Here is a 132153-nt window from a genome sequence, read left to right as displayed (position 1 = left end):
TTTTCTAGAGTTGTTTTTCAGAAAATTTTTATGAAAAATAACTTTAATTCATGTCAAGCTAAATAAAAGAAAATAAGAGATAGTTTTCTTAACACAAAAAAAATGCAAAAAAATATCTTCACATAAGATTTTCTATTGAAACAAACAGAGCTTGAGTTGTCAAGGTTATACACATAGACTTTTAATATCAACAGATTTCCAAGGTCATACATATAGACTTTTAACATCAACAGTTTCCACTTGGACATAATTTAGCACTTTATTAAGAATTCTTAATAAAGTGAATTTCGAAATTTCACATCTTGAATATCCTACCGAAAATATGCTTTGTTGTTGAGCATGAGCAACTTCGAAATATCCCATTCCCTTCGTCAACTGAAAAAGATCGGCATATTGAGGATCTCCTTCCGATTAAGAGAGAGGCAAGAAATTTCTAACGGTTTATATATCATTTCTTTGATTTTATAGGGGCAGTGGCAAGTGGCAACTGAACAATGAATTGGTTGGGTCCAATGAGTAGAGGAAGAGGCAAGAAAGAGCTTACATGGGAAGTTGAAAACAATGGAGAGAGGGAGTTAAGAGTGTTAATGAAACTAAAGTGAAAATTGTGGAAGCACTAAAAGATTTTTAAGTATAGTAACAATAAATATTATGTTTTAGCTTTTAGATATAACTAGCAGGTTGCCTACATGTTGCACGGATAATGTTTGAAGCTTTTATATAAGATGATTTCGGAAATTGTTGTACATTTATTATAACATGAACTGTGGATATTTTCATTGCTAAAATCACCTACAATTATACTTGACCAATAAATAAATAAAGCAAGCAATTTCAATGATGGTTGTACGTGGTTCGACATATTTAACAAATTTTTAACAAAGGTGTATCTGTTAAATATATTTAACAATTTTTTTAATACCATTTTGAGTCGATATAGTTTCTAGGCTAACCTTCAAAAAAATGGAGACACTACATAATTTTTTCTGCCCACTTAGTTCTTAATTTGTACATTTGGGGTTCTCTTTGTTTCTTTCTTAGTTCTTATTTTTGGCAACTGAGTTTCTGTCATTTAGTAGGACATGGAATATGTGTAGATTTTGGTGATTATTTTAAAAATATGCTTCCAAATAATCCCTAAGCCTCAATAAGTAAAAGCAAATTATTGACCTAAAAATAATAACAAATTTCTTACCCGTAGCTAAGTTAATTTGTTTTACTCATGTCAATTATAGGCTGTTACATCATACAACCAAAATAAAAATTATAAATTCTATGTCAAGCATTTTATCAACCACTATGGGTCTGTGCTCCAACTGCATGTGGCGTGGAGGAGCTTGATTTGTTGATTAAGCTTCTTCCTCATTGATCTTTTTACCTGCCCAACAAAACCAGATTATTTACTCAACTTGTCTTTGCCTTAGGGTCTAAAAAGTACCTAACTTAACAAATTTTCTTAATTACACCCTCATGTACCATATTTAAATCACTCACCAAAAGTCCAAAACATAAATTATAGAAATGATGTGGCTCAGTAAAAATCTCAACCAATAAATAGTTCAAATGAAAAGAAACAAACCACCATCTAGTTCGATTATCAAAAACTCATTACCAAACAACAGCAAAGAATGATCAAATAAAGTATAAGTATTTTGTACATCTTAGACACTAAAGAAGGGTCTAATAAATTAGGGGCCGGTGGCTTTTCCTCCTTGGGTTTAGAGACTTTAGTCTCCGACCACAATAGGTAGGGTTGGCTGAACTATAGAAGCAAGTGATGCAATCGTTTAAAGCGCCCAAATAAAAAAAGGCCCCCACTTTTAAAAAAAATATATATATATTTTTTTTTTTAATTATGAAAAAATTTTAAGTCCCTTTATTGGTCAATAGAATGAATTAGAAAGGCCCCATTGTATCCTAAAATACAAAAGATTAGAAAAGGAAAAAACAAAAATAGTCAAAATTCGGCTAAAAAAATTAAATCATAGGAAACAAATTCATTAACTCTCTATCTCTCTGCCTCTCCATCTATATTCTTACCTTACTTTTCTTCATCTTGAATCCTTGATCTTTTTCTGTAAGTTTTCTCTTATTCAATCATTCTTTGCAACAACTTTTGTTTGTTATGTTTAGACCTCTTAAACTAGATTGTTTAACCTAATATATTAATCGATTACTTAGATTAATTATTTAGATCTAGGTTGAACATAAATAAATCATATCATGCAAAGCAGCGAAAAATAAACAACACTACGACATGATTACCTAGAAAAACCAATGAAACGAATTGTTTCAAAGTAAAAACCTGGAGATGATTTGATCTAGCTATCCTCAAGGCGAAAAAAATCCACTATAAGAGAATCAAAGTTTATACAATAAGATTTAGCCCTAAATCTATTGCTATCTTATGTAGTAAAATTTACACCAACACAAGCACCCACACCTGTGACTTTGAGATCTCACTCAAAGGTTTAGCAACACAAACTCTCTAACTTGTGACTCCAAGATCACCCTTGAAGGTTTAGATCGTTAGTAGTTGTTGATCTTGTTGCAGCAACTTCAGATCTACTGGATCTAACGATATGAGAATGATTTCCGACAATGACTTTGATAGAAGAAGGCACAATACCTTTTAGATATCACAAGAGCACCTTCAAAGTCTCTAAAAATCTTTGAAAATGTAGCTAAGGTTTTCCTTTATATACTAGAAGTGTTTCACTTGAAACCCAATATGTTTAAGTAGAGTTTGGGTTGAAATAAAATTCTGCAAAAATTTCATGTCTGCGATTTTCGATCGGTCAGATCTAATTTTCGATCGATTGGATTTCACTGAATTTGAATTCTCCTTTCTACAGCTAAAATGTTCTTATATTTTGACTTGTAACACCTTGAGCATTATCTAATAAACTTTATAGACTCTAAGATCTATACCTAGACAAGTTTGTGCTCACAATTTACCAGTTGTTCAAAACTTTTAGAACCTAATAATCTCCCCTTTTGGCAATCCGTGACAAAATTTACGTACAAAATGAAATGCTCAAATACAAGAACAACTCAATTACAATAAAATGCCCAATTATATCACAAATCCCAACCTAAGACTTCAAGCCTAAAAGTTGCAAGAAGAGACAGAAGGTCTTGATTAGAATATACCTGTCTTTCCTGAAACACTCAAAAGTGCACATCACCACATGTGTGAAAATAAAGATAGATAAACAATAAATAACTAATATGCAATAACAGCAAATAACAAACATGTAAACTAACTCTCCCCCTAAGTAAGATACATCAAAAACTTTTATTTTCTCCCAATTTCAAAAGACAATTTCATCTCTACCTAAATAAAAATAGTTAAAAAGCTTTTTAAATAGGATTTTCAAATTTCCAAATTTCATCTATTTCTCCCCCCTTTTTGTCACGTATTGACAAGAACAACTTTAACAAAGAGTAGATAGTAGACATACACAACAGAGGATAAGAGAAAATAGAGAATTAAGGGAACGCAAAACATAAGCTCTATAGAAAATAGAGGCAACTCCCCTTATGAACAACATAGATTTTAAAAACAACTTTCTCCCCCTATAAAAATAGGGAAAACAATACAAGTTTTGGGAAAACAATTTTGAGAAAAATTTAGGAGGTGGGGAAAAACTAAAAAGAAAAACAAAAGTTGAGGATACCCATGAAGAAAAATATTTTCTCTTTCAATATATGCAAACTTGACACTATGTGACCCATAAACAGATGCATGCAAACATTCTAGATACAATTAGTTAAGACTATACAATATAGATCTCAATGATATAAAAATTTAGCATGTAATGTTTTAGAGAAAATATTTGCACATTTATTATCCATCATATCCCAAAAAAAAAATCAATTTTAACAATTCTCACATTAAGAAAAAAATAGCATGTACAAACATGTACAGAACTCAGAGATTAATCAATCAATTTTTAGATCAAGTTGAGTGCCCAATTTAGCAAAGTGAATGCATGTTGTGTGTGAAAACAATGAGAGATATGACTACAAAAATGCAAGATGGATAAAGAAAACAATACAATGCATTGCATGTCCTAATCTATATGTGCAATGCATGAAAAGACTAATTGGTTAAAAACTTAAAAACTGAAAATTTTCCATTTTCAATTGGTCGAATATCGATTAAGTATCAATCGAGAGAGATAGAGAGTTTTGAACACAAAAACTCACAAGTTTGATTGGTCGAATCCTGAAGAAATAGAAATTTTGAAAATTCTGGAAAACTTTTTCTACAGAACCATTTGAAAATCTGTTTTTATGATATGAGATGTATGTTCATGATTTCAAATGTTTTACTAAACCAAAATTTTCAAAAACAACTTTAACAAAATTTCTTCAATCTTTTCTTTCCTCACTCCCCCAAAATGCATTAAACACATAAAGAAGTTAAATTTAGGATGGCCATAAAACTTAACAAACAATCACATGTACAGAGTTTAACAAAGATTTGCATGTAGTGTATGCAACTAGTAAGTGTATAAGATACTCACAAGATGATTTGCTTTTAGCTTCTTTTACTAATGTACAATAACACCTTTACAATTTTGTTGTGCAAGTGTTACACCTTACCGAGCACAGCTTTTATGATTTGCACATAAGTGTTCATGATTGGCGAGTAACAGTGGTGAGATGATTATTTATATCTTTCTCCTAAAATTTTTTAGTCCTTACAATCAAAAAAAATGTGACTTCAAAATCAAGAGCATGTGTTTAAAAACCATAAACAGCTCACACAATATAAGCACTAAATAGCATAAACTAGCGAGGTGCAGAAAAATAAAACTCATCAAAGCTAAACAAGGTACACAGACATGAAATGCAAATTTCATAAGCCAACCTCAATTACACACCTTGAAGATGCATAATACAAAAAATAAAAATCTTTTTATATTTTCCCAAAAAAAAAAATTGACCAAAAACAAAAAAAGCACACATTATGCTAAATGAACAAAATGCAACAACAATGCATGAGCAATGCTCAACTAAGCTATAGAGGGTACACAAACAAGAAATACCAATTTCTTAATTAATCCATGAGTACATGTACAAACTAGTACATACTCACACAAAATTTCATTTATCTCAAAATAGTCATGCACTTAGTTAAGCAATACACACTTTCTATGTTTCTCCACAATATCAAGTATGTTCTAAATCAAGAAAGAGATATCATAATTCATGTAATCCTCAAGAAAAATAAAACAAAGCACATACAATATTTTTGTCTTTTTGAAACTTTTCAATGTTTTTGGATTTTTTATTTTTTAAAACAAAACAACCTAAAACAGAAATAAAAACATGTCCATAAATAATTGAAAGAATTATATCAAGGACAAATAAATAACACTCACCTTAGTAAGTCTTTTCTCATCCATATAGCACGCGTCTTTGGCTTTGTAGGTGAAAAACCATGAGAACCAGAGTGTATTTGAGGGATTACAAACTTCTTCTAAGAAAGATCGAAATCTTGCAATTTCCTTTCACAAGCCAACATGCTTAAATTTTTCAAGAGCATATGAAACAATTTATTTGGACTTGTAGGAAGAGATAAATCATTAAATATCCTAGACTAAAACACCGAATGCTTAAATTTTAATTTATGACAGTTAGAATGAATGTGACCAGACACACCACAAAAGTGACGTATAGGTACATCAATATTCCTAACAGCAGATCTAGTCTTAGTTTTTGGTTTTTGCCTCAGCAAAGAACAATTTGGTCTAATATGACTAACAGAATCACAAAAATGACAGGTAGGCATAAAAACAGATTTCTTATGCTCTCTAACAGCAAGTTTAGACTTAGGTTTAGAAACTCCAACGTCTACATCAGAACTTTTACCTTTGTCTAACCTAGCAACATAAGCCTTTTCTTTATGATTCTTCTTGAAAGGAGGAATATAAACTTTGTCTTTAGGCTTAATAGGAACAGAAACAAAAACAGATCTGTTATCAATAGCAAGTTTAGTATTAGATAAATTTTCAAGTTTAGCTTCAGCCTCAACTAACTTTTGTTCCAAACTTTTCATCTTTTCATCTTGAGAGGAAAATTGATTTCTCAAAAATTTATTCTTTTTATTAGATTCATCTAATCTCACAATCAATTCATCTTTTTCAAGATTAGCCAATTTTAACTCTTCCATGAATTTCTTAGCAATTTTCATAGATTTAGTTAATTCCCCATGAAGAGTTTCACAAGCATCAATAAGATCAACAGAAACATTAGTGTCATTTTTATTCAAATCACCACAAATATGAGAAGACAGACATTTAAAATTATCCACGATAGTAGGGAACAAGGATCTCACTTGGCACATTAATCCAATCATAGTGAACCCGCTCTGATACCATTTGTTTATTATGTTTAGACCCCTTAAACCAGATTGTTTAACCTAATATATTTATCAAGTGATTACTTGAATTAATTATTCAGATCTAGGTTAAACATAAATAAATCATATTATGCAAAGTAGCAGAAAATAAACAACACCACGATATGATGACCTAGGAAAACCAACGAAGCGAACCATTTCAAGGTAAAACCCTGGAAAGGATTTAACCTAACTATTCTCAAAGTAAAAAAAATCTACAATAAGAGAATTGAAGTTTTTACAATCAGATTTAACCCTAAATCTATTGCTACCTCATGTAATAACTTACTGACACGACCACGTGCAAGCTCCGAATCCATGGACTTCTTCTCTTCTTAGATTTACACCAACACAAGCACCCATGGTTGTGACTTTGGGATCCCACTCAAAGGTTTAGCAACACAAACTCTCTAGTTTATGACTCCAAGATCACCCTTGAAGGTTTAGATCATCAACAGTTGTTGATCTTGTTACAATAACTTCAAATCTCCCAAATCTAATGACATGAGAATGATTTCCGGCAATAACTTTGATAGAGGAAGGCACAATACCTTTTAGATCTCACAAGAGCACCTCCAAAGTCTCTAAAAAGCTCTAGAAATGTAGTTAGGATTTTTTTTCCTTTATATACTAGAAGTGTTTCACTTGAAACCCAATACATTTAAGTAGAGTTTGTGCTTAAATAGAACTCTACAGAAATTTCATGTTTGTGATTTTCGATCGGTCAGATCTAATTTTCAATCGGTCGGATTTTACTGAATTTAAATTCTCTTTTCTGCAACTTGAATATTCTTATATTTTGACTTGTAACACCTTAAGCATTATCTAATAAACTCTATAGACTCTAAGATCTATATCTAGACAAGTTGTGCTCATGGTTTGCCAATTGTTTTAAACTTTAAGAACCTAACAACTTCATTGCCTTCACTGTAGTGGACGGTGTGCGTGTGGCAGTGTGGGCATAGCAGAGGTAAACTCTTTCTCTCTCTCTCTCTCTAAAGCTTTCATGTAGATTGAAGATTGTAGGCTTTTTATTCAATATTTCAAAATTTATTTTTTACTCTACACACTACCACTACACACACAGTTGATAGGACAACATACTGGCACTACACAAAGGCCATAGCATATTAACACACCATAGCTCACAGCTAGCCGTCACACACTAACCCACCCACACTCACTGTATATGCATGGGCACACACCCACTTTGCACGCATAGTATCTTCTACTTTTACTTTATCAATTATTATAAGTTATCACACCAATTGATTATTTGATGCATATCATGTCAACCACTTGTATTATAGTGATACTAATTTGTTGAACTATGTAATAAATTAATTTTTATTTATGTAACTTTACACTTTAAAGTATAAAGTGGTCACAACTTTAGAAGAATTGCAATAACCAGGTTTTATTATTCTATAATTTATATTTTATTTTTAGTTAAATAATAATTTTTAATTATAAATTGTGTTTTATTTATTTATTAATATTTGGTAATTATAAATTGTAAGGACTCAATTTGTAGCGACCCCAAGTTGACGTGTTGGATTCGAACTTTAAAGGCTCAAACAATAAAATTTATAGAGAGTGGGCTGAAAGACTAGGCCATGGTTGCCAGATGGTGGTTAGTCATTGTTTTCATGGTGGACGCATAGAGTTGAACACAGCATATCTAATAAGACTATTTCCGGGCATGGCCTGAGTGGCTCTGGTCCTTAAACTTCGTCCAAGGAGCTTCATAGAGCTTTATGTTCTTATTATTCTCCTTTTTTAAGGCTCCATGGTTCGAGAGACGATTTGTCCCCCCCTTCTTCTTGGTTGCTTCTTCCTCCTTTTATATTAGTTTTTCCCCTCTCTTATAGGTCCACGTGTAGGTTTCACTTTTTAGGAATGGTACTTGTCTTTTCAGCCCATACCCAAAGTGGTTGGGGGTGGTTGTAAAAACTGAAGAGCATGGTGAAGAGTATGGACTTGTCAGACACAGAGTATTTAATTACAGTATTGGCAGCCTTTTACTTGGGCCGCTCTTACACTGTGCTCGCTCTTTCTTTTAGGAGTGCTCTGGTATGCCGAGGACAAAATCGTCCTCGGTTATATCCCTAAGCCATTTGGACCTTCTATGTATGTCCTCAGCAATGCCTCTCCTCAGCTCGAGCTTTTGGCCCTAATGTAAAGTGGGCCAAGGTCATAAATTCTCTAGCTCCACATAAATGTCTACTAGAAAATATTTATTTGGATATGAAAAACTTCATAAAAGAGAAAAAATGAAAAACAAATTGAATCTCAAAGAGGATATATGGATAAATTTGTTACTACTATTAAAAAAAAAAAAAAAAACACAATAGAAAGCTTAGGTGAAAATATTACAAATGAACAACAAACTCATCAAAAAGAGTTGAAAGATAATGAAATTATACAATGAAAAGATACTAATGAAAATAGTCATAACAATGTTCAAACATTTAATGTAACAATAATTAATAATGAAAAACAAAATAATTTTGAAGAAAATGAAAAAATTACTAATCTACCTACTGATAATATCAATGACCCAAGTCAATGGGAAAATATTGATACAAAATTAAGAGATTTATTAGGAGAAAGGGTCCAATTAAAGACAATGATCCAAATTTTCCTATAAGTAAAAATTGTAGACATTTTTCTACTAAATATTATTTTAAAAATTACCAAATGGAGAGAAATTTGATAGAAAATGGCTAGTGTATTCAAAAGATTTGGATAAAGCATTTTGTTTTTGTTGCAAGTTGTTTAATTCAACAACACATGGTACAAATCAACTTACCAATGAAGGAACTAATGGTTGGAGAAATATTAGCAATAAGATTAAAAAAAAAAAAAAAAACCAAAGAGCATATTACTAACATGAATGCTTGGATTGATTTAGAAATTAGATTATTGAAAAATAAAACAGTTGATAAAAATGTCCAAGAACAAATTAACAAAGATAAGATCATTGGAGAAAAGTGTTGTTAAGAATTATTGATGTTGTAAAAAATCTTGGAAAAAATAATTTGGCATTCCAAGGAAAAAACGAAAAGATCTATCAAGAAAATAATGGAAATTTTTTAAGTCTAATTGAAATGATTGCAAAATTTGATCCAATAATGCAAGAACATGTTCGACGTATTCAACATGGTGCAATTCATAATCATTATCTTGGACATAATATACAAGATGAATTGATACAATTGTTAGCAAATGAAATAAAAAGTAAAATTATTAAAAAGATTAAGTAAGCAAAATATTTTTCAATTATACTTGATTGTACCCTTGATACAAGTCATCATGAACAAATGACTCTAGTGCTACAAGGTGTAGATATTTCAACAAGTCAAATAAAAATTGATGAGTATTTTGTAGAATTTTTAAAAGTAGATGATACTTCTGGAAAATGTATTTTTAATGAAATTATAAGTGAAATAAAAAGTCTTGAAGTTGATATTAATGATGTTCATGGACAAGGATATGACAATGGGTCTAATATTATGAAAGGAAAAAAACAAGGGTTACAAAAAAGAATTATTGATATAAACCCTAAAGTATTTTACACACCGTGTAGTTGCCATAATCTTAACCTTGTACTATGCGATGTGGCCAATTCTTGTTCTAAAGCTTTTTTTTTTTTTTTTTTTTTAGTAGTACAACATATATATACATTGTTTTCTTCTTCCACAAAGCTATGGAAAATTTTACAAGATAATGTGTCAGGTTTAATTCTTAAACCATTGTCGCAAACACATTGGGAAAGTTGAATTGAAAGTATAAAAGTAAAAAATTTCAAGTTTTAGAAATAAGAGATGCTTTGTTACAATTAGCAAAAACAAGTGAAGATCCTAAAACAAAAGGTGAAGTTGATTGTTTGGTAACATATGAGAATGAAATTTTTGAATTCTTGTTAGGCATGATATATATTACTTGTCGTTAACTCTGTTAGTAAAAATTTACAATCAATAGGCATGCATATTGATGTTGTCATAGATCGATTGAAAGGTCTCATATCTTTTAATAAAAAATATAGATGTAAACACAAAATTTCTCAATAGTAGAAAATCAAACAAATTGAAAAATGTGTTCCACAAATATAATTTTGTATTAATCAAGTAGTGAGTACAATCTCTATTTTGACTCTTTTACAAAAATTGCTCCTTTGATTCTATCTTCTTTATGTTCTTGACTCGAACACGAAAATTTTTTCAATTTGGTTGGAAGATGGATCAAATGGCCTTCACAACAAATCTGCAGCTTTGATCTTGTTAGATATTTGTTGTTCTTTAAGTTTTTCAAGTCCTTCAAATGTTTTTCAAGTCCTTTGAATATCCTTCAAGTCCTTTGAATGTTCTTCAAAGATTCATGAGACAGAATTTCTCCAAAGTTTGGGCATCTTGAAAACTTGGTATTAAAAATGAGAGGGGATGTCCTCAATTTATAGTGGTTTCAGATGATAAGCTTCACTTTGAATTGATATGTTTCAAAATAAGTAGTAACCATTTGATTGGCCCAAATTTTGCTTATGGATAATTATCTCTATTTATCTATTTTGATAAAGATAATGATCAATAAAGATAAATAATTATCTATATTTAATTTATTTATTTTAATAAAGATAATTATCCATCAATTTTGAATAGAAAATTTATCTTTATCTTTATTTTATTTATTTTAATATAAATGATTATCCATAAACTTTGAATAAGGGATTTATCTTTATCTTGTGGGCCAAGTGACAGATGACAAATTTCAATATGCCAATGTAATATCAATTTAGATGACACATGTAATCATTTGATGTAACTAATTTAATAACATATTAATCTAGAATTTGTCACTAAACTTTGATTTGGCATTTTATAATTGGCTCAAAATTTTGCCTTCTACAATAGAGAAGATGAAGTTACATTTGCCATGATTTCATCTAAAGTGATTGCAACCAAAATGGAAATAGAGCCTATATTTCGTGAAAAACATATAATTCGTAGAAAGAAACAATTTGGTGAGAATGCCAATGATAAGAAAACACAATCTACTGAAGAATCTTTTGGAATTAATTATTTTTTATATACAGTAGATCAAGCTATTTCGTCAATTGAAAGTAGGTTTGAACAATTTCAAATATATGAGGATATTTTTTGTTTTTTATTTAATTTTGAAAAACTAAAAACACTAGATGATAATAGTTTGAAAAAATATTGTCCTAATCTTAAAAGTTTTCTCAAGCATGATATTTATTATGATTGATAGCTTAGATTTACTTTCAAAACTAATAGTTTTAAAGAAGTTACGCAAATATGAAAATACTCCAATGAATGTACTTAATTATTTAAAAATGCTAGATTCTTTTCCAAATACATATATTGCTTATAGAATATTACTAACAATGCATGTTACAATTGCATCTGCATAAAGAAGTTTTTCAAAATTAAAATTAATAAATCTTATTTAAGGTCTACAATGTCACAAGAAATATTAAGTGAATTAGCCATATTATCAATTGAAAAAGAAATGTTAGAGAAACTTAAATACAAAAACTTAAGTAGTAATTTTGCATCTCAAAAAGCAAGAAAATAGATTTTAAATAAAAAAATTCAATAAATATTATTTAATTAATATTTAAATATAAAAAATGCCCACTTAACATTTTCGCCTGAGTGCTTAAAGTTGTTGAGCTTGACAACAAGTAAAGTTAAAGCTTCAGAACTCATTTGGTACGTATGTTTAAACAACAATTTTCAGATTTTTTTTGGAAATACATGTGGGTAAATAAATTTGTGGAAATACATATAATAATTTTTAAAAACTGAAAATATATGTTTAAACTCACGTACCAAATAGGGCCTCAGTCTCTCCGAGTTTGTGTTCCCTCAAACATTACAAACCACAAATTTAGTACTCTGAATAAAATCTTAAAAAAAAAAAAAAAAGTGAAAGAAAGAAACAAAGAGAGAGAGAGAGAGGGTCTGCGATATTTATTTATTCACGGACACTAATATAGAAGTTCTTGTCCATCAACTCGTAGAGGAACATTCAATCTATCAATAGAAGGAAGATCCATCAATATATTATTTTCAAAAGAAATACAAGAGTTTTTTTTTTTTTTTTTTTTTCTCCTTCTTTCTTTTTGGAAAAAATGAAGAGTTAAAGAGAGAGAAGTGAATTGGATAACTATCCCATTAATAGAGCAGTCTCCACTCTCCACAGACATCTTATCAAATCACCCTAAATCAGTTATGCCAAGAGAACAGTGAATTAGAAAATTTTAAGATGGGTTTGATCTCAAAGGAAATTACTTGGAAAGTATAATATTATTGTAAGGGTATTGCGGATATGTAAAGGTGTAACAGTGCAAAGCATGGTCTCACCTTGCCAGGTGCTTATCCGTAGTGTGCGTTTAAATTTGAAAGAGGAAGTGAAAGAGTTTTATGTTTTTTTCTTGGCCGGAAGAAGTGAAGAGTAAAGAGAGACAAAGAAGTGACTTGGTTTTTGTTGAAGCAATAAGTGCTAACCATAAAAGCTGCATCGTTTCAATTTTTGAGGTTGGCCAGAAATATATGGAAGGTCTTAATAATTAAAAAAAAAAAAAAAAAAAAAGCATCCCAACAAAGAACGAAGTGAAAAATGAAGAATCTAACAAATTGATTCAGTTTCTTTCTAGGTATAGTACAAGTGTTATATAATCATATCAGAACAAAGGCTAACTGGGTACATAGTTATAAAAAATCATCAATATAAAATATCGGGCAGGGTGAACTTGGAATCTGAAACTCCTTGTATAGAGTACAAGTTGCTATATATTTCATGGACTGTCCAACAAATAATACTAAAATGGAGCAAATAAATGAAACCCAACACACAAAACACAAAACAAAGCATCACCCTCTGAAGTAAAACCAAAAGCTAAATTTATTTTCTCAAATTCCATGACCTTCCATTGTCATTTAAGCCCTTCCTGGTGGCACAGCAATCATCAAGAACAACCTCCTCATCGCCCTTTAGGATTGACAATCTGTGAGAAGATTGCACTGGTTTCTACGGATTCATCACTTGTTTCATGCTCACTTTCGATACTCAGGTTTTTACGATGCATTGCCATGGTATCGTTTTTTGGACTTTCATCAGAAGTGCTGCTTTCCCCGCATTGTGAAGAATGGTTTGAATCTTCATTGTTATCCTGCAATTGGAGAGCAAACTCAAGGTTCCACAGCACATCACCCATAGAAGGGCGTTCATATCCAACCTCAGCCAAGCACTTCTCAGCTGTATCTGCAAACTTCTTCAAGCATTCTGGATGGATCTTCCCCTTTATATTAGGATCAATAATATCATCGAGAACTCCTTTCCGTTTGCAATTTAAAGCCCAGTCTGCCAAACTAACCTGTTCCTTTGGAAGGCTAGGATTGAGAGCAGGCCTTGCACACAAGACCTCAAAAAGGACAACCCCGAATGAGTAGACATCAGACTTCTCGGTCAACTGTTGCCTCCTGAAATATTCAGGATCCAAGTAACCAAAGCTACCCTTCACCACTGTAGTAACATGACCATTATTCATATTTGGACCTGTTTTGGAGAGACCAAAATCTGAAACCTTGGCAACCCAATTCTCATCCAAAAGAATGTTTGTTGTTTTGACATCTCTATGGATAATGGTGTACCTTGCACCTGTGTGAAGGTAGTGAAGTCCCCTTGCAGCTCCAATGCAGATCTCCAACCTTTGCTTCCATGAGAGAGGTTGTTTGGTCTTGTAGACATGATCTCTCAGAGTCCCATGTGCCATGTAGTCGTAGACCAAGCACATCTCATTACCTTCCTCACAGAACCCTATTAAAGACACCAAATGCTTGTGTCTCAGCTTAGAAAGCATCTCAATTTCAGTCTGGAACTCATTAACTCCTTGTTCTGAAGATGGGTTTGACCTCTTGATGGCCACTGTGATCCCTCCATCGATAACTCCCTTGTAAACCTTCCCAAAGCCTCCAACCCCAATCACAACAGACTCATCAAAGTTCTTAGTAACTTTTTTTATCTCTGCCAAGGAGAAGTGGCGGCATAGTCCCTGGGCCAATGCTGAGATGTTGCTGCTAGCATTACTCTTCCCTGATATTGTTGATTTGCTGCCACTCGTATGCGAGTTTCCATAAATTGGTAGCCAGCTAGAAGTTTGTGAATCTGTTCCATAGATTTGTCTCTTTCGTTGGTAGACAACAAAAACAAGTGCAGCCAGAATGCCAAAGGCTGCAGCTCCTCCAACTGCTCCACCGATCACCTTAGCTTTACTGTTATCTGATTTCTTGAAAGAGGACTTTTCCACTGCCTCATTCTGGAGAAGCATAGGTGAAGGCTTTGGATTGGGGCCTGCCAAGTTTCCAGTCGTGTCACTGAGCTTGAATATCTCTAGTCCGTTGAGTAATGCATCTAAGTACTCAGGCCGTGTTTCGTTTGTGGGATGCAAAGCCACCCAAAGCATCTGATCTCCCGAGGCATCTGTGAAATATGTCATGTAATCTTGGTATGTTGGCACTGCCTTCCCCTCACTCCACGCGATCACGTCTGCTGTAGCCTCTGCTGTTTGATTGTTGACAAAGATGGAAAACACCAGTTGATTGGGTTTGCTATAGTAAAAGTCACAGAAATGAAACCTCAGAAGATAGGTAGAATTCGGATCAACCTGGAATACCCATGTGAGGTTGAAACCCTCAGTGATTGCCTTATCTACACCCATTGATCTTGAGGAGCTGTAAACCTCTACAGGAGCCACATATGCCGGCATGCTTTTATACTGGATTTTAACATTTTGGCTAATAGCATTGGTTGTCCCCAATTGAGCACCATTTAAATAAGGCAAGTCATCATACCAAGTCCGGGTAAGACCAGAGTCATTGGTTGGAGGAATGAACTGCCCAGCAACATTCAGTCTATACATTGTCTGCGAATGGACACCCTTGACATCAATTTGGTCAGAGGTCCCTACCATTTTTGCCGAGTCAAATAAGTCTGGCATTTCAATCACCTCAATGCCATTGACAAAAGCAAAAGAACTAGAAGGCTTAAAGATTACTGTCAAAGTATTTGAATCCAATGGCGCCAGGGAGTATTCTCTAACAATGTAAGCTTGTGAAAGGGCCTGACAAGTAATTGAAGCACTGAAATTCTTCAAGAGCGTGAGGCCATTCACGGTCACTGAGAAATAGGAGTCTGCAGGATTGAAATTGCTATAAGCAGATGGATAAAAATGGAGCCTTAGCCAATAACGCTTATCGGTTTTCACTTGGAACTTGTATGTTGCCTCAGATGTGAAAATTCTGGCTGTCATGTATGGAATCTCAGAAAGAAGTGAAGGGTCTTGGAATCCAGCTCTAATGGTAATTGAATTGCTTCCATTAAGGTACTTGGAATCTGGTGCCCATTTCCTACCATACATGTCTGTGCCACCATCTGCCAAGCCACAGCTCAGGACTAATGAGTCCGACTGAGCACCCCATACATGAAGGGCATTCAAGAGGAAAGATATGCAAACAAGAAAAAACAAAATATGCTTGTTGGTGTGCATGGTTTTGAAGAGAGAAAAAGATTGATTGCACGCGCTTTGGCGTACAGGAAAACAATGTAGGCTGATCAAGAAAGGAGAGGAAAAAGTTTTCCTGTACGCCGAAAAACAGCACAGCTTCTTGGATTTTCCCTTGTGATATGAATGGCACAAATAGTTTAAACCATCTCTAACCATGGAGGCTCATTCATTTGCAGACTTACCTGGATTTCAGGGACAAAACCAGGCAAGAAGAAAAGGTAAACTTTTATTGTTCTTTAGTATTATGGGAACATTCTTTTTGTCATTTGTTATGTTTTCCATTTTAGGGGTTTGTCCAAAGTAACGTGTAATTGTTTGAGATTCAGAGGTAGTTCAAAACCAATGATAGAGAGCAAGACTCGTGAATCTACAGGCTGCATTCGTTAGAAACAAAGTTTGAATTCCTATAAAAAGTAAAACAACATGCTATGTTTAGTATTGCTCTCCACAGAATACGGAGATTGGAGGGCTTATGTTTGCATAATAAGTTTGTTAAAAGGGTTTTCAAGGGAGCCACTGAAATAAGGCAGCTGAAGAAACCTCTTTTATGTATGACTTCGTGGATTTCAAAATCCCATATCAATTGTTTCTCAAATTTTCTTACGATGCACATAATCTGTTAATATTTCTCAAATGAAATTGTCTTTAATCTTTTCTAAAAGAAATTGCAAGATTGAAATGTGTTGAAAAATAAAACGTTACCAGAAATAAGGTGATAAGTTGAACTATAAAGTACTAACAACATTATTACACGTTATTAATTATTTAATGAAAATGATATGCTAATACTAATCTTGTAGTTCTCGGTGATAAAAAAATATTTAATAAATTGTTGAAGAATTTGATAACACTGTTATTTGGTAGAGAAGTCAAATTTGAAGGACAAAAAATGTTTTACAGATGAATCTCAACTCTCAAAGAAATCAAGGCACAAAACCCATTTCAAAATGTTAAAGTCTAATCCTTTACACTTTGTTTGGGAGTTCATAAAGGAATGAAATGGAATAAAATTACTAAATCATAAAACAATGGAAAGTAACGTAATGAAATGAAATGTTTTTAAGTAATAGAAAAGAATGAAATAGAATGAAATTAAATAATCTTGTTTGAATGTTTTAAAATAAAATAATGGAAATGAATGAAAGATAAATAACCTTATTTGGGAGTAGCATAAAAAGAAATTAATAAAATCATTTTATGACTATATTACTATTAAATCCCTATTTTAAAATAAATTGCCGAATAAATAGGGGTATTCTGGAAGTTTCATTAAACTAAATTCTGTTCCCTTAGATTTCTCGCAATTTAGAGGGAATGAAAATTTGAGCATTTGAGGGATTAGAGAGGAATAAAGTGTTTATTCTTACTCATTCTATTCACTCCCACTTTAACTTCCAAATAAGGGAATGATATTCCTATTTTTTTCATTAAAACTCAAAATAGAAGGAAAATTCTAAAATTATTCATTTTATTTTATTCCATTCCATCCTCCCAAATGGAGTGTTAAGGGTCAGCCAAAACACCAAAGTGAAAATGAGCTAAAAAACTAAAGCCCAAGACATCCAGGATACAGTATGCTGAGTGAACTCCCAAATCGCACCATTGCTACAGCAAGGCAAAATAAAACTGTATACCTTACTATCAATGAGCCCTCTTTTACCTAGAGAATTCTTCTTATTAACCCTTAGGCTTGGCGTAATAAATAAAATCCTATAATGGTAATTGTTATAATGAGCTTTTAAAAAAATTTATTTTACATATACTACGCTCCCAATGGATGTAATTATTCCCTTCTAAATCTTTTTTCCTTGATGGCAAAACTTTGGTACAATCCTCTAGTTGTTGTACCTTAAGTTCCTCTATTAAATTTATCATATGGTTTATTAGCCAGTGCAGCACAATCATACGGCTTACTGGTTTATTGGCCTATACACCTAGTGTACAATTACAACTTTCAAAATTACATGATTGAATTTGAATGGAGAGTTTAAGACAATACATAAGTTTTACCGTTCAATGTATTGAAACGGAAACATTTGTTATAGAAGTTGGTGATTAAAGACGAAGTAGATGGCACTTATTACATGGCAGGTGATCGTAGTTAGTGGATAATATTGTTGATGTCAATGAATTTATGGTCTCCTAATTAAGGAATAAAAATCATTTATCCTATTTTGAGTGTTCCACAATACTACACCAGACATAACCTTACACATATCCATTTTTTTATTTTTTTATAAATTAAACAAAATTTTAAATGGGAAAAAAAATTCAAGTACATGGCATATTATGATTGTTTGGAGCATAAATTGGAACACTCAAAGTACAACAAAGGATTTCTATTCTCTCCTTACATTAGTTTTTAAATACTCCAATAACATTATCATCTCTTATATCCTAAGATTATAATTTTATTTTATTTAGATATTTTAACAAATTCTTAAGTTTAACTTTAATTATTGTCATTATACCATTGTAAATCATTTTCATTTTACTATAAGATATATATAGTTTGTATCAATTAACATTCTATAATATTTTTTTATAACATTATAAGCTAGGGGAAGAAGTACTTATATGATTTCTTAAAGCTTTTCATTCTGCTCAAATTGCAAATCAGATTATTAATGATTGTTATGATTTCTTGCTTATGAAATAAAGAATGAAAATCCTCTATCTTATTATTATTATTTTTTGCTTTATACTCCACCAATCACAATTTTTTATGTGCTTGATTTTTTTTTTTTTTATATTTAAAGTTTAGTGATTTTATAAGGAAAGAAAAAAGAATATGTAGCAAGTTGGAGCATAAGGTAAAAATACAAAAAGTGAGATAGAAAATTTTTATTATAAAAGAATATATCTTTAATCTCAAAACTCCCATCCACTCTCGCTGCCAATTTGGCATGAATAAATATGAGCTGGGCTAAATTCCTTCATTAATGATAGTAATACTTACTGAACTTTCTATATTTCTATGAATCCAAATGATTCTGATTGTTAATATTTTGTTTTTTCATGAGTTTTGCATCACAAGATTCACAACAAAATGTCCTTAATTTAGCCAAAAGAACAATAGAACTTCGCTACTTGGAATGTACTTGAACAGTACGTAATCTTGTCTTGTATTTAAGGAGACATGATGGTTAGCTGCTGGGCTATGTGTGTCACACAACAGAAACGACATATGGCATAATAACTGTCACCATCAACTTCTATAACGGTTCCTCTTTGTATCCCATGAAAATCGGATTGGAATGTACTTAGCACATGAAAAACGGATTCTATAGCAGTTGCTCTTGTTTTAGGATTAAGTTACTGGAATGCAGGTAAACCTCCCAAACAAACAGCACAAATACCCCCTAAAAATTGACTACTTACCCCCTAAAATTAACTCAGGCATTGCAGCTAGACAGTTACAAATGAATGGCATGTAAGACACCAAGAGAGGACTCAATTAATGGTGTGACAGACGCCTCTTTTACCCATCTATTTCGACTTTCACAAGCATTAAAGCCCTTTGCAACACATCCTCGGTTGAGCCGGTTGGGCCGGTGACGTCCGTCGATAATCAAATTCTTATCTTGGATTCAACACTTTTTGCGTTCAGGTGACGCACCCCCCCACCCCCATCGTACACCTCAAAAAGCAAAACCCAGGCTGACGGGGGCGGCTCCAGTCGCTGCCGCAGCCACTTGATCAATCTTTTTGTGCAGCATTGCCCTCTTTCTTAGGCAACAAGAAAAGAAAAAAAGGGAAAGCAAAGAAAAAAATCTCACTTCATTAAAAAAAATATATATTAAAAATGCAGGGAGAGCAACGTTTGGCTAGAATGTCATCTTCATCATCATCCCCATCATTGTATGAGTCAGAAGAGGAGCTTCAACACATGCCATTGGCACCTCCGCCTTGGAAGAACCGCAGATGCTTGTCGAAACAATTATCTATGTGTGAGACCCCGCGTGACATTGCGTGGGAGAAGAGACGCCGCCAAATTATTAGACAAGAGCGTAAAAAGAATGGCATTAATCAAGATTCTGAGGACCTCACCGATGAGGACTTGAACGAGCTCAAAGGAAGCATAGAGCTCGGGTTCGGATTCAATGAAGAAGATGGTCAGACATTGTGCAACACTTTGCCTGCTCTCGACCTTTATTTTGCAGTGAATCGACAGTTTTCAACAAGTCCTGTCTCAACGCCTGGTGGTTCATCATCATCACTCGATGTCCGTTCTTCGTCTTTTGAGAGCCCAAAGAGTGAATCTGACGCATGGAAGATCTGCAGTCCAGGTAAAGTTTCTACATTCAAACCAATACTAAAAAAATGATTTTAAGAAAAATTTCCATATCAGTACAAACATATTAGTGTACCAAGTTTTTGTATAACTTTGATGAACATAAATAGAATTTCATTATGTGTTTACAAACATAAAATGTAAGTTTTTGGTAATATTTTGATTTTTTCATGACTTGCAGGGGATGATCCTCAACAAGTTAAGACCAAGTTGAGGCATTGGGCTCAAGCCGTTGCTTGTTCTGTGATGCAGTCTTTTTGAAGAGTTGGATGGCCTTGTACAGACAAAGAATACTAGACTGAGACAGAAAGGAAAAAACACACAAAAAAAGGCAGAGAGGGAAGTTGCTTAAGCTTAATTAGGGTTTTCTTTAACTGACTGCTACTACTACTGCCAACAAAAAGATGGTGCAGCTTAATTCCGGGGACTGCAATTATAGGGGCCAAAGAAGTCCATTGGCATTGATCTGATCAGACCACTTTGCTTAGAAGATTATGATTTTACTCACTTCTTTTTTCTTCTTTTTTTTCCTTCTCTTTTTACTCTTTTTAAAGTTTCTTTTGGCACATATATATAAATATATATGTATATTTGTGTAAACAATCTTGTGTCATATAGAATTGGCTTGGTATTGGAACTGCACCAGCTAAAGTCATGTAATTTTGATTGCAATGTTTACATAAAATGAATAGATGAAATTGAATTTCCAGCCTCTTGCTCAGAATTATGCTAAGATTGTGACTTATTGAAGAGTTCGTTACTTCACTTGGGTTCTCCTCCTTTAAAGTAATTACAGAGAATTAATTCTTCCCATATAGCTATTCAATATGACCAAGCTGGCTTGTCCTTGAGTCAGACAATTCTTTCCTAAAATCCCCAAGTGCTATGCATCATTCTTTTTATTTAGTTAGAAAGTAATAGTTTGTCAAATTCCATGTTCCTGACATAGATTCAATTCTTTATAAATTTCAAGTTGATGGAGAAATTGTGTACTAGTAGTATGTTTCTGGTGAAGAATTTACAATTAAAAAGGAACATATTGGAATTGGCAGGGAAAGGAATGATTGTGGCACTGTATTAATGGTGGAGCTTGCTTGAAGTGCTTGTGCTGGTCTCACTCTTGGAGTTGCATGGAACGATGGAAGCTAGGCTAAGATGGAAAAATGCAAGTTTCATTTCTTGGTCTCCACCGTTCCAGAAGTTTATATCTTCTATGCGAATATGCTACTCCTTATGACATAATTCTCCTTATGACATAATATCCTAACCTACGAGTCAACACCAATCTAGAATCACGAGAGCATTTCAAAAACTCTTTTTTGTTATATGTTTGTTTTGAACCGATTCAACACCCTTTTCTAGGTTCATCCTTTCGGTTTTGTGAGAAACTAACATTTGCAATGCACACTCAAAAATGTGGGTTACATGGTGTTTCTCCACTTTTTAAAAGGGTTATAGAATTATATGGTAATGCTTTTGATGTGTTACTAATTAAAAAGAGACAATTCATAATTTAATTATAAGGTGATTGGAACTCATCAATCACATTCATTATCACATCAGTTTATAAACTTTATGTAGTAGAACTTGTAGCCTTTAGCATTTTTCAAATTTTATTATGTGAATATCTAATAATTTCGAGCAAAAGATATATTCACTATTTCCATTTCTAATTACTTTTAGAGTTTTGCCAATCATTGGATTTTTTACACCTTCTGAAAAATTTTGATTTGAGAACACTGCGTAGTGTTTAATGTTTACTAATTAATAAATTTAACAATTAAACATACTGATTGAAAAAAAATTAACCCATTCGATATAATATACTATAGAAGTTCAATAAAGCAACAAAGATATGATGTGGATGTCAAAAAAGAAAAAGAAAAGATATGACGTGATTTGGTTATGAAGTGGAAAACCAATAACAAATCTCTCCAAAGGAAAACCATTGCGGGAAAACAAATAGTCCCATAGAAAATTCACTAATGAAAGTATTCACTAATGAAAGTACAGTTACAATAATCAAAGTCTCATAAAACCTTTATATATAGCCTAGACTTTATGCAACCTCTGCAAATATTACTCTTGCCTTCCTACCACAGTAGTCTCATATTATACAGAATCCTTATGTAGTGATCCCTTCCATGAACTCTTCACCCGCAAAAATTTAAATTAAACCTCTTGCAATCCAAGGAACCTCCCTAAAGTTTTGACCATAGTAAACCTCACCGGTGGCTTTGTGGTTTCAAGCTCTCATATACTGACTGGATTGGAATGTGAGTGGGATAATAAAAGGGGTTTTCTATGGAGTAATAAGCATGAATTCTTTTAATGATCTTGTCCAAATCATATGGATTTAAGGTAAGTTACAAGATCAAGAAACAAAAGAAGTTCTTCTCCAAAGAAAAAAAATTAAAAAAGGAAACAAAAGAAGAGATAAAGATTTTTGAAGGTTAGACGCACGGGCTCACTCTATTTCCTTAAGCTCAACAAATTAAAAAAAGAAAATGTACCAAAGAGAGCTAACCTATTAACACACCAAAAATAATGCTACAAACATAATATATTTAACAATTTTTTTCACAACATTTGAAGTGGCAGATTATGAATAGTGCAACATCATTTTTACATAAGATTGCATAACATATAATTTTAATTGTACACTCATAACAATCCGCCATCTCAATAGTTGTGAAATTTGTTGTGTATCCACATTTATTGAGATAAAAATCAGCTTCAACATATATCTATGAACTCCAAGTTGTCAATTCGCAGAGAGAATTAAACTCCCTGCAATTTAACACCAAAAGTATTAAAAAAAATGCAACATGGACACTCAAGTAATTAGGAAAAAAAACATACAAATAAACAACCATGACCATAATATATATATATATATATGGTCATTGGATAACAGGTTTCTTCATGTCCATCCGTCGGACAACTAGTGTTATATGAGTTCATTGTAATATCACTTAGGTTTCATCCATTTGTAGGTCAAATTTGATACTAAACTGGTTTTACACTTTGTAAGTTATAACTAACAACTTACATATAACTATAATGCTGTTATTATATTAGAGAATTAAACCTTGGTCTTTACAATTCACACCTCACAAGTACTTATACTACTATTACACTGAAGGTGCCCACGCAGTGGTATAAATTATATTAGCATTACTTGAAAATCTTTGTGACCTTAGAAGTATTCCCTTTGCCATGTATCTCTTTAGAGTAGGTTACTAGACCATTCACATCAACATAGTCAAACTTTAAGTTTTAACTAAATTATAATCTATCTCAAAAAAATAATAATAATAATAAATTATGCTGTAGTCAAAAGTCTAATTTTTCTATTTTGGCTAGGTCAGCATTTGTGGGTGACTGTGTTGTGACCCGGACAAGGATAGACTCGTGTAATTGATAAAGCTTAATGTGGATTGGATGGATTTGATTAGGATGAATAAAGAGCTAAATATTAGCTTGAGTTTTAAATGATCTGATCATTGCTTTGCACTAATTCATGCTATTAGATAGGAGTTGGTTCCTTTAATAAAGGAGTAGTTGGATGAGACCTTCCCATCTTTGTAGTTTGGCTATTTATGTAAGCTTGATATGCGAATGGCAAGCAAATCAAGCCCGCCAAAAAGTCTTGAGTCTTTTTCTTACACTAAAAGGTTGATCATCTTGAATTGACTAAACAAAATTTTATTTTTTAGTTAAATAACGAATTGATTAGACTCCTAAATTTAAGAGAGAGAAAAAGAGGTTTTTTTGGCTTTAATTTTGCTTGCCATTATTTTGTATATCACGCAGAATTATTAGGGTTTTAATTTGGTGCTTATATGGTTATATTAAGTGGTTTGATTAGTTAACATTGAATTGCGGGAGGATTGGGTACATGTGGCAAAATGGGTCAAGATTCGTTAACCTGACTTAAAATCCAATTTTTTTTATTTGAAATAAAAATGGGTTGATTCATGATCCGGCCCATTTTTGCGGGTCTAACCCATGACCCGAACCGTTTTTCAAAACTTTTATTTTTTGGTAAAAATAAAAAATAAAAGTAAGACATGATTGATTTACTTGTTTGTTGTGGGCTTTATAATGCACAACTCAAACTCATTTGATAATACTAAAATGCATGTGGTTTTTTTATTTTTTATTTACAAAAAAATCATCAATTTTTTAAAAAACATTTTTTGGATAATGCCATTCAAAAAAAAATTATATATATATATATATATTTAATGTTATCAAATACAATAACCTCAAGAAAAAAAATTGACATTTATCTAGTTGCATGCAAACGAATTGAAACGTAAATGATTGAGGCATTTTTTCTTACTTGAATAATGCGATAAGTAAATATTTTTGGATATCAAATGACAAATTACATGCCAAGATTATTTGGTTGCAATAGAGTTAAAAACATATATTTGAAATATTATAAACATGTATGAAAAGCATTTAGAGGTGTGAAAAAGTGAAGTTGAAGTATATCAATCTATATAATAACTAATAGTTGAAACTTTTGACTTTTTGTTGACCACTTCTCATTGTGCCACATTGCTTGATAATTAATGACACGATTACATTTAAAAAAACCAAAAATTGAATCTATTGGATTGACTAAACAAACCATTTCAGTGAAATTTTTACTACGTTTGTGTTCAATTTGCCTATATAAATTAGAGGCACATTGTTTTGTCTTGAGTAGGCACTTGGTAGTTACAAAAGATTAGAAAAAACTTTCTCATCACTTTTCATTTCTATACTCTTCTCTCTCTCTGTCTCTGTCTGAAGATTATTTCCCGTTGACAACTTCGAAACAATTTCTACAAACGTCTTCCTCGCCTTTTACCACACAAAAGACGCTTCTTTTATGGCTCTATTTTGTTACTCTTTATCCAAATCCTAACGTAGCCACTTCTATCCCACTTCACTTCCATCTTAGATGATGAAATTTCTGAGTCCCCAAGCCCCGTCAATCTCTATTTCTATGGATCTGCCTCTTTATTTATTGTCAACATGGCTTCAAATATTTTATTCCCTGTTATGCTCTCCTTTTTCCCCTTTGCAAGAATAGACATAGTGATGTTTGAAGAAATAGAACAGATGTCTATCTTCACTAGCCTATTGCCACAGCCAACCAATGAAACCGCAGGTAAAATTGACTTCTTTTGTTTTCCCCTTTCAGTTGTGGTGCTTGGGATTTTCTTTTTTAATCTTCTTTGTTTGCGTGGTTTTGGTGGCTAAATTTCCTTTTTCTTCCCCTTCAATGTCCACACAGTACTGTTGTTGTATTGCATTGTAATAAAAAATCAATATTGCAACTTCTGTCATGTTTATATTATAATGTTTTACCATTGCATGTTTTAATTTAGACAATTTCCAAATTACACCATGCTTGTAGCAGTGACTTGAACGGTGCCTACAACAAGTCTATGTTTATGGCCCCTTAGTCCCACTGAAACCTCTTCTTCTATTTTTTTTTTTTTTAAATATCTTTATTCTGTGATTTTGGATAAAACTTGTTAACTTCATCAACTTTTGATTTCATGAAAGTATCTGTGTGTAAGCAATTAGCATTATGGGTTTAAAGATTTTGTCTTGGTTCATTGTTATTGACATCTTTGTGTTTGTACTCTACGTGTTTGTTTAAATTCCCCAGTGAATAATTTGATTTAGATTAACTTTTTTCTCTTCTCTTTGAATCTTGGGTTTTTCTTTTTCGGATTTAGGACTCAATTTCTAAATAAAATTTTGTTATTCAAATTTAATCTTCTCTACTTATGCAACACACAATAAATTCTCCCAACCTCCGCTACCAATTGAGTTTGGTCCTGTGCTATTTGATGTCTATTTGATAGCATGGCATGATAAAGATAATATGGTCATTTTAACAATGCCTTCATATTGTAGCTAATTTCTCTTATGATGCTAATTAAATAATATTAAGAATTGAACAGATAAAGTTCTTTTTCTGATTCTTTACTGTTAGCAACAACATCACCAGGCTGCATTTTTGTTTTAGGTTTTCTTGACGAAGTACTACAGCAATCGGAGTTTGGATGACTCGGTGTTTGTGTCACACCCCAAACCCCAAAGGGTCCAAAGCATGAGAAAGACGTCTCAAGTACTTATAAATTTTTCCTTTTTGACAATTCAATCCACATAAATCCTATCAAGTACCAACATCAAGAATTATCATAATAATCCCATAGAATATATACTCAGAGTAAGTCAGAGTTCTAAGCATTAATTACAAGGACCATTGGCCATAAAAGAATAGAGGTCTAAATAAACAATTACATATCAACAGCTTGTCCCATCAGTGGGAAATACAGTCATAACCACTATAATATATAAAAGAATGAGTCAAGCCTAGTCTAAGATGTACACCATCTAATATATCCATTACAAAAGTTCAGCCTCCATTAGTAGTTAGTCTAACTACTATTAGCCACCCAAAAAGCTGTCTCAAAAGATTGTTGCCTACTCTGAAAAGTTTATAAAATAATGGGATGAGACAGAGCCCAGTAAGTAGCATATTTAATGGGAGTGGGAGAAATACAAGTTTCATCTTCAATAATAATAATAATAATATGACAAGAATGATTTAATAATAAAACACAAAATTTCTCAAAGTAAATACCTTGAAACTATATACTATAATTTGTGAGCACTAACCATATAATTTCCAAAGTCATAAAATCTAACATACTATAATTTATCATAAATATAACATACTACCACATAAATCGGTCAGGGGATCCACCCATTCACAATTGGCATGATATTGTCCTCTCTAGTATGAAGACTCTTGGCCCCATGGACAGCAGCCTCACCCATACCCTCAAGGTTTTTCTCTCCCCACATGGGTGGCAGAGAAAGCGCGACAAATAGGACCTTTCTTGCATGTGGTCTCTTGGCTCCATGGATAGCAGCCTCACCCATATACAATCAAGGAACCTCTTTCCCCCATGGACAGTAGGGAAGAACGTGTCATCCAAAGTGAAAGGGCACTGATCTAGATTTGATTCCATTGTCACAAAGACTACGGAAACCAAATCGGGTGATCACCGAGAAATCACACATGGCATAGTGTTAAAACAACTCATAGGTTACATTACTTTGAAATACATAGTTCATATCCAGGTAGTTTCAAAAAAATCTTAAATAATCTCACTTCTATAAAGTTTGTAAGGTTTCAACTTCATTCTTGTCAAATAGATTTTCTATCAATTTCCCAATTACTAAGACAAGATAGGCATCTTTAAATTTTCTAATATACCATAACATCCAAGATTTCCTTATTAAAGATTAAATAAAAGATACTCCTTTTTTCCATATCAACAATTCATGCATTTCCCCAAATGCAGTACCAAATATGATGCATTTTCATATATAATCATATATATATATATATATATATATACACACATATTAAGGTTACGACACAATAGTTTTTAGAAAAATATAATTTCCATAAGTAGTTTCCAAAAGCGTGTCTAACCCAAAAACAACATTTATACAACATGGTTGTTTTTCATAATCTCATTAAAGAGCTATTTACCTCGCAACCGCAAAATCCTATTCTCCAAGCTCCAAGGAGATTAGCTAGAACCTAAACAATATCAAATAAACCTATCACAATGAGTATAGAACTTGAAATTGCATCTAGCCACAATTTAGGAATTGCCAAATAATCACTTAATTAGGCAAGCCTAGCATCTAACCTCATCAATAATAATATATTCCACTTCCATAGTTTCTCAATAAAATGATTCACAAGGCATAAACTCCAATTATAAAGTTAACCTATTTAATATCATCTCCAACATTATAATTAGTTTCCATAAAATTTACACTACATCATTAAGAGACCCATGAAAGTAAAATCAATATATCCTTCAAGATAAGAAATTTGGAACCTCAACTAACTCCAAATAAACCCAATGGCAATAGAAAAATTAAATTCATCAACCATCACATGTTATAACTTAAAACCCCTAAATTTTTCCATCATACATAAACCTTAAGTAGTCATCAATAGCACAAAATATATACCCACTCATCAAATAATTCTACCAATACAAAACCCATACATAAAACACATAAATATCACTTCCAATGCTCATAAATCACATGGGTATCGTTATTAAAGCTTAGATAAAAATAACCTCAAGTAAAAGTGTAAAACCCACCAAAAAGATTAGAAATTTTTACCTCAAATAAAATGATGAAGATGCTTTGAGGTTCCTAAGTATTTTTCCGATGATCTTGCCGGAAAATGATGGTGAGATTGTGTGGTTTAGAGTGGAGGCCGGCGGGTGAGTGTGGAAGTGAGTGTGTGTGTGTTTAAGTAAAGAGAAAAGAAAGAAAGAAAAGAGAGAGCCGGCCAAAAGAGAGAAGAGAGGTGGGTGAAAATGAGTGGTGGGGAGTGGGGTTAGGTGGGGGGCACGTGAGAACTAAAAATCTGACTTGACCCTCCCCACCAATCCCCCCCCCCCCTTTTTTTTTTTTTTTTGGTTGATAGGGACGTTACAGTTTGTGCTTGATTTTGTGGAGATTTATGTTATTGATTCCAAAACAGAATCAATTACCAAAGCAAAATTTTTGGTGAGGATATTTGTTTGTGAATATTAGTTTTAAAACTGCAATGCCTATTCTACTTATGTTTCTTGTGGATGTGGAATGGCTATTTGCTTCTTTACCTATGGAGTTTTTTTTTCCCTTTCCTTTTGTTTTGTCTGCCTTTTGATTTTGATCAATCACTTTGCTTAAGTAGTTTAGTTGTAGGACCATGTTTCCAAAATAAAAAATGGTGATGCTTTAGGTTATTAGTGAAAATTTTTAGGTTCTCCCCCTGCCCTCCCCCAAAAAAAAGGGATCCCTAAAAGGAAGTGAAGATTTCTTACGATGGAGATTTATGTAATGGCCATCAATCGATGCTATTTGTGTAACTTACTTTCTATTTAATAATTGAATGTTTCATATTGAGAATAGAGATATTTGAGGTTAGAATCCTAATGTGCAACATTCATTCAAAAGCAAATTACAATATTAACTTTTCATGTTAAACTATAATGAAATGATGATTGTAGTAAATAAACAAAGATTAAATAATAATTCATACTTGATAGTTCCGAAACATTTGACTTTTTGTTGACTACTCCTCATTGCGCCTCGTGGCTATATAAATTACCAACACATTTACATTTTTAAAAACCTGAAACATTGTGCCTTTTCATTTGGTGGTTTTTGCGAAATGTTTAAATTTTCTTAGATAAGATACATCTTTTGGTAAAGAGATATATATCTTCCTAAAAGACATGAAGAAGTTTATAAATATTGATACTCCGCATTCATTTGTTGCACAATTTACATTATCTCTCTGTCAGTTTTGGTGATCCCCACCTAATGGAATTACCATTCACATTGTAGGATCCAATAATGGTATCCGAGCAGGTTCTTGATGCAATTTTTTAATAAGATTGTATCAATCATGGTTTCATTGTGGAAAATCCATGTGACTGTTGAGGATTAAGTTATCTTATGGCAAAGAGAGAGAATAGTGCGATGATGGCTTGTTATCAGAATTTCATGGTGATATAATTCTATCATGTGGTGGTGACGTTCAAAAGCCAAGTTACACCGGTTTAGATCAAGGCAATAGCCATAGACTCCAATTTGTTGTGCAGAGGTGAACCATCACGTCAATGGCTGCATCAACCGAGAAAGGAGAAGATGGCAACTAAAGCAAAACAAGTTTCCCAACAATGAGGAAGAAGAAAGATGAAACAATGTGTTATTTTGTCCTAAATTGCTGAGATGTGAATGGGATGTCGTTTAGCCTAAAGTTAAATACCTTCGATTCGATTGATGTAGATATTGTCGATCATAAGTGAAGCCATATTGTTCTTTCTTTGTGCTGTGGTGCCGTGGACGGAACAAGGAAGTAAGTGGTTGGCATGAGCATGACTTGAGATGAACCAAGTAAGCCAAAATGAAAAACTCACCCTCTAAGTTTCACAACTTTTCATTTCAGTCCTCTAAATTTGCGTTTGTCATTTCAATCCTCTAAGTTTCAATCCTCCTCAATTCAGCCTCTATTAACATTCCATCCATTCTTGCCGTTAGTTTTGACCCTAATTTAATATTTATTTCTTAATTTAAAAAAATGTTAAAAAAATCCATAAATTAAAATAGCAAACCAGAACAGCTTCAAAAAAAAAAGAAGCAAACCAAAAGAACATGAATAGAAACCCAGCCTAACCCATCGATAACTGACTAAGAGGGAAAAAGAGAGATTAAGAGACCGAGAGGAAGAGCGAGAGATCGAGAGGGATATGAGAGACAGATTGAGGGACGACTCCGGCCAATAGTCGATAGCTCCAGGCCGGTATGACGGGGCAACTATTTTCCTTTTATACACCAATATGTCGATGCCGCTGCTTCTTCTTCTTCTTCAGTTCATTTACTGTAAAACAGGACATTATATAATCCAAAAACCACACCAAAATCACAACAAACTACCCAGCAAACAAACTCATATCACACCCAAACCAAAACCAATCCAACCAAACCAAACAGTAGTTTACAAGAAAGACAAAAGCATCTCAAACTTGACCCAACCTCACCACTGCCAACATCATATCGCCGCCAACAACCTAAGTAAGCCCTGATTATAGTGACCCACTACCTACACTATCATACCGACCTGGAGTCGCCGAGTATCGACCGGAGTTGAGCCGCCAGAATACCTCATCTTCCTCTCCCTCTCAATCTCCCAATCTCTCTTTCTTCCTCTTGGTTTGCTATGTTAATTTTAGTCTCCTAGTTTTTTCATGGTTTGCTATTTTTTATTCTTGGATTTTTTACTTAAATTTTTTTAAATTAAGAAATAAATAATAAAATAAATATTAAATTAGGGTCAAAACTAACGGCAAGAATGGATGGAAAGTTAACAGAGGACTGAATTGAGGAGGATTGAAACTTAAAGGATTGAAATGAAAAAATGCAAACTTAGAGGATTGAAATGAAAAGTTGTGAAACTTAAGGGTGAATTTTGCATTATTTCAGATGTGTAAAGCATGGATATTGCCACCAAAGTTTTCTTTTAAACCAAACTTTATCATTTGTATCATGAGTGCCAATCTTGAAATTCCTTCACCATTTTAGGATTAATACTTCTTAATAGTAATAGAAAATAGAAGTAACATAAACTTCAGAAAAGAGTCTACCAATCCAAATGCTTCGCAAATGTTTCATGACAACTACATCAAAAACTTATTAATAAATCTTAATTCTTTACTTTATATGCTTTTACTTTATTGAGATTTTTTTTTTTTGGAGTTCATATGATTTTTTTTTCTTAATTAAAGGTGTGATTTTTGGTTGATTAAAATTGTCATTCAATCTCACATATAATCTATTTATGATCCATCCATATTTTAATTAATTGTTTGTTTAGATTCAACATAAAAGATAATGAAATAAGATGTTATAATTTTGATATTGTTCCATGTATTGAATTATCTATATTATTATTACCACAACCAAGCAAAACTGATAAAGTCATATTACTATTCAAATTTGAAGCTTGGTGTGCTTCTCATATCATGGTCTTTGTTTATATCTTAGCAATTTATAATTTCAAAGGCTGTTGATGGGAAAATTAAGACTTGGTTGTACAATATGTATGTGTTCAAATGGGGTATTAATTCTAAGTGTGTGTATATATAACTTTTGGGAATTTTGCTTTATTAATAATTTAATAATTGTGAATTACTTTGTAGGTTTCAATAACTATGCACTTGCAATGAGTTATTGACAATATAAGCACATATGTCAACATATGTCTAATATTAACGGTTTATAAAAATCTCTCCTAGCAACCCAATAATAATCTATGTTAACATTTCTAAATATTGGAAAGCATAGAAATTAAATATTTCTTCCCATTGTATTTTATTTTATTATGACCATTCATTTTTTTTAAATGCTATCTTGCAAAATGTCTATAAAATGCATATTATTAACTCAATTTCTTATTTCTAAATTTCATTAGATCTTATAATCAATAGCTTTCTCGTGCATTGCACGGGTTGACAACTAATGAATTTGACATAAATTACGGATGCTTAAGCCTATTTTTAACAATTCATAGCCAAAAGAAATAACTTTTCAAATAAAAGATGATATTTCATAGAGTATGTGTTGCTTAACAATGACATGATATTCGTAAAAGAAAGCACGTATAAATAAGTAAATAATCAAACTTTAATACATATTCCCAAATTGAAACATAGTGTGTAGTTGGATGAGACCTTCCCATCTTTGTAGTTTGGCTATTTATGTAAGCTTGATATGCGAATGGCAAGCAAATCAAGCCCGCCAAAAAGTCTTGATTCTTTTTCTTACACTAGAAGGTTGATCATCTTGAATTGATTAAACAAAATTTTATTTTTTAGTTAAATAACGAATTGATTAGACTCCTAAATTTAAGAGAGAGAAAAAGAGGTTTTTTTGGCTTTAATTTTGCTTGCCATTATTTTGCATGTCACGCATAATTATTAGGGTTTTGGTGCTTATATAGTTATATTAAGTGGTTTGATTAGGTAACATTGAATTGCAGGAGGATTGGGTACACGTGGCAAAATGGGTCGAGATTCGTCAACCTAACTTAAAATCCAAAATTCTTTTTTTATCCGAAGTAAAAATGGGTTGATTCGTGATCCGGCCCATTTTTGTGGGTCTAACCCATGACCCGAACCGTTCTTCAAAACTTTTATTTTTTGGTAAAAATAAAAAATAGAAGATAGGATTGATTTACTTGTTTGTGTGTGGGCTTTATAATGCACAACTCAAACTCATTTGATAATAATATAATGCATGCGATTTTTTTATTTTTTATTTACAAAAAAAAATTATCAAATTTTTAAAAACATTTTTTGGATAATGCCATTCAGAAATATATATAAATATATATATATATATATATATATATATTTAATGTTATCAAATACAATAACCTCAAGAAAAAAATTGACATTTATCTAGTTGCATTCAAATGAATTGGAAAGTAAATGATTGAGGCATTTTTACTTACTTGAATAATGCGATAAGTAAATATTTTTAGATATCAAATGACAAATTACATGCCAAGATTATTTGGTTGCAATAGAGTTAAAAACATATATTTGAAATATTATAAACATGTATGAAAAGCATTTAGAGGTGTGAAAAAAGTGAAGTTGAAGTATATTAATGAATTTGACATAAATTACGGTTGCTTAAGCTTGTTTTTAACAATTCATAGGCAAAAGAAATTACTTTTCAAATAAAATATGATATTTCATGGTGTGTGTGTTGCTTAACAATGACATGATATTCATAAAAGAAAGCATGTATAAATAAGTAAATAATTAAACTTTGATACATATTCCCAAATTGAAACATAGTGTCAACCACAGTGCATTTAAAATTAAACACAACTATTAGATTATTTTACAAGATATTATATTATGAAATTAGTTTTTAAGATTGTAAAATTTCTTATAAGTTTTTATTCTTTGTCAAATTAGCATCAATTGGGCAACTGTAATTTTGTTTTCTGTATTTGGGATGTTGATATTGTGTAGAAGTGAAACTTGTGTGTTTATAAAGATAAAACTTTGAAAGAGTAGACTAGACTCCTTTATGTTTGTGCTTTTTTTTTTTTTTTTTTTTTTTTTTGTTAGTGATGTTGAGATTTGTCTAATTTTATGATTATTGAACAAGTATCAATATGTTAAGCTGAACTCTTTCTTTATATAGGTGGTGACTGGTGAGTTCAAAGTAATACATTTTACATCAAGTAATTTGTTGCATAACTTACAAAATGACAAATACATGTTTTTTTTTTTTTAAAGAAAAAAAGAAAGGAAAAAAAAAAAAAAAGAGTCATATGAAAAGATACAAGTTGACCCGACCCAACCCAACCCAACCATTTTGCCATTTCCAAGTTTGGGCCATTGGGTTTCCTTGATTTGATTTCTACGTGTGTGTGCGCTTGACGAGCAATGGTACCTTTGTCAAGTTTTGTGGGGTTGTGGGTTTTATACTTCTATCTATTAACTTAGTGATCGAAGAGTTAAGTTAGTATCTAGTTGGGCACCTTAGTAAAGGAGGCTAATTGAGGGAGTCATTGCGTTTAAAAAATGGCAAAGTTGAAGGAGTCATTGCTCACCATCTTGATAGATTGAGTGCATTAGACTTAAGCCAAGTTCTTATATTGGAGTAAATTGAATGATGAGTTATTGTAACAATTATAAATGGTTCCCAACACCAATTGATATTGATGTAGATTGTTTTTGGGTGTGAATGCAGATATAATACACCATTTTGACTATTTGTTATTTACCTAAATAGTTTATTTATATGTGGTGCCTAAAAATAGGAAAAAAATGAACTACCAATAATAGTAAGTATATTCCAATAGTTACAACAATTTGAGAAATGAGAATTAAACATAACAGCAGGTATACCAAACTTGTTTTCATAAGTCATAACATTATTTGTTGAAAAAATTATTCTTAAAAAAAAAATTAATATCCAAATAATATGTTTGGATGATTCATTAATTTATTTATTTTTAAAAAGTTATGTAAAAATATAATTCTACTTAGAAAAAAGCTCCCATTAAAAAGCTATTTACTAAGTTAAAGTAAAAATAAATTGACATTTTAAGATAAAATGAATAAATCCAAAACAAAAAAACAAAAAAAACAAAACAAAACAAAAACTTATTAAGAGTAACAATGTTTTTTTTTTTTTTTTTTTTTTTTTTTTTTTTTAATATTAAGAGCATATTAAGGACAATTATTTTTACAACTTTGTTAAAGTAACAACTAATTAAAAGACTATTACTTTAATATGGATCTATAGTTAAAAAATGCCTAATCGAGGGAGTCATTACTCACCATCCTAATAGATTTACTGCATTAGGCTCAAGCCAAGTTCTTATATTGGAGTAAATTGAATGATGAGTTATTGTAGCAATTATAAATGGTTCTCAACACCAATTGAGATTGATGAAGATTGTTTTTTTTTTTTTTTTTTTTTGAGAGAGAGAATTTCATCTTATGACGTTCACTCTTAATGATAGTTCTTTATTATCAGATCAAGACACCAATCAGTTTTTGGTGTAGGCGGGGATTGAACTTCAAATCTCTTATTCAATCATCAAAGACTTTACCAGTTAAATCAACTGTAACCCACTAATGAAGATTGTTTTTAGGTGTGAATGTAGATATAGTACATCATTTTGACTATTAGCTATTTATCTATGTAGTTTATTTATATGTGGTGCCTAATAATAGGAAAAATGAACTACTAATAATAGTAAGTATATTCCAATAGTTACAACAATTTGAGAAAGAGAATTAAACATCTGTTTTCACAACAGTAGGTATACCAAACTTGTTTTCATAAGTCATAGCATTATTTTTTGACAATTTTATTCTTAAAAAAAATTAATATCCAAATAATATGTTTGGATGATTCATTAATTTATTTTATTTTAAAAAATTTATGTAAAAATATAGTTTTACTTAGGAAAAAGCTAACTTTAAAAAGCTATTTGCAAAGTTAAAGTAAAAATAAATTGAATTTTAAGATAAAATGAATAACTCCAAAAAAAAAAAAAAAAACCTATTAAGATTTATAATGTTTTTTTTAAAAAAAAAAATTTAAACATTAAGAGTATATTAAGGACAATTATTTTTAGTTTTCAAAAAGAAAAAGGACAATTATTTTTACAACTTTGCTAAAGTAACAATTGATTAAAAGACCATTACTTTGTTGAGTAGTACATGTTCAAGCTTGGTTGGGCAAGAAAAGTCAAAAGCTCAAGCTTGGCCCGAGCTCGTTGTTGAGTTAAAATATATTGATCCCGTTTAATTAATTTAAATCATTCAAGTTGATTAATTAGGTCAAATTACATGTAAATCGTGAAGACACCAACAAGTCACCATATAGCTAACATATAACGGAAAATAAATTAACACGATAATTTGTTAATAAATAGGGAAAACCTCTTGCAAAACAAAAGCCCCACCAAGTGAATTTAAGGTCACCACTCCTAATAATTCACTAATAAATGATCAAGCTTTTACAAAAATGAGGAATTTTATCACTACTCTGGCCTATCGTAAAATATCAACCTGCAGTTGAACTTTTGCTTCAATACCCAATTGAACTTGATCTTGTAGTAGACTTCTTTGCTTTGCACAAATCCCTAATTTGTGACTAGTTTATTTGCATGAATCTCAGTACATAACTAACTCTAGCAACTTGATTGATTGTTGTTGGCTGCAAAGTTCTTCACTTCATAATCGATGAAGATCAGGAAATACTTGGTTACAAAACCCTAAGGCGTACAAACGCAGTAGCTTCACACAGAGTATATGAGTTTTAGATCTTTGTTTTTGTACCTTATGACTTTTAAAATAAGCCTTATATATGTATAGGGTTGTAGAGAGAGAAATCCTAATCATTCAAGTCATCATGGGCCGAAATTCAAATATGAGAAATTTGAAATCGTAATTCTCGATAGATCGAGCCTATGTCGAGTTTCTTCATTATTCTTTGATAGCAGCTAGTTCGAGCTAGTGTCAAGCTTTAATGAAACAATTTTTCTTCATTTGTTTCTTAGATCAAACCTTTTATCTTTAATGATTCCACTTGAAATGTTAGAACAACACACTTCTTGATACATTAAACCCAACTTAGATCTACCCAATTACAAATAAAGTGCATTTTGTCAAAAGATTAGCTAATTACATATAAAATATGACCCTAACACTCGTGACAAGCCTAAGAATAGTGTTTGAACTTGATATCATAGGAAAACCAAAAATCTTGAGTTTGGCTTGGTTTTGCTTAATTAATTAGTCAAGCTAAGTTTAAGCTTAATATCAAGCCTAAACTCAAGCTCAGGTCAAGTTTTTGAGTTTGAGATCTAAAAAAAATTACGTTATCAAATACTTAAATCTCTAAAATTAAGAAAAATGAAAATGAAAATGGTATACTCATTTTATCATGCATTTAGTCCTACCTATGATTAGCTATTATTCAAAATAAAACTTTACATAATTAAATTCATTCATTCATCATTCTTTGTCTACACTCTACAGTTTCAGCAATTGTTCAAAATACAGTTTTTTTCATTTACGTTAGATGGTGAAGAACTAGAAAAATACTTGTTTGTAACTATTATGAATAAAAAAAAAATATTAATATGTTTTATAACTTTACTTTAAATGATTGATAGAGAAGGATTATATATGACGAACTTAATTAATTAATTAATTTTTAAATGTAACTATAGTCTAAAGTGGTTCTTGGTCAATTTAGAGGAAAGAAAAAATTAAGGTAATTGGTAGTGGTCTTATGTTGGCCATGTCATTATTAAGATATGTGTAATCAGTATATTTAGCTAATATATATAAACTTATAAATAAGTCTATGTTTGAATTGTTTTGTATCAAGTCTAATAGCTCATGAGCTTGTTTCTGGACAAATTTTTTTTGCTTGGGTTCGGCTTGTTTATTAAACAAGTCTAAAATTAAGGCTTAAGCTTGATTTAATTATAAACAAACAAATATGAACAAACTTTTTATCAATTCGAGCCCGAATTATTCATAATTGGCTTGGTTCATTTACGACATTATCTATAGTTTATACTATTATGAAATTATAGGGCAATTACACTATTTTGTCACAATTACAACCAAAAAGAATATATGAAACATTTAATGTTATCAGACTTATTGAATTGCTAATAATATTTCGATTATATTCAAAAAGAAAAAAAAATCATTTGTGTGCTTTCAATTTTATAAATACTCCTCGGCTTCAAAAAAAAAAAAATATATAAATACTTCATTGTCAGTATCTTTAAGACCTATTTCTTCATTTTGTGTGTATTAAAAATACTTACTATTTTTTTTAAAAAATTATAAATACTCAAACCCATAAAAAAAAATTATTTACTAAAAAAAAAAAAGTATTATTTTAATCACGAATGTTTTGGTACTTCCTAGTACCCTTTAGATGCTGTCTCTCTCTCAAACTCAAAGAGCTCTCTCACTTGAAAAGTCTCTCTGAAACTAAAACAAAATTTATAAGAACCCCAAAAGAGAAGAGAGGAGCTTTCTTTCTTTAGGGTTTTAGAAACTACTACTTTCGTTCTTCACCTTATCACATCATTCATGGCTTCCGATGCTTCCGATGCTCTTGAAGGTCTTCTCTCTTTCTCTCTCTCTCATAAATACAGACACATTGACACAGACCCACATGCACAAAACCACATAAGCACAAGAAAAACTTGAAAAAGTTTGTAAATTTGATTCTTTTTTTTTTTGATTTATGCTCTGTGCTTGGTAACACTTAATATGCGTACTTGAATGCTTTTCTTTCTGTGTGTGTGCGTGTTTATATATGTTCATATGGAAGCAGAAAGTTCAATAGTTAATAATTCTTATCTCTCATTCTCTCTGAATCCCTGTTGCTATATGCAGTGAGGCAGAAAGTTCAACAATTTCTCAATGCTGCTCGTATTGGCAATCTTGATCTCTTAAAGAGTAAGCTCATATTTTTGCATCTTTTTTTTGGATAATTTGATAGTTACAACAATGGGGTAGTGGGGATTTGAACTCTGGTTCTTTTCACTTAGGAGAGCAGACTATGCCACTAAGCTACAAGGTTCTTGGCTATTTGAGTGCATATCATTGAATGTATGCTAATTTTGGTTTTTAATTTGGGTATTTGTGTGTGCATCAGTAGTATATGTGCAAATTTTGATTTTGATTTTTTTTTTTTTTTTTTTGGTTTAGGGTGGGCAGTGTTTGAATTTTGAATATTTATTTTGGTTTTACTTATATATAAAAAAATAATATTTATTTGGGTTTAATTTTATTGCAATAGATTTGGCGGGGCAACTCAATGAGGGAAAGGGTTTGGCGAGAACTGTAGCGGATATTAAGGATGCAAACAAACGAGGGGCGCTTCACTTTGCTGCAAGGGAGGGGCAGACCGAGGTTTGCAAGTACTTGTTGGAGGAGTTGAAGCTCGATGTTGATTCGAAGGATGAAGAAGGTTTGCGCCTAATCTTATGCATTGTCTGTATTCGTTATTTTCTTCATGTCCTCTTCGACATTGGTTTGGAGCATGTTGATTGATTCTTTTAGATTTGAAAATAGGCACCATTTTGAATTATCTTTGAGGGAAAAAAAATTCAGGAATCTGGAATTTACATTATGTAGATGCAATTCCAGTGATCTATCAAATAACAAATCGAACAAATAGAAAAACATCTCACAACTGATAACCATTCTAACAAGTTTTTTAAGAAAGAAGAGCTCAAGATCCAGCAGATTCCTCTCAACATCCTCAAAACTTTGGAATTGCACACTCTCCAAATTATTTTTTGTGTCTCTATATCAAAGATGATAGTGTTGTATAGATTTCTATGGCTGTCGAATATGACTTCAAAAACTGAAAATTGTTTGGTCAGTTTTAAGCTCTTGGTTGTTTTATTATTATTATTATTATTATTATTATTATTATTATAATATGGATTCTTTCATCCCCAGTCTCTTGTCCAGTGAATGTTATAGTACTTTTGCTTGTTTGAATGGATGCCCTTCCTTGTGGTTGGACTACTAAATAAAATAAAATAAAATGGCAGTAACAATGTGATAGATTAGTTGTACACTTTTATAGTTTATTGCAACAGATAATTAGCTAAATAAATAATTTTTCTAGAATACTTTTGGCTAAAATCAATGTCTAGTCAGAGCAACTTTGGATTATTTTAGTTATGATGTCTGAAAAAGCAATGGGGGATGTCATTCCTACTACAACTTACCAAGTAAGCTTCTTGTCCTTCAAAAAAATGACCAAAATATTTTAATGAAATCGTTTAGAGTTTAGCCCCCTTTTTGCGCAAAATTATTTACATGTGAAAAAAAAAAGACCAAAATATGTTTTCTTAAAACTTTATAAGATACTTGATGTAATAAGATCACATTCTATAATTTTCATATTATCCAATCTTTGTGAGGCCTGCTCTAGATTGGAAATTGGAGATGTTCACCAATTTCTTTGAGGTGTTGTATTCAGAACAAATTAAGAGGACCTGTTGTATCAGACCTCATTGGAAGGCAATAGGGGGTTGTGTCTTTGAGCATAGCTTTCTTTGTGGACTGCTTCATCAGGGACAATACTCCCTATAAAAAAAATCTTATTAAACCTACATCATCAAAGAAAATCTTATTAAACCCCCAAGTTTATAGTGGATCAATGTTGTATATGTAAACAACATGGGGAATAAGTTGATAATTTGCTATTGTATTGTCCAATAGCGAGGGATTTATGGTCATTTGAGTTTGCAGCTTTTGGGGTGAAATGGGTGATGTCAAATATGGTACGTTGAGTGCTTCAATGTTGGCAACATAGAAAAAATTCTTTTAGGAATAGGGTATTGAATATGGTTCTGTCATGTTTGATGTGGCAAAATTAGAGGGATTGGGAAACGACAGAAGGACTTTTGAGGGGCAAGAGTTGTCTGTAGAGAGATTGAATTCTCATTTTGTTGGGTCTTGTTTCTGTTGTGCATCTTTGGATGACTTTTGAGGGGCAAGAGTTGTCTATAGAGAGATTGAAATCTCATTTTGTTGGGTCTCATTTCTGTTGTGTATCTTGGGATGAGGGTATACCATCAAATATGTGGGATTTCATAGATTCATTGTACTTTTGATTTAGTACGGGAACTTTTGTGTGTGTGTATATATATATATATATATTCTTATTTTAATGCAATTCGGTATTACTCATCAACAATTAAAAAAAAAAAAAAAACAACAACATGAAGGGCAGTTATATTAAAAGAAAAAAAAAAAATTGCCAAATTGCATCACAAGGGCATAGAATTACCATGTAACTTGTTAAAGACCATATAACGGATTAGAAGTTCTTTTTGCTCCTTGCAATAAGAATTCATCATCTTGCACTGTATATTTCATTCCTTCAAGTTGTAACAAGTCATGCTTCTGATCTTAGAAGTACACTTTGATAGTAAGACATCACAGAAGGGTTGTGTTATCAGGATGAAGGAAAATCAGGAGGGCACTTGTAGGTTCACAATTAATGTAAAGCTTATTGTCAAACCTCGTGATTTACTCTTATAATTATATGTTATTCAGATGCTACTGTAATCTTGGATTTGGTAGTTAATTCATGAGTCATATATTTTTATCATTGGTAAACAAATTTGTCATAATATCTATGGTTGACCAATATGTGTCTTTGATTTAATAGTTTACAAATGTAAACTTGAGATGACATTCTTCTCCTTGGATAGACTTGTTATGGTTATTATAATGATGTTTTGGCTAATCCATTGATTTTTGTAATTTATCTACAGGTGAGACTCCTCTTATTCATGCTGCTCGGCAAGGACATACTGATACTGCCAAATACCTTCTCGAGGGTGGTGCCAATCCCGCTATACCTAGTGACTTAGGGGCCACAGCCCTGCACCATTCTGCTGGAATAGGTGCACTGTCTAATTTTCATTCATTGTCTTCCTTTTTGGGTTTTTGTGTGTGCGTGTGCCTGTACGTGCATATTTGGAACGTTTATTGCTAACTTTTCTGCTTTGCATGACCTCTCCTTATGAGTAAAAAGTCACCTCTCCATCACTTTTAATCTCTTTTTAGCATGATGGAGTTATTTGTTTCTGTGGTCCTAATCATGGAGATTTTATGATAATTTGAAAACTTATGTTCATTTCTGTGCTTTATCAACCTGAACAGAATTTTAATCTCAGAAACTAGCCTTCTAAAACTAACCATTCCAAAGCTCTATAATTAAAACATCTTCCATATCTCTATGACCTTATATTTAAATGTTCTGTTGTGGGATTCACATGTTTGCATGATATGGCTAGATGCAAAGAATTTAATATTTCTCAATTTCACTGTTTTTTTCATTTCAAATCTCAATGTGGTTATACTTTGTTAATTCTTACAGGAGAAATTAAGTTGCTGAAGATTTTACTTTCCAAAGTTGTTGATGTTGATTCACAAAGTGATGCTGGCACTCCATTAATTTGGGCTGCTGGTCATGGACAACCAGATGCCGTGAAAGTTCTATTGGAACACCATGCTAATGTAAGCTTGCATTTTGTAGTTCATATAATTATATCTTCGTCCTCTATTTTATCATAGGATGTCCAAAAATATGATCTTCATTGAAAAGCCAACAGACGCATTATAAATAAATTTCCTAACTTACCTTTACTTTATTTTAAAAGTCAAGAGTCCCAAAATATGTTATTCTTGGCTTATGAGGCCTCTCTGGATGTTTTTTGGTTTTTTTAATTCCTGTGGGGCTGCACTATTATGGATTGGTGTCGCATGTGTAAATGTAATGGGGAGAGTGTGGATCATTTGTTTCTACATTGTGGTGAGGTTTTTCGGTTATAGAGTTTTTCCCTTAGATCTTTTGGTGTTTCTTGGGTTCTACCTAAAAGGGTTATTGACTCGTTGGCCAGTTGGAGGAATTGGTTGGGGAAGCATTCTTCAAATGTTTGGAATTTGGTACCACATTGTGTGATGTGGATTATTTGGAGGGAGAAAAATAATCCCATATTTGAAGATTTGGTGCTTTCTGGGGATAAGCTCTTAGAATTGTTTGTGACCACTTTGTTTGATTGGTCTTGTGCGTGGGATTTTACTTCTTCGAAATCCATTCCACTGTTTTTAGATTCACTTTTTTCTTGTACATAAGTTGTTTTGTTTTCCTTTGTTGCTTGTATATTTCCTTCATTTACTTCATCTCTTTGATGAAGTAGCTTCTTTTTAATACAAATTTTTCTTACCTATCAAAAAAAAAAAAAAAAAAAAATCCTTTGGGGCCCTTCTTAGTCTTTCAAGCCCTTGTCCTTGCGTGACTGGTTTTAGAGGCTAGTAGAACATTTCCTGAGTTTGGTGTTGCCTACTTCTAGGCCAGCAGGACCTCACTTTTCTCCTTGGTTCCTCTGGTAGGATTATGCACCTTATGTGGGCAAGTTTAGTATTGTCTATTTAGGAGGGACTCCCTGATGTGTCAAGTGGACTTAGGCTTGGTGTTTGGGTTTTGGTGTCCATCTATCTGTGGACTTCCTGCCCAGTGTTAGTTTTTTGATCTTCTGTTGATATTTGTTATTGGATACTTCTTTGTTAGGAATGCTATAGATGGGTTATTACATGTCTTGGTATTTTGATACTATTTTTATATTGAGTTTGTACTACATCACACTTCATCCCTATTCTATTTTTTTTTTATAAGAATTATTTCATTAATTGGAGACTACTTCATGTACAAATGACACAAATTAGACTAAAGAATTACAAAAAAGAAAAAAGAAATGTTCAAAAGGATAGACTCTAAAAACAATGGAGTGGAGTCTCTACGTGTAAAACCCCCTGCAGGAAACTGATCAAATAAAGACTATGAAGGTGGCTATAAGCCGATCCCCTGTACTCTCCACATCTTCAAACGTACACCTATTACGTTCCTGCCATGTACTCCACATGAAACGTAAGGGAACCAAGTTCCAGATGTTTAAAGAATGTTTACCCATCTAATTTCTCCATCCATACATAGGATCAATCACTCTCCTGTAGGACCCAATGAATCCCAAAAGCCCTGTAAACAAAACTTCACAAATGATTGGCTTCCTTGCAATGAATCAAAATGTGGTCCATTGTCTCCCCATTACACCGACACATATAGCACCAGTCCTAATATTTTCATGAGAATCTTCCCCCCAAACTGCTATCTACAAAAAAAGGAAACCCTCTATGGGGCCTTCATGCCCCAAATGCCTTTTCAAGGGAAAATGACATAAGTGAACCCCCTCAAAGCATTATAGAAAGAATGGATATCAAACTCCCCATTCTTCAACTTCCGCAGCTCTGCCTTACCCGGTCTCCATCCTCTCTAAGCAGAACATGTTATTATAGAAGTGGAGAAAAGAAACTACCAAGTCCAACTCTCAATCATTAAAATCCTGATAGAATCTAATTCCAATTCCGTCTCTCCCCTTTAGATCGTCTCACCAACATAGACTCCACTGAAGTATCTTTGTCAGTGGAATTGTCATACAAGTTGGCTCTCAATTTTGCAATGGTGTGTGTAAGGCCTCATAGAAATTGTTGCACAATATATTATTTAATAGGTTTGGGATCCATCATGCAAGGATCCCATTAGTTCTTAAGAGTCATCTTTGTTAGCTAATTAGAGCCACAATACTCATTATTGACAGTAAAGGATGTAAGTTTTTCAACTTTAAGTCTCCACATTTGTTAAAAAGGAAGTTGCATTTAGCATGCAAAACGATTTGGAATTCATTATAAATTTATAATAGACATTTTTTGACTTGCACCAAATATATATCTTGTCATCATCCATCTACATCTCATTATCTCAATGATAGAAGGATACAATGCTGGGGGGGCTGTCAGTTTGAAAGATCAATTTTTTGGAATCTGATGCGGTCTATTCTTCTTGGTTGCTGGACATTTCTGAAGTTTGCAAAAGCACCGCATAGGAGGTTAATGACTGTGAAGGACATAAATTTTTTTTTTTTTTTGATAAGTAATAAAGATTCATTGATATCAAAAAGAGAGAGACACCCAAGTACACAGGGAGTATACAAGGGTGAACAAATAAAAAACGTACATTACAAAAATCAAGTAAATCCAAAATAGAAGTGAAGGACATAAAATTTTCAACTTCAAGTCTTCACATTTGTAAAAAGGAAGTTGCATTTAGCATGCAAAATAATTCAGGCTTCAAAAATTCATTATAAATTGATAATTGAAGTTTTTCAACTTACACTCGATAACATGTCATCATCCAATGACATCTCATCATCTCAGTGATAGAAGGATACAATTTTGCTGGTCGGGCTGTCAGATTGAAGGGTCAATTCTTTGGATCTGATGTGGTCTATTCTACTTGGTTGATGGATGATTCTGAAGTTTGCAGAAGCTTCATTGCATAGGAGCTAAATATAAAGGACAGAAAATATTTGATGCTAAGAACTCATGTATACCTAGGAGAACACTTTGTAAAGTTAGCAGCCTTTGCTCAAAAATGGTTTCGGAAATTCTAGACCATGACAAATACTAAAGTGTGCATGATTACATCTGGAAAGTTTTGGAAGAGGAATCAGAATATGGTTCTTTTGGGTGGTTTAACAAAACATATACCAATTACAAAATGTTAAAATAATTTATTTGACATGGCATTTTTGTTTACAGTGTTGGACTTGATTCTTTCGTTTCCTTATGTCATTTGGTTAAGAGTTCTCAGGGTTATGTTATTACATACTTGAATCTTTTGTTATATCATTGAAATGTGAGTTGAGATTCTCTTTTATTGTTTGATCTAATTTCTTGATATTTGATATTTGTTTTGCAGCCTAATGCTGAAACAGATGATAATATTACTCCACTGTTGTCAACAGTGGCAGCCGGTTCGCTGCCGTGCTTAGAGTTGTTGATTCAGGTTCTATAATTTTCTTCATCTTATAATATGAATTACATGGACTTTGGGTCACCACCCATTGTCATTGTTTTGATATCTGAATGACCTTGTTAGCAATCAAATACACAATTTTAGACTTCTGTAAATGAAATCTTATGTGAATTACTGAAGTATGATGTTGTCTAATTTGAATTGAGCTTTATAATTGCACAATGTATATTATAGTTGAGTAAAGCTTGGGGCTAATGTAAAAGAATTTTTGTTTGGTGCTTAACATCTGTTATTTCAGTCCTCTGATATCTATGCTTCTGTTTATATAGTTCCTCAGAATAGGCCTAGTAGCTTGATTTGTGCTACTTCATATGAACTTTTCTCTGCAATCCTAACTTTTGCATTTTCTAATGTATAGGCTGGTGCCAAAGTTAATATTAGTGTTGGTGGAGTAACCCCTTTACACATTGCTGCTGATAATGGGAGCTTGGAAATCATAAATTGTTTGTTGAAAGCTGGAGCTGATCCAAATGTTATTGATGAGGTGAGGCTATAACTATTCCCTACATAATTTTTTTTTTTACTTAAGAAGTAAAACATATTTTTTGTTTCTTTTTCTCTTGTTTGTCTGTATGCATTTACTTGTTGGAGTGTTGGAAAAAAGCTCTTGGGTTGATATAATATTCTGCCTACTTATCCCAAAAAATAAAAATAAATAATAATAATAATAATAGGCGGGTGATCTCTCCCTCCTCAGCACCTTCAGACTCCTTGCCCCTTTGGCCTCTTTTTCTTTTTTTGTCAGTGGCGTCACCAAAGGACGCACGCGTGGGGGTAGGGGTTGGTGGTTGGGGCACCACTGGAACTGTTGGGGAAGCACCCCCAGCATGGCCAATGAGCAACGCCAACAGGTTTGGGGTCTTCTCCTCTAGCACCATTCCTTCGGGGATGTTGGCTTCTTCTTGGCTGGTATTGACCTAGGTGGGTAGTAGACGATGATGGGAGGGGTCGGGGAGGTCTTCAGGATCCTCTTGCTGGTAGAAGATCTCAGAGTCTTTGTCTGTGACCTCCTAAGTGGGTTTGGGAGTGCACTTCTTGACTTCGTCGTCCGAAGGTATGGGCTTCTCCTGGGAGTACAGTAGTTTGGTTATGAGTGAGGATGGAAGTTGGGCGTCTTGAGTTCCGGATGGAGTTGTTAGAAAGCCAGGAATTGCTACGTCAATTAAAGCTAGCCATGGATCCTTAGCTCTGATTACGTGTTTAGGGCTTTGGAAACGTTTGGAGATGGGGTTGAAACCAAGGATCATGTGCATCGCCCGACGCTAATCGTCTTTGTGAAGAAAAATTTCTGACCTTAGGATACGGTTTAGCTCGGGAAAATTCACTAAGCTCTTGTTCGGGGCGGTGTGATGTTCGTTTGCTAATAAACATGCAACATAAGTCACAGATTAGAAAAAATCCTTATAAAAGTTTTCTGTATCTGAATATGAAAATCCTATGCGCATCTAATGTCTATGGGAACCCTACCTGGTTCCCCATCTTGGGTGGGATAGTGCAATCCATCATGCCAGTCTCTCGAGATGATGAGAAATTCCTCTTCCATGCCCTTGTTTGACTCAGGCATACAGGAAATTAACCTAATGGCTGGGACCCTACATTTAATATAGTAGTTGGTTTCCTTCCCTTTTTGGTAGTTGTGTACCCAGTTCACATCATGCCATGTGAGGTTGGTCCCCATCTTATGGTTTATCATATCTACACTACCGAGGACCCTAAAGACGTTGGGGGAGCATTGTGTGGGGGTTAACCTATAATTCATAAGGAAGTCTCTAATAACCCTACCCATGGGAATTTTCATCCCGCCTTCTATGAAAGCGATCATCAGAATCACTACTAAGCCAGGAGGTTTGTTCATGATCAGCCACTCACCTAACTCACAGTGTTGGAGTTCAACACCGTTAGGGATCCTATATTGAGCCCTAGAGGCAGCCATGCCTTCGGGGGTATCCACTAACCTAGCAAATCTACCTATGGAAATTTATGGTATAGGTAACGAATAATCTACGTAATGAATCCAGACGCACCTACAAGTAGAAGTTCAGCCACAATGGGACTACAGTTGTACATTAGTTCAGCCACAACGGGAAATACAGTTATAGATGAGCTTTATCTGGTTTTTCCATCATGGTGTATAGAATAATGATGAAGAAACATATTAGGGGTCCAAAATAGATAATCTGATTTTCTTTATATGAGTGGATAACTACCTTAGGTAGCATTTCTTCATCCTCTTTTCTAGAATTTGCAGATCTTTTTAATCTTAGATTAACTCTTTAGGAGTCGTTCAATTATATACATTGTATGTTTGAACTCTCCTCCTTCGAATAAAATTATTTAAAACCAAAAATAGATAATCTGACGCAATCCATTTAGTCTTGTTAGAACAATGGTTAAGTGATTAAATTCTCCTATCAGGTTTAAACTTTTGTGATAATTAGTACTTTATCATGGTATTAGAGCAGGTGGTCTTGAGTTTGAACCCTATCTTTACTCTGCCTCCCATTTAAAAAATTAAAAATCCAACATGTTAGGCCCCACTTATTTAGGGAAGTTTGGGCCCACACGTGATGGGGAGTGATAGAAAATTCACCATTTCCTAACAACTTTAACTTTTAGGAAAATTACTAACTTATCAAGTCTTTAAATCTTCCTTTATTTTTTGTTTAATTTTTTTTCTGCAATCTTTCCCTTGTCTTTTGGTTTTTGCTTTCTCCATCATAGGTTCTTTGGTTAGGTTGGATTATAAAGTAGTTTAGGCTTTAAGGAAGCTACCTTTCTGGTATGGCCATTAGTTAGTTTGAGCCACATTGTCACGAATTGACCCTTGAGCGGCACAAACATTTTTATTTGCCAGGGTTATTACATTATGGTTGGCATATAAAAAAAATTAGAAAATACCTGGGGTATTTGATCTGCTTGGAAAATTCAGGCCCCCCCCCTCCCTCCCCCCCCAAAAAAAAAGAAAAAGAAAAAAAAGTTATTCAAGAGATTTTTGAACACTGTTACCTCTTCTTACAAAAATGACTCATAAAAATGGAATTTTTGGCAAAAAGAAAAATTGTGCTTTGGGTACTCTGTACTACTTGCTGGAAAGCACTGACGTGGCTATAGGGGTGCCGCATCGGCGTACAATGCGGGGTGTGGTGGGCGACGCCGCTGCCCGCACGTCGGTGTTTTTTTTCTTTTTTTTTTTTCTTGATTCGCGTCGAATCGGTTCGTATTGGCCAGCCAATTCAGGCCGATACCGACTTTGAATCAGGCCAAAATTCAAGTAAGAATTATTATTTAAAAAAGAAAAAGAAAAAAAGAGTGCAAAAACATCTTTAAACAAAAAAAACCCCTAAAACCATCACTGCCTCTCTGCCTCTCTGCCTCCCTCCCTATATTCTAATTTCAATGTTTTAGTTTCAAACTTGTGGATTGTATTTAATTTATGAACATCATGTTTTAGTTATCATCTACTATTGCTTTTAAATTTGGTATATGTTTATATAATGTGAAAAAATATGCTTTGCAATATATAGAAAATATAAATAAAAATATTTTTAATAATTTTTTTAATCACCGCACCCCGTCTCACCCGCACACTACTTTTTCAAAAATTGCCAAGTTCCGCACCCGCACCTGAATCTGGAAATGCACCTGTGCTTCATAGACTACTTGTTAACAGAAAAATGATACTTCCTACATTTTTTTTCCTTGTTTTAGTAGTTCAAGTATAATGCTTGCCCTACCTTTCAAATTGTGTTAGGCTTAAGTAATTTAAATATGCTGGAGGTTGTTGACATGTCATACATGTATGCTTCCTCATGTTGGAAATACGTGTTTGCCTTTTCTCTTCTCACATTTGGTTGTGTGTAGTGAACCCATATTTCTTTGCTGATGGTGACATTTATATGTAGTGTAGTCCTTGCTTAATAGTCTGTATCATTTCCATGCCCAATAAGAAGTTCCGTTAACTAAACTTTTTATTCATTGTTGCATTTAAATTTTCGGACTTGGTTTATAATTAAATTCTTCTTTTGTGTTACTCCATGTGTACTTGGGATGTGGCCCCTTTTGGTGCCTTTTAATAAATATTTACATATTAAAAGATTATTCAAATAATTTCAGTGTACATGAAAATTAATATGTAATGCTTTCTTTTATTATAAGTGAGGAAATTTTTTTTGGATAAATTATAAGTGAGGAAAATCCCTTCTTTCAATAGGTAAAACCTCTGTTGCAAAGACAACGGATATAAGATCTTCTCAAATGTTTTTCTTATTCTCTCCTTCCAAAGGCACCCTATTAGACAAAATGCTGCTATCTTCCTGATTACCTTCCTCTTTTTTCCCAACCTGTAATCCAGTTACCAACTTGGATTTCTCTCCAAATTGATCTTACTGTGTGTACCCTGTTAGTTGTGAATTGTCAAATATTGGAGAATTTTTGTGGTTAACTAGAGTCAAAGCACAATCTAGATTATATTCTATACTAAGCAGCTTAAGTAACCAAAAATCTAACGTTAAGCACCATGACCTAGCATGTCTGCCATTTCTATTCATAATGATGAATCATTTCTTGTTTCAATTGGTGGCTTGTATGATTCCTTTAATAAATAAAAAATTGCAGATGGTTTCTGTCACATCAATGTCTGTTGACTTTATCTCCAATATGAAATAAATTTTGAATGTTCTTTGCATCTCAGGATGGTCTAAAGCCAATCCAAGTTGCAGCTGCAAGAGGCAATCGAGGAGCTGTTGAGATTCTTTTTCCTTTGACATCAAAAGTTCAGACCATTGCAAATTGGACTGTTGATGGAATACTTGATTATATGCAGTCTGAGATTAGCAAACAGGTATTAAGATCCTGACATATTGTGCTAGATATTGGGGAATAGAAAGAAGCTGTCCTACTTTTCAATATTTATACATATTTTGCTTCTGTGGACTTAATAGTTTATTATCCAATAAATCATATCTGCTAAACTGAAAACTTAAAATACAATCTCCTGGTGCAGCATTTTGAGTTTAAAAGTAATATTTTGACCTGTCTCTGTGTTCCTTTCTTATAGCCCGATACATATCATAGTGGTGACTAAATACTTACCCTTTCTCATCTGGATCAGATTACAAAAAAAAATTTCATTCTCCATTCATAGGTATTTTGAGGCCTGTTCCCATGTAAAAGGACAGGTTGTGTATGTTTAGGATAACAAGCAACAAGCAAAGTCTAATTTTGCTATGAAAGGAGATATGCCCACTAAAGAAATAGAAGAAAAGATGAAGATAAAAAATAACCCAAGCAACAAAGAAACATGCCAAAGTCTTGTCACTATGAAATGGTCATTTTCTGCTTGATATTGTCTAAACAAATGGCAGCTGAATAGTTCCTACCTAGCTTGTTGTTAGTTTTCCATATTTTTTCTGCCAAACTTTAAGCTATTGTTGATTCTTGTATTAACTTTCAAGGGGAAAATTTTCAGGATGAAGCAAGAAACAAAAAGGAAGTTAATTTTCTGGAGGAAACTTCATTATCAAATCAAGATCTCCCCCAGGTGCCACTTTTTATTGTGTTGTAACTTTTATTGTTTATGCATTAGTGCTGATCCAATTTTGCATTAGGATTGTCACCTGAAATTGGATGGTTTCTAGCTTTTGGACAGGATAATCTGTGGACAGATTATTATAACTCTTAACTCATCAATTCATAGTGCCATACATCCAATATAGAATTCAATATCCTGATTTTATCTGCTTAACCACCAGTTCAACCAATAGACAGAACTAAGGGTTATCAACAAAAAAAAATTAAGACAGAACTAAGGATTTTTTGAATCAATTACTTGTTTATTTTCTTGTATTACTATCACTGCAAAATATCTTCTATAAGAATTTGAATCTCAACTGAAATTTTAGCCAGAGTTGGAGAAGCATTAAATGCTACTGAAAAGAAAAACCAGATGCCATTTTGGGATTGTTTGAAACTATTCATGAGTAATTTTTAAATTTTGGTGCATTGAAATGGTTCTCCCCTGTTCCAATTGCGAGGGATTGGACATACTTACACCTACGTACTTGCACCTTAAGATTTCCAAACTTGCTACTCATATGTCTCTTATGTTTATAAACTAAGTCAGCAAGTTCTCATACCTGTTGGGATCTATTTAATGTATTTGAATTCTTTGTGGTATTAAACTATTTTTCTGCAGTGGCAGTGAATAAAGATTTTCATCCCTACAAATGCTTGTAAAAAATATTTTGGAAGTAGTCTGTTGGATTCTTTTAGTCTTGTGTTTGTCACCCTAATGAATGTTCAACATTTTAGGTGACACCAGAAGCAAAGAAGAAAGCTGCAGAAGCAAAATCAAGAGGAGATGATGCTTTCAAAAGAAAAGATTATCATATGGCTATAGATTCTTATACACAAGTAACTAACTGCATCTTTTCTCCTTTGACTATTGAAATATTTCCTTTTTCAGTTGCAATTAGATGACTTTCATTTTGTTTGCTCTCTTGCTTGATAGTTCATTTGATATCTGAGAAAACTTATATAATGTCTTACAATTTGCTTTATTGATGGTAGTATTTCTTTCGGAAGGCTTTGTGTAGTGTTTCAGAAAGTTCACTAGATACTTGTGGTTCCCCTTGGCATCCTTTTGAATTGGAAATCATGCTATGAAGCTTTGATAGTTTTAGAATCCCTAAATGACTCCTCCCCCCCACCCCATCCTCATCCTCTCCACTCCCCTTCTCCACCCCACCCTCTCCCTCTCCCTCAACCATCACCATCCTTTTTTCCTCTTTTGGCACCCCCACATATTCCTCCCTCTCCCCTTTGCTTTCTTCCACAGTTTGAGTTTTTCCCATATCATTATCCCCCTCCTCCACTACTACCTTCCCCTTCCCCACCACCTCAAGGGTCTAACCATGCTTTGCCTAAACGCTTGTACTTGCACCTTTAACCATACCAAATTCTCCCTCCATAGAAACCTCACATAACATCCCTCCTAAATCTCAATCCTCTGACCTTGGGGGCAGCAAGAGGTCGTTTCACGTTGATGCAAAACTTTTTTCTTTTTCTTTTGATGTGGTGGTGTGGGGGGGGGGGGGGGGGGGGCCCTAATTCGTATGCCATACATGAGACACGTCAGAATGTTAAGAGCTCTATTTGGGTTGGACGTAGGGGCATGGAGTGGATACTTACTTGTCTCGCAGATATACGAGATTGGGTGCCTGGTCATGTTGCACTTTGTAAAAGATTCAGGGAAAATGGGAAGATGATATGGTTTTGTGGGAGATCAAACAAAGCTGGTCTTTTTGTTGTTATTGCGGTATATTTTGGAGGGTCTAGGAGAGGTTGTATAATGATACCAGCAAGCTCCAATCGTGCTGGTTGGTCTTTGTTTCAGAAAGAGCTAAGGAACTTTTGCTCTGGTGCAAAACCGGTATCTATGGCCAAAGTATCATCCGATAATGGTGGTGGAGGTGGTCAGTTTGCTAATGGTGGCCCGAGTGGGAAGATTATATCTGTTTATGGTAATCAGCAAAAGATTAGGAATTTTGAAAAAATTGGAACTATATTGGGGTAGAACGTGATTTATGGAAAACCTATAGAAAATGTTTCAGTTATAAAAGGAAATGTTTCAGCTTTAAATGGCAGACCCACGCGGGCTTTTAAATTTAAGTTGACTCCTGCTACTTTGGCTTTGAGAGTGTGCAAGCCTCAGGGTGGGAGACGTTCTGTGACTTGGCTGGGTGCTAAGGAGTTCAGTTGGCCCAAGGTTTTAAGTGATGGGCCAGAAGTCACAAAACAAATAGGTGGGCTTGTTGAAGCCCAACCTGTGGTGCTAGTGACTTCTCAAAAGAAGGGTAGTTTGGTCAAGCCCAACTTATTTCAAGTGAAGTCTGATGCTCAGTCATCGTGGGTAGTAGGCGAGAGTTCGAGAGGAAGGAGTGGAGATTCTGAGTCATCGATGAGAGTAGCGGTGCCGGAACTAGAACTTTGTGCCTCTACCCTTAACGCCGACCCTGTTCATGTCGTCCCAGTGGTCTCACCGTCCGTTAGTTTGGAGGGAGATAATCCTGATGAAACGGTGAGTGTGACAGAGGCTCCCACGTGTGGGTTCATCGGAGAGGCGGTGACCAGTAGGGGGATGGGGGTCAAGATCCAGAGTTCGATGGCTAGGATTTGAGAGGAGGGATGTTGGCAAGGCTGAAGGGGCCTAGGAAGGTTGTTTCTTCGCCTCAACGGCATCAGGGTGCAGCCCAAAATCATTTTTCTCCTTTGTTGTGTCTGGGTAGCAAGAAGAGCTTCTGTTTTGGGGAGATAGAGAATTCTACAGAGGTATTAAGGGAGAAGGGAGAAAAATGGAGCAATACGTTGAGAGATTTAGATGGGGAGGAGCTACCACAGGATGGGGATGAGCTGGCACAGGATGGGTCTGAGCACTTTCTACTTCAGTGGAAGCACAGTGAAGTTAATCCTAGTGGTTTTTCTCACGGGGAGGAAGAGAGTGGCTTATTGGATTGTTCACCTTTATCTAAATGGGATCCCAATGAACATAAGGAGTTGGAGGTGATCTAGGAAGTTGATGAGGGAGAGGTTCGGGGGTCAGAGGTGAAAAATTCGAAATGGGTATGTAGCCTGATGAAAGGTTTTTGTAGAATAGTGGGTTTTCCTATTGTTAAGCATGAAGATCAATGTCTGGCTTTGTTTCATCTCCTTGAACAAGACTGCATTGATGTTGTAAATGTTGGGACTTCTAAAGAAATTGTGAACTCAAGGCAGAAAGGGCTTAGGGAACTTAAAGGTTTGCTTTCTTCAATTAATTATGATGGGGTAGCATCAAAGGGGAGGAACAGAGATTCCTCAGTAGGCATGGGGGTGATTACCTGTGTTAAATGAGTTTACGGCTTTTATCTTGGAATGTTAGGGGATTAAATAATCCTCAGAAGCAAGAAGTATGTAAAAATCTTCTCAAGGAGTGGAAGTGTGATATTGTTTGCTATCAAGAAACTAAGTTGGCTTCTACAAACTCTTCTGTTGTTCGAAGCCTTTGGGATAGTCCGTTCCTAGATTGGGTTGCTCTAGATGCAGTCAACACTACCAGGGGGGGGGGGTGTTACTAGTTTGGGACAAGATAGTTTATGAAAAAGTTGATTGTGCTATTGGTCAGTTTTCTGTTAATGTTTTACTGGAGGGGATTGTAGATGATTTTGTATGGGCATCTTCAGGAGTGTACGGTCCTAATGATGATAGTCAGCGGGGTGCTCTGTGGGAGGAGCTTACAAGGATGCACTCTAGGTGGAATACGGCATGGTGTGTGATTGGGGATTTCAATATCATTCGATATCCGAGTGAGAGATTGGATTGTGAGGCCTTTAGCCCGGCTATGTTTGCTTTTTCAGACTTCATTGAGGCTAACTACCTTGTGGACTTAACACTTGAAGGAGCTTCTTTTACTTGGTTTAGAGATTCAGGGATAGATTGTATGTCAAGAATTGATAGAACCTTGGCATCAGTGGATTGGATAGATCATTTTGGGAATGTGTCTCAAAGGGTACTCCCTCATGTTGTTTTTGATTATTGCCCACTTTTGGTGGTGGCTGGTAGTGTTAATAAAGGTCGTAGTGCCTTTAAGTTTGAGAATATGTGGTTGAAAGAAGAGGGTTTGGTAGAGAGGGTTCGGCAGTGGTGGAATGGGTATTGCTTTGTGGGTTCTCCAAGCTTTATTCTGGCTCGTAAATTAAAAGCTCTTAAAGAAGACTTGAAAAAGTGGAACAAGGAGGAATTTGGGGATTTGGCCTTTAGGAAGAAATGTCTTTTATCTGAATTGTTGGGTTTGGATGCTAGGGAGGACTTGTTAGGCCTTTCTTAGGAGGAACAAACTAGGCGAAGCTAGATTAAAAGTGAGGTTGCACATCTTGCCTCTTTGGAGGAGATCTCTTGGAGACAAAAGTCTTGGATATTATTTGTGTAGAAGGGAGACAATAATACTCATTTTTTTCATCGGGTTGCAAACTCCCATAGAAGAACTAACCATATTCGGGGTATAGAGGTGGATGGTGTTCTCTATGAGGATGAGGAAGAGGAAGAGGTGTGGTCTAAGGTGGTTCAGTTTTATCAGAGTTTGTACACTGAGTTAGATACCTGGCGCCCTTCTATGGATGGTTTAGAGTTTGCTAGTATTGAGAAGGATGAGCGACTTGCTCTAGAGAGGGATTTTTCTAAGTAGGAAGTAGTTAAGGTTCTTCAAGAGATGGAGGGCGATAAAGCCCCAGGTCTTGACAGTTTCACTATGGCATTTTTTCAAAAAATGTTGGAGTGTAGTGGAAACAAATGTTATGGCATTTTTTGATAATTTCCATAGGTGCTCAGAGTTTGAATGGTCTTTGAAAGCTTCTTTTCTATCTTTGATTCCCAAGAAAAATAATGCTTTGAATATCAAAGATTTTTGGCCTATCAACTTAATGGGCAGTGTGTATAAGCTATTGTCTAAAGTTTTGGCTAACAAATTGAGGCTAGTGCTGGATAAACTCATTTCGGAGTTGCAGAATTCTTTTATTGGTGGCAGGCAGATCTTGGACTCGGTGCTTATTGCTAATGAATGTTTAGACAGTAGACTGAAGTGTCGTGCTCCAGGGGTGGTGTGTGAGTTAGACATTGAGAAAGCATATGATCATGTGAATTGGGACACTTTGTTTTATCTGTTGGAGAGGATGGGTTTTGGGGATAGATGGAGGAGATGACTGAAGACTTGTGTTACTACTGTTTGATTCTCAGTTTGGTTAATGGATCTCCTGTTGGTTTCTTTGGTAGCTCTAGAGGTCCAAGACAAGGTGATCCATTGTCTCCCCTCCTCTTTCTTTTGATCATGGAGGTTTTAAGTCGTATCCTGAAGAAAACTGAGGAAAGTGATCTCATTCAGTGTTTTCACGTGGGTCCTAATAATTCTATTGGTATTCGTATTTCTCACCTATTATTTATTGACGATACTATTCTTTTTTGTGATGCCTCTAGAGAGCAAATCCTTTCCATTAGGTTGGTTTTGACTTGTTTTCAAGCTTTTACTGGTTTGAAGGTGAATGTGGGGAAAAGTGAAATTGTCCCTATTGGGGAGGTGAGCAACATTTAGACTTTGGCTAATATTCTTCAATGTAGGGTGGGCAGTTTGCCTGTGATTTATTTGGGTATGCCACTGGGAACTTTGTATAAAACAGCCTCTACTTGGAGTCCGATTCTTGAGAGGTTGGAAAAGAAGCTTTCAAGCTGGAAGCAGCTTTACTTGTCAAAGGGTGGTAGACTCACTTTGTTGAAAAGTACCCTTTCAAGCCTTCCAACTTATTACCTTTCCCTTTTTACTATCCCTAAAGCTGTGGCGACTAGATTGGAATGTATTTAGAGGAATTTTTTGTGGGGTTCTTCAGTGGAGTGTTTCAAATATTCATTGGTGGCTTGGGAAAAGGTTTGTTTACCGCGTGAGTCGGGTGGTTTGGGAATTCGGAATTTGGTGTCTTTTAATCAGGCCCTATTAGGGAAATGGCTTCGGAGGTATGGCCATGAAATCACTCGTCTATGGTTGAGGGTCATAGCCATGAAATATGGGGGAGGGGAAAGGGGGTTGGTGCACTAGAGTTTGCAAAAGGGCTTATGGTTGTGGTTTATGGCGGAGTATTAGTGAAGGGTGGGAAAGTTTTGCTAAGCATTTGTCTTTTGTGGTGAGGGATGGTTCTCGTATTCTTTTTTGGCATGATAAATGGACTGGGGATGTTTCTCTTAAAATTCTTTATCTCCAGTTATTTTTGTGTTCAGCCAATAAAGAAGCTTATGTTTCTGAAGTGTTAAGCCCTCTAGTGGGTGATAATGACAGAGTGTGGAGTTTAAGATTTTATAAGGAATTCAATGATTGGGAGTTAGCGGCTTCATATTCCCTACTTCATTTCATCCAAACCCATATTCCTAGGGGTGATGGGTGTGACAGGCTTTGTTGGGTCTTAATGGAAGTGGGAAGTTTGACATTCGGTGTTTTTATCATAAGATTCGAAATGCAGCACTTTCCACTTTCCCTTGGAAGGGCATTTGGAAAGTTAAGGTTCCTAAAAGGGTGGCATTTTTTATGTGGACAGCAGCTCATGGTCAGATTCTAACCTTGGATAACATTATGCTTCGTGGTCGCCCTTTGGCGAATTGTTGTTGTATGTGCTATTGTAATGCGGAATTTGTGGATCACTTGTTACTTTTTTGTCTGATAACTCATTCTTTGTGGATGTATATGCTTTGGTTGTTTGGGATTGATTAGGTCATGCCAGGTTCAGTGGTGGACTTATTATTTTGTTGGTACGATTGGCTTGGGAAGCATAGCTCCGATATTTGGAATATGGTTCTAGGCTGTTTAATGTGGACTATTTGGATTGAACGAAATCGGCGTTCTTTTGAGGATAAGGGGAAAACTGTAGTCAGTTATTAGATTTATGCCAACGGACCCTCTTTGATTGGTTTCAGTGTTGGGGTCTCTCGGATTGTTTTACCCTTATGGAATTCCTTTCGTCTGTAAGAATATCTTAGTGGCTGCTTGTGTCTTTTTGCTCACTATCGTGAACTCTTTGTATTTTCATGCTATTCCTTTATTAATAATATTTTCTTCTTACTTATAAAAAAAAAAAATATATATATATATATATATATATTATGGTACAGCTAATAAAGTTGAGTGCATTTTTGGAGAAACTAATCAATCTCCTCACTTAACAAATATGACTTATTTAAATTTGTCAATGTCATTCTTCCAACAGAATCTAGTTGCTAGATTAATATTGTTGGTGTTCCCTTGGTAGTCGATACACCATGTGGCATGTGCTATACTTGTCCTCTGCAGTTTGCACCTCTCTATATGTTTGTGCTTTAGCTTCCTGCCTTTACATTCCATAAACAATAGGAAATGTTACAACCCATTACTTTTATTTGGAATGGGCATGTACCTGCCATGAGAACATTGAGAAATCTGAATATTTTGGAGCTTTGTCTAAAAGATCTATGTTTGAACAACTTAGAGTGTATTTGATTCTTAATGCAATGAGCACAGCAACTTGGATTGGGAACATGGATATGGTATTTAGATCAGTGTCCTCAGTTCTATGTCCATCCTGTGTCTAGAAATGCATTTTGGTGAAGAGCTAATTGTTAGAAGTTTTAGAAGTTAATTTTGCTGTGTTATAGTTGGTAATGGATTTTAGGAATGAGGTCAAGGTTTGGACAGAGAATATATCTAGACCTATGAGGCACCCATATGTGCATACAATACGATACAGGCATGGTTATACATAAATTCTGGAAAATCTAGGATGCAATAAGGCAGGGATATGTCATATTAAAAAATAATTTCAAATTTAAATGATGCTAGATTTTAGGTTCAAAGACAAATAACAAACATGACAAGGCTTAAAAGACGTATATATGATTAAACTATAAATACTAAAAGAAAACATGATCCTTGATTCATGTAAGATGGTTATATATATTTAAGTCTTGATGGTTTCCTTTTTTCTTAAGAAAATTCTTTTACCTGCAAAAGTATCCATGAATTAGTTGTGCCATATGGCATATCCATGGAAAAGAAAAGAAAAATTAATTTTCTTATTTACAGATACATATTGGCTACATATCCTAGCATATCTGTATTGGAAAGATATCATGTGAGGGAAGTTACGTCTGGATCTCCTTTTTTAGGTGTTCCTTTTGCTTCCATTTGTGGTTATACACTAATATAGCTAGAAATACTGTCTACATTGGACATGTTGCCAGCATAACACATGAGCTTTGGGCATTGTGATTTGTGATTTGTGACTTTATTGTTTGGTTATGCATTTACAGGCAATTGATTTAGATCCCACTGATGCTACTTTGCTTTCCAATCGGAGCCTTTGTTGGATACGTTTGGATCAAGCTGAGCATGCCTTAGATGATGCAAAGGCCTGCCGAGCATTAAGACCAGATTGGCCAAAAGCTTGCTATCGGGAAGGTGCAGCCCTACGTTTATTACAGGCATGCTTTCGTGTTCCCTTCTGGCCCTCAACATTTGAAACAACAATTGTGATATTTGTAGTTTGATGTTATTTGTCTTGCTCTTATTATTGTAGAGATTTGATGAAGCAGCCAACTCATTTTATGAGGGAGTGCAGCTTGACCCTGAAAATAAGGAGCTTGTAAATGCCTTCAGGTAGCGATTACGACCACCCTCTTTGGATTTATCTAGGCCTTGGATTAAGGTTGCTAATGACTAAGTTACCAAAAAGTAAAAAAAACAATGTTTTATGGTTGCAGTTCTATACCAATTGTGAAATGAGTCAGTGTGTTGTAGTTATATGGGACTTCTTAGACTTTCAGGGGGGCTGCAAATTTTGTTTTTGTTAGATTAAATGAGTAAATCACAATATTTTAATAACTTACCTACCTCCCATCTAGAATAAATAAATAAAACCATGAGTTGGGCCCATTTAATAGGGGGAGACTAGACCCACATGTGAAGGGGAAGTGTTAGATTAAATAATTAATTTACCATTTCCTAATAACTTGAGTTTTTACAACAATCAGTAATTTATCAATTTTTATGAACTAGTTGCAAACTCTAATTACCTTCCATCTTTACAGGGAAGCTGTTGAAGCTGGGAGGAAGTTTCATGTTACCAATCAGGAAAAACCATAGCTTGCCTTCTGCTGATAGCTCAAAGTTGTGACAAGAGGGAAGGAGGGACTGGAATGGGGGTCCCCACATGTGAGGAACTGTTAACTGTTAAGCTTATTTTCCTTTTTGTTATTTATATACCTGCTGCAATGATGGGGTATACATAGAGAACTGCAGTTAGCAAAAATGGATAGCTGTAATTGTTTTACAATTGTGAGTGAGAATTGTCTGCAATTTTGGTAGAGGTTTCATACTAATTTCAGCCCCTCTGAACTTTTTAAAACTCCTCAAGTTGTATATAACGTCTGGAGGGTCAAAGTTTCATAGTACTTGCAAGGTGCATTTTAATGAAATAAGGTCTTTTGTGTATATTGAACCAGGTCCTACGAACAAATCAAATGCGAGCACAGCTAGATTGAAGGATATGATTCTGATGGGAAGTTTGAATAAAATATCCAAAACAATCAGTGGAGGGAGGTCTAGTGTTTGATTGATGTATTCAATCTAAAGGGAAGGGCATAAAAACTTTGAAGTTGCATTAGTAGTTCTTACAACCCAAAAAAAAAAAAAAAAAAAAAAAAGTCGCAGTAGTATTGTAGTTAACACAAAAAGTAAATAGGGAGGAAACAATATTAAAAAAAAAAAAAATTTATTTCTTTGAGAAAAAATTAATAGGGAGGCCAAAATTGTTATATTTGAAATATGGAAAGAAAAATAGTACAATTAATCCCTAGGTTTACTCCTATTGTAATTGAGCATTTGAGCAATGTAGGCTTTTAGTGTTCCTTGCTTTTAGCGAGATTGTTTTTCAAAAAATTTTAGCGGAAAACAACTAAAAAATAAGCCCTATTTTTAATAGAATTTTCTATGGACTAAAAATAATTTTTCTTTGACCTATTTTTTTATACTACCAAACACGAAAAACACAGAAAATTATTGTTTGCCATCAAGACAAACGGAGTGTTAGTCCAAGTTCAAGAGGTGAGGATTTCCAATGGTAGAGGGTCAAATGTAGCATAGTTGTATTACTATTACCTAATTATTTTTATTAGGAGAACCAAGTTTTACCAAAAAGAAAAAATGGTTTTTTGTCATTGAAAAAAGGACTTTACTTAAATCCAGCCTTGGCCTAATAATAGAGAGCAACAAAAATTGAGGGTTTTGTGGAGGAAAACAAGTAATACGACTATAAGAGTATCAAAGGAATGGTCAAATTTAGTTTTGAAGTTTGATCAATAGCAACCAAAATAAGCAAATGCGCTCCAAAAGGAATACAAATTCTTAGTACCACTTTTTGTGTTCCATCCATTTTATATTCCACTAATCACAAATTTTCATGAATTTAATTTTTTTTTTCTTTCCATTTTAAACTTTGCCTCCAAAAGTATGAATCCAATCAACATTTGATTTAAAGAAATGCTACATCCATAACATTTTTAGAATAAATTTTAAGTGACAATTTGTTACTAGTTCTTATTCAGACTCACTATTGATATCACTTTCTTACTAACAATTTGCCACCTAGAATTTGTTTTGAAAATGTTGTGGATTAGCATTTCTTTTAAGATTAATCTTTAACATGAAAACATTTCAGCGAGTGGGAAAATGGTGTCTTGTGAGTTGAGGCATATAACTGCATCTCTCATACACATGCAATCATACTGCCTACTAGCTAGAAGTGCAACTAGCATTATTTATTAGTAAGAATAGTTCTCTCAACCTAAATTTGACGTACACAATAACTCGAATACATAAAGCTACTTAAATTTTTGGCTTAGAAATTAAAACAATCTCTACTAATGGTGGCATTCTTAAGTACTAGTATTATTATTTTCATTTTGCTTACTGCCGAATAAAAATATCAACATCAGTAGTGTTTCATCCTTAGTTGAATGATTCAACATCAATATTGTAATTTGCATTGTGCTTACTTCCAAATAAAAATATCAACATCAATAGTGTTTCATCATTAGTTGGTGATTCAACACAAAATCAGTAATTCAAAACATAACACTCAACACTTATTTCAGAAACGAATGGTAGTTCTCAAATTCTCCCTATAGAAAATCATGCAGAAACACTTTCAATAGTTGCAACAATGTCAACAAGCCACACATGCTACCCAAAATGTCAGGAACCTTCTTTCAATTTAACAAGTCACTCAAATTGCCTGAGTAAAGGATCAGGCAATCTTATTCCCATAACTTTGGGTGGAGGAAGGATCATTCCACATAGTGCCTCAGCTTTGAAGGGTGCTGATAATAAGAAGTTATACAATTTCTTCACCCATTTTTTCTTTGGAAGAGATTGGATGTTCTTGATATGCCCCTGGTTTGAAAGAACAACAAATATGTCAATTTATATGAGAACAGCTTTGGAGTACATTTAACGTGATTAGATATCTTTTCTTAGCATGTTCCCACACACAAGATTCAGAATGGATTATTAATTTTTTTTTATTTAAAAAAATGGATTATTGAGTTAGAAAAGCAGTGAATTTTACATGTTAGCAAAAACATGGTTTAATAGAAGTGTCCAATATAAAATTCAAATTTTCATTTGCTACAATCTGTCATATGAAACCTAGAAGGAAGCTCATAAATTTCACATGGCACAGTCAATTTCAGTACCAAGATTGTGTGGAAAGTGGAAACAAATTTAGAACTATTACTGCATCTAATTTTCTTTTTGTTTATCCTAGTGCAATTTCTAATTCAAAACTCCAAGTAATGATCTGTACTGTGACATGATTTATCATTCTACAAAACTATATTCTCAAAAGAAGTGTGCCAGTTGATGAAGCAAAAGCATTATCAGGATATTGATGTTTGTTATAATCTCTGCATGTTTTCAAAACACATAATACAAGATCAAAGGGATGCAAAAAATGAAACTCACGCAATTATAACGCCATTATAATAAATAAATAACATTTAGTTAAGCACAAGTACCTTTGATTTTTCTCCAGCCACAGCATCCTTGAGTGAAACAAGGCTAGGAGTGTAAGGAATTGCATGGAATTCTGGATAAATGCCACAAACCTGAACTTCCCTGAAACATTTGCTTCTTGCATTGTACGCACATAGCTGATTAAAATTGCGTAACGCATATATTTCATCCCCCATACCATAGTTGAGAAAATATACAGGTCCTCTTTTCCAGGAAGTATTAGAGATGACAAACTCTTTCATCCAAGACTGCTCGTTACCATATTCCTTCATGACCCAAATATCAACAGAAGAAGAAGTTGGATAGTTCTCACATAAGTAGAGAAAACCTCCTGAAGCACCCAAATGGATGTGTTCAATCTCCCAATTTGGACCCAAGTCTTGAATTGGGGGTCCTGGAAATGGTTGAAACTCTTCCTTCTCAATGTCAAAACTACAAATGAATGTGGAAGTGGAATCAGTAGTATCAATCGGTTGAATCAAACAGTGAAGAGCACCATTCAAGAAAGTACCAAAATATGGTCCAACAAATGAATATGGGGCATCTCCAATGATTCTCCAACTATCTGCACCAAGTGTGTATACCTCAACCCGAGGGGCAGGATTAAAATCGGGACGACGAAATCCCTTATCAAGTGCAAGCTCTGCAATCAACTTGTATTGATTTGTTTTAGGACTGTAACCAAATCCGCGTATTGTTTGCCAGAATCGATCATCCTTAGTTTTGGCTCCTGGAAGAGTCATGTACTCCCCTGTAGCTATGTTACAGACACATGTGACCTCTTTTTTGTGACGAACTGCACTCAAGCACAGCAATCCATTGCAGGAAGTGAGTAGTATCATGTTCTGTCCCAGGAGATAAAACTTTTGAGGCAATTTCTTCAATGGGGCAAACGATGAGTGACCACGAGTGTCCCATTCTGCATGCTCAAGCATATAGAATTTACTGTAGCAACCAGGATTACATGAAAGAAGAGTCTGGATAACAAGGCTGGCTGTAGGTGCTCTAGCAAGGTGCATTCTAGTGAAATAGGGGTCTGAGATAATGTTGTACCAGGTCTTACAAACGTACCTAACTCGAACTAGACTCTTAGCTGGTAATCTCAGCAAAATTTCCATGATAACAAGGATTGGGATGTCCATGTTTGACATCATTTTGTGGTTCTGTCTTCTACCTTCAGTTTCCATTTGTATAAAAGGTTAATGTTGACAGAAGAAAAAAATCCCAGAGGATTTTTTTTTAAAGAAAAAGCCCGGAGGACTTGATGGACTGCAATGTTACACACAATCCCTTAAATATCGAATGTTAGTTGCTATTTCATATTGGGTGGTTATTATGTGATCGTTAATAGTTGTCATTGTGTTAGCATTAGCTTTGGTCTAGTTGTATCTCATCATTTTTAAATTAAAAAACAAATTGTAGTAGAGTCCCAGTAGCCCAAGTTGGTTTAAGCCTTCCTAACTTTTCGATTGTGTAAGTTACCACTAAAATTTATCAGATTATTATTCTCAATTAAAAAAAAAAAAAAAACGGAACTTACATTGAATCAATCCATTATCATTTATCTTCTCTTTATGTTCGAGTTTCTTTAAGAATTCCGGACAATTTGGCGTTTGGTATGGGATAATATTTTAGAATTCTTAGGAATGTTGAAAAGTTCTCACTTTTGAATACAAATCACTCCAATGAATTATATGTTAGAGGTATTTGAATTCTTATTTTCTCACTCAATACCATTTTTGTGGGAATGTAAATTCCCTCTTAAAAAATAGGTATTCACATTTCCATATTTTGATAAAGTTACATTTTGTATAAACTAACAATTTTACCAATTCTCCTTACCCTTTAACGAGTAGAAAAAAAATAAAAATATTATTATAAATTGAAAATTTAAATAATTTTATTTAATTAAACATACATGTTAAATTGTCCATTATTATTATAAATTGACAATTTAAATTATAAGGACTAAATTTGGATTGGACCCAGTATAGGATTGAGTTTTAGCCCAACAAGCCCTAACAATGAATTTGTAGAGCGTGGGTGAAAGAACTAGTTCTATTCCAGAAGAAAGAGTTGCTGATTTAAGAGCATTAAACACAAATAAGATAAGAAGATCTATCCTTGGCACGGTCAGAGGAGCTATGTTATAATGTCTTATTGATGAACAAAGTTACAAGAGTTCAAAGTATTCTTCCAAAGATTTCTTGGTTTTTTCCGATCCATTTTCTTTGGTCACCTTCCCATGTTATATACTACAATCTTGGTATCATCTCTACCATACACGTGTAGGTTAGATTCTAGGAACTTCTTCTTGTCCCATCCAACACTTCCCAGAATCATCAACTAATAGCTGTAAGGCTGCTTAATCACTGTTTAGGTATCACCTCCATATTAATGCGGTCAGAGAGTTAGTTGGGAGGCATTTAATATGGAGGTAGCAGCTTTTGAAGATATTTGTTGCCTCCCTTTGCTCATCCCTTATCTTGTGTCCGACTCCTAGTTGTGATGCAACCCTGAAGAATGTCCAAGATGATAAGACATTCTTCCCGACTTGGGATTTCTGTTTCCGAGATGACTTTTCTCCTCGAACATATTTTGGACTATCACATACAATCTTTATTTCTTCTTCTTATACCATTCCCATTATAACTTTACTTGACCATCCTCGGATTGGGCCATAGGCCCAATTCATATAGTTTTAATTGTACCTTCTAGATAATTGGCCCTCACATAAATAATTATGAATTAAGAGTATAAAAATTGAGTGTATAATTTCATCTTTTATTTATTGGGTTTATTTGTGTTTTATGTTTTGGCATTGTGATTTAACTTTTAATTTTTGGATTTGGTTGGTTATTGAAGATGGCACGAGAACATGGAGTAGAGAGCGGGTGGAGCAGCAAAGAGTCCCATTTATAACAAGCTTGGAGATTATGTCCTAGATTGAAGGCTTTAATTTCATGTTCCTACGCTCTAAGGTTGTTAAATTTTTTAGAGTCTACAAAGATATTTTTATTTTGTGAACAATTTTCAGAAATCGAAAATATGTGTTATCATACAAGTGTTTGAGTTATGAATGTGAAGTTTTGGAGTTTATTAGTAATCCTTTTTGGTATTTGAAAAAGTAAAAAGAGTAATATATTTATACAGGATTCATCTTTTTAGACTGGACTTTTACGTGGTTTACAAGTTCCATTATACAACCACATCATTTTTTTTTTTTTTTTTCCTTTTAGACTCATTTGAGTCGTTGGGTGATGATTCTCGCATTATATGGGGGAACACACAATGATGATGAAAAGCACCATTCTAATCATGAAATTTTTATTATCATAAGCTATAAAAGCACTCTGCCTAATCCTCTCAAAATGTTATTCAATTAAAGTTTTTTTTTTTTTTTTTTTGAGGAACTTATTCAATTAAAGTTGATTGCGAGAGTAATGGATGAATTGGTTGACAACATAGCTACAATCCCAAAAACTTAAAAAAAAAAAAATTTTAAAAAATTGGAGGAAACCAAAATCTATTAAATTTTGAGAAGGATAAAGCAACCACACAACTTATGAAATTTATTGGTATCCATTTGGTTTTGTTATGGTATTTTGGGCAAAAACAATTCTAGATGTTGTAACAATGTACATTTTAGTAAAATAGGAGTCTGAGATAATGTTGGATTAAGTATTTTTTTGAACGAATCTAAGTCAAAATAATTTCCATGATAATGGGGTTGCAATTTTCAGGTTTGAAATATTTTTGTGAGATGGTTCTCTCTACCAATTTCATAGTTGTGAAAATTCAATTTAGATAAAAAAAAAAAGGTAGTAATGAGCTAGGTTTTCAAACTCGGACCAGATCGACCGGTTCGACTCGATAACCTTGAACCGGATGATAATCCAGTTATTTAATAAATAGAACGGTTCAATGCATTATGCTACTTTAAATATAAAATAATTCAAAGAAATGAAGGCAAGAGAAATGGAACCTAAGATCCGAAAGCCTGAAGTGTCACTCTTGAATGAAATTTATTTATTTATTTTAAGATCATAGTTTTTCAATTTTTCATATTATTTGATAATTTTATTAGAGGTTCAAGAATTATGCATTTTACATGTGAATATACAATTTATTAATTTATGTTGAAAATGATTTTATTTTATACATTTTTTTTTTTATAATTTGAAAAATTACTAAGCACAAAAATTTTTAACTTGTTTATGCTTTTATTATTTTCTATCCTTATAAAGTCAAAGTTTTGGGTCAATAGTTTGGGAGTTAACTTAGTGGGATCGAAGGAATGAACAAAAAATTTGGAATGCTACTTATGGAATAATTCAAAATGAGTAATACTATACACAAACTATTCTACAAACATTTTACAAACTATGGCATGCTCCATGTCAACTTTTTAAAAACTAAAATGCCACATAAGATATTAACAAACTCAAATTAAAAAAAAAAGAAAAAAATCTAAAATCCTCAAGCTTCTTTGCCTCCCTCCCTTATTGCCTCTTCAGTCTCAAATCCCAAATCCACAATCCGCTTCCTCTTGTCCATGCCTCCACCCCACCACACTTCGACTCATGCCACTGCCACACAAGTTGTTGGATTCTATGCAAAAACTGCCGGAGCCATGGCTGAGACTAATGCTCCCACAATGCTATCTGATACTTCTAATTCTTCTACTTCTAGTAATTCCTCAACTACTTGTATTTTTTTTTAAAGAAATTTCTTAATTTTAATTTTATAGTTTAGTCATTTTATTTTTAATGTTTATAAATTCAATACATAGTTTAAAGTTTATATTTTTTTTATTATATAATTGAATAGTATTTTTATTGGAAACAATTATGTGATTGTCAGAGAATGAAGACAACATGTCTTTAGATGAAGAAATTGTCATTGTTAAGGAAGAAAATGAGCAAAAGTTAGAGATTGAAAGTATTTTAGAAAATGAGCATTTTATACTATTTATTTGTGTTTTCTGCCAATATATATAATTTGATTGCAAGCTAATCAAAGACCGGTAACTAGTAATAACCCAAGATATTTAGGCACTCCAGGAAGCAATGTACACCAACTATCAATAATTCCTTAACTTTTATTCAATGCTATACTCATTAAGAGTTTTTAATTTAACCTTTTTTGTTTTGTTTAATGAAATTTGTATTTGTAGGGTCATCCAAATCAATTTTGGGGAAGTGGATGTCTAGGGCCAAATACTGACTAGTTTAGTGTTTATGGAACACAACAACATCATATAAACAACTTTAATTTTAATTATTGGATCTGCTACAATTATTGTTAGTACAATGTATATTTAGCTATGTCAATTATTGGCACGTGAATTTGTAAATAATTTAATACATTTTCTTTTGTTCTTTATGTAGGCTCAACATCATGGGCATCAATTTAAAGATCTTTTGTCAAATTACGAATAAAGGGATGGATAGCATTGCTCTTTATTTATGTTATTAAGAGATGGGCATGTTTGATACTCATTGTGTTTGAGTTCATTACTGTGAGAGACCGCGCCCCCGGCCCGTTTTTATAGGATGTTGGGCCAAACCCACATGAATAGCTGGAGTCGTATTATTGCCTCTCAAAATGGAGGTTCGACTAATTATATTTTCCCCTTTAAATTAAGGGTTTTACAATGGAGTCGCCACTTATTTAATTATTGGAAAAATAAGAAAACTATAATTGAAAAATTCTTCATTTTATTAATTTGAAATTGAATTTACATTGATCATAGGAAAATTACATGACTTTGGTCCTAAATACAATCTAAGATAAAGTACATTGCTTTGTTTCCTAGTTACAATCTAAAAATCAAAAATTACATGGATAAGTATTTGATCTACTAACCCTTGATCTAAGTTCGGAGGCTATGTTACAAGGTGGGAAGGTGTTAGGCACCCACCTTGTCCGGTGAAACTGGTCTTCTAGACTATGGTGACCAACATTCATATCATATCATCCAATATGTCAATCAATTTGCATGTTGAATTTAATGTGTGTGCATGTGATAAACTCTAATTTAATTTATTAAGCAATATATTTGAATTGAAAAATAAATTATAGTGAATGTGTGTAGATGATGATAACCTAGATTTAAGGATTTAAAAGAATTATTAAACAAACATGTTTTTCATATTTTTTATGTGGATTTAAGATTAAATCTAGTGATATGCATGAACATGTAATGAACAACCAAGAACATGTAATGAACACATAAGAACAATTAAGAACATTCAAACATATTCAAGAGAATTATCATGCTTTAATCTTAAATTCTCATCATGGCAACATAAACAAACAGTTAGGGAAGGGGATTATACCTTCATGCAAGATCCATATGGTGGAGGAGGGGACTTTTGATGGAGATTCTAAGGGTGGAGGAAAAGAAGAGTTAGGAGAGGGAGAGTGAGTCTCACTCAATACCTTGAGTCACAGGAAGACCAAGATATGACAATACTACTCAACTTCACTAGAACTCAAGAGAAGAGAAGAGAGGGGGGTTTTTTGTGTCTTGGAATGAAGGAGATGAGGGGTTTATATAGTAGTGGTGGAGGAAATATGAATAGAAGACCATTTAATGAGGATTGACAAAGAATCATGAACCTAGACCTCATTTTAGCATTGGGGGAAATCTAGTGCATTAAATGGAAAGATTGGTGAGAGTGAGGAGCAAGCCAAAATTCGGTTTTCCCGTAGCTACTGTAACAGCTTATAGAGCCAACTTTGAAAAATCATATCTACCTCAATTCTGATCGGAATTGTCTCATTCTTATGCTCAAATTGAAGCCCCGAATGTGTAGTTTCTGGGAAAATTAACCTTATTCACAGATTCAAAATATTCTGAGAGATATCGATGAAATGGTGAGCAGAGATCATTTGTTAGAAAATGGTTTTAGCACAATTAACACCAATAGGTCCCAAATTAGCTCCCAATTAACATTAAATGGCTCCAATCACTCCCATTTCAGACTTAATTGGTTCCAAATTTGCTCTAATTAAAAAATAATTGCACAAATTACTCATTGAATAATTAATGTTTAACTATCTAGTTAATTAGGTGTGTGCAACCCTACAATAAAATGTAGTCCTAATCAATCAAATTATGACACATCATCGATCTCAAATTGATTATACTTATAACCAATTAAAATCAATTGTTCATAATCACATATAGTTGGACTCAATTTGTGATAGTGCATCTCAGCCATTAAAACTTGATTTGATGATAACTTTCAATCTAATGATCCGATTAGGGCTCATGACCAGTCGATTTAATCGTTACAACATTAGGATCACTTTGGTGAAATAAGATTAAGGATCTAATGACCAGAATCAAGATGCATATTTCCAATGTGAAATTACCCTTTTACCCTCCATGTGAGGTTAAATACGGGTTGCAAAATAGGGTGTCAACAATTACATAACCTACTTCAACACGAACTAGAGTAGATACAGATACAACAATACATATCAAGGGTCATCCCTATAATACAACAAAGCCTCTACTTGAATAGAGGATAACTCATTATCATATTCAAAAAATAGCTAAAACCATAAAGTTGAAAATAAGAATACCAAATCAGTAAGACCAGGAAAAACACTGGGGAAAAAAAAAAAAAAAAAACAATTGCAATTGGAAAAAAAAGACTGACGACTACAAAACAAAAGACTGACAACTATCCATAAGCACAATCATACAATGTGCTTACTTCATTTACACTACCAAAAAAAAAAACCCTTTGAGAGAGTCAAAAGTAGCTTCCTCTTTGGTTGATGCAGCTCCAATGTAGCATCAGCCTCCTTCCCTACCTATTGTACAACACAAGTGCAGAATCACTAAACTTCTTCCTCTAGGAATGAACACCTGCAATTAACAACAAAACTTGTCATCTTGTCTATTGCCCAAAGAAAAACAATCCCATTCAAAGTATGTTCTCTTCATCGAATAAATTCTTTATTCAAGATATCTATAAACTGGACAACCATCTTCTACTATGTTCTATCACTTTCTTCAATACACTAGCATCCACATCTTGCTGCACAATCAAGTCAGTAACAAGACAAATGACAAAATCCAAAGTCTGAGGGTATAAAAGCTATTCATGCAAACAGTAGGTACAAAAATTTACTTTAGAATATATAGGATTTGATGATGCCGAAAAATCAACAATAAATCACAGGATCCTCACGTGCTCGAAATAGCACCTGCACAACAAAAAGAGAAAACCTTATAGAGAGCACCGGTGTGATGCCAGCCAAGTACCCTCCGAAAGTTAAGTTAGAACTTCTCACAACTCTAGAGTGCCAGAGCAGGGTAAATTATGCGTACCTTAGTCAGTGAGGGAATTGAGACTTTTATAGTAGAAAAAAGTGGACATCTCTTTCCATGGTTTAGAAGTCTTTTCCTTATAGGAATCCTCATAAGCGTATTTTTCGGAATTCTTTCCTTGTAGGAGTCTTTTTTATCAACATTGGGCATGGGGCACAAGAAATTTCCTTATACGTATGCATGGAGACCAAGTTAGGGTTACGTCAGAATCGTCAGCCTAGTTCCTCCCTTCATCATGGCAGCGTCAGCTTTCAATCCCCGTCCTAAGTTAATCCCGTCAGCTTTGTAGACTTACTATTTGTCATGTGTTGATAGATGCAAGGCTGACGGGTTGATTTGGGGTGTCACTCTACGCCTTGCCATGGGTAAGTTCTAATATTACAAAATTATCCTTATCAGGATTGAACAAAGGTCCCAGCAGTATGTTACTCAAAATTAGATTTATATTGCAAATACTCCTAACTGGTATGAATTACTAAATAGCAGCCCTCTGTTTCAAATCCATCCACTTGGGTATATCAAACCCACTTGCAAGACTCAAAATATGAATTAAACAAATTTGAGCAAACATTTAATTTACATTTGTAAACACAGAAAATCTCCAGATGATTATTCACAAGCTCAAAATACAGAAAAATTCTTTTTGGCTATTACTTATTACGACCCATTCCATCCGCATTTTTATACAATCCATTAATTGCCTCAAGGCCATAGATATTGCAATACTTTACACCAAATTTTCATATGAATTAAGTAAATAAAAAAACAAATTTCAATACTGAAACAGAGTATAATCCTTATTGTTGTCAACACCATCTCACGGTGGCTCCAGCAACAAATTCGGTGACTTGTGTGGGGACGGTGTGTGTCGGTTTATGGTGGAGTGAAGGCATGGGCAAGAGGAAGCGGTGGGTTTGGGGATTTTATAATCACATTTTTGTAGATTTGGGATTGGAGGGAGGGAGGGAGGCAGAGAAGTTTGAGGTTCTTTATTTTTATTTATTTTTTTATAATTTGAGTTTGTTAATATCTTATGTGGAATTTTAGTCATTAAAAAATTGACGTAAAGTATGTTATATCAGCAATTTGTAAAATATTTGTAAAATAGTTTGTGTCTGTACTCCATAATATTACTTTTTCAAAAGGAAAAAGGAGTGATGAGGAGTTGGTGAATAGTTGGCACAATAAATGAGACAACTATTTAATTAATAGGAGGCACTCCTAAAGTGGAAACGAGAGTAAATGCAAGAGGATTTGGGCTTATATAGTAACACTAAAGGAGAGGCGAAAATGGAAAAGGATTGTGAGAAAGAGAGAGGATGATAATGATCAATGGATAGGCCACCCATGAGTCATGATTACTAATTAGGACAGCCTAGTAGGTGGAAAATGCCTTAGGCTTTGTAATAGCACTTGCACCAGTTCATGTAAAATAACCTAAATGCAAAATCTTGGCCAATCAACTTTAAAAATCACCCATCATTGCATGTAAATTTATGTATCTATGGTTCATTTTCACTATTAGCTATTGCAGCTTTGTACGTAAATTTTAGCTGCGAGGACCAAAAGGGCTCGTAATAGAATTGGGCTTTAGCCTAAATATAAAATAAGCCCAACTAAATGTTTTGAATGGTCGTGTAGGCCCTGCCGAGGAGAAAGATGCCTAAGGAGGAAATAGGTCTGAGGAAAGATTGTGGAGATGAATGAGCTGAGGAGGGTGTGAAATGTTCGAAGTCAAGTTGCATGTCTTAGCCCAAGGAAGGTAACAATAACTGTCCTAATTAGGTGGCAAAGAAAACTTCCAAATATACCATCACCTATGCATTTAATGCACGGTACCAATCAAGCATGCCACATTAATGACCGAATGACACCTGAATAGTGCCTTCATAGCCTGTTACTTGCTTAACAAGGCCTCAAAAGGAGGGAAAAGAAGGATGAGACAAGTATCTTCATGAAAGACCATCAACCATCCAAGTGGAGGGCTAAGATCAAAGCTGGGATACTATAAAAGGGAAGAGATCCCCAATGAATAGGGATCGAATCCTAAGAAAAAGAGAGAATAGAGCTTAATCTTGTATTTTGCCAAGTGTAAAAGCTCCTCGGTTATTTCAAGGAAGAAGAAATAAAGAACTTATGTCATTATCAATTCTCACCATATCACTTGTCTAATATAGATCCTTAGATAGGAATTATTGTTCAAAATTCAACTATTGGTCAAGAAACTCACCTCTATAAATAAATTGTCGTGGACTTTGATCCAAGCTCAATACTTTTTTGAGCCTTTCGAATTTTGAGCCCAAACAATAACTGTGTATATGCATATTTTATTCATTATTTGCATATCCCAAGGATAAAAGAATAAAGTGGATTGCAATTATGATATGAAAAGAGAGAGAAATAATTAAAAAAAGAAAACAAAAAATGAAGGATCCAAATTCCCTCCATTTCAATGTGATGGGATCTTTTTCATTTAGGGCCAACTCAATGAATTTTAAGGCATAAGGTAATAACTAAATTAAAGTTTTTACATATTTAAATGTCCATTAAATAAGAAAATTTTATATAAAATTTATTCAACATGCTTGTTTAGATGAAAACAACTAATTAATTTTTTTTATTCAAGTTATCTAACATCTCTTTTATATTAATAATATAGTTAATTCGCTTAATCTTTCATAACATGTTATATTTATTAACTAGCAATTAGATATATAGTGTAGGGACTGAGTTTGAGCGCTCCTCCTATTGGACGAAAGGTCTCAAGCCCAACTAGCCCAATACAATGAATTTTTAGAGAATGAGTTTAAGAATTAGGTTTTAGTCCGAACCACAATCACTAGACACAGTTAGGTGTGGGTTGAGTAACAAGGAAATGGGTTGAAGTATGAGATTTTGTCCTCGGGCGTTTCGTTCGAGGAACTAAGTATTCTTCTTCTTCTTCATTCAGTACTAGGTTACAGGGGTTTTCAAGATCATACAGACTGTCACAACTTCCTTCCTTTTCTCTCTTTTTGCTCTTTTTCCGCGATCCCCCTTTTTTGGAGGGTCTCTCACATTATATACTTCTTTCCAGTCGATCTTGGCCCTCCATCTGTTGATCATACAGGTCACTACTTGAGTGCTCGTTTCATCAGCCATCTTCCCAAATCCTCTGAGTTGCGGCAACTAAGGCCGCACTGTTCAGGGGTCATTTTTTCATTAATGCGGCCAGAATGTTAGCTGAGTACATTCAATGCGGATGTTACAGTTTCTCATTGGATTGCTCCTGCACCATATGTCTATGGATATCCTACTGTACTTATCCTTCTCCTGGGGGCGCCCTGGGAGGCTGCCTTTGCCGGTGTGCTGTTCCCTCCTCTTGGGATTTGGGATGCTAAGAGCAGGATTGTCCTCAGCAACGTTTCTAGGCCCTTTGGGCTTTCTTTGTCCGTCCTCGGCTATTTCTCCCTCCTCGGCGCGGGCCTTGGGCCCAGTACAAAGTGGGCCGGGGTTGTCAAATTCCTTGGCCCCACATATAGTTAATTGAATTTTTTTCACAAATTTTATTTTTTAATTTGTTAACAACTATATATATATGAGTTGGGTTCAAGTTACACCTAGTGTAACTCTAAACAATGTTATAGCACCCAATAACTTGTTATTAAATTAATATTTTGAAAATCCAACCATAAAATTACATGTTCTATTTGTTCTTTACATGCATGTCAATTTTCATATTAGTCGGATGTTATTTACCATTTGATCCATAAACTCATATTTTATACATTATTTTAAACTACAAAAATTTGAATTTTAACGATTGATTGATGTCATGGATATTAATTTTTGATCACCTTGAAATTTTGCAAGTATAAAGAATGAGTCGAGTTCAAGTTACATCTGATATAACTCTATTTATTACCTAATTAATACTAGCACTCTCTCTCTCTCTCTCTCTCTCTCTCTCTCTCTCCTTATTTATTGCTTTCTAAGAGATAATATTTTGTTCAACACAACCTAAATAAAAAATCTAATTTTTTGGTTAGACTGCGTTGAAACAGCAGATAACTTTTTTTTTTTTTTTATCAGATAACTTTATCTCATCAGATATATATATATTTTTTTAAATTTACGGGGAAGATAAAAGTATATATTTGTGTAAAAAAAAAAAAAAAAAACAAAGAAAACACTTAGTTTGAACATAGGGGCCACCCCGGTGGGCCATGGCTGCCAAACACCAGTAAACAAAACAAAACAAAAGTTCCATAAAAAAAATTCCAATTGGTCCTTTAAAAAAAAAAAAAAGACCATAAAATTTTGAAAGGTAGACCTTCTGGACTTGCTGCTTCAACGCAGTCTTACCAAAAAAGAAATTTAAAATCTTCAAGGAATATAGAATCTTTTGTAGCGTCTTTGGAGAGAAACATTGGTGCAACCAAGTATATAGCATCAACTTTGAGCTTTTTCATTTGGTGGGTTTGCTTTATTGTTCTACAGGATTGAAGAAGAGTGCGTTTTGAGAAGAAAACTCCTGATTTACTTTGATTCAAGCATTGGCCCAACCATCTACATTACTTTTCAGGGCAATCAACGATTGCTGAGGCATCCTTTGGGCTGGCTTTGGAGAAAAGAACATCATCCTCGGACATTACGTGGTGATTTCAGGTCCTCTAGACTTGTTACCTTTCAAAATTTTATGGTCTTTTTTTTTTAAGGGCCAATAGGAAGTTTATTTTAAAAAAAATTTTATGGAATTTTTCTTTTGTTTTGTTTACTGGTGTTTGGCAGCCATGGCCCACCGGGGTGGCCCCTGTGTTCAAACTCAGTTTTTTTTTTACACATATATACTTCTATCTTCGCCGTAATTTTTTTTTAAAGTTATCTGATAAAAAAGAAAAAAGAAAAAAAAGGTTATCTGCTGCTTCAACGCAGTCTAACCAGAAAATTAGATTTTTTTTTGTTTAGGTTGTGTTGAAAAAAATATTATCTCTTGGAAAGCAATAAATGAGAGAGAGAGAGAGAGAGAGAGGGAGAATGCTAGTATTAATTAGATAATAAGGTGGAAGCAATCATATTTAATGATTTTTTTTTTAACCATTAAATATTTTAAAAATCTACGGTCTAAAAAAGGTGTAACTTTTGTAGAATTACACTAGGTATAACTTAAACCCATTTCATAAAAAATATACAAAGATAATGTAATCTAATGGTGGATTTGTCAATATTCGCATCTAATTAAAAAATATTGAGTGGTGTAACATTGCTTAGAGTTACACCAGGTGTAACTTGAACCTAACCCTATATATATAACAACACCTATATTACCATCAATAAAAAAAAAAAAAAAAGGCGAAGTTTTATCTAATAAAACAAAAATAATATAATAAAAATAATAAAAATCAAAGAAAGAATTGTAGACGTGACCACCTCTATTATTTATAAATATATATATATATATATATATATATATTTTCATAAAACCCATGCTACACCTCCCCAAAATATAAATGACATAACGAGTTATATAAAAATAGTGAAAAACAATCAAAATAATGAATATAGATTGTGTAAAAGCTTAGAGCATTCTTATCAACACTCTCAAATGCTATAAATTCTAAAATTTAGCATCAAAAGATCAAAAAGCATACTCCATCAAAGCTCTTAATTCCTATTCATTTTGCAATCCAGCTACAGTGGGTTGCTAGAGATAGCAGTGCACTTTAGCAAGATTGTTAAAAAATATAAAAATATATATATATATATATATTTGTTTAATAAAGAGAGAGACAGAGTAGAGAGAGAGGAAAAATAAAAATAAAAATGAATAAAAAATAATAAAGGAAGAATATTTAAATGGAGTATTAAAAAAAATAGAAATTTTGATGGTATAGATATCGTAAAATGATGTGTTATATATTATAAAATTAATCTTTGAGATGATAAATGCTAAATTTTTTAGAAGTGTTGATGGGAATGCTCTAAGCTAAACAGGAGTGATGGAATAACTCCATTTTATCCTACCAAGGTAAAACAAACACAAGGTAAAGATACTTTTCACTTATAAAAACAAGCACAGAGAGAGAGAGAGAGAGAGAGAGAGAGAGAGAGAGAGAGAGAGAGAGAGAGAGAGAGAGAGAGAGAGAGAGAGAGAGAGAGAGAGAGAGAGAGAGAGAGAGAGAGAGAGAGAGAGAGGTGTTAGCTCAAATCCACAGTGGAGCCAAATTTGAAAGGAGCGGAGAAGAATATCCAACGCAAGTACAAAAAAGTTTTTTTTTTTTTTTTTTAAACTACTTTATGTGCTTTAAATGGAGAGAGTGGCAAAATTTCCAGCAATAAGCACCAAAAAAGAAAAAAGAAAAAAAAGATAGGTTTGACACTTTTTTTTATAACATTTTCAATTTACTAATTTCAATTTTGTTTTGTTGATTGAGAAAGAAAGAGTGAGTGATTTTCTAGCTTCCGTGAATTCTACTACACTCTAAAACTTGAACATAGAGGAAACAAACCATCAACTATACATTAAATGAAGAAAAAAAAAATTCTGTGGTTTTTTTTTTTATAAGAGTGATGTGTCACTAACCAATCACAGTTATTAGAATAGAATTCTATCTTAGATAAAATAAAAAAGAGTTGTAGTAACATTATCATTTTATTTTTTAAAAATATTAATTTTTATTAAATGTTGGTTTAATGTCTGTTTAGGTCATTGTCTTAACTTTTTTTTCTTGCAAATAATATAATTATTTTTTTTTTAGTTTTTTGTCACATATTTTTTAAAGAAATATCATTTAATAAATACTGTGCACTATGCAGATAAGCTAAAAAAGAAACTGCAATCGCAAAGCTTTATTTTTTTTTTTTTCTTCATTTTTGAGAGAATTTCAATTTATAGTGTCTGCTCTTGATAATATATTTTTATTATCAGATCAAGATACTAATCAATTTTTTGTGTAAAAATAATTGAATTTTAGATTTTTTATTCAATCATTAAAAATTTAATCAATTGAACTAATTAAAAAAAAAAAATTTTGGGCATTGTAAGTTGTAAGTTTTTAGATTTCAATAATATTAGGACACAAAACATTTTATTCCAAAAAAAAAAAAAAACATTATTAGCTCAAATTCAATAAAAATAAATAAAAATTCAAAAAGTCCATTTCATGAAATGCAAAAACCATATAAAAGCAGCCCCAAAGAAACCATTTTCATTTCCCTCTCATTCAACTCTTCACTTTTCCCTGAGAGAATCCTTTGCTTAAAAGGAATTCCTCTCACTCAAACTTTGAGATCCAAAAAGCCAAAAAAAGAAAAAATCCCATTCGTATTCACAAAGTCACCAGCAATGTCTCTGAAATCACCCGCGGGTTATGGCGCCACCACCACCACCACCACCACACAGCCACCTCCCACTTCGCCGACCTCCTTAACCTTCATCGCACGCGCGACGCGCGCCACCCGAACCCTGGTAGCCACGCGCCGCCCATGGGCGGAGCTTTTCACACCATTCTCCTCCTTCTCTCTCCCTTACTCGTACTCAGATGCCCTTTCACGCATCAAGCAGAACTTCTACCACTTCCGTGTGAACTACGCCATGGTCACTCTCTTCATCCTCTTCCTCAGCCTCCTGTGGCACCCAGTTTCCATGATCGTTTTTCTCCTCGTCTTCGTCGCCTGGTTCTTCCTCTACTTCGATAGACCCAACCCAGTTGTCGTTTTCGGTCAGACGCTAGACGACCGTGTCGTATTGGGTGTGCTGGGAGTTGTGACTGTCATAGCTCTGGTGTTGACCGATGTGGGATTGAATGTTTTGGTGTCTCTGATTGTTGGGGTTGTTGTTGTTGGGTTACACGCCGCGTTTCGTGGCACTGAGGACTTGTTTCTCGACGAGGAAAGCGCTGTGGAAGGTGGATTGCTCTCGGTTGTGGGGGGCCATGATAGTCAGCCGCTCAGAACTCCGTATACTCGGATTTGAGACTTCGTTGAATGCTTGTTAATTCATGAAATTTTGACCTGGTCTTTGTTGGATTCGAGGTTTTTGGGGTGTGTTCTGAAATGGGTTTTTTGGAATTTTGAAGATTCCTCGTGGGATTTGAAATGGGTCTTTTGGAATTTCGACAATTTCTCATTGGATTTGAGGTATTTGGGGTTTTATCTGAAATGGGTATATTTTGAAATTTTCAGAATTTAGCATTGGCAACTGGTTTATGGTGACTTGGTCTGAAGTTGATATTGTAGGATTTTGAGGATTCTTTAGCAGTTATTGGTGTTTAGGAGTTTGATTTGAATTTGCTTATTGTGTGATTTTGTTCATGTTTTGGTGGTGGTGTGGGTTGGGAGGAGGTGGGTTGTTAAAGAAAACTGGTTGCCAATGGTATTATCTCTGTTGGAATGGATCTTTCGTATTGATTTCTTTGGTTAGTTTTCAGCTGGGATCTTTTGGGAAATAAGGTGCAACTTCATGCTGCAAAGTGGGACTGTGGAATCTTCGAGTTCGAATAGGGTGTGTTTGTTTACGGCATCATAGTGCAGGTGATCGTTCTGCTTTTTTATTTTGGGAGTCATTGGTATGGAAAATAGTTTGTAAAGTGATTTAAGGTTGAATACGGGTGGTGATGTATTTTGAAACTGGAAATTTTTGTGTTTCTCTTTAGTAATACTTATCTGGGGAAAAAAATGTTTGTCTCTCTAGTTATAGGGAAATTTAAATCAAGTGATTAAGCAACCAGTTTAAAGTCTTGTGCAAAGTACTGTTCTATGGCATGTTGGCTGTGTTATTTACTTGCTTTAGCATGTTCACTTCATATCAATATGAAATTTGATGCCAGCTTTGTTGGTACTGGTTGCTGGTCATTCAATACAATCTGAATGGCCTCCTTTCAAATGGTATATTGGCCCTTTTGCATAGGTGTTGATATGAAATTCAGTGACCTGGGTGGGACTATATTTCCACACAATGATATTTTATTGTACTTGGCTTTTCTCTCCAATGATGATATTTCCTGCCTATTGAATCTATGCCTTTATTTTTTTTACTCTTCTTTTTTCTTTCCTTATCAGAATTCTCTTGCATTTCTTTGTAGGACCTCTTGAGTTTGAAAATTTGAGAGCTGTACTCACTGAATATTTGGATGCTTGTGACTTTTTATGTGATATTTAATTGCAAAATGAACCTTTGGTTATCTATTGGTTACTCCTTGTCGCTTTGCAGTTACTCATTTCTTTCACTGTGGTTTCCAATTTGTATCAAATGATTTTTAGAGCATTTTGCTTTAGCTAAAAGGGGGTGTATTACCCTTTACATAGATTTTGAAACTATACCTACGTGGTTTTTTTTTTTTTTTTTTTTTTTCCAATTGTAAAAGCTTATTGCTCAGTAGCAAACAGGAAACAGCTTGTTCTGCGCTAGAATGTCAAATGATCAAAGGGAGTTGGGGAGGAATATTCTTGTCTGAATTATTAAACTGCAAAGAATTATCTAAGAAGTTTTAAAAGTGCAAAGAATTGTCTAAGAAATGTGGTAGACTAGGGCATTTGAGAGGAGTATTTAAAATGCTACATATAAGTTGATGAGGTGTGCATTTCTTTCAGTTTTTTTGTCAGGGATTAGGAGATTGTTCTGCTAGTTTGGAGATTCTATATTCACTACACTTGTTTCTTCCTTCCCTATAACATCTTAGTAAGATTCTTGTTTCACTGCCTTTCTGGTAAGGCAGCAGACTTGATAGACCAAGCTATTTGTAACAGTTCTGATTCACATTTTGTTCTTTCCAATTTAATGTGAGTTAGCCATTTTTACTTATAAAATTAATGTGAGTTAGCCATTTTTACTTATAAAAAAAAGTGAGTTAGCCATTTAGGTTATCAGCAAATTCAGATGGTGTAGTGGGCTTGTGGCTGTAAGTAAATGTGATTTTATGCATTACTCCATTGGGAGACGTGGAGTACTTCTGAATGTTGGATTAGCATAAGTTGACCATTAATCTGTCCAATTTTCCTGAACTAGTGTGCAAATGCATACTCTTGCCTGGTATAAGCATTTGGTTGTATAATGGAGATGGAGATTTGACAGGCCCTGAGAATTTGAATCATTAATATCATAATGATACCTGTATTGTTCAGTCCGTATCTTCACAGTCTCTGATTCTCTACTTTGACCTACCCTTGTTAATGCCTTAAGGAAGCAACAAACCGAGAAAGTTTACTTGCCAATTGGTTTATTTTGCTGTTCTAGCATTGCTCAACGAGCTGTGGGTTTGTTTGTTTCGTTTTTTCCCCCAATCTAATTAATCGGCACTATAAGTTACACAACATTTAAATCTATTGTCTTTATTCCTTTTGCGAAGGAAAAGCTTCTTATGGAATGAAGTCCGATGTGAAAAGATTAGCTTTTCTTCATCTGAAATGGTCAGCTAACTTTTTGTTAAAAAAATAGAGAGGCCAAAATGTTTGATAAAAGGATTCCTTTATGGGTGTGGTCGACTTTACAAAGGCTAGCTAACAGTAACAGGTCACTTTTCATGAGTTGCCTCACGCCTTTTTATTTAGTATTATTAGCTGGTGACTAATGATTTAGCAAAATAGGGTGGAGGGGACTGTGTTGTCCAGCTATTCTTCTATTATGAAATGCAAAATATTACATCATGGTGGCAATTCTTTGTTAAGTTTTAGAACTCATCATCTCACGTTGTTTCTGAATCATGACATGGTCTACTGGGAATGTCCCTACCATAGGCATAGCAACATTTTCAACTCCTACCAAAATATGCAATATTTTCAGCTTACAGATCTGTCAACCTGTTATGAAGTCTGTGCATAATGGCTGTCTTCTCCGTGACACTCTACGATGTTGCACATTGTGAATTTATTCATCAGGAACTGACAATTATGTATGTGAGAATTTTTAATTTGTTTGGAACCATTCTTGACTTAAGTGAGAACATCCTAGGCTTCCACCTCCCATTTGAGGTAGGAAATGCGAAGATCAAAGGCCAGGCTTAATGTCCATTTGCCTTCAAAATCCTGTATTAGCCTCCCCCCAAGTCCTGCCAATCCAATGTCTAATAATATCAGTATTGACTTTGAAAATACCCGATGGGTAAGAAATCTATGTAATAAAAAATTACAAATATTTCTTTTTTTTTTTTTTTTTTTAATTGCTGGGTAATTGGTTTATAGGGGGATCGAACCCCGAGCTTGACAGGGCACTAAGGCCCGGGTACCACTCAGGCACAAGGTCCGGTGGTAAAAATTACAAATATTTCTTACACTTGAGAACTCGAATGCGAAATTTCGAGTGCCACTGACTTGCGGACTTCGATGATTTGTATTTTTCCCCAGCATTGAACGGTACACCCTTCATGACAAGCTTGTTTATACCCGCCCATATTTTCCAACACACCACAGTAAATAACGTTTTCCCATTGACCAAAGCAATGAGAGTTGAAACCAAAAGCGGTGAGGTGTTTGATTTGATCCAGTTCTTTAACTTGAGGCTACAGGGCGAGGCCTAAGGTAAAAATTTTATAGGGTCTCTTTACTTTTAAATATCACTTAAATAATATTTAGTTTTTTTTTAATTATATATATTTTTAAATCTATTATTAATTCTTACTTATTAATATGACTAATTCACCCAAAGTGAGCTAATGGTACTTACTATATACGTTTTACAAACTACAAATTGGCAGATCACCAATAAAAAAAATGTGATTTAAATATTCATTTATTATATTGTTTAAGTGATACCAATCATATTCTTGTCACATCAATTTGTAATTTTTTTATTGTAAAATTTGTATTAACTTTAGCATTTTCCATTCATTTAATGGTGAAAGAAAATGCTAAACTTACTACAAATTTTACTACAAAGAATTTACAAACTAATGTGGTAATGAGGTGACTCTTCAACAAAAGAATCAATGAGTATTGAATTACTAGCACATTAATTTATAGGACCTATGTAATAAAACTTGTAATATACTAACATAACTCTAATAATTTAGGCCTTCTTAAGAGTGGGAAAAAAAATTACACCTAACTCACATTTTTTCTTTAATTAAAAAAAAAAACCTTACTACCCCTATAATTGGGGGCCTTTCTATGGTAGGGGGCCTTAGGCCATGGCCTAGGCCTAGGGTTGGCACTGTGAGGCTATTGGTGAAATGCCAAGCTTAGAGGTAGTCCTGCTTGCTCCCAAATAGGTCTCACCCTACTACAATCCTTAAGGATATGGAGAATGGTTTTAGTGTGTGGCTAAGAGCACTAGCATTAGAGGTGCTATATAGCTATTTTTAGCACCACCAATTTTAAAAAGTGAGCTATAGCTAAACTTAAAAATTTTAGCTCCTCATCTATAGTGCATAGCCATCTAAAGTTATGCATCGTAGTAAGAAGGTAAAATTTTTTTATTATTCTTTCTCTCATTAAAAAAAATTTTCTCTTCTTCTTTCTTTCTCTCTCTCTGGCTTCTCTCCTTTATTCTTTTTTTTTTTCCTTCTCATTTTTTTTCCCCTCTCTAGCGCCTCCCTCATCTCCCTCTTGTGGGTGGGTTTGTGGTGGTGGGTAGATCGGTCTTGAGGGTGGCTGGCTGGCTAAGTTCATCGGTGGGATGTGGGCTGTGGTGTGGTTGGATCGTCGGTGTTGATTTCGGTGAGGATCTTGGTGTCAAAACAGTGAGACTAAGCTCGACAATGGTTGGGTTCAGTGCCGAAACGGTTTGTGGGTGGTTTCGATGAGGATCTCAATGCTGAAATGGTTGGCGCTCCTCTTCCCTCACCTCCACTCCACTGCTAGGTTCATGGGTAGGTTGTTGGGGTCGTGGTGTGTGGTTGATATGTGAGTCTCTTTGGATTGCATATTTGGGTTTTAAGATTTCTAATTTTGTGTATTGTGTACTCTTGGCTTGGGTATCTTGAGGGTGATTTTTTTTTTTTTTTTTTAGTTGCTAGTTTTTTGGTTGAGCTTGAGGCAACTGTGATGGTGGTTATGCCATGATGTTGGCTATGGGTAGTGGTAGTGGTAGTGGTGGTGGTGGTGGGTTGTGTGAAGTGGTGGTTGACCGGTGGTGGTGGTGGTGGTGGTGGTTGTTGTTTATTATAGTGAATATATTATTTTATTAAAGTGGATATATTATTTTATTGTGTTATTTATATTATTTTATTGTGTTAAAAAATTAAAATAAAACCACTTATTTTGTAAAGTGAAAAGGTAAAATAAATAAGGGGTAATTATACATAACCTACTTATGGTTTGGGTGAAAATCACTTTGCCTATCTGTGGTTTGAAAAGTATCACTTAACCCACCTGTGGTATGTTTCCGTCAATCTCTGTAACCCACCTGAGGCTCAATCATTACGAAAACACCTCTTACCCCAAAACACAACATAACGCGAATCAAAACACTCAAAACTCAGAAAATTTTCAAGAGAGAGACCTCTGGCGAGATCAACATGTTCTTCGTGGTTTGGAGTGTTTGGAGGGGGAGAAAACACAAGTTTTGCATCAAAGCTAGGGGGAGAAAACACGTGTTTTTATAATGGGTTGTGGCTCTCCATTTGGTGGTTTTGTGTCACCATTTGTGGGTTTTGTTGGTTTTTGCATTTGGGTTTGCTTTATTTTTTTTGCAGAAATCTCAGTGGCCAGTGGTTATTGGTGGATATGGTTATGGGTTCACAATAGAGAGAAAAGAAAGGTAGAGGTTTTGGTTCTTCTCCAAATCGTCCTTGTATGTTGGTAAGCGCTTTTTTTTTTTTTTTTTTTTTTGAAGTTTAACTCATACCCATTATTCAATTTTCTCTCTTTGTTTGGTTTTCAAGAAAATAAAAGGGAAAAAAATATTGGTTATTGTAGTTTGTGCTGTTTGAGCTTTATATTGCTGTGTAAATGTTGAAACTTTTGATTTGTTTTCGATTGGGAAGGAGAAAGAAATTCTGGGTTTTGTGATTTATGTTGTTGAGGTTCTTGTAAAGATGAGAGGCTTACTAAAAGTTAAGCCAAATGGGTGTTTAAGACTAAGATTGAAGAGTTTGATTTCTTTTATAGTTATATTGTTGGTGAGAAAGTTTGAGAGAACTTGGGAATATGAAGGAAAAAAAAAATCTGGGTTTAATGATTTATGTTCTTCATGTTCAAGATTTATGTGAATTGAGAGAGAGACCAATACCACTTTTTGATCTTATTTGTCTTGCATTTTTGTACTATTTTTTGTTTTGAAAGGAGAGAGATATAAAATTTGAGTAAAAATACTTATTTACCCCTGATTTTAACAGAGGTGGGTTACAAAAATCAAACAGAATATACCACAGGTGGGTTAAGTGATACTTTTCAAATCACAGATAAGTAAAGTGATTTTCGGCCAAATCACAGGTAGGTTTAGTGTAATTACTCTAATAAATAAAGTAGGTTTTGGTGGAGCCAAATTGCTAAAAGTATGGCTCCACCAATGTAAATGCTCTAAGGCAAAGTGGGCAGGTATCACTGTCAACACTTTCAAAATATGAAAATTACTATGGGCATTAAGACTGTCATGGCAAGCTAACCATAAAATGAAAATTTGGATCCATTTCTTATAACCCAACCCAACCCAACCCTTTTTTTAACAAAGGTATCGAGGCTTCAGGTCTTCATTTTGGGTTAGCCCAGTTGTTTTTGGGCAAGTATTAGGCTTCCAGAATTGGAGCCCATTTCTATCTTTTTCTCTCCAAAAAAAGAGAGAGAATTGGAGCCCATTGAGTTTTTTGTTTTCATTGAGGATATGCCCATTTTGTTTGTCTAGGAGGACTTTACACCTATTCTTTCATCTTTTAATAACAGGACCTCCTTCATCTTTGGGCCTAGTAGGCAGTAGCCACTTTCAAACTAATGGGATGGGCTTTCGCTTTTCCTCATATGAAAGTTATATGCTTTGCATCGGATATGGAGGGATAGCTGAAGTAACTATATTGACCAGGGTGACCTTACCAGCTAATGAAAGTAGTCTCCATTTCCACCCGTTAAGCATGTCACTAATTTTTTCTAGAATGAACTCTTAAGGCTTTGGCATTTCTATCATCTGCCACAATAGGAAATCCTAGATATTTTCGGAATCTCGCTAGCCAGTTTGTTCAATCATCAATGCTAGAAGAAACACTTGGACACAGGAAAATTTTGGATTTCTCAAAGTTTTATCTTTTGGCAAAAAATGCTACAGAATCTATTAAGGACGAAAAGGATGGCATTTCGTCATGGCTAGTTGGCAATAATAAGAACAATGTTACTGTTATCCAAGAGTACATAATAATTTTCTATAAGAAGAACCAGGCTAATCTGTGGGTTTGATAATAATAGAGCTGGACCTGGATGCACATTCCCTTTCAATCTTTTGGTTCTATGCTCTTCCTGTATAAGAATAGAAAGGTATTCCGTGCACAAAATGAAGATGTATGGATTAACCATGCAAAAAAAAGTATAACACATTAGCCAAAAAAATAATCTTTACTTCCAGCAAAAATAAGTAGTGAATTTATTTTGAGCCAAAAAAGGGTAGTATTGAATTTTTAATTGTTACTCAAATAGTCAAATGTCTAGAATATAAAGAATATTTAGCCTATTGTCTAAATTACAACCAAAAAAAAATCTTAATCACCTTTATAAATAAAAATAGGTGTGACCCATCAGCTTGGATCATGAGACGCCATCCTAGTCTAGTCCCCCCCCCCCCCCCCCCCCCCCCCCCCAATATAAATAAATAAACTAAATCAAAATAATTAATACATAAATCGAAAATAAAAACTATTAATAAAATACTTTCATGAAACAAAATACGTTTAAAAGTTAAGCATAAGAAACCAAGTCATTTTACATGACAAAAAAGACTGATAAACATTCACTAATTAAGTGAACTATCTAAAGATGGTGATGACAACCGGGGTAAATGGTAATAGAATTTCCAGCAAGTCATTTTCCCTAATTACATAGCAACAAGGGGAATCATGTCATCAACATGAACAAGCAACAAAACTATAGGAAAATTACAGTTTATCCATATCAATCCTCCTCTAGATTGATGGAGTCATTGAACTTCCCATACAAAATCTTTTTCAATTCGGCCATCTGTGCAACTACAGAATCCTTCTCTTCCTCAAGTTTTTCCAAGTTCTTGGTAGTCACCTCTTTCATCTGTTCTATCCTGGCCTCCACTTCATCCTTTGACACATGGGCAAAGACTTCCCCTATTTGGAACCGAACCACATCCTCATCAGTGAGAATCAGTTCGTTGCTAGCATCCTCCAGATTTTCATTTGATTCCTTAGGTAAAAAAGAAAAAAGACCATTTATTTTGAAGGGAATCATAATATTAAAAAGAACAGGACAAGTCAAATTTTCAGCATGTTGTAATCATAAATAAATGCAGGTTGAATAAATATACATTTTCACCAACATATAATCACTGCATTTAGAAAAACAAATATTTCATGCTGTAAAGAGCATTAAGGTTTGAAACAAACGGGGAGATAAAATCTGGACGTGACAGAGCAACAATTAATGGAAACTATAAACTGATTTACCACACATCTGTAGCCAAATCATTCCACTTTACTTTTTCATCTAATGATTATAGTTTCACTTTCCTCTGAATACCATGTATGTCACAATGGGAAGTCCAACAGCAAAATGTAGAAAATGGAGGCAATCCTTGCCCCTTGATAATGCGCAGTAAAATGCAACAAAATTAGAAACAAGATATGTGGTTCAAGCGAAAGGACCTTATTGCCAAATAATTAATTTTCGGAAAGGTTTGTTTGCTATTATTCCATTTTGGAGACCCTAATTTAGTGTAGCACTGCTGATTGTTTTTTCACAATCTTGGAGTCTATGGGATCATGCAGAAAAAGGTGAATAAGGTGCTGGGTGGTTGGAGGGGATGGTGAAGGTTGTTCTGTGGTGATTGATCTAGAATATTTGGTAAAAGTACGTTTTAGGAAGTTGAGCTACATGATAGTGTCAATTTAGATATGGTTTGAAGTCGCACAACAACCACATAGGGTTAGCTAGAGTTAAATTTAGCTAGTATGAGCTACTTAAATTATCTTTCCACAATGATCATTTCGTCTCTCTCTCTCTCTCCCAATTTTTTTTTGTTGTTCCTTCATCAATACTTCACCCATTGTAATGGGGAAAAAAACTGCTTTTGTACTTTTGTGCTGTTCTCACGCATACCAAAATAGCTGGCATTTGCTAGGGCTCTAAAATGAACCAAGTCACTCTAGCTTGGCACAAGATCAAATCAATAAAAGTTGAATCAACATAAAGTGCCGTACCTAGTGTACAAAGTTCCCACTTTTGCGGGGTCTAGGAGAGATGATTGGTTGGCAGCCTCATCCCAAAATTTTTTTTTGGAAAGGCTAATTCCTGAACTCAAACCCATGACTTGTTGCTTTTGGTGAAAGGCACACTTGCCATCACACCAAGGCCCAAATTCTAAAAAATTGAATCAACATTCTAAGCAAAAATATAACTAAGCTAGAACAGAAAACTAAAGTGCCTGTTTGGATAGTGTTTTTCCTCAGTTTTCTAGCTCTAAAACAGTTTTTTTTTTTTTTTTTTTTTGGGTTTTCTAACCTAAGAAACTCTTTGGTTCAGAATTAAAAAAAAAAACAATTTTCGGAAACTCATCTCGAAATCTAGAAGAAATGGAATTTCCATTTCCTTGTTTCTTGAGGGGAGAAGACGCGTGACTTTGCCTTCATGAAGAATGCACAGTAACTGGTATATAGCCTGTACTTTTACTCTCTCTCTCTCTCACGGAAATTTGGACAAAGAGCTTGTCAGATCTTACGAAACCATCAATTAGTCACATGTGCAAAATCTGTAATGAATTCGATCTGTGGGTGGTGGTGTTGCAATGGTTTGGGTCAATTTCGGCAAGCCGTCAATCATAGTGTTGGATGTCATGAATTTCAGTTGTGAAGTCTTATTGATGAATGGGGGCTTAGTTGAGTATTGTTTGGCCATACAACATGTTGGTAGCTTCAGCTATTAGGAATCAATGTATGATGGTTTGGGTCATGTATGGCTTGAACAATTTAGGGAAGATTTGAATGGTTTGGGCATATTAGTCGTCACTGATCTAGGTGACGAAATCACCTTTGTCTGCTCACCACCCTGGCTTCATAGGACCAACAAGTGGCTTTTGGTGTCAGGGGCTGATTTTGGCTTGGATGGGCTTCTTGATCAGTTTGTCCAGCTGCATGGGCTTGATGAGTTTCAATTGTAGTGGCAGCAATATGTGAAGCAACGATGGGAGCTTGGTTTGATAGGCTAATGGTAGCTAGGAGTGTGGGTAGCTTTGGATGTCAACAATGGGTGTTTGTGGCAGTTTTGGATGGGCTTGATTTTATAAGTCAATTGGGTAGCCACTGATTTGCGTATGAGGAATGGGTGCTCAGTTAGTGGCTAGTGTTGGAGAGGATGAATCTCAGCCAGTTTTAGGAGAATTGACAGTGGTGTGAATCTCTGGTGCCAGCGGTGGTGCAATGGTTTATGAATATATGTGGGTTAAAGGTGGATGTGTTTTGGAGTGAATCACAGGTAGCAGTGCAACATCCAAACAAATTTTCTAGTTCCTATTCTAAAACATATGTTTTTCACGTGACAAACAAATTTTCACTTGAAAACCAACTAGAATTGTGTTTTATTATCATCTCATAAGACAAAATTTTGAAGACAGGAAAAAAAAAAAATCCTAAACATGCCCTAGTAGACTCAATTGATCTGCTTGTGTTTCAAAATTTCAGTTTAAATAGAATCAAGACAGATTTCAAGTGACGGTTAAACAATCTCCAAATGAAGTTGGTTTGCAAGTTGATCTTGTTCATAGACCCCACCTAACATTTTCATCTAATGCACATGTTGATTCCATGTTGGCCCTATTGCTAGAAATATCTTCTGAAAGATAAGAAAGTAGTAAGAGAGATTGGAATTACCATTCATAATTCTAGATCATCTTGTAATATATATAAGAAAGCAAATGCATGGAAATATTCCATGGTATCTTTAGAGATTCTGTTTACGCATGACAGCTACTATTCAAATCTATGAGCATGTACTATAACTGCAATGAATGCTGCATGTACCAGCATCGTGGGAAGAATATAGGAAATTTACATGGGCAATACAGACATTTGTAGCCAAATGATTGTTCTAATTCACTAAATCCTACCAATCCTGTTAAATTTTACATTTTCAAAGTTTAATTTACTTTCTTTTTATAATTAAGTTTTAGTTTACTTTTCCCCCCATCTATATAGTACACTGGTTATTGGAAGGATGGAAGAAGTGATCAACCTTCCAGACTCAACCAATAGCCATCTCTGATGTTGAGGCACATAGCTCAAGAACTCATCTACATCAACAAGTTTATATAATTCAATTTCATCTAGAAAGGCTAAAGCACTCATGGCTGCAAAATTGCAGCAATTGTTATTGTTTAAATATGTTCACATGTACAACATTGTTTTAAGAAAATGACAATTCCTATTCATTTTCATGTATTGACAACATTCCATACATGAATTAGATAATCAAACAAGAAATGACTAAATTGTTGGCTGAATTGGTACCACAAAGATTCACTAATAACACAATTAGCAAAAAAGAATCAAATAGTAGCCCCCTACTTTAAATTTTTTAAGATAATAATGTTTTATTAGCCACTTTCAGAAAACATTGCTCCTTTGAGAAATAAAGAAGGAAACATTTAGAGAGAGAGAGAGAGAGAGAGAGAGAGAGATGTTTTAGGTTAAGGCATTGAACAAAAATTGAAATAATCATTCTCATGGAATTTTTATTTGCTCTGTGAGGAAAGAGTGGCATGCACTGAGAATCAAAAAACATAGAAAAGTATATGCAGCTTGACAATGAAAAAGAAAACATCCTTTATGTGAACTTCGTTTCTTTTTATGAAAAACATAGCATGCCCTATGTGATAAACTGGGATTCAAGAGATAGCCCAATGAAATGGCATCTTTTGTGGTCCCATGTCTGTGTTTCAAACCCCAACTCCCCCTCCCATACCTTCCTATAAAACTAAATAAAATAAAAAAGAACAAATATTTCTGGTGTTTTAGAAATTTGCGAAGTTGTTAAGTTCTTCTTAGAGAGAAAATTGACAAAATGAAGGAGAACATATCACAATTCTTTCAAAACAAAAGATCATTTAACTAAACCCATAGACTTCACTCAATACGTGATCCATCTGGAATCTAATAAAACAAATCTTATTCAGAACACAACAACTCTAATTGCAGCGTTTGTGTAAAATTTCCACCCCATTGCCCACATTCTCTCACAAAACACTTCAAAATTAAAACTTTCTTTCACACCAAATTGTTATCTTTCTGGTTACCGTATAAAGTCTCAATCAAAGCATGAACTAACTTCTACCTCCAGTCAATATTTTATCCATTTATATTGAAAAATGCAATCAACACAAATCCATGGAAATACTAAAGCTGGAATTCCTCCAACTTTCACAATCTGACCTTAAATCCTCTTAACTTTCAGAGTCTGATATCAAATCAAAGCGACAAATTTAAAAAAAAACAAAATTTTAAGTTTCAAACACAATTAATCCAAAATCATTGCCCGACTAAATTCAAGGGAAAATTAAAGCTGGACTTATCTTAATTTCCAAAACCCAGCTAAAATGACACAAAAAATCTCAATATCTAAAATCCCAGATCACAATAAAAAGTAAAACTAGTACCCATCAAGATTAAACCAAAATTTAGAGTTGGGTTTTAAATATTTCTCGAAACCCACCTCAAATTATGCAACAAAGTCAGTGACTAACATTTCCAAATAGAAAGTGACAATGTTCTATTCCCAAAAAAGTAAAAAATAAAGACAGTCCAAACCATATAAAAAAACACAAAAATGAAAGCACATAAAGCTTAATCCAAACCTATTTTAACAACCTTGTATGCTAAAATCATAAATAAATAAGAAAATGAAAGCAAAACCCATATCATAACAATACCTTGGCAACTTTGATCTCAACCTCAAGCTCGTGAAAGCGGTTGTTTAATCTTCCAAACTTGTTAATGTTCTGCTGGTCCTCCCAAGTCACCTCTGTTTCAGATCCTCCACCCTTTGTAAATCAACAATTTCAAATCAAATTCAGACCAGCAACACAACACAACACAACAAACAAATAAACACGATTAACTATAAATTAAAAGGAACAGATAAGAAGAAGAAAAAGAACAGTGATACTAATGCAATAATTCTATTACCTGCTGCATGTTTGTTTTCACTACAGATGCTGGAAGCGCAGAGCAGTGCAAGTGTAGTGTTATTAGTTTTTTGAGGATCAGAGACGGAGAGAGATGGCGTTTTAGGCTTTTTCGTTTTTGTCTCTCAACAAAATGTTTTAGGCAATATTTGGGCTTTAGGCCCAAAACAGGTTGCTTCACGTTCGGCAAAAGGTTTTACGGCTTAGAATTGCTTTTTAGTAGCTTATTTGTATAATAATGTAACGCTATGTTTGTTCAGTAATGATATTTTTTAGAAAATGAGTAATTTTTTTAAAATGTTTTTTATAAAATTATCTTATTTTTCAATGTTTGATAGCAATTTTAAATGAGCTAAAAAAAACAGTCTTATAACTTTCCTTATTTAGCTTGTTGTAAGATAGAATTATTTTCAAAAAAAAAAAAATTAGTGGAAAACAATCTCTTCAAATAAGCCATACTTTTTATATTAATTAAAGATAGTTTTCCTTTAACTTATTTATTATAATGCTACCAAACATTGAAAAATACAGAAAACTATCTTTACATAATGTTAGCGTAAAACAAAAAAACTATTCAAATAAAGCTGAAATAAAAAGTAACATAGGAACTGTAAACAGAATAATATAAGTAAAGAAACTAACTTTTAAACTGTTGTCAAATGCACACTTATAAATCTTTACGATGAAAGAAACAGGATTTATATAAAAAAAATTTATATAAAATAACCTATAAATGAAGTGTGTGTCTATATCTATATATATATATATATATATATATATTGTGAAGGTAATGAAGTATATTTACACCTCTTGAGCTTCATATGTGATGCCAAGCACAGTGATAGTATGGAAGTTGTATGTTGGAATTGAAATTTAGTGTATGCTCCTAATGCATGACGATGTGACGCTCCTTCCTTTCACATTCTTGGTAGATCCCACCATAAATTTAATTAGTTAAGTCCACCATGAACGTGAGAGGAAGGACCATCATTTCATCGTGCTTAGTGAGAATTACTTGTAAGAAATTGTCGAACATCACTTAAAGTTCATTGACCAATCCAAACTCAAATAACAAAAGGATGCTATACAACATCATTTTTTATACACTGATTAGAGTGATAGTGTATTGATAATGGTATCATTTGTTGTGTCACATGTTTGTGATTCAAATCCTACCTTCCACTCCCCCTCCCACATTATTTGCCTATAAAAAAATACAACATTTTGCATGTTTGGCAAATGAATAAGAAAAAGCTATGTATTGCACAAGTTAGATATAAATATTTTGCATTTTTTAAAATAAATTTTATGAACTTTTTTCCTTTTTAAAAACAAAGTAACTTTTTTTTTTTGGATCAGAAAAAAACAAAGCAACTTTGATAATAAAGAAAAGCGCAAATTACACTCCCTCTTTTAAAGAATTATTTTGCTAAGTAATCAAGATTTTCAAGTTATACCGAAAAGCAGTTTGAAGATTATAAACTACTGTAGCACACAAATTTCAAGATATTAAGGTGTATAATTAAACTATATTTATTATTGTCAAGGTCTTATAACTGAATTGGTACTTCCCCATGCACAAAATGCTTGAGAGTCTAGGAAAAAAAGGATTCGAACTGTGGAGTTAACAACATATTGTAATTATTTCTCAAACAAAAAAAACTATATTTATTATTAATTTTTTTTAATACATTAAAGTAAAGGATTTGGACCCTCACTATCCGTTATTATTATTATATTTTTTTTCGGTAGAAATTTATTATTATTATATTAAAAGTGTTTGATAACTCTTTCATGCAACAAATTCATGGTGGGAACTGATATAGCAACATTTGAGGCATGCAAGCTGTGCATGCCAAAGCTTTAGAAGGCCTATGCGAGCACACTGCCACTCATATCATCCTGAAGCGTTTTAAATCAAAATAATCTTCAGTTAAAAACAGTAGAAAGGCTCCTCTAGGCAAGCATATTATCAAGTATGACGAGGTTGGAAATAAGACCAGCCGAAGGAAGTAACCAAAGGAGACATTAGTGTGTTTTGATAAGCTTATTTTCATATTGTACAAAAAAAATACATTTGTACCTTGAGAAAGACAATTTCTTATTGGGTGGTGTAAAACATGAGTTTTACACCTTATCCTTACCAAATTCAGACTCTTCATGAGTAACTGTATATTCCCTTTATAAAATTAAAATAAACAAAACCAATGAGGGCCATCGAGTGACCATTAGAGGGTCAACAATGTAGGTGATGCAGCAAACTAATGTAACAAAATTAATTAAATCTTTATTCATATAAAAACTTGCATGGTACAAACATACATGATGGATCAAATGACCTTGCAGTCAATGCAGCTATAAAGATCCAAACAACTTGGATAACTAAAGATGTATATTGCCAAGACAACAAAGAAACAAAATTCTCTCTCAAGGGGTTTGGACTTTTCGGCAATATGAAAGGACCATCACAAAGTCCTTGGCAGAAGAGCCAACAGATGCCGGTACTTTTTTCGAAGTTGATGCTGTCCTAAACCACAGATCTACTAAGTTCTGTAGTTGCAACGATGGAACCACTGGCTGACCCCGGCACATTATCTCCACCTACAATCAAAGAAAAAAAACTAAAATATAAGTGACAATATATCCCTGAATTATCACAAGTATCATTACTCATCGCTTCCTTGTCAAGTGGTGAACATTCATCTAATACACTTACACATACAAAAAGTAGTCATTTAGGTGCCTTTCCTACAAATGTTTACCTTACCCGAAGACGAATGACATTTGCTAGGTGACTTGCCTACAAAACATGTCTTTTACTCAGAAGATTGAAATTTACACAAACATCATAGCGCAACTGCCAGGGGACTGGTAGAAATCACACATTCCATCACTAAGACCCTAAAACTAAGTATTAGTCTTCTGGCCATGACAACAATTGAGACTTTTACATGTCTTTTGTGATTTATTAACAATGCTCAAGGCTAATGTTGGTGCAGTATAAAATAGTAATTTGCCTATGACTAGATACAGCAACCAAGGACAACAAACCTAAAAGGAGCAATTAAGTTTGATCTTTTATATGGTTAAAACAGTTATTCTTCTATGATTAGGTTTTCATTTATCAATATACTTCTTGAATTTGTTACAAGATCAAGTGTGGGTAGTTTTTTTTCAACATCCCATAAATCCTTGGAATACAGCTGAATCAGACATCCTAATCAGGTAGCATCCACACCACAAACATTCTTATATTAGCGAACAACTAGTTTGTTGATGATTGTCAATCTAAAGCATTATAGTGAGAAATAAAGAGAAAGGGAGAGGAAATCAACGGAAAGAATTTTAGTGAGCCTACATTCACAGGAATGGTCCAAAAATGAAAACCGTGGGGCCCTTCGTCCCTGGCACAACAGACTTAGACTAAGCTAAATAGGCCTCCAGGCTAGAGAGCAATATTTAGGGGCTGGCGGGTGGGGGGAGCAACTTCTAGAGGTTAAGGGCAGCAAAGATATGGGTAAGACTGGCTAGTCAAAATGTTTTGTACATGCCCTTCAAGACCAATAAATGCACCAGTGTTGAGGAATGATTTGTTTTAAATGGAAAACACTACCAAGGACATAGGAAAGTGCACATAGAACACAATTTAAAGAGAGTGAGGAAAGGCATAATCATTAGGGATAAAATCAAAAACATGGTGCTAGGTAGAGCTAAAGGGCAAAAAAGGATTCATGGTCAATCCAAATAATTAGCACTATATTAAGCTGATATTAACTTATAACTTCAAATATTTAATAGTTTCGATCATTATTTTCCTATCAAGTACCATGAAACATGGTGGGGCTTTAAACAACTTGCAGTAAGGAAAACTTGACAACAAACAACTGTAGAATGTAAAGAACCACAAGGCTAACAAATGACTACAAAGGACATCTTTCACATTTTCTCATAATACATATATGTGGCAGTTCAATAGAAAACATTAAATTGTTATTGTTATTATTGTCTTCAGGAGGAAATCTATTAGGCCCAAAAGATGCATTATAATACCAACATAAATCAATACCTTAAAACAGTTGGTGTAAAGTAAAGCCCCAGGGAAGACACAAGCTGAATATTGCTTGAGCAAATTTTTGCTTTCATTTTTATTTTCATGATTTCAGCAAAAAATAATGAAGAAGACATGTCATATGTAGCAAGTAGCAACACTTGATAGAAACCAAAAATATATTTAATAAAAATCACATAGAAAAACAACATCCAGACATCCTCAGGTTTCTGGCAAGGCAAGGAAGATGTACACACCTCAGCTTCACTTGTAAGATCAAGTTTCTTCATAAGATACTTTTGGATAAATGATACAGGCATTTTTCCATCCCTGTTAAAGAAAAATAGGGAGTCAACAAAACATAAGACATTTTACTGATAAGCAAAGCAATCTCCAAGAGAATTGCCGACTTCATCATTCTTCTTTGAACAAACAATTTTGCAAAAATTACAACTATTAACTTTAACAATATCAAACATTAGACCATTGATTAACAATTATGTGATGGTTCAACTTTTAATACAGCAAGCTAGGTAAGACCGAGAGTACTCAAGAAAAAAAGGAAACATACATGAAGACATTCATAACTCATAATGAATATGCTACAGCCAATGAGTTCCAGTTCAAATGGCACCTCATTCCCTTGCAAAAGCAAGGTAGAGGGCAAGACAGTCATTCATTCTACTTCATTCCTAGCTTTCCAACCTAAACACAAAAAAGCTTTTCCAGAATCTAAACCATGATGCCTCAATCCCTCTCCATGTATCCAATGGGTTAATTTTTTTTTTTTTTTTTGGGAGGGGGTGGGGTGGGGTTATATGTCCAAATGAATTCAGTTATTTATTATAAAAATAAAATTTCTTTTATTCGGCAGATAAAACATAATCTTGATACCACCCTTTATTCTAACCAAGTCATGCAAACTGGCAGCACGGTCACAATATTGTGTCCAATAATGGCAAAATAACACAAGACCAGTGATACATGGAAGTAGATGAAAAGAAAAACCACTTGCTTGCTTGCATATATTACATTCGCAATACTCGTAATCAAGATATTTGAAGATTGAGAATATATAACCTAAAGATCATCTTATTTATCATATCAAAATTAAGGGTAAACACATTCCAAATTCCCTTGGACCTAGGAGAAAATACAGACATCCTTTTTTTTTTTTGGACATTACAGCTCACTCCATGTTACAGGATTCTATTAAAAGAAAATGTGAATGCCAATCACCCCCTGCCCCCCAACCACACACAAAAAAAAAAGGCTTATATAACATGTGTGATAGATTGATTTGCAGGTATTGGAGTATAAAAAAGGTTTATGATATTACCATGAATCTCGTGATAACAAAACTAGGTATTTCTAGAATTTCATATTATTCTTACACCTGTAGTGTGGAATCATATTTCCTCAAACTAACAGATAGAACACATTTATGGATACTTTCCAGAATGCTAATCGCTGAATATTTCTTTACTGAGGTATGGGCCTCAGCCTAATCCATATTATCACTAAACAGATGTAATACAAACCTGCATTTTGTATCAGCTAGTCACACATTTACACGTGTTCAAATACTAAAAACGTTGACACGGTAGAACCTCAAAGCATGAGATGGGACCAAAGATACTCACTTTATCCTCAAGTAACATGCAGATATCTGAGGCAAGGAAACATCTCCTTTCCTATATAAATGTATTTGAAAAACATTAATTAAATAACCATAAATAAAATCCCAGAAAAATGGAAAACCATATAATGACATGGTATATAGAATTTTACCGGTCTTCAGAAGCAACCAATGAGAACCAAATTGGACTATTTTTTCTGTTGCGCTTAGAACCTGCAACATCTAGCATGGCTTGTGCCGAGGGGTGAAGCTTCCCAGATGCGGCTGTGCTTTTTCGACTGGCTGCACGCAACCTTCTACGCTTCACTGGCCCTGGAAGTAAGGTTGTTCCATTATTTTCATCCTGTGCTTTCGTATTTTGTCCATTCTCCTTTGTTTTGCTTTTAGACATATACACTTCATTGTCAAGAACACTGGGTGATTCTGCTCTGGCTTTGGTTTCAGACATATATACTTCACTATCATGGGCACTGGCTTGCTCTGATTTGGCAAGGGATGGCCCTTGTGAATTTGACTTAGAGGACTTGGTTCTGTTCGCAGCTTCAACAAGACAGTTCAAGGGTGTCCACAGATCGGCTTTTCCTTCAATTATTTCCACATCATTCTCTGTGTCTTCATTATGCTTTTTCTCATTAGAAGGCTCAGCAACTGAAAAATTCTGCAACATTTCATAATGTTTTAGAACTATAATTACAGTACAAGTATGTAATTGCCTTAAGGAAAGTTTAAAAGTAGAAACAAAATCAAATTTTAAGTCACACAAGCACAAAGGATCAAACATGTCTTCCTTTACCTGCCTTTTATTTCGAGTAATTTTGTTTTGAGAATCATGTGAGCTGGAGCTCACAGGATGATCCTCTGCAGAATCTTCTTTCTTGGTATGTTCCTCAACAGCAAAACCACCTCGTATAGCAGCTTTTCTTGCAGCTTTTGTTCTCCTTCCAGTCAAACCAGTCTGCATCGGCACTTTGGGAGTGCTGACCACCAATGAAGATAGTGATCTCTCTTTCCTTTTAACTGGCAGTGAATTTGTAGGTGTAACTTCAGGGGCTTCAACTTTTCTCCTCTTATGAGGGAAAATTTTGGCCCTTATATCTTGCAGATTGTGGTCTGGCCTGCATATGATCAATGAAAAGCCTCTAGTATGAACACATGACAACACAAAGCATCAGCACATACAGACATCTTTATATCTATTTTGGCATACACATAACATTACAATAGAAAAACGGGTATCTGGAACCATGTGGAACTATCTTAAAAGTTATACTAACTTGAAACAGAGAAGAAACAAGAATAACATAAATTATGGTATTGAAAAAGCACTAATTTTCTAAACAGTTCAAACATCATACAATCACAATTTTTTTTAGAACCATTTCCAGATGAACATGCAGCCTCTATGAAATGATATGCTAGCAGGAATTTCTAGCTCTGTCTATAATAGGCAGAGATAAAATGGCAGAACCAGTATATCATAAAAATGAAACTATAAAAGCTGGGGAGAACAACTAGAAGTAGACCATGATCTAGAGCTGACAGTAATGTTATAAGTATCATCTTTGTCCTTTAAGGAAATAATTTAATATAAATTGCTAGACAGCAAGGGAAAAACTAGATTAATTATGTGATTGTGATTTATCCAGCAACCCTTTCATTCTCAAAATTAGATGGAGCCCAATCTGATAGATATTTTGCATTAATTCTATGCATTTACCCATACTTATAGTCTTGAAAAACATACAAGGAATTCAACAATTACTTGATGCTCCGAATCGAGAGAGAGAGAGAGAGGGATCATAAAATATACAAAAGGACTAACCTGAGTTTCTCCACCGGAAGACAACCCAGATCAATGTTGCATACAGGACAGCAATCCATCTCCTCATCCGAGAGCTTCTCATATATGCACTTCCTGCAAACTGGTTTGAAGTTTGAAACTATATGTGTCAGAAATGATTGTAGACAGACAAAAACATTCCAGGAGATAAAAAAATTTTAGCATTTAATTTTTTCAATACTGTGACAATGTATAGTGTTGAATTTAATCTAACACATATTAAGAAAATGAAGAAGAAGAAATAAATATACTTCAACACTGTCAAGCCAACCAGAATAGAAAGACCATGTTGAGGTGAATAATGAGCTTTTTTTATTTTTTATTTTTTGATAAGTAGAGATAAGATTATCCTTTCTAATCAGAAAATAATCTCCTATGAAAGATATCTTTATAATTTTCAAAAGCAGCCTAACAGTTACAACAGAACCATATAGCTCACAGCCAAAGCATAATGATTGGAGAAAATGACGACTTCCTTCTGACATTGGTGGTGATGACTGCCATAGCAGGCAGTCCCCGCCACAAACTATAACAATTTTACTGAAATATTCACAAAAGCTGGCATTGGGAACTTTACAGTGCAGCCAGCAAAGAGTTTGAGGAAGAACAGGATTAAATACCAAAAGATTCAAGAATTGTGGTCTAGTTTCGATGTGGGGCCTCCTTGGCACCTTTCATAGATAACTTTAGTTATGATTGAATCCTAGCATTAAGTTTCTTTAGGTAAGAAAGTTGCTGGTTCAGTTTTAATTACATTTTAAGCTTCTTTACATTGTTATTGACTACTATTTTAATTTCCATGTTTTCAAGACTGGGCTGTGATAGGCTGTACTAGAGGCCCATCAGTCTTATTGTATGTTCTGAGTCCCTTTAGTGTTTAGTTTAGAAGTTCTTAATTACTTTTCATTGTTACTAAGAGTCCTAGTCTTTATAGGAATAGACTTTATAGGAGTCCTATTCTTTCTAGGACAATCTCTAGCAAAAGCCTATATAAAGGCTTGATTGTAGTCAATAACATTCATAGAGAGATTAAATTTAATAAAATTCCAGCAACTTATTTTATGTTTTGAGGGTGTGATAGTCTTCTTCCTAAGTGTGATTGTTTAGGAAACCTAGGTGTGATTGCCTAGGGCTTATCTCTCTTTGTTTCTTGTTCTATTCACCGTTTTTAACACCAAATAGCCATCAAATTCATTCAAGATCCAATCCTTTTATTACTTAACCCTACCTAAACCCTTTATATCAAACCCTATTCAAGAACCCTTTGAGATATCATCAAGAATCCTAAGTTTGTTCTGATTTGTAAAGATCCTACATCACTTTAATGTTCTCATGTTTGAAAAGGATGGCCTTGAACAGCCCTTGGCTAGAATCTTTAAACTTTAGACATACATATTGAGGATGAGCTATGGATTCCCAGACATATAGCGTAAGCTTAAGATCCTCATATGTCCTATGGATGGGCCTTACACCATGGTTTTCATAAGCAAAAAAACAAATGAACTGAGCCAGGCAAATCAGATCAATAACTCATTACAAAGACAGGAATGTAGTATGGATGGCCAGCAGTGGATCACTAAAATTAAGGGTAACATATTAAACAGATAACACAGTACAACAACCATAACAAAACTGATCCTAGTGAATGATACAACAATCCAGTAGCAATCCTAGACCTATAAGCAAGATCATTGTAGTTGACCTCTTAAAGGGCAACACATCCACTGGAGCTTTGTAGAATAAGAAATATCATTATGCATAAGAATTGACTCCACAAGTACTGATTGGGATGTATTCTGAATCAACTAACAAGATTGACCAAAAAATTTAAAAGACAATGTGCAAGAATATATCAAATTATCAAGTCTAGTGAAAGGGTGCATCATATCTAAATCTCTATCTAATTGTCAAAGGATTCATAAGAGTATCCAACTTACAATTAATAATGACCTTTTCTATAATTTAAAAGAAAAAAAAAGTAGGACTTCTGAACTCTTGGTTGATAAGAAGATAACACAATCCTATTTGGTATGATAACTCTGATCAAGACATGAAGCAATGGATTGATACATCGTTTTACATGTAAATAACACTACATAGATTGGGTGGTATAACAGCTCTAATGAGAAAGAGAAAATAAAAGCCTCAAAGAAATTACAAAGACATATCATCGTCAATTTGCAAACACAATTATTGCAGTCAGATATTCCTCAAACAGGAGATGAATAAATATGACTTCAGACTTGAGTTTTCAGACCCAAAAAAGAACTTAGAAGCCTGTCCAAGGGCTCAACTAATCAACCCCAAAAACTTTGATTGAGAAGGGATCCATATTAATCATTGATCTTGTATTAGTTATTGTGTAGTACATTCTAAAATTTCTCAATGTATAATATTCTAGCTGAGCTAGGGAAAACATGTAAATATAAGATCACCATATTCACTAGTAATTCATGAAATTTTATATAAGTATTTTATTTAAAAAGAACGGAAAATCACATACAAGAGGTGTGTGTCTATCCCATCATAAAGAATACAAACAACAGATGGTCAATAGATGCTCCATTCCTTCTATACATACAAAACCAATCAACTATCAATAAATGCCTCTTACAAAGATTTCAATTGTCAAGATTTTTCCCAAAGCTGTTGTTCAAGTAAAAATGCAACCTTTCATGGGACCTTAGCACCCCATATGCTCTTCTAAGGATAAGAGTAAGCTGTGGAATCCCTGAGGGCATTATAATATGAACAAACCTCAAATATCCCATTCTTTGTTAACTTCCACAGAGATCAATCCCCACCCAAATACAAGGGAATGATTTTATAGAGCAGCTCAAATAGATTTCCCACTGACTCTGACTCTCAATCTTGGAAAGAATGAATGAACTGAGGGTTCCAAAGCCTAACACCACCTTTAGATCGGTTGACTAGATAAGAGGCCACTGAAGCGTCCTATCCAAAGATAAAGCATAGAAATCCATAAAGAATCCTTTAAAAGAATGATCACCACAACATATATTTGTCCAAGACCTCACTCTAGTTTCTCTTACATCGAACTTTAAGTAATTAGAGAAGGATTCCAAAATCCCTCACTTATAATTTTCTCAAAAAAGAACTCTATGAAAACCTTAATCCTCTTAATCATCCATCCCACATTCTTCTCCATATTTCACATATATGACCTTCTCCAAAGATGGTCGTGGAATTCCAACAAGGAATATGATTTTAATCAATAACATTCCAAATAAATAAGTCGTAGATCATACATTTAAATTGGCTCGGAAAAAAGATTAAACATATAAATCATTATTAATTGGCAAAATTTAAGCCAAGACTATGATTTTAATCAATAATATACCAAATAAATAGGACCTAGAATCTCCTAGGCAGAGAAAGTAAGCAAATAAACAACGTATAGTTTTCTAGTCAGGCTATGAAAACCATAGTCACTATTAATTCGCGAAATTTCAACCAGGATTATGTTAATCAATAATATACCAAATAAATAAGACCTAAATCATAATTTTAAACAGCCTAGAGAAAGTAAACAAGTAAACAACAACATATAGTTTTTTAGTCGGGGTAGGGAAACCATAGTCATTAAAATTCACCATATTTCACCCAGGATTATGATTTTAGCCCATACCATATCAAGTAAACAAGATCTATATCACAATTTTAAACAAGCTAGGCAGAAACGTAAACAAATAAACAACAATGCATGTTTTTCTAGACAGGCCAGAGAAGCCGTATTCATTATGAATTGACAACATTTCGACCAGGATTTATGATTTTAATCAATAAGTATACCAATTATTTAAGAAAGCTAAACTAGCCAGGCAGAGAAAGTAAACAAATAAACAACAATACCTGTATGACAAATAAAGTTCACAAATTGCAATACAAGAATAGCCCGAACCAAATCAGGAATTTTTTTTTTTTTTTTTAGAAAAGAGTGAATAACATTAGAACGCAATTGAAAAATCCACACGTAAGAAATTTGAAATTGCAATTATGTAATTGCAAAATCCACAAATAGCCACAGCCACACAAACTTTGACGTACTAAGAGCAAAATCCATAATATGCAAATCACTAATCAAGAACAGAAAAAACCCATTTCCCCACCGGATATTTCAAGAATTGACACAAAGCATGAGGAACCCAGATCACAAATATGCAATACAAGCACAAACCCAGATCAAAAATTGAACAAATTTAAGCCCAAAACACAGACAGACCAAAGAGACTCACACGTGTGAAGGCACAAAGATATGGTTGTCGCTTCCTTCAAGAGCTTGTTACAAAGAGGGCACGTCATGCATGCCTCTACGGTCTCCCTCTTCACTTTCACCACCTGACTCGCCATCACACACCCTCTCTTTCTCTCTCTCTCTCTCTCTCTCTCTCTCAAAAAAAAAAAGTCTCTCAATTTCTCTCTAGCTAAACAGCATTAAACTAAAACAACAATAAAGGCATGGAATTTAAGAAGAAGAAGATGAAGAAGAAGAAAAAGAAGTTTTGGTGTCATTGAATAATTGGACGTGTAAGGAGTTTTGTGGATCTGGGTGTGTGTGAACAAAGTGACGGGTTTTTGGGGTTAGATTACGAGATGGGGTTTGGATTTTTTCATTGTTTTGCGGCAAAATTACGTTGGGGGAGGTTTGGTTTGTTGGGATTTTGGAGGCGTTTGTTTAAGGTTTGTTTTCTTTTTTTGTTGGCTTTGAGTTTGGATGAAAGAGCATGTAAGAAAATGTATAAAATATACTATGGTACTATGAAGAAGAAGTGCGTATGTGTGTAATAAAAAGACGACTTTTGAGTGCGTGTGTTGCGTGAAGTGTGTTGAGAGTCTTTGAGTTGGAGAGTTGGGAGTTCAAACTTGAAATTTACTCCATACTTCAACTTTGTGGATAAACTGCGCCGTTCACACACTGTTCTGTTCTGTTCTGTTTTGTTTTTTTTGTTTTTTGTTTTTTGTTTTTTTTTTTTGGGGTAAAAAGGTAAGAATTTTAATCTCGTCAAGTTAAGACATTAATTAGTTGTTAGTGTAAGTAGGTTTGAATCTCAAACTCTTCTAAGTGAATTTATCCTAGAGAGCGATTATCGGATTATCTCTTAGGTTTTAAGTGAATAAACTCCACATTCTTCTTCTGCAGCATTGATTTTTCTATTGTGCGGTGTCTTTCATTCATGATTTTCGTAAAATTGAGTGTTTTTATGTTTGAAGATAAAGTAATAGAAATTTTCATTTATTAGCAAAATATACTTCAAGGAATGTAATTACAGTTTCCAGTATTGAATAAAATTCTTATTCTTTCTATAAAAAAAACTAAAATTCTTATTCTTTTTATAATAAAAAATAAAACACTAATTAATTTTTGAGGGCAAATTACAACTTACCTACATGTGATTTGACTGAAATTTAAATTATCTACCTATAGTTTAAAATTTGACACTTTACCCACTTGAGATTTGATTGAAATTTAAGTTGTCTATCTGTGGTTTGAAATCCCATAATGCAAGTGTTTTGCTAGATTTTTTTTAATCTTATTTGATCTTGTATTTAAATGTTTTTTGTGTTTTTGGAAGAGAGAGACATAAAAGTTGAGTAAAATTACATATTTAGCTATATTTTTAACCAATGTGAGTTACGGAAATTTAACTAAGCTAAGCTTCCATAGGTGGGTAAGTTGTAATTTACCATAATTTTTTGTGTAGACGGATTTGAATCCCAAATTTCTTTTTTAACAATAAAAAATTTGGAACCCACGTGTTCTAGTTTAGGATCCGTTTGGAATCTGCTTATTTTGTTGAAATTGAAATTTTTTTACTAAATGTACTGTAAATAAAGGTAAAAGTTAGTTGAAATAGTACAGTGAGATCTATGAATAGCACCAAAAAGTACAGAAAGACTCATGAATAATAGCAAAAATAAGCTAAATAGTAAAATAAGTTGGTAAAAATAATTTTGGCCAAACAAACACTTAGTGTGCATTTGCCTAGCATTGAAATTATATTTAAGATGCATTTTGCATTTTTTTAAGGCCTCATGGCACTGTTCATGGACCATCAAATTCAGCAAAATACAGATTTCTAAGTAAATTTGGATTTCAAAGTACTATTCACACTTTTAAAAATTATTTTATTTCAGTATTTTTAATAATAAGTTTTCAATTTTTAGCAATAAACGGTATCTAAATATACCCTTATTAAATCTTCAAACCTTACCTTATTCCGCGTTTTTTTTTACATTTTTCTGTTTCTTCGTTGTTTCCGCTTGTTTGTCTTTTTGTCTTTTTTTACCTTTTCTTTCGTATTGCACACGCTGACATAGAAATGAGATAATAATGCATTGTATATTCGTATTTCACACGCAGAAATGAAAACAATATTTTTAACTGTTTATTGTTAAGCTTTTATTTAAACATGGAGGATTTAAAATCAAAAAATTTGAAGGGTAATGGACCAATGGTTAATGTAAACTTTTGAAAAATAAGATTTTAGCTAAAATAAAGAGAAATGCTATGTTCACAATATTTCTACAACAAATTTTAAGTAGTATATTGTCATTAGTTGTTATAGCCTATAGGTAGACAAAAAATAATTTAAATTATTGATTCAAATTAGAACCACTAACAACTTATCATTTATGATTTATTATGAAAATATTGTAAATATATCACTGTTCTTGAATAAATGTTTGGTTTCTATAAGCAATACTTTATAGAATATAACGTGTATTGGACCAAATTTTTTGAACCGAAGTCTCATATGTCGACAGGATTGAAAATTTGAGACTACTCTGTCATAGCGGGTCCATAGTTTGACACATTGCCCTTTATGCGCTCTTAGTTTTTATTTTTTTAATTCCATACTTACAACAGGAAATAAAGGAATTTAAATTTAGATTTTTACATTAAAAATATTAAAAGGTGCTAACTATTTAAATTACAAGACTTTTAGCCCATTTATTAAGTTTCAATTGTTTTGGAAGCAAGTCTGGTGGCATAAAAATAATTTTGTATCATACAAGCAATAATTTGATTTGCATAATGACAAAAAAGTAACTAACTACAAATCTTTAATGTAAAATTTAAAAAGGACAAGTGGCTTAATTAGGCCCCGTGACATGGATAGGAAGCATTATTATCCCTATGATAGAAGATTTGTGTTCATACTTCTATCCTTCCAAAGAAGGCTATCAAAATAATTGTGTGGGAGTAATAATTTTGAATTTTCTACATAAGAGAGATGAATGACAAGCCAAGGTAGCTTGGGTATGTGCTCCTAAGGAATGGGGTTTATATTTAAAAAGAGATTTGTGGGTGGAATAAAGTTGCAACTGAACATATCTACAATTATTTACTCTAGCATGCTCCATTTGAGTAGCTTGGGAGCATGAGTACTTGTTAAAAGGGAAGAGCTTTCGTTAGTAAAATGTTTTAAGGGAAATGTTAATATTGGTTTAGAAAATATTTTGAGAAATTTTTTAAGGGAAAAGAAAAAACAATTGACTTTTTTGACAGTTTTTTTATATTTTTCATAAAAGTGGTATTAAATTTTTTTTTTAATAGTCCATTAACAATTGTCTTAAGGGCACCCGTTAAGTTAACTTCTTCTTAAATTGAATCATGTAGCCATTAACGCGACCCAATTTCTAATAATAGCTCTTGAGGATGGAAGAGGCTGCTAAAGCTGAGTAAAATTAGGCCTCTCACAAAGCATAAGCCTGGGAAATGCAACAGTATATTTCAATGGTAAGATAATTGGCATCTAGATGATGCATATACTATGGTTTTGAAGTCATCTATGATGATGTCAGGTCATTGACTGCAAAGTTATCAACTATTGTGTACCCAAAAAAAAGAAAAAAAGTCTGTGGCTGTTGATACTGGCCAAATCAAATGATCTAGTTAGGATCTAAAGCAAAATTTATAAGGTGAAGATAGAATCTAAGGATTCAATTCAATGGCTTCAATTAAAGTTACGGGACTTTTCTTGTGTATCAGCTAAGGATGAGGTCAGAATCCATTTATTCTATTATTAATTGGTGGAGATTAATGTGGTTCTCTTTTGCAACACCCAAAATTTCTTTCTTATGTTGGCTAAATCCTAAATGTGAGAAATACGTTAGCAACTCAAGACAAGTTGATAAAAATGGAGCTAAATCCAATGTATTTACTACATCAAAAATATAAAGAGCAGAGATTATCTAATATTTTGACTGTTCCTAAGAAGGCGTGGAAGGTGGTCATGAGATGGTACATAATCCTAATTACTGTTACAAAAATGAAATTTAGTGGAGTGTTGAGGTTCTCAAAGGAAGGAGCTTTCAAATTATCTACTACAACTTGCTTTTTATGTTTAGGGTACTATGTTGGGTGAGAGGTAAGAGTGGCAATTCGTATTTATGTGTTGTGTTGACTCATAAGCATTCAACTATATAGATTGACAAAAACATGACACATTTACTAATTGTGTCAAGACTCGATTTTAACACGACATATTTTTTAAACAAGTTGACATGATACAATTCACATAACCCATTTAACAATAGGGTAATTTAATCTAACAAAATTTTTGTGTTATGAATTGAAATAACATTTTATACATAATCATTTTTAAATCAACACAATAACATGGATTCAATCTCTTCATAAATTTTACTAAAATAAAATTTGGTATTGAAATGTTTCCTTTTATATGTTAATATATAAAATTTATATTTTTCATACTTTATTCATGCAACTTAAAATAAAAATCGATATTGAACTTGAAAGGCTTCTTTTTATATTCTTTCAAATAAATAAAAAAGTGGTAGTTATTTTTTAAGAGGAGGAATAATTATTATAATAGTATTTCAACTTATGGCGTCTATTCTATAATGATTGCTCATTATCATCAGATTAATATACTAATTAGTTTTTGTTATAGACGGATTCGAACTCCAGATCTTTTATTCAATGCAAAAACAAAAAAAACTTTAGCAGAAGAGAGAGAATTATAGATAAAGAAAAATTGAAATGGGCTATGGGAGTGGTAGTGTAAATAAATAATCATACTAATAAACATTTTTGAGTTAATAAAACAAATTTCATGACATAGTGAATAACCTTGTAGCTGAATAGAAATTTATTAGTATTTTCAATAGAGGTATTCAATTTTCAAATCCCCCTCTCCCTCATTGTAACTATCGATTTTTTTATTTAAAAAAATTCATGACAGTTTGCTATTTTCATAATATTTCAACCTTAAAGACTTAAACAACTCTTTAATCGTGAGTTCCAGTTAGCTCAACTAGTAAAGTTTATGATGGTTGAATAAGAAATCTAGGGTACAATCTTTACCTACACAAAAACCGATTAGTGTTTTGGTTTGATAATAAAGAACAAAAATCACAGATGCGGACATCATAATTTGAAACTCTACTTTAAAAAAAAAAAAAAAAAAAAATCTACTCTTTAATTAGCTTTAAGAGAAACAAAATAAAAAATAAATTCATTAGTATTACACAAAATGTCATCATGATTTATCTTTAAACATGATAGACCAAAAACATTGGAAACTCTCTCAACGATCTAAAAAAGAATACCAAATTTTGTTACTGCTCAAAAGGGATTGAAATTTTTGGATTTGATAGTCATTTGGAAATGACTTGAAATGAAGCCAAAGGTCATCTTCCTAGACAATTTGGGACTTTAACTGTAACAAGTATTTTTCAGTTTTCACGTGAAGAAGGATTTGAATTTTTGTCCTTTTATCGAGCAGTGAAGCATGATGGACAAGGTGAAATGAAACGTACAAATCTCTTTTAAATCTTGTTCTCAAATTATTATTATTATTATTATTATTTTGTGGTTCCTTTTAAACATATAGGTTTTATGACTAAAAAGCTGTTTGTTATTACTTCTTTGGCTTATACAGTACAGTTTTTTAAAAGTTGTATTTTTTTAAATGGGCACAGTTATATATTTTTTTGTGGGTCTCAAAGATAAACACAATTATAACTTAGAGCATTTGCAACAGTGGAGCTAAAAAACTATAATGCTATTTTAGCTCCACCAATATAACAAAAAAGGCTTGCAACAGTGGAGCCATACCCATAAAATTTAGCTGATTTGCTACAGTGCACATCTATCATCTATCTATAGATGTGCACTGTAGCACTCATCTAAAAGAAAAAATTAATTTTTTAATCCAACTCCCAATTAAAATAATAAAAACTGACTTTATTTTTTTTTCATTCTTTTATTCTCTGCACTCTTAGTTCTCTCCCTCAAGCTCTCATCTCAGTTCTCTCCCTCAAGCTCTCCCTCAATCTCTCATCTCTCTCAAGCTCTCATCTCCCAGCCCACTCCACGCCGTCGTCGTCCCAGCCAAGCTCACGCCATCGCCGTCGCTCCTTACCACCATTCTTCCTTTGTTCAACCTCACGAAATGCCTGTCCTCCTTCACCAGCTTCTCGTTCACGTCCTTGCCTCCGGCGAACGACATTGAAGGGCACCGCAGGAACACGAATCGGCTAAACGGCGTCGAACTGGTGAAGAGAATCCACTCCCTGACATCGGAATCGCCTTGATGTCTCAGCCAATCCTTGGAGTGGCGGTGGAGAGCGAAACCGCCGGTGAAACCGAGCGCCGGAGCGATGAATTCCAAGGAGTTGACGGAAGGGAACCGAGAAACAAGGGATTGGAAGAGGTCTTCGAACTCGAATGGGGAGCAATGGAGGAGCGAACTATGCGTCGTTTGCTTGAGCCTTGATTTGGGTTTTTTTTTTTTTTTTTTTCTCTGCTGTGGACTGGTGGTGGTGGTGGTGGTAGTGGTGGTGGTGGTGGTGGAGGAGGATGTTTGTGCTGTGTGGTGGTGATGATATATTATTTTATTATAGTAAGAATATTATTATTTTATTGTAGTAGAAATATTATTTTATTGTGTTGAAAGCTAAAATAGATCTACTGCTGTAGCATGTGTGTAGGTAAAATAGATAAAGTAACTTTTGATGAAGCTAAATTGCTAAAATTTTAGCTCCACTGCTCTGGATGCTCTTATATACCTATATTTTGGTCTACCTCGTTATTTTAAAATTTAACAAAATAATTTAAAATGAAAATATGCTACACCAAGTGCACTCAGAAACCTCAAAAACAGGGTGATTTTGATTTCTGTGTGACCGCGTCAATGATATAGACTTTTTTTCTCACATTTATTACATTCAATTCAACATTGGTTTAAAAAAAAAAAAAGGACAATTAGCTATCTGCCCAAGCATGTAGTCATTAATGATTAAACTGGGTTGGTTGGTTATTATGTCAAGGCAGGCCTGTATTGAAAGAATCTCACCTGAGCAAAAGACCACATAATGCCTGGGCTGCAAAGTCAAACCGAGGAAGATGTCCTACATTAACCCTTTCGGCTAACTTGGCCCACCACAAGCCTTCATTGTCATGCAATAACAGAACATATTGAAGAACATATGCTTTTAATTATTTTAGAAGTAGAGCATAATAAACATCTTATGCATGTGAATCATATTCCTTGATAATTTTTTCTTTATTTTATTTTTTCTAAAAAATAATTTAAGTAATTTACAATATGTTTTAATTAGCTAAAACATATTAGTAATAATATATTATGTGTGTGCGCAACAATTAGATATTATTTTATACAATATTTTGTTAGATTCATTCTAAAGGAGGTAGTTTAATTTTAATCTGTCAATTCTAAAAAGAGTCTTTTTAGGATTTAGCTACTATAATAGTTCTCATGCTAAATATCATGCAAATTACATGGAATCATTAAAGTTATTATTAGTCTAGAATTATTCCTTTAGAATCATTAAAAGACATTTTGATATTTTGGTCCTTATAAAACTTGTCTATTTTCCTTAATTCCTTATAGGGAAAAAAGGGAGGGGATTTCTTTTAATCAAATAGAAATGAAGGCTGCAGTGTTGACTAGTCTTTCTGCATTCTTTAAACCCTGACTCCTGAATCAAGACAACATGTTGAGAACTGTTATATAAGGTTAGGATACTTTACGACATATAATTTTCTATACTAAATTTGTGCAATAGTTTACAATTCTTTATGAACAAAACAAAGAAAGCCTTTAAATTTTCAAAATTTGGCCTAGTAATTAGTCCAGCTTTAAGAAATCCTATTATTATTTGGCCTCTTTATCTATTTTGGAGATACTTTATCCACTTAATATAAACTGTTGGATTTACCTACTATTTCTTGAAGAACTTGTTCATGAGATATATACTGAATCAGTTCATGGATTATTATTAGAATTAATCCCCTGACATTGAACAGATTAGATTTAAATATATCTTTGTTGTAATCCCCATATTGTGTCTGTCCACCCATCTGAAAGTCCACAATTAGATTGCTTCTTCTCTGGTTTTTTTTTTTTTTTTTTAAATGGAGTTTCAACTTATGACGTTTATTTTTGATAATTACACTATTTATCATCATAGCAAAACACCAATCAATTTTGATGTAGGTGGGAATTAAACCCTAAACTTTTATTCAACCATTAGAAATTTTATTAGTTAAGATAACTGAAACACACTAAATTGCTATTTCTTAATAGGACAAAATTTAGGTACAGTTCTTTAGGTCTTATTCCTTAAGTTCTTCTCTTAAGATTCAGTTATGTGTCTACTTAACTAAAACATATACTTCCATTCCATGAAAAAAAAATCCACATGATAAAATCTTAAGAAAGAAACTTATAAAACGGCACCTAACTACTGTATCTAAGTTTTGCTCTTCTTAGTGTGCGTTTGGATATTGTTTATTTTGCTGAAAACTGAAAACTGGAAACTGAAAACAATAAAAAAATATATTTCGATTATTGTTCATTAATGAAATCACTGTTTATTTGCTTGTTTACACTATTCATAGGACAGTGTAAGAGGTGCTAGACTTAAAAAAAAAAGAAAAAAAAAAAGGCCAAAAGTGCAGATGTGATGAACGCAGATGCCAATCCAAACGCACCTATAATATAAAGCATCCGCCCAACATTTTGATTTGTTTATGACCTTTGCCGGTGGTCTTCATATGGATTTTCATATACTTTTTCAAGAACTTTCACATTAATTCAAATGCATCTCCATGGGGAATCTTTCTATTTTGTTAACGGTACAAAATTTCCTTCAACGATTCAGCCAAAAAAAGAAAAAAAATTTCCTTCAACGGGTTGTTACAGCTTCCCTCAGCTAAATTGGCTGATTCTAGCTATATATGGCAATTGGCATGCTTGAAGAACGCGCCAACAGTGTTGACATAGTAAGCCTAGATACAGATGAACTGTTATGCCTGAGCCCCACATTTACTTCATGCATTCACTGAAATTTGAAAAAAAATAAAAAGTTATATGTAAGTATAAATGAGTTTTGACACTTCTCTTTTCTTAACAATTGCATTCACTGAAAAAAAAAAAAAATGTCAATTCTGAGAAAGTTTTTGAAAAATCCTATAAATTTTTTAGGGATATTATTAATATATAAAAAGAATGAAAATGTGCTTTTTTTTTTTTTTGCTTGTCTGTTCACTAATAGGTGATCTATCAAACATAGTAAACAACTAATTTAAATGTTTAAATTAATCTTTTATTGAAATGTTAGTGGAACACCACCGGCTTCTACCAAGTGAAGGGTTATTGCATGAGTGAAGATGCACCCTATTATGGTGTGATCACTGATCACCCATCACTTTTATGCTCTAACATATTGTAACTATTTGATTGTTTGAATTGATATTGATTATATTAGGGCGTTTAATATATAGTTTTTGAATAATGAATTTCTTAATTTAATATCATATTGGTTCAACTATTGGTAAGTTCAGGTGAATTCTTTATTAGTTTGTATAAAATTCATGTAAGTTGTTAATTAATAAAAATATGAAATTATGTTATTAAAAGTGTTTAATTGGTTAAAGAAAAAGGATGTTGAAATTGATTAAATTATCATTTTAAAATCAGATGTTGATGAATTTCTCAAGACAAAACTAAAATTAGAGCTACACCCCTTTATCCAACAAACTGTTAGTAATAGTACAGCACAAAATTATTTAAATCAAAACCATGTTGAAGCTGATCACTTCGAGAATTTCCCCACTAGTCTTGGTCTACAGATCAATTAAGTTACCATCAAAATTTTAAATGATCATAATAATATTAGAAAAGTATCAAATGGTTCTAGTCAATCTTATAATAATCACTATTAGATACTTTTCAAGTAAGTTCAATGGTGCTCAGGATAATGAGTAAAATATTAATTGTAATATACTATAACAAATACTTTTTTTCATTTTTAAATCAACATCAAGTCCATTTATTTGTTTATTTATTAGTTAAGAGTTCGCACTCATTGGAGAAAAATCATGCTTTGCCACAGGTTATGCCACCGCCGCCCTATATATAGATTGGGCATTCCTGTCCTAAAGTAGGAATTAACAAACCCATGTCCAAACAGACTCTATAATTTACCTCTATATATATATTAGCCTAACAATTCTGACTTAAAATGAAAAATTTCAATTATTAATCATGGTAACCTACCACTAGGAAAGTGACACATGGAGAGCACTGATTGGTGCCTCAAGATCATGGATTTGAAATGCTAGGCTATCCATTTATCCATATTGAGTGGTTCATGTAATACACACACTAGCTATATGTCACTAACAATAATTCCCCAAGCTTTCCCAATTTATGTGACATAGAATAATTTTCTTCTCTTGTCTGAACCAGTTCCTTCATTTCTCTTGTTTGTTCTGAAAAAAATGGCTTCAATAACAGCAACTAACTTTGCAAAGTTGTCACCTGGTACTGGTCTTGTGCTCAAAGGGTCAAGTGGGGTTCAGTCAAGCCCTGTCCTGGGTGAGATTTCTTGGTTCATAGATCACTATACAATAATATTGCAGTACCATCTATATATATTTTTGAATTTTCCCTCATAATTTTACTTGCATCAGTAAGTGCAATCATGGTTCAGATAGAGACAAGGTCAAAAATGCTTCTTGAGTAGCTAAAATGATTTTGGTTACTACTATGTGGAGCGTAACTATTGTACTGGAATTATAATATAGTTAGAAGTCATTGTAGTATATAGTTATTATCATGGTCTTGGTTGCAATGAAATCTTTCATAATTAATTTGATAGTAACTTTAACAATTGATGTTTTAATTGATAAGAAAAACATGTTAAGAGCTGCTTGAATAATGGCCAAGGATACAGGATTCATTAACTCTCCCCAAAAAATATTTTGGGGATTTTTTTTTAGGTTGAAAGTGCTGGTGAGGTGTTAGCCTCCTATTAGAGTTTTATTATAACATATAATGAGTTCCATACTTTCATTTAAGCCAAAAACTTAAGTTTATGGGTTTTTTCCAACTATGTTTTTCAAATCTTTTACTTTTTATCCACGTAGAACTTTTACTTGCATGTGTGTACCCAACGCAAAGAAACAGAAGCAAATTGAAGTATATATATTTTTATTTTTTGGATGTTGGTCACAGTGGTTGATTGTTTAACAGGGTTGCCAAGAATGGTTACAAGAGGAGGGGTTAGGTGCAGCATGGTGGAGAAGACATCATCAGCAAGTGGCAAAGGCTCAATCTCAAACACTAGCATGGTTGCATCATTGATGGCTGCAGCATCGGTTGTGACTGCAACCGCAGGCCCAGCCATGGCTTTGGTGGATGAGAGACTGACAACAGAAGGAACAGGACTTCCCTTTGGATTGAGCAACAACCTTCTAGGGTGGATACTATTTGGTATGTTTGGTTTAACTTGGGTATTCTATTTTATCTACACTTCCACTCTAGAAGAGGACGAGGAGTCCGGGTTGTCCCTCTAAGCGAGATCCAATCTATGTAAATGAAAATTTGAAGTGGGAAAAAGGACAATTTGCTGTTGATGTAATTGCTTTTGAACCATTTTGATCCAATTAGTCATGCTAGTATAAACTGCAACTTTTGGTTCTCCCTTCTGTGTTTTCGACTTATTTCTTTGAAAGTATGTGAGAAGCTAGCTTCTTTTTCTTATATTGAGAAATGCCTTCATGTCTAAAAAAAACTGTGGAACGAAAATGCCGACTAATACTTTGACCAAACGGTAAAGTGTCAATCAACACATAGAATCCCCATTTCGGCACTTTGATGCTCAGATACTGAATTTCATTTTTTTGCTCCATATTATGATGATTTCTCTTATTTGAGTTCAGCCCATGAGAAGAGAAGATTAGAGAATTCTTTATTGGTTTTGAAATCCCACACATTGGTTAAGAATAATAAGGATGGTCTAATTCTATTATAAGAGTTTGTTTCATATTGAAAAGAAAAGAAAAGTAACTAGGAGGTGTGACATCCCTTATTCAAGGTGTAGCTTTGTTGTGTGTGATCAGTTAGGAGCAAAAATTTGTCTTGTGAAAGAGGTAAAGACTAGGGTGAGCAAATTGCAGGCTGCGTCGGGTTTGGAGTCACCCACGACCCGACCTGATAAAACACACACCAGCCTGCATGGTTGATTGATCAGCCCAAAAGGTTGCTGAAATTTTGGGTCGGGTTTCTTTGTTTTTTTTTTTTTGGGCCGTTGGGTCTTTTGATATTTTTGGGTCTTTTGTTATTTTTGAGTTATGTTCTATAACGTTGGCATTGATACCAAATCTGTTTCCAATTTGAAAACTTGACCAAATCACTTGTACGATACCGGATCATTTCGTGTAAACGTGTGTAAAAAGTTCCATATTATATTGGCGTATCATAAATGCTCATGAATCATACAATATAGTGTGCATATCGTATGAATCGTATCGTATCATAAAATTGTATGTATCGTACGATATATAGACAAATGTTTTAAAATGAGATTTTTTTGTTAAAATTTGTACTTTAACTTAAATCTAACAAGTTGTTAGACTTGTTTTTAACACAAAATTATTAAGTTACTTAATTTGGCCTAATAAAATAACATATTCATAAGTTTTTTTCCTCTCACTTTCTCCTATAAAATTTGGACTACACAGTACACACTTACACTTCACTTTAATATTTGCAAATTTATTTTCTATACTGTGAATAAGATATTAATTGATAATATAATTATTTTTTTATTTTTGTCGTTATTGTTATAAGTCCAAGAAACTAGAATGCCAAGAAGATTTTTTTTTTTTAATTACTAAAATAAAAAGAACAAAAAGAGATAGTAAATGTTAATGACGATAAAGAAAATTTTAATAAAGAAATAAATTTGCAAAATGATAAACATGATGATAGTATTGATTTAGATGAGGTTTATTAGGCAATATGATGGAGTATTATTTTTGGGTCATTTGTAATATATTATTATCACTTTTGAATTTAAGCAATTTGAATATATATGTTATAATCACATGCTAGTTTGATATACTTAGTTAGCTTGTTTAATATTACATAAGTGATGAATAAATTAGTCATTAGTTGAATATATTTAAATTTTATAATAAATATACCATTTATATATGTATATCTATAATATTTTATAAAATTTATTAAGTGTTTGTGTATTTTACGATATACGATGCCGTACAATATACGATACAGAAAAATAAAAAATCGATTAATAATACGATTCACATTTTGACAACTATATTTATGACACTATTATCACTTGCCAAATTTTATTCAATTTCAAATTTAACTTTTAAGAGAAAATCTTTTGGAATCAAATTCATTAATGATAAGGCTCAACTCATTTAGAAAATGTAATTTGAATTTTCCAATTTGAAAACTTGACCAAATCTCTTTCCAATTTGGAAACTTGACCAAATCTCAATATTTATGATACTATTATCACTTGCCAAATTTTATTCAACTTCAAATTTAACTTTTAAGAGGAAATCTTTTGGCATTAAATTCATTAATGATAATGACCAACTCATTTAGGAAATGGAAACTGAAATGATACCACCACGGCACCACCCTTTTTAAGAGAAAATACATTTCAAGCTTATGTAATCTTTTTTGGGTTAACTATAGGGGTGTCAATGTTCGACCCAACCTACGAACATGACACGAACTCGACATGGGTTTTTGCGAGTTAGGATTGGGCCTTAATGGGTTTGAGTCATAAACGGATCGACCCGAAAGCGACATGATAAGAAACGTGTCATAAGCGGGTCAACCCGCATAACCAGCAATAGACACGTTTGACACGCCAATTTATTTGTGTCAATCCAAAATGACCTACTTAACAACCCATTTAAATCGTATAACAAATTAATATTCATTTTATTTTAGATTTGTCATATACCTTTTATATCCAACATATATTTTAAATTTAAAAAGAAAAGTGAGTAATTACAAAGAGATATAATTGGAAATTGAAATTTTATAAATTCTAGATCTTTAAACCCTACAAACCCTAAATCTCTAAACCTTCTTATAAATATCTAATTAATTTTTTTTATTTCATTTGTACAACTCACTCTACTATCTTATAGACTCACGGCCAATTCTCAAACTCAAAGTCTCAAACTAGTTATTGCTCGCTCTCTCTCTCTCTCTCTCTCTCTCTCTCTCTCTCATGTGTTTAGTGAGTTTTAGAATTAAAGAAAACCGTTTTCTTGGTGTTTCAAAATTTTGTAGTAATTTTTTCTACATAATGTTTTTGTTCTATAAACTTCGAACCCATGTGCCGTTATTAATATATGAGATATATTAATTATTGATTAAGGCCACGGCTATAGCTTTTGTCCTGTGTCGTGCGTTTTTTTTTTTTTTTGGTGTTTGTATTAGTGTTGGACATTGTTTGCATATCTTGCAAGTGGGTTTATTGAGATAATTATAAACTAGATCTGATGGGTATTGCTTTTAAATTGTTGAGGCATGATCATTTTGTAACTACTAATATATATATATATATATATATATATATATATTTGGCATAGAACTTGCACAAATGAAATTGGATGAGCTTGTGGAAGATTTTATGAATTTGGACATCAACAAAGAATCTATGGATGATAATCGTAGTCATAGTCAGGATTTGTCTATTGTTTGCTCCAATTCTTTCAATATTGATATTTAGCATTTGACGAGTTTCAAGGATATTATATTTTTGTTGAACTATGTTATTTCATTTTTGTTAAACTATGTTATTTTGAATTTGGGTTGAAGTGTATGCACTTCTTTTAGAGTGTAAAGAACCTTTTTTTTTTTTTTTTTTTTTTTTTTTTTTTGAGAAGGTAGAGTGTAAAGAACTTATTTCTAGATGAATGTTATATTTTTGTTGAACTATATTATTTTGAATATGGGTTGAAGGCTTAAAGTGTAGGCACTGCTTTGGGATGTAAAAAAAAAATTTTCTAGATGGATGTTATATTTAATATTACGTAGGTTGAAATGGGTTGTGTTACATTCGTGTCAACCTAACACGACTCGTTTATTAAGTGTGTCAAATGGGTTGGGTCAGGTCAACTCGCCTTATTAATAGGTCGGGTTAGGGTTGAAAGATCATGACACAATTATTAAATGGGTTGGGTTAGGGTTGAGCCATTTAGTCGAATACCCCTACCTCGACACAACATGAACCCGACACGCTAACCCGAATTGACACCCTTAGTTAACTACATATTTAGTTTCTATTCTATATACCATATTTTAATTTGGTCCCTAAACTTTCAATTTTGTCAATTTGGTTCCTAACCTTTCAGTACTGTGCAATTTTGTCCTGGCCATTATTTTTTGGAAGAAAATTGATGACATGTCTAATGGCCAAAATAAAAAATTAACTTTCGTTAATGTGACAATACACTAAAATTTTATTTTGGTCATTTGTCAGGTCATCAATTTTCACCTAAGATATAACGACAGAGACAAATTGACATGAAATTGAAAGGTTAAGAACCAAATTAATATAATTGAAAGGTTAGAGACCAGAGTGAAATATTGTGTAAAAACTAGAGACCAAATATGTAGTTTATCTTCTTCTTCTTCTTCTCTTTTTTTTTTTTTTTTTTTTTGGTGAGATAAAAGCTTATCTAACTAAGACTAACATGATGCACTTACCTAAGGTCTGATCTATTCTAATCTACACGACACCACATTATCTTAGTCAGATCTTCCCAAGCCATGGCCCCAAAGAACTATACTATTTTGCAGAAGCAAGTCTGTTTCAAATTCCAGATAAATTGAGAACACAGTGCATAGACAATCTCCACACTGCTGTCGATGCCAAGCTCAGAGTCAGAATCCAAGTCATCCATATCCAGGTTGTCTATTGAGAACGGGTGAATGCCATGAGCCCGCCCACTGCTGGTATGGTGGCCTCAGCAATTATCTATTATATGAATGTTTCCTAAGCATCAGCTGCGAGGAATAATCAGTCCAGCAAAAGTGCAAGTTGAATCCTTTATTTGTACCGAAAATATCACTCGAACCAGCAAAATAAATCTACAAAGTAACCAAATTCAGAATACTCGGGACAGTGGCAGATATAAGAGAGTTTTTTTTTTTTTTTTTTTTTTTTTTTTTTTTTTTTTTAACATAAACTTTACAACTTACAATTCTAGCAATGAGAGGTGGAAGTTACTTTTCTATTAGTAAAATATACAGGTTGATCAACTTCTTTTGACAAGGACTTTCTAATATACTATTAAGCAAAAGTGAATGGTGGAACAGTTTACTAAAACCACCTAATTATTAGTAATATCCCGTTGATCTCTAAATGGATTTTTTTTTACCTTCCTCATGCTTATCTAAGAGGTTGTTCATCTTCCCATCAAACAAAAATACCTAATATTTATCTCTCTCTTACCTCTTTCAAGTGCCAAAGTCCAAAGGTCTCTAAAACACTAAATTTCTACTCCATTTTAAATCATAACATGTTACTACTATAATAGAATAAGAAATAGTCCCCCAAAACCCAAAACATGACTCAAATAGTTTTACCAAAAAAAGATGCAAACTAAACTACTTCAATTCAACGCACTTATTTATTTATTTATTTTTATCAATGTTATTGCAAATGTATGGTGATGTGGTTGGCCTCTCTTCACAAAGATATTGATATGTTTTGTTCATTCAGGTATTGCTAGTTGCGATAATATCACTGTAATTAGAAAAATAATATTAATAACTAACATTTAACAAATCCTGTGCATTGTGCGGATTACAAGCTATTTTTATTTAAAAATGTAACGTGATGTGCTCCTTAAATATCACATGAGCAAATCTTGTGTACTAGTTGATCCAATCAAATCATGTCATGTAATTTCAATTATGGTAGACCGATTAAATAGTTTAAAAAACCCTTTAAAAAGTAAACCAAATCTCCAAAATACATAAAATGTATTAAAAAAAAAATGTACTTCTTTAATTTCCATTATTTTCTCATCATCCAAACAGACAGTATGCAAATCCAAGTTTCCAAATAGAACAATACAAAACCTCTGTGATCATCAAGCATCCATAATTCCCAAAAATAGCAAATTTATATATACTATAAAACTGAAACTTTTGACTTTTTGTTGACTCTCATGAGAGCTTGCTACATAAACTTTGGAATCATTACAATTTTCCACATCAACATTATTATTTTTTATTAATTTATTAATTTGAATTTTGTAACCTGATATTGCTTTTCCTCTCTATTTAGTTTATCGAATCCTTCCTCTCTCTACGCATTCCCCTGCCTCCACCTCTCGCGTCTCTTACTTTTGTTTTCATTCACACCAGTATCCTTTGTGAAGAAAAGCCAAACCCTTCACCGTGAATTAGAGTCCCAAGTGAATTAAGAGACATGAGTCTCTAAGAATAAAGGCGGTTGCTTTTGTTATATAAATAGAAGCATGTGTGAGGCAATTAGAAGGAGAGAGTGCCGCTGAATGAGGGAAAAGAAAAGAAAGAGAAACGCAGTGAGAAGAAAAAGTTCCCTGTGTGAGAGCAAAGATCTATTATACATGTTGATTGTTAATAAATAAAGAAATGTTGATTGTTAATAAATAATATATATATATATATATATATATATATTTATATTAGGATTTGAAGTATCATCTCCAACTGATCAGCTTTGTCCTGATCTCCAAAGTGACTGCGTAGAATTTTAAGTATGTGATTTTTTATGTCTTTTTCTTTTTGGTTTGATGGTCTTCGTTAATTTTATATATATATATATATGATCATCACCCAATTTTTGGCTTCAGGATTTTTAGCACACCACACACACGCATGGTAGGTACTCCACAATTTTTTAATTTTAATTTTAATTTTATTTTATGTAAGTTACTCCACAAATTCATCCTTTGTTTACAGAAAAAAATAGAGAATGTTTAACAAAATATCTGCTTTGGCTACTTCTTGCCTGAGCTTTCTTGGTTGTTATTTTGATAATCGTTTTTCTATGATACATAAAATTAGAGAATGTTTAACAATTTTCCTAGAGTAAAAGTCATTGATGATTTAGGTAAGTTATTGGTTTATGGTGAAAAATGAGTGTTTAAAAACTTGATGTTGGAGACATGATAGACAAGAGAGCTTGATTTACGTAATTATTTATTTATTTTGTACTCCATTTCTCTTCTTGGAGAAATTTTTTTATCAATCCAACCATTTAGTTTTGTTTAAACAATAAAATTGTTCTCTATATACAAAAATCTACTATAGCCATCTAGCCTGCTATTGTCACTACAAAAAACATAACTTGTTTCAACCCACTTTTTCCAAGGGTACACTGAAAATGGTTGAAACAAACGCTAACAAACTTGCGCGCTAATTAAAATCTAACTAATCTTGTTACAATTGTCATTAAAACCCTTGAAATAAACTAAAAAACTAGAATCCCGCGTTATTGCTGCCTCCAAATTTTTACATTTTTCAACGAAATTCTAACACAACCCTTAATAAAAGATATCCAAATGTTTCAACCATCGAAATAAAATCTCTCTATCTCCCTTAAACTCAGAATTCAGAAAACCAATTTTTGAATAAAGCCTATGCTCACTCTCTTAGAAAATTCTCTCTCTCTCTCTCTCTCTCTCTCTCAAAAAATTTCATGGAGTCCAACAACAACAAAAACACAGAGACCATCAAATTCCTCTACAGTTATGGCGGGAAAATCCTCCCTCGCTACACCGACGGCACTCTTTGTTACACCGGTGGCCTGACACATGTCCTCGCCGTCGATCGCTCTATTTCTTTCACAGGTTTGTGTGCTCTTCCATTTTCATATTCGATTTTTGTGAATTCATTTGGTTTTTTGTGAATAATTAATCAATTTTTTTTTTTTTTTTACTTGTTGTTGTTACTGAGTTGATGGTGAAGCTCAGAGAGTTCTGTGGCTCATCGGTGAATCTTCGGTGTCAATTGTTGACAGGCGACTTGAAGACCTAATTTTGATCACGTCCGACGATAGGTTGAGGCGCAATGGTCGGCGATCCTATCTCTGACGACGACCTGCTGTCGATAGTCAGAGCTTTCTTCTCCGCCCTTTTGTCCGATTACAGGTCTCTCTCTCTCTATTTGTTTCCCAAGAAAAAAAAAATTGAATTTGGAAATTACCTAGTAGAATTTTGCAAAGAATTTTTTGGTATTCTCTCTTGTTTTCTCTCTCATTCTCTCCATTGATATTTCTCTTTCTCGCCAATAATATAATGTGGGGCTAGGGTTTGGATACTTTGGAAATGGAATTACATACCAGTCCTTTGGAATCTGAAGTATGATTTGAACATATTATATTGAAGAAATTCTTAAAAAGGAGTTGGTAAGTGTTAATGGTGTAGTATTTCACTAATATCAATTTAAGTATGGGTTGGATCTATGAGGTTTTTTTGTGTTGCTGTGTTTGTTAATTTTAGGTTTCTTGTGGAAACGAGCATTGGTTTATCAATAGTATCAATTTAATTTTTACTTGGTTTGGGTCATTGCAATTCAATGCTCTGTTCAGCTTCTTTACATTGCAGAGATTTTTTTACACTCATTTTGTTTATAAAACTTACTAGAGCTTATGAAGTTTATAAATTCATTTTCAAGTTATGTAGCTTGGAATTGGCAATCTATTTTTCCCTTATATTTGTTATTGTTCTGTTCCAATGAATACAGAGCCTACGTTCTTTTTTCTTTTTGATAAGATGTTTATGTCTGACCTGAAAGTATTAACTCATTGGCATACCTATTTTAATGACTCTTGGGCTTCTGTCTTTTTCTTGGTGGGGCCCCATACAGTTTAATTGATGAAGAGCCAGCAATCAGAACAAATACTACCATTTTACTTGGGAATATTGCAAGTCACCTAAATGAAGGGGTTAGTATCAGCAATTTCAGATTTTATTGATTCATTGGCATCCTGAATAACTTGATATTCTTGTTTGATATGCTTGTTCTCAAATGTCATGCTTTCTTCCTTTTTTCATTATGGTCTAATTGGTCGTCATAAGCATATTTTGCTAAATGTTCCTTTTGTGAGTTTCAATTGATGGGTTCATAGCTACAATGCAGACAAGGAAGAGAGTTTTGATTAATGCATTTACTGTTCGTGCATTGTGTGATACTTTCTCGCCTGCCCGAGGAGCAAGTATCGGAACTCTATGATATTTGTCTGTGGCAACTCTTTCACCTCATTATTCATGAAGTTCTTGGCATTAAAAATATTTCTACGTTTTGTTAATAAAAAAATTGTGCATTTTATCTTCCATCTTCAATTCTTTAAATGTTGGATGTTGATTAACTCCAATGTTGTTGTACCAATTAGTTTATGGACCAATTCAAAATTTTATTGTGTCAGGGATCATGGCTCTATGTGCCACCAGTGCTTATTATGACGTCACTGAGATTGCAACTCGGATTCTACCGAATGTCGTTTTACTTACCATTGATCCTGACAGGTTAACTATTCTTCAAATGATTTGCCTATTATTATTTTAGCCATTTTCCTGGTGTAAATGTTTGGGGCTGTGCTTTTTTAACACTCATTTCCTTTTATTCAACTTTTTTTGCCTGTCCTATTTTATTTCTTATGCTGATTAAATCTTCCCCTTTCCAACTAACTGTCCAGTGGCCTGTCAATCCTAAGAAATGTTACGCGGTGATTGGCAATATTTCATTTCCTGTATGCAGGCTCTCGCTTGATGAACGGTTCATGAACTTATTCTTCTGTCTCTCAAGATTTTGCTTTTTAGGGTGGTTGTTCCTAGGCCGGGTTTAAGCCCCGATAGAGAGTTTGATTAAACTAGTGGCCCTGTAAAGTTTGTTCTTACATATGAATAATGGCTCAAGTATGTTTCTTCATTTTTCCTTCCTCAGTTCTTCCATCTGTTTGCCTTTTTAGGCAATCAGAAGAAATAATCTTTATAATATTTGCTATCTACTAATAATATTCACCATTCCAAATTTTAAGTTGGGTTATTTTAAGGTTTTTTTGTTGGATATTATAGAAGAGGATTGTCTATTTGTTAAATAATTAGCAGATTTTGGTAAATGGGTATAGAATTTGATATGTTTGATGCTTTGTTTTTATTTTTTATTTTTTTATTATTTATATATATATATATATATTTATATATATTATTTAAATGGGAATCTATGGTTTATGGGATATGAATTATAGATTTTAACCAAATCTCTTGGATCAAATGATAGCATGGGATTAAGGAGTTTGTGGTTTTATCGATGAGTAGGTTGCTACAGTAGACACTCGTTAATCAATATGTTTAGGGATATAAAACTTTTTTAATGTATCAATTTCCTATTTTGTAGTTCAAGTGTAGCTATATTGGGGAATAACTTCAATTCCAGGTGCATTAACAAATTTTGTTAATTTATAATGGCATTTTTTATTTACAAATTCAATTGATGTGATTTAAGTAAAATAAGATAAGATTAAATCATATATATATTATACTCAATTTCTTTCTCATGCATCGCACAAGTTAGTGACTAGTTACTTATAATTCACTATCACCACCTTTAGCTAATTACCAAACTAGGCCCATCCTCACATTTTTGCTATTGGCAGCACACACACATTGCAATCTCGAGAATCTAGGATCACAATTTATTATTATTTTTCCGTAAATTTGATGCAATGTGAATAGTGGAGAAAAAAAATGATGAGTTTGTATAAAAATAATAGACAACTATTTACATTTTGCCGCATCACAATTGTGGCAAAGTTACAACAAAAAAGTTGTGGTTCTAGAACAGCTCTTGCAACCACACTAAAATCAAATCACCATCCTTAGTGACAAACACAATCTTTAGCCCCCCACACAACAACAATAAAAAATAAGATAGAGAAATGCAAACTGAGAAAAAGAAATTTAAAATTATCTAGCAAGCCTTTCAATGTAAAACAAAAAGTAGTCGAAACTTGAAAATTCTAGGATTTGATCGACAAGATAAAGCAAGAAGTTGAAAGGAAAACAAATAAAAAATGGACAACTTGTTAATCAACTTAAGCAATCTTTTTTCAATCGGCCAAAGCAACATGTGGAGTAGAATTAGTCATGAAAGGCATGCTTGCATTGTTCGTAGGCTGAGAGAGAGAGAGAGAGAGAGAGAGAGAGAATAAAATAGGAAAAAGGAGAAATTGATTTCAAAAATGAATTATATGGATTAATAAAAGAGTGTCGATGCGATTACCGTTCAGAACAATATAGTTTGTAGTTTGAATTATATGGATTAAATGGTATTGATGTTTAATTTATTTTGATTTACAAGTTTCTCTCGCTAGCTAGGCTTAGGGTTTTTTCCTCTTAGCCGCATGTAGACTATTGTCCCTAAACTTTCCTATACTGGCAGTCCCTTCCTGAATAGATTAAAAAATCTTTTGCACTCCTGGATCATTTGCATAATTGGTTTTAAGCTACTCAATCCAAGTGGGGCTAGGGGCTGGGAAAAGATATTATAAACATGCTTCCAACATCCTGATCAAGTGCTAAGTTGAGCCATGGTACGGGAGATAGGGGTGGCAATTTTTATCCATATCCATGAACCCACCCATTACCCACCTTATTTGGATAAGTCTTAACCCAACCCATTTGAATATTTGGGTTAAATGGATAAGGACCCATTTGGTTATTTAATTAGATGGGTCTAAATGGATAATCCCACTAATACCCACTAAACCCATCTAAAATTTAAATAAACAACATAAAATCTAAATTTCTAGAAAATGACTAAAATACCCCTAAAACTTATAAAATGACCAAAATACTACCAAAACCCAGAAAATGACCAAAATACCCCTAAAACCCAAAAAATGACCAAAATACCCCCGAAACCTAAAAATGACCAAAATACCCCCCAAAACGTAAAAATTACCAAAATACCCCCTAAAACCAAAAAAATGACCAAAATATCCCTGAAACTCCAAAAAATGACCAAAATACCCCCAAAACCCAATAAATAACCAAAATACCCCCCAAAACCTAAAAATTACCAAAATACCCCCAAAATCCAAAAAATGACCAAAATACCTTTGAAACCCAAAAAATGACCAAAATACCCCTAAAACCTAAAAATTACTAAAATACCACCAAAACCCAAAAACTGACCAAAATAACCCCGAAATCTAAAAATGACCAAAATACTTCCAAAACCCAAAAAATAACCAAAATACCCCTGAAACCCAAAAAAATGACCAAAATACTCCCAAAACCCAAAAAATGACCAAAATATCTCTGAAACCCAAAAAATGACCAAAATACCCCTAAAACCTAAAAATGACCAAAATACCTCCAAAACCCAAAAAATGACCAAAATACCCTCGAAACCCAAAAAATGACCAAATTGCCTCTAAAACCCAAAAAATTACCAAAACACCCCTAAAACCTAAAAATGACCAAAATACCTCCAAAACCGAGAAAATGACCAAAATACCCTTGAAACCCAAAAAATGACCAAAATTTCCCCAAAACCCACAAAATGACCAAAATACCTCCAAAATCTCTAAAATGAGCAAAATATCCCCCAAAACCTCTCAAATGACCAAAATACCCCCAAAACCCACAAGATGAGAAAAATACTCTCAAAACCCAAAAAATGACCAAAATACCTCCAAAACCCAAAAAATGACCAAAATACCCTCGAAACCCAAAAAATGACCAAAATACCCCCAAAACCCACGAAATGACCAAAATACCTCCAAAATCTCTAAAATGAGCAAAATACCCCCCAAAACCTCTCAAATTACCAAAATACCCCCAAAACCCACAAAATGAGAAAAATACCTCCAAAACCTCTAAAATGAGCAAAATACCCCCCCCCCAAACCTTTAAAATGTCCAAAATATCCCCAAAACCCAAAAATTATCAAAATACCCTAAAAACCCAAAAAATGACCAAAATGCTTCCTAAACCTAAAAAATGACCAAAATACCCCCTAAACCTTAAAAATGACCGAAATACCTTTGAAACCTTAAAATTACCAAAAATACCCCAGAAACCTAAAAAATGACCAAAATACCTCTGAAACCTGTAAAATGATTAAAATACCCCAAGACCTAAAAAATGACTAAAATAACCCCAAAACCTATTACAATGACCAAAATACCCCAAAAACCTAAAAAATGATCAAAATACCCCTAAAACCTAACAATTACCAAAATACACCCTAAACCTAAAAAATTACTAAAATACTCCCTAAACCTAAAAAATTACCAAAATACTCCATAAACCTAAAAAATGACCGAAATATCTCTAAAACCTAAAAAATAACTGAAATACCCTAGAAACCTAAAAAAATTACCAAAATACCCTGAAACCTAAAAAATGATCAAAATACCCCCAAAAACCTAAAAAAATGACCAAAATAATCCCAAAACCTAAAAAAATGATCGATAAAAACCCCTCAAACCCAAATTATGACCAAAATGCCCCTAAACATGTAAGATGACCAAAATACACCTGAAACATCTAAAATTACCGAAATAGAGGTTTCAGGGTATTTTGGATGTTTCAAGGATATTTTTGACAAATTAAAGGTTCTAAGAGTCTTTCATTCATTTTATAGGTTTCGAGGGAATTTCGGTAATTTTTTAGGTTTCAGGGTTATTTTGATTATCTTTTAGATTCTAAGGGTATTTTAGCTATTTTTTAGGCTACGAGGGCATTTCTGTCATCTTTTAGTTTTAGGGTTATTTTGGTAAATTTCTATGGTTCAAAAGTATTTTGGTAATTTTTAGGTTTTGGGGTATTTCGGTAATTTTTTAGGTTTCGGTGGTATTTTGGTCATTTTAAGGTTTCGAGGGTATTTCGGTCATTTTTCGTGTTTCAAGGGTATTTGGTATTTTTTGAGGTTTTGGGGGTATTTTGGTCATTTTTAGGTTTTGGGGGTATTTTGGTCAGTTTTTGGGTTTCAGGGGTATTTTAGTAATTTTTAGGTTTTGGGGGTATTTTGGTCAGTTTTTGGGTTTCGGGGGTATTTTGGTAATTTTTTAGGTTTCGGGGTATTTTGGTCATTTTTTGGGTTTAGGGGGTATTTTGGCCATTTTTTGGGTTTCGAGGGTATTTTGGCTATTTTTTGGGTTTTGGAAGTATTTTGGTCATTTTTAGGTTTTGGGGGTATTTTGGTTAGTTTTTGGGTTTTAGGGGTATTTTGGTAATTTTTAGGTTTTGGGGGTATTTTGGTCAGTTTTTGGGTTTCGGGGGTATTTTGGTAATTTTTTAGGTTTCGGGGTATTTTGGTCATTTTTTGGGTTTCGGGGGTATTTTGGCCATTTTTTGGGTTTCGAGGGTATTTTGGCTATTTTTTGGGTTTTGGAAGTATTTTGGTCATTTTTAGGTTTCGGGGGTATTTTGGTAATTTTTTAGGTTTTAGGGGTATTTTAGTAATTTTTAGGTTTTTAGGGTATTTTGGTCATTTTTTGGGTTTTGGGGGTACTTTGGTCATTTTTTGGGTTTCGGTGGTATTTTGGTCATTTTTAGGTTTTGATGGTATTTTGGTCATTTTTTGGGTTTTGAGGGTATTTTGGTCATTTTTTGGGTTTTGGGGGGTATTTTGGTAATTTTTAGGTTTCAAGGGTATTTTGGTCATTTTTTGAGTTTTGGGGGTATTTTGGTCATTTTTTGGGTTTCAGTAGGTATTTTGATCATTTTAGTGGTTTTTAAGCATATTTGGTGATTTTAGAGATATCAGGGGTATTTTGGTCATTTTATAGGTTTCATGGGTATTTTGGGATAATTTTAGAGATTTTTGGGATAATTTTGGATGTCCAAGGGTAGATTGGTAATTTTGGAAGTTTAGGGGTATTTGCATCATTTTAGGTATTTATGGGTATTTTGGAGGTCAAGAGGGTATTCAAGTAGTTTTAGAGGTATTTGGGTCATATTGGGTTAAATGGGTGGGTTACTAATTAAATGGGTTGGGTTGATAATGGATAATTAATTTATATATAAACGGGTCATAAATGGATAAATGGATAATTATACACCCAACCCATCTATGACCCAACCCATTTATGACCCAACCCGCCCATTTGCCACCCCTAACGGGAGACAATGGGTAGAACTCACCTTTGAAAACTGGCTTGCAAGGGGAGGGTGCTCAAGAGCTTATAAACACATGGTTAAACTAATATTTAGTCTATGTGAGACACTAGGATCATAACATACCACCATACTCTGCAGCCGATGTCCATGACGACTCACTCTAGTGACATTGACCCAATGGTAGCCCATTCTCTTTTAGTAGCTCTACTCACCTATCAGTTATTTTAATCTAGCCTCTAGGTTGCCCCCTTCGGGATCTGACTAAAAAGCCACAACTCATTTGATCTCATACTCAATGAGTTACGTCTGATTACTCGATGTGGTGGTGGCTCTGATACCAAAAAATGATAAGACCTTCTTGTTCTTCAACGTACTCACAATCTCACAGTTATGGTAGTTCTTAGAGGGAACTAGGCTAGGCCTCCAATGGTTCTTTTGAGGGAATTGACCTCCTAATTAGAATCTCAATGAGAAACTAATCAATTGCATTATTATTTAGATACCATCATATTACAATGGGATCAACCTTTATACTTGGCTCTAATAGTCTAATAGACTTGCCTAACTAACAATCTTTAATATTAACAGAATTATAGCTGGACTTGACAGTTGAGATAGCAATACTACCCAATTAAGCCAAGCCTAACTAACTAACAATGTACAAGTAAACTAATGCATCTAGTTATACAACTTGCATATATTAGTAGTCTAGCAAGTTCTCATTCGCAAATTTTGGTGGGGGTATAGTGGTGATTCGAGGAAGGTACATTGGGTTAGCTGGGAGAGGTTATGCGAGGCTAAAGAATTGGGAGGTTTTGGTTTCAAAGAAATTGAGAAATTTAATGATGCTTTCTTAGCCAAACAAGTTTGGTGGATGATGAACAATTGATGCGGGAATGCGGAAACGTCAAGAAGCAGAACATGTCTACTTCTAGAAAATACGTTTGCTTCTGAAATAACCTCGAATCCATGAGGGTTCCTTGAATCCACAAAGA

The 132153-nt window shown here is 33.5% G+C and overlaps 9 protein-coding genes across 13 annotated transcripts; 5 read left to right on the top strand and 4 right to left on the bottom strand.

The window, feature by feature from the left end:
* Positions 1 to 13140: 13140 nt before the first annotated feature.
* Positions 13141 to 16257, bottom strand: LOC115979561 (receptor-like protein kinase ANXUR1). Its single transcript, XM_031101613.1, has one exon. It carries the CDS (start codon positions 16155 to 16157, stop codon positions 13419 to 13421), a length of 2739 nt encoding a protein of 912 aa, XP_030957473.1. The 5' UTR covers positions 16158 to 16257; the 3' UTR covers positions 13141 to 13418.
* Positions 16258 to 19510: 3253 nt separating this feature from the next.
* On the top strand, positions 19511 to 20984 carry LOC115982407. The gene is made up of 2 exons (XM_031104994.1): positions 19511 to 20290; positions 20477 to 20984. Exons 1-2 carry the CDS (start codon positions 19807 to 19809, stop codon positions 20554 to 20556), a joined length of 564 nt encoding a protein of 187 aa, XP_030960854.1. The 5' UTR covers positions 19511 to 19806; the 3' UTR covers positions 20557 to 20984.
* A 17413-nt stretch (positions 20985 to 38397) lies between these two features.
* Positions 38398 to 60849, top strand: LOC115982406 (ankyrin-1-like). The gene is made up of 13 exons (XM_031104993.1): positions 38398 to 38586; positions 38865 to 38927; positions 39271 to 39441; positions 41771 to 41902; positions 42379 to 42518; positions 45817 to 45903; positions 46292 to 46417; positions 50624 to 50773; positions 51401 to 51472; positions 52243 to 52344; positions 59788 to 59958; positions 60054 to 60133; positions 60565 to 60849. Exons 1-13 carry the CDS (start codon positions 38556 to 38558, stop codon positions 60617 to 60619), a joined length of 1380 nt encoding a protein of 459 aa, XP_030960853.1. The 5' UTR covers positions 38398 to 38555; the 3' UTR covers positions 60620 to 60849.
* A 1906-nt stretch (positions 60850 to 62755) lies between these two features.
* Positions 62756 to 64739, bottom strand: LOC115980665 (F-box protein At3g07870-like). Its single transcript, XM_031102894.1, has 2 exons — positions 63550 to 64739; positions 62756 to 62926 (listed from the first exon to the last, which is right to left on the bottom strand). The coding sequence occupies exons 1-2, from the start codon at positions 64732 to 64734 to the stop codon at positions 62756 to 62758; spliced, it is 1356 nt and encodes a 451-aa protein (XP_030958754.1). The 5' UTR covers positions 64735 to 64739.
* Positions 64740 to 79098: 14359 nt separating this feature from the next.
* On the top strand, positions 79099 to 80890 carry LOC115982883 (PRA1 family protein E). Its single transcript, XM_031105620.1, has one exon. The coding sequence runs from the start codon at positions 79222 to 79224 to the stop codon at positions 79849 to 79851; it is 630 nt and encodes a 209-aa protein (XP_030961480.1). The 5' UTR covers positions 79099 to 79221; the 3' UTR covers positions 79852 to 80890.
* A 6744-nt stretch (positions 80891 to 87634) lies between these two features.
* Positions 87635 to 93327, bottom strand: LOC115982683 (probable prefoldin subunit 4). Its single transcript, XM_031105358.1, has 3 exons — positions 93152 to 93327; positions 92896 to 93006; positions 87635 to 88163 (listed from the first exon to the last, which is right to left on the bottom strand). The coding sequence occupies exons 1-3, from the start codon at positions 93158 to 93160 to the stop codon at positions 87903 to 87905; spliced, it is 381 nt and encodes a 126-aa protein (XP_030961218.1). The 5' UTR covers positions 93161 to 93327; the 3' UTR covers positions 87635 to 87902.
* Positions 93328 to 95307: 1980 nt separating this feature from the next.
* LOC115980101 (E3 ubiquitin protein ligase DRIP2-like) lies at positions 95308 to 123707 on the bottom strand. 2 transcript variants are annotated; one of them, XM_031102372.1, is made up of 8 exons: positions 123689 to 123707; positions 104934 to 105079; positions 100660 to 100759; positions 99631 to 99952; positions 98990 to 99495; positions 98842 to 98892; positions 97456 to 97528; positions 95308 to 95751 (listed from the first exon to the last, which is right to left on the bottom strand). In XM_031102372.1, the coding sequence occupies exons 2-8, from the start codon at positions 105046 to 105048 to the stop codon at positions 95578 to 95580; spliced, it is 1341 nt and encodes a 446-aa protein (XP_030958232.1). In that variant the 5' UTR covers positions 105049 to 105079; positions 123689 to 123707; the 3' UTR covers positions 95308 to 95577. The 2 variants fall into 2 exon arrangements, with proteins under 2 accessions (XP_030958232.1, XP_030958230.1); XM_031102370.1 differs by lacking the exon at positions 123689 to 123707 and having other exon boundaries at positions 104934 to 105536.
* On the top strand, positions 115342 to 116738 carry LOC115980102 (photosystem II reaction center W protein, chloroplastic-like). Its single transcript, XM_031102373.1, has 2 exons — positions 115342 to 115571; positions 116229 to 116738. The coding sequence occupies exons 1-2, from the start codon at positions 115475 to 115477 to the stop codon at positions 116549 to 116551; spliced, it is 420 nt and encodes a 139-aa protein (XP_030958233.1). The 5' UTR covers positions 115342 to 115474; the 3' UTR covers positions 116552 to 116738.
* A 269-nt stretch (positions 123708 to 123976) lies between the features above and the next one.
* On the top strand, positions 123977 to 125937 carry LOC115978984 (N-terminal kinase-like protein). 4 transcript variants are annotated; one of them, XR_004088911.1, is made up of 5 exons: positions 123977 to 124177; positions 124337 to 124974; positions 125169 to 125244; positions 125455 to 125554; positions 125725 to 125937. XR_004088911.1 is itself a non-coding variant. In XM_031100921.1 (5 exons), the coding sequence occupies exons 1-5, from the start codon at positions 124098 to 124100 to the stop codon at positions 125872 to 125874; spliced, it is 423 nt and encodes a 140-aa protein (XP_030956781.1). In that variant the 5' UTR covers positions 123977 to 124097; the 3' UTR covers positions 125875 to 125937. The 4 variants fall into 4 exon arrangements, 3 of the variants coding, with proteins under 3 accessions (XP_030956781.1, XP_030956782.1, XP_030956783.1); XM_031100921.1 differs by having other exon boundaries at positions 124896 to 124974; positions 125787 to 125937; XM_031100922.1 differs by having other exon boundaries at positions 124896 to 124974.
* The last annotated feature ends 6216 nt before the right edge of the window (positions 125938 to 132153 follow it).

Source organism: Quercus lobata, chromosome 3 (assembly GCF_001633185.2).
Source record: "Quercus lobata isolate SW786 chromosome 3, ValleyOak3.0 Primary Assembly, whole genome shotgun sequence".
Lineage (NCBI taxonomy): Eukaryota > Viridiplantae > Streptophyta > Magnoliopsida > Fagales > Fagaceae > Quercus > Quercus lobata.
Note: the sequence above shows the minus strand (reverse complement) of the source record. Positions and strands in the feature narration are given on the sequence as shown.

Excerpts from the sequence above, each read along its gene's own strand:
- LOC115982406 (XM_031104993.1), top strand. The coding sequence starts at position 38,556 with ATGGCTTCCGATGCTTCCGATGCTCTTGAAG. Across the intron at positions 41,903-42,378 it reads GCACCATTCTGCTGGAATAG|GAGAAATTAAGTTGCTGAAG; the intron begins GTGCACTGTCTA and ends TAATTCTTACAG. Across the intron at positions 52,345-59,787 it reads CTATAGATTCTTATACACAA|GCAATTGATTTAGATCCCAC; the intron begins GTAACTAACTGC and ends ATGCATTTACAG.
- LOC115982407 (XM_031104994.1), top strand. The coding sequence starts at position 19,807 with ATGCAGGGAGAGCAACGTTTGGCTAGAATGTCATCTTCATCATCATCC. Across the intron at positions 20,291-20,476 it reads ATGGAAGATCTGCAGTCCAG|GGGATGATCCTCAACAAGTT; the intron begins GTAAAGTTTCTA and ends CATGACTTGCAG.
- LOC115980665 (XM_031102894.1), bottom strand. The coding sequence starts at position 64,734 with ATGGAAACTGAAGGTAGAAGACAGAACCACAAAATGATGTCAAACATG. Across the intron at positions 62,927-63,549 it reads TGGCTGGAGAAAAATCAAAG|GGGCATATCAAGAACATCCA; the intron begins GTACTTGTGCTT and ends CTTTCAAACCAG.
- LOC115982883 (XM_031105620.1), top strand. The coding sequence starts at position 79,222 with ATGTCTCTGAAATCACCCGCGGGTTATGGCGCCACCACCACCACCACC.
- LOC115979561 (XM_031101613.1), bottom strand. The coding sequence starts at position 16,157 with ATGGTTAGAGATGGTTTAAACTATTTGTGCCATTCATATCACAAGGGA.
- LOC115982683 (XM_031105358.1), bottom strand. Across the intron at positions 88,164-92,895 it reads TTGAGATCAAAGTTGCCAAG|GAATCAAATGAAAATCTGGA; the intron begins GTATTGTTATGA and ends TTTTTACCTAAG.
- LOC115978984 (XM_031100921.1), top strand. The coding sequence starts at position 124,098 with ATGGTCGGCGATCCTATCTCTGACGACGACCTGCTGTCGATAGTCAGA. Across the intron at positions 124,975-125,168 it reads CAAGTCACCTAAATGAAGGG|ACAAGGAAGAGAGTTTTGAT; the intron begins GTTAGTATCAGC and ends GCTACAATGCAG. Across the intron at positions 125,245-125,454 it reads CTCGCCTGCCCGAGGAGCAA|GGATCATGGCTCTATGTGCC; the intron begins GTATCGGAACTC and ends TTATTGTGTCAG.
- LOC115980101 (XM_031102372.1), bottom strand. The coding sequence starts at position 105,048 with ATGGCGAGTCAGGTGGTGAAAGTGAAGAGGGAGACCGTAGAGGCATGC. Across the intron at positions 99,496-99,630 it reads TTACTCGAAATAAAAGGCAG|AATTTTTCAGTTGCTGAGCC; the intron begins GTAAAGGAAGAC and ends GAAATGTTGCAG. Across the intron at positions 97,529-98,841 it reads GCATGTTACTTGAGGATAAA|GGATGGAAAAATGCCTGTAT; the intron begins GTGAGTATCTTT and ends TTTCTTTAACAG.
- LOC115980102 (XM_031102373.1), top strand. The coding sequence starts at position 115,475 with ATGGCTTCAATAACAGCAACTAACTTTGCAAAGTTGTCACCTGGTACT. Across the intron at positions 115,572-116,228 it reads TCAGTCAAGCCCTGTCCTGG|GGTTGCCAAGAATGGTTACA; the intron begins GTGAGATTTCTT and ends ATTGTTTAACAG.